The sequence below is a fragment of the Canis lupus genome, chromosome 14 (genome assembly GCF_048164855.1).
Source record: "Canis lupus baileyi chromosome 14, mCanLup2.hap1, whole genome shotgun sequence".
NCBI classification, from domain to species: domain Eukaryota; kingdom Metazoa; phylum Chordata; class Mammalia; order Carnivora; family Canidae; genus Canis; species Canis lupus.
In genome coordinates, this window is record NC_132851.1 from 17,963,366 (window position 1) to 18,107,544 (window position 144,179).

At 37.5% G+C, this 144,179-nt stretch overlaps 2 protein-coding genes across 2 annotated transcripts; one reads left to right on the forward strand and one right to left on the reverse strand.

The window, feature by feature from the left end:
* Window positions 1-14,001: 14,001 nt before the first annotated feature.
* EIF3H (eukaryotic translation initiation factor 3 subunit H) lies at window positions 14,002-109,787 on the reverse strand. The gene is made up of 8 exons (XM_072774290.1): window positions 109,551-109,787; window positions 86,047-86,203; window positions 29,080-29,247; window positions 27,457-27,556; window positions 26,126-26,275; window positions 17,944-18,064; window positions 15,638-15,770; window positions 14,002-14,225 (listed from the first exon to the last, which is right to left on the reverse strand). Exons 1-8 carry the CDS (start codon window positions 109,680-109,682, stop codon window positions 14,128-14,130), a joined length of 1,059 nt encoding a protein of 352 aa, XP_072630391.1. The 5' UTR covers window positions 109,683-109,787; the 3' UTR covers window positions 14,002-14,127.
* An 11,132-nt stretch (window positions 109,788-120,919) lies between these two features.
* UTP23 (UTP23 small subunit processome component) lies at window positions 120,920-127,188 on the forward strand. The gene is made up of 3 exons (XM_072774291.1): window positions 120,920-121,191; window positions 124,919-125,093; window positions 126,646-127,188. Exons 1-3 carry the CDS (start codon window positions 121,004-121,006, stop codon window positions 127,024-127,026), a joined length of 744 nt encoding a protein of 247 aa, XP_072630392.1. The 5' UTR covers window positions 120,920-121,003; the 3' UTR covers window positions 127,027-127,188.
* Window positions 127,189-144,179: the final 16,991 nt, after the last annotated feature.

Consider the following 144,179-nt stretch of genomic DNA (forward strand, 5'->3'; position numbering starts at 1 on the left):
CGTGCTTCTCTTCCATGGCTCTAACTACAACAGCAAATCATGCTTTGCTTCTGAGATTAATACCTGTATCTCCCTCCAAACTAGAAATTCCATGAAGGCAGTGTGACAGCCCTAAAAATGGGCCACTCAGGCCTCCTGCTGTCCCGAGGCTGACAACTGGCCCCAGCTGCTGTGCTCCAAATCCACCAAAGTGTTGTGCCACGGCCTCATTCCCCGTAGGCTATGCCCAGCACTGACCTAGGAAGCACTGAGTGGAGATCATTCCTGCCGGATGTGGGACTCCTCTGAGAGGGCCAAAGCTTTCTTAGAACTGAGCAGCAGTCTGAGATTCTCGCTACTCAAGTTCCTTCCTGTTCTCTCTCCTTCACGGGACTATCTGAAGGCTCCCCCCACCAGCTCCCTCCCCTTTTTCTTTCAAAAGGCTTCTGCTTCCTGAGGACTCACACTTACACAGGCAGTAATTCTCACTTATTCTCCAGTTTTTCCTGGGCCTGTCACAAAGCCTGGTGTGTAAGAGGTCCCCAATTAATGTGCATAAAATGAATATATGCTTGCAGACATGGTGAAGCTTGGATGAGAGAATGTGGATGAATCAGAGCAAATCTAACTCATCCTCTGGGAAACTGAAGGAAAAAGCTGTTCTCGACATGGTAACATGGTATCCACACAGTATGGTCATGGCTACCTTTAATTGAGCACCGTGTACAATGAAGGCATTGATTACACAATTTATACACGTTAATTTATTGTGTTCTTTACAAAAGCCATAAAAGGTTAATCTTACTCCTATTTTGCAGATGAAAAAATTGAGGCTAAGTCAGAACAGTTTTAAGTTTTGCTGTAGTGACAAAAACCCCCAAATCTTGGTGGCTTAAAACTATCATATGTAAATCTGAGTTCTGTGCCTCCTGTTAACCTTCCAAGGAAGTCAAAAACACTTCTGAACAGCGCCAGGCACCAAAGTGTGACCTTGACATCCTGAGTCGGTGAGGCCTTGCTCAAATCACACGGGAACATCTATAACTTCTTTGCTTGAGTTAAGCTTCAGGGACCTGAGGTCATAGCAGCTGATCGTTCCGACACTCCCAGCTCTCAGCAGTTCTGGCCAACCCAAATCAGGTGGCTTCCCAAACACAGTGCAGAGCCCCCTCACTAACCATTCTTGTCACCGTGGAAAGCTGGGACAGCCCTTTCAAAGACATGGCATTTTATTAATTTTAGTCTTCACTGCTGTGACTGTGTCCAGAACCCCCAGTTCTGGGCTTGTTGTTTCAGCCAGGCAACTAGAAAAGAGTTTATTTGTATTTCAGTCTTCTTATTTCCCTCCCCTTAATAAACATTAAAATCTCCTAGTCTCCCAACAATTTTTAGTATGACTAGTTATCCCAAGTGGCCAAGAGAATTTGAATGAGCTTCACTTTTGGTAATTCACCGAGGCAAGTGCCAAGGTGGGCAAATCACATAACCAACTGATTCTCTTTTCACAATGTCCAAAGCACAAAATTAAACTATACTATTAAATAAGCTTCTTCAAACTATACCGTTCACTCCCAGCTCCCCCAACCCCCGGGGGCCACGTTGGGCCTCATCAAGCCCTCTGGGCTGCCGACCACCGCCATAGACTAGGGTGAAAGGGTAAGACACGTTGCTCCACCTCTGGATGTGCTTAGTGAAAGGGAAAGCGACAAATGATATCACAACCATCTAGAGAGTGAATCCTGAATCCACTTTCAGGACGTGTCTCCACTGAGAGATCTCAGAAGGGGCCACTCCAGGGACATTAGAAACCAGCAAGCGAAAGGAAAAAGAGAGACCCAGTTTCCACATGTCCTGCTTGTCCCTGACAGGCTGCAGCCTAGGGCTCACAGCTCTGATGCTGCCGGAGCTCCTGCGCCCTGAAAGCAACATCTGGTTTCCTGATTCAAGCCTCTCTTTGTCAAAACAGGTTCTCTCCCGGCAGGGTCTTGAGTCCCTCTAATATTTCTTAAGCCTAATTGGACATGGGGGTCTGAGAAGCCTCAGCCGTTCCTGAGAGTCAGGGAGTCCCAGGGAGGGAGACCTTGGTCCCATTCCTAGGACCTGCCAGTTGTGTTGGCCGGAGTCCTACATCCAGCAAGTTGTGATCTGAGCCAATCCCATAACCAATTTCAGTACCTCAGTTTCCCTACCCATAAAACTTAGCTCTGGGACTTGGGAGCCTTAATGAGCATTGGCCTTTCCTGGATAAATTAACCAGGTGCCGGAAACATCTGTGGCTGGAGGCAGAGTCTGCTGTATAAACAGAATATTGTATTCTTATACACAAGACTGCAGCTAGAGCTCAAATACCAACTAAACCTGACTTCATCCTAAGTCCTATTCAGTAAGTATCTTGGGAAAAGTCAGTCCCTTCTCTAGACTAACGTTATATTTGAAGAACTCACCTTCTCATTTACCTTGCTCTATTCTTCTCACAGGACAAAGAGATGCCTGTAAAAAGTGAAGAGTCAATAATTCTTAGAGCACCGCTTTCCATTTAAATCATAACAACACTCCGAAAATAGATACCCCAAGAGAACGTATGCTCTGGATGGACAAGGGCAGTATCTTATTCACAAATATATCCATAAAGTACTGATCCCTAGAGGATACGAAAAAAGAACTTGTTGAACAAGTGAACAGATACTAGCCCTAGAAAAATACTGTTCTCTGTCTGCATAGGTTTTTTTTTTTTTTAAGATTTTATTTATTTATTCATGAGAGACACACAGAAAGGAAGAGACATAGGCAGAGGGAGCCCGATGTGGGATTCGATCCCAGACCCCAGGATCACGCTCTGAGCCAAAGGGAGAGACGCTCAACCACTGAGCCACCCAGGTGTCCCTGCATAGGTTTTAGACTGCCTTTCTGGCATGTCCTTCCACGCTGTTCTTAGTTTAAAGCTTTATTAGGGCAGAAAATAGAGTCACTTGATAAAACTAGTAAGGCTCAAAGACGTCAACTTGACAGGCCGTAGCAGATCTGGAAACAAAATCTAGGTCTCCAAACACCCAATTCAGTCTTCATATCTTTACAACTCACTGCTTTCCTTGGTCTGAAGTAGGGGTCCGAAAACTTGGTCCCGGGGCCAAATACCGACCATCGCCTGAATTTTTATAAATAAAGTTTTACTGGAACACAGCCGCACCCATCTGCTTACTTATTCTCTGTGGCTGTTTTCCTGCTACAAGAGCAAAGCTGAGTAGTTGCCATAGAGACCTTCTGGCCCACAAAGCCTAAAATATTTACTGTGTGGCTCTTTATGGAAAGCACGCCGACCCCAGCTCTCTAGCAACCTTCCCTAGAATCCATAGCCGTCCTGGAGCTACTGCTAGAGACCAGGGCTCCTTGGTCACACTGTTTTGATCACGTGGCCTACACAACACCAGTCCACCAACGCTTGCTACTGTGAGTGTCAAGAGCTCCACACCCATTACCTTATGTAATTCTCCCCACAAGCATAGGATCCAGCTGGGCCTCACTATGCTCATACATAGCGTGCAAACGGAACCAGGCTGAATCATGTGAAATTGTTGTTTTTTGGTCAGTCAAATCCTAGCAACTTCCACGTTGAAGATGTGCAAAGGGCAGCACAGTTAAGTGGAAGTACGCAGATGCTAACCAACTCTGTGCCTTCGCCACTGGCTATACAGTTGCTTCTTAGAATTTGACGCTCAACTTTTTGTATTATTACAGGTTGTGCAAATCTTGAAGAACCCAACCGAATGCCGTTCAAGTAAACTTTTCCTAAGTTTATGTGGCTGGAGAAGTTCTCGGGATCTCCCCCCACCCCCCCCCCTCAGGTAGCACATATAAATATCCTGCAAAACTAGTCTTCCTTGGGACACACTGTGGAGACACCTCCAGTCCCCCATCCCCATCTGAGAGGCTGCAGCATTTCATGTCCCCGTCCCCCTGACTGTGCCAGCTCCTGCCCCCTCAGAACACCCACACAACTGCTCTGGCGATGCCCAATTTGAGACACACTGTACCTCCCTCCACGGGCAAATGGAACTCCATTTTCACTAAAATAACCTGAATAGTCCATGCTGTTGCTGCAGGCTAATTCCATTTACAGGAATAATGAAACTCCATCCTTGGGTGGCGTTGGATGTTCATTTAATACACTTTAACCATCCCATACCTCCCATTTGTAATGCAAATAAACTGCATCTTCCATCAGAACCGCTCACTTTCCCTCTAAGTCCAAGTTCTTAGGATTTATGTGCCGGATCAGTCGCAGGCTTTTTTCCAAGGTAGTATCCAAAATCCAGTATCCAGAGGCTGCCTTTTAGTCCAGGTCAATTAAACAATGTACTTGGCTGTTTCCCCCCCTCACATACACCCCACTTTTTAAAAGAGAATAATTGCTAGTATATGTAAAGTTTGCAGTTGGGGCCTCATTTATTACAAATTTTCTCCAGGAATAATATTTAGGTCCATAACTTATCATAAGCGTCCTCTCCTACCCCCTCCTAAAATATTAACTTGGTAGGGAGGTTAGAAATCTATCATAACCAATGACAGACACCCATGCACAAAAATAGCAAGTCTCAAGTTTAATATTTTATTGCCATATTTTGAAACAACTGGTTACACAGCTGCTACTGTTATCTTCCAATTATTTCGCATTTTTCCAGAGTTTTAAATGCAAGCTGTAACAAATTAAATCTAAATTTCTATATGCTCCTTAAAAAAAAAAAAAAAAGTTTCAGAGAACACTACCAAAAAAAAGTTGAAGTAGAGAGGAAGAAAGGTTATCGACAGCAAGAAAGAGAACTTATTTTTAATGTCTACAATGACTTGTTCCACTGCCACCAGGTTTGTGGGTACGCCTTCCCCCAGGCGGTTCATGCAGCCTCCATTCCCAGCAGGCTCTTAGGTTGAGACTCTGCAGTTTGCTAAAAATGCACTTCTCCCTGCCAATTTTGTAAAGGTGCTCAAGAAATCCCTTCACTGAATGCTGAATGTTTTGCATGCTCTGGTGTAACACTACCAGTGGTGCTCAAATACCCAAGGAATTTCTCCCAGGATTGAATGGGTCATGTTTCGGTGCTATCAGTTCAGAAAGAATTACAAGTGATTTTGATTGACTACAAAGGCAGAGAACAGTGTGATTATTTTTTTCCAATATCAACATGATTTTTACCATGAATTATGGGCCTTGGGGGTAATATATTTTTGCTTAAAAAAAAATACTTAATTGAATCTTGTGTTTTTTTTCCTTTTGGAAAAATCTGGCTCCTTGACCCTAATTAGGGGAAGCTGAAGATGAACATAGAAGGCAGGCTATCACAGTGCTTCTCCCTCCCGCTGCTGAGATTCAACGTAGATTTCATGTCACCGCGGCTTTGTTTGGTGCAAGGCTGTGAAGTGGCACACACTTGCTGTCCTTTTTGCTGTAGCATGCTAGCAGGTGGCCCCTGCAATCACTGCCGGGTAAACAGAGCCCTGCTATTGTAGCAGATACCCTGTACTCCTGGTTTGAAATACTGGTGACTCAAGAGAGAAATTCCCTCTGGGACTCCTTCCAGCCTTTGTCTCCTCTCCCTCAGGCCTGGGTTCTTTCTGCGATGCCTGGAATCCCCTTCCTTCTCAATGATCTGGCCTATTACTCTTAACTTCTAATAAAAGTGGCTACTCTTTACCTTATTGAAATGTCTTCCCCAAATTCTCTCTGGCAACTTAAAAAAAAAAGGATTCCCAGGCCTGATTTCAAGACCTTTTTAAAGAAACTCTCCAGGCCTTAATGACACAGAGACATACATTCAGGAACAACCAGCAAGCACTGGGATTACCCAGGATGGCCGTCAAAGTGCAGGTTGCTTGGCTCTGACCAACACTTAGCTCCTAATTCGGTGTGTCTGGCTTGAGGCCCAGGAATGTGCATTTCTGACAAGCTCTGGGTGATGCTCCTCCAGGGGCCACACTTAGAGAACCACTTGCTCTTGGGTAAGCCTCCTGAGGGTCAGGATATACTGCCCCTTTGTTCCCAGTGTGAGTGGTATCTGGCACATTCATCTGAATGAACACCTGAAGCTGCCCTAATATTGACACCACACACAAGAAAACCCGTGATGATCACCATCTTTAAAGTGTTAAGTCTAGGATTCTACTTTCATCCCACAGTGATGCTCCACTTGCAGAGATAAAACCCAGGTGCCAATTTAGACACAGAGACTCAAAAGTGCTAAACCTACAGGGTAAGGTTCTACACTCGATTCTCTTTAAGGAAAAATGCCACTCTTATTGGTTGGCTGGTAGGTTGGTTGACTTTTCATCTGAGAGGTAATGAAAGGCAAGTGAACACCTAGTATATGAAAGCATCAGGAGAAAATCATCATTTGTCCAAGTGTGCCTTAAACTGGGAGCAAAGATTTACTACTAACATTGAATTTATTCAGAATCCATGGAGGATTTGCATGGCTAGCCTCTGATCACTTTCAGCAGAGCACCCCACAACTGCCACAGTCCGTTGAAACAAGATGAGAGATTGTCATCAGAGATTTGCCACATCAGGGCTTCATGAAAATACAAAATCAACACCTTCCCTTTCTCCCTCTTCTACCCCAGATGATTTCTGAATTTCTGTACATTTGTTATTTAACAGAAGCATGAACAGAATGACGTGAACATCACAAATGCAAATGTCTTTGTTCCTAACAAATTGCTCTAGCTTCTCCCCTTCTCTAAGTTTGGAAGTGGGAGGGAATGGACTCCATACAGCATTTCATCTTAAGTACAGAAGGCAAAGGCGAGTTATATTTTTCCAAAATTTTCTGTTAGGAGTCTTCACACACACACACACACACACACACACACACCCTCAACTTTTTTTTTTTTTTGCAACGCTGCTCTGTACTTTAATAAAACTGACATCTGCATCTCTAAAGAAATACTTTACTGTCAAAAGCATCTAGCTTAGTCTCATTTGCTTGAAATGTTTTCATCTCAGACCAAATTTAGAATAACCCACCACCTGTTTACACCACCAATCTCCAGCAATGAAGCAAAAACTCACCTCTTCCATCCACTTCCCAGATGGAACAGTCAAGGTGACCCAGATATCCAAGAGATTTTTAACTAGTCCCTAACTCCTTGAGAATGTCTACCTTTGTGCTTCAAATGTTGCAGAGTACACATGAACTTTGCAGTGCATTGGAGAGCATTTCCCTCATGGAAAGATTCAGTGTAACACTTGATTGAGCTCTTTACAAAATTCTGGTCGGGGGTATAGGGTGAGCAAAATGGGTGGAAGGGGTCAAAAGGTACAAACTTCTAGTCATAAAATAAGTCATGGGGACATCATGTACAGCATGGTGGCTATAGTTCATACTATAGTGCATATTGCAAAGATGCTAAGAGAGTAGATCTTAAAAGTATTCACCACAAGAAAAAAATTTTTGTAACTATGTACAGTGACAAATGTTAACTAGACTTACTCATTTTGGTTATTTGGCAATACATACAAATATCAAATCAAGAAAAAGAAAAAATACTGAGGCACAGAAGAATACTGAAAGAAGAGTGAACAATCTAGGCTGTTTTGGAAAGAATATTTAAAGCTCTTGGAGCCTCTTTCCACATCTGTGAACAGGAGGTTTGTGGTGGCCTGATCTGTTGATCAGGCTAGGTTCCCTCCTACTCTAAAATCCTATTAAAATTTTTGCTAAGTAACCTTTATTCTATTACCTCTTAAGGTTGCGCCTTTTCAAATCTATTAGGCCTAACAGCAAATAAGCCTTGGCATATACATGGGTTGAGTTAGGTATTTTTGAGATTAAAAGCAACAAAAACCAACTCAAAGGTGCTGAAAAAAAAAAAAAAGCAGTGTTACTAAGATTCAGCTATGCTTTTATGAGACCCAAGGGCAGGAAGACAAACAGGGACAGAGGGACTGGAAACAGAAAATCCAAGTGTTAAGAACCGGAGGCATGCTTTCATTTTTGCACCTCTCTGCTTCTTCCCCTACACGCCGCTGTGCAACCCAGCCCTGTATCACAAATGGTTACAAGAGGTTAAATATTCTCTACTCAAGAAAGAGCCTGAATGGACACTAGAACCCCTGAATCTCATTTCTTGCACATCAACCAGAAAAGGGTCCAATTATAAACAAAGACATCGAGAGCTCACCACTGGGAGCTTATGAATTTAGGACTTGCAGTGAATCACTGTGATGACGAGGGTGACACAATTCTCTGAAATTGGTGAGTGAGGGGAGAGTGGTTCACCACAGAGAAGATACATCACGGATGGGAATCCATATTGAACTAAGAATTATTTTCCTCGAGCTGTGTCAAGAAGGGAAGTTGTCCCAAGTACTGGAAGAGGACCCAAGACCTGAGCTCCAGTCCTGGCCCTGCCACCTAGGAATATGTTTGCTTTAATCAATCACTCTTTTGAAGTCTGGTTTCATCTAAGCAATTCATTTGAGCAAGAATTATATGTTTCTCACTCCCTTAGTATTCTCAATACCAAGCACATTGGCTTCAGAATGCATTTGTCCTCCTTTCCCATTCTAAATGAGAAAATATATGGGAAAGTACTTTGTGGACTGTAAAGTAATATATTAATGTAGATCATTCTTCAAAGCTGATTCAAATGCAACGTAACTAACTATTCACTTTCCTCAAGTATCTGGGTCTTTCGCCTCCATAATAAAGGTCCCCCTCAGCAGGTATGGACTATCAAAGACTATATGCCAAAACAATACCACCCATCCATTAAGACCATACTAGATATTTTATGTAGGCAGCACATGCATTTTGTATTTCTTTGGCCCATTGCCTCATGAGAGTGCATTTCTGTTATAGTACAGTGGGCTAGGAGTGGAAATCATCAGCAGCAATTCCTCTCTGTATCTCATTAGAGGTCTAGTTTCCCCTTAATGCACATGAAGACCTTTCATTAGCAATAATGGGAGCTGCACGCATCAAAGAGAAAAATAGACCCTCACCATTGTGATCTAGGAGATGAGGTTACTGGGACACTTGCCTGCCTGACTGGAGAATTATGACATTCAGAAATGCATGATCAGATTAAGGAAAAATTAAAATCTGTGTGACTATTTTAAAAAATAAAATGCAGTTTAAAAACCTCAAGCCAGAGAAGGGCAAGAATCAAAACTAACACACACACACACACACACACACACACACACACACACACACACAAAATAAAAACACAAGCAGACTGAATCTAGGAATGAGTTAAGCAAGTGAAAGCCAAATGACAAGATAAACAAAGGTGGGGAAAGATTACTCGGGGGATCTGACAAAATAAGAGCTGTTTCCAATACATACAAAGTAAAACATTGGCAAGAGAGACTATGGTCCAAGAAGAAAAGGCAAGGACCATTTACCGTCAGAAGCGGTAAACACTGCTGAAAAGTTAAACAAATCCTTTGCCTCCATGTCCACAAAGGAAGATGGAAGATGCCAGAAATGGCTGTGCCCTGGAGAAAGGTCAATGAAAAAAAATATTACTGAAGGAAATAGAAGTGACACCTGAGTTTATGTCTTGAGGTTGACACAAATGCCAGAAGCAATATTTTCCTGCTGCAATCAACTAAACTTATAAATAAGGAGACATGGGCCACCCTGTATTGTTAGAGGTCTGTTAAAGTGGTAGAGTCTTTCACTTTTGTTCAAATATAGAAACAGTAATTTGGGGATTAAAAGAAGAGAAAGTCATTTTTACCTTTCTTTGTAGTATAAGGTCAATGGATTATGATTTTCTTAGTGTTTTCTCGAAAGGAAGATACACATAGAAGACCAAAGATGTATCTGCAACCTACTGAAAAGGGCTTCCAGCAAGTCCCACTACAAGAATAGATTTGGCATCCCATCTACTATCCCTTCAACTCATGAAGGTTCCAGGGAATACTTAAATTAGTAAGACTCTAAGGCTACTACATCCAATCTTTTCAAAGAACTGAAATGGGTTGTCTAACTCAGTCCTAAGAAAATGCAACTGATGTCAACATCAATCCCATGGAATCAAACAGTGCCTCTAACAAACAGATCATATGACAATTGATGTGAGGGCCTAACTCTGTGAGAGTTCTGAGAACAAGAATACAGGGAATCAAAGAATTGTCTAGGATGAACCAAACCCCTATGGACTGGCCCAAGCTGGGGGTAGTAGCTCTTGGAAAGCATTTCTGCATCCATGGATTTTCTCTCTTAAATCACTATTGAGGCTTTGGTATAGCCATTATGGGTTCTACTATAGGGCCAATCAGGCTTAAAGTACATATCACTCTTTTTTCTACATAAAAAGAAAAAGAAAAGCTCAAGGCAATGGGCATTAGGCCACAGCTGTTTGCTCCAGCAAATTAGAATTTCCCAGTAGTTCTGGCTCCCCAGCCCCTCCCTCCCAGTCTCAGGTAATCTGGAGTTAGATCAATCCTATTCCAATCCATGCAAAGAGGTTCACTCTAATTTGGAAGTCACCACACGATAAGCCAGCTCTAACTCCTCCATTGCACAATCTTGACTATGGGATGCAGAAACCACCCACTGCTTTTTTTTTTTCTCATCTTTGTAAACATTAAGGGACTCGGGATCCTCATTTCCCCCCTCATTATTTATCTACTAACTGCTGCCACAACAGAAGGAATCCTGTTGAGACAGACCAAAGCACTGTCCAAGACACTGATGGCTTGATCAGGCTCTCTGCAGATGGGCACTTGAATCATTGCTAAAATAGGCCCTACAGGCATTTGGCTTGACCCCACATTAGTATTATCTCTTTAAACATCCTTGTCCCGTTTCTATGATAGGACTATCACAGAAGAAGATGCCCAATGAGAAGATTAAGGGGAAAAAATGACTATCATAAACAAATAAATACATAAATCTTTAGGGGATCCCTGGGTGGCTTAGCAGTTTAGTGCCTGCCTTTGGCCCAGGGCGCTATTCTGGAGTCCTGGGATTAAGTACCGCGTCAGGCTCCCGGCATGGAGCCTGCTTCTCCCTCCTCCTGTGTCTCTGCCTCTCTGTCTCTCTCTGTGTCTATCATAGACAAAGGGGAAAATAATGGACAAATGGCATATATTTAATATGAATGAGAAATGTTTACCATAAAACTCAAATAATTCTTTCGTAAGACTCTAATATCTACATCAGAGTTCAATGCCAGCATGGTTTGAAAGTGAAGGTTTCACTTAGATTTTCCAAAGACTGTTAATAAAAATAGTGTGAACAACACTAAAAACACTAAAATCTGAAAATCCAAAATGATTAAGTAAACATTAGATAACTACACCTCCATTTCCAGGCTTCCAAAAATGCAGAAAATAGTTTTTAGTTTACCTCAATATTTAAAAAATAAGGTTATCCGGGGCAGGCTAAAAATTTATTCTCTCAGGTAGTTTCAATTAAGAATAATGCTATGTCTTCTAGAACCTTAAAAAGGTGATCAATGATCATGGGGTCAATTTCAAGTATGTTTTACTTTTCCGCTTTGTCACATTTAATTTTCCATTAAATTAACATGCTAGTTTTTTCTGTCTTTTTGTTCTTGGGTAAGTGAATGATTTATTAGACCTGATACTCAGTTTATGAGCTTTTCTCATTTTAACTTGAAGAAACTGCAAATATTTATAGAAGATGAACCATACGTATCTGTTCCTGAAAAATGTCAGAATATAGCACTCAAATCAAATGCCGAACAGAAGCTAGTCTCTAACACTACATACTGTGCAGATTTAATTTCCACTGACATGTTTCCCTAAACAGTTTTTCCCACTACAGTAATTCCTAACCCAAAACACCTAAAATATTCCATTAAGTGTGTACTCACATATTACTCTGAGTTATGGGTATCTAAATAGTCATACGGAATTTAGGAAGTAACCACGTCTTTAAAAATATAATTGAATCCTGTTAAATTAATCTTACACCATGAGGAAAACAGTAATTATGTTTGAGCTGATTTTCCTTCCTTCTATTTTGCTATTTGATACCTCAAGGGTGTTTTAACTCCCAACAGAATTCCAAATGTAGGGAATTAGAATGCAAGGAAATAAACCAAGAGTATATAATCCACAAGGACAGAGACTATGACCAGTTTTGCTTATCAATACATCTCATCTATGTAACAGAGTCACACTCAAAATATGTGACTCATATAAGGAAGCACCATGGGTGGGAGAGCAAATCAGTATAACCTTTCTTGAAGGCAATTTGGCAATACGGGTAAAAAGCCTCAGAATTTTACAGACTCTCTGACCACTAAGTCCATTTCTAGAAATTTATCCTAGAAAAATTAACTTGTGTGAGCAAATATCTGAATTCTACAATGTTCTTTTTAAAAGATTTTATTTATTCATGAGAGACACACAGAGAGAGGCAGAGGGAGAAGCAGGCTCCATGCAGGGAGCCCAAATGTGGGACTCGATCCTGGAGCTCCGGGATCACGCCCTGAGTCAAAGGCAGATGCCCAACCGCTGAGCCACCCAGGCGTCCCTGAATTCTACAATGTTCAAAGGCCATGACCTTTTAAAAGCAAAACCCTGCTAACAATCCAATATCCCAAGAATTTAACTCTCAACATAAACTCTATGGCATCTGTGACATAACAACCACTGTTCTAGGTGCTTTACCCCAATCTTCAGTAAACTTTTTTTTTTTTTTTAATTTTATTTATGAGACGCAGAGAGAGAGAGAGGCAAAGACACAGGCAGAGGGAAAAGCAGGCTCCATGCAGAGAGCACGACGCAGGACTCAATCCCAGGTCTCCAGGATCATGACCTCGGCTGAAGGCAAGCGTTAAACCGCTGAGCCACCCAGGCTGCCCTTCAATAAACTTAACACTCACACCCACCCTATAGGGTAATATACTTGTCTCCTTTTCTCATCTAATTTGGATGAGGAAAATGAGGCACAGGGAGACTAAGCAACTAGTTTAAGGACACCTTAGAGGAAAAGAGTCAGGTTTCAATCCAACTGTTTGATTCTGGAGCCCCAGGGGTACCTCCAAAACAATATGGGGGGGGGGGAAGGGTTTCTCAACTCTTCTTATCCTTTACCCATTCTTTGTCTTCCTATGGGCCATATCTTCAAGGTGAGAATCACTAAATAAGAGCCTCACAGACACACTTCCACCAACTGTAGATCTCACTTACTTTGGTGTTAAAATAGCAGGATTTTTTATTTTTAACAAGATTTTATTTGAAAGTGAGAGAGTGAGAGAGCCAACGATAAAGAAAGAATACGAGCAGGGGAAGATGCAGAGGGAGAAGGGGACTCCCCTGTGAGCAGGGAGCCCAATGCAGGGCTGGATCCCAGGACCCTAGGATCATGACCTGGGCCAAAGGCAGATGGTTAATCAACTGAGCCACTCAGGTGCCCCCTTGATGATCTCTCAAATATTAAGTTAAAAGGTTCCCCCTCCCTCAAAGTAGTACTGTTTTTCCAATTCTTCTCTCCCCACTTAGAAAATATGCTGTCAGCATGTTTCATCGTATAGAAAAGATAAACAAGTTCTAAATAAAATATATATACACAGAATGTATTTCATTTTCATACAAAATATGTTTTTTTGGATGAAACTTTTAAAAAAATTATCGTGCCTGATTAATGACCTATCAACATGGGGACTGGTTGACCACTACCTATGGAAGTGAAAAAGTGGAGCAATGAGAAGCATGCCAAGCAATTCTAGGCCTGAGGATGAGGGCTGCCTGGGCAAGCTCACAAAGCCTGGACTTCTAGGGGCACTACTTTGGGAGCAATGAGGTAAAGAATTCACAGTAGGTGCCAGGGCCTCCGGGTCAGGAGTTAGGACAAGTAGCACTGGACTATATGTTGAAATGTGGCACCTCAGATGTAGCAGCAAAGGTGAGGGAGCCCCTAGCTCTGAGCTTGATGTAGCTTCTGGTCAAATCTGTTTTATCTTGTGGAGATAAATAGCATAAGCAAAACAAAAATAACAAGCTATATATACTACACGTAAAATCAAATAAGCAAGCAGTCAAGGTTGTTTTATTTTTATTTTATTATTAGCTAGAAAGACTTTTCAATACACAAATGTATTTCTTCCAAGGATTGCCCCAATGTGATCTCAAGAGTCCATGTTAACTCCTTTTCTGGAAACTTCCTTTTCTCAGTTGTTGTATTCCTGAAGAGCCTGGGCCATGAAGAGTTTGCCCAAGTTTTGGGCAGTGAACTCCTTGATGTTCTGGCAGTAAGTGTTAATCTGGCCTGTGCATTGGGGAAAGTGAGAAAGAAAGTCATAATGTTCCACAAATTACAAAATGACTTAGAACACTAGGGAAGCAAGAAAATCAGCATAATACAGAATCATCAAAATTTTGTTTTCAATCAGGAGTTTATAGGAATCAATTCTGTTTGTCCCCACCTTTATAATAAAGAACATAAGTTCTTCTGAAAAGAAGCTACCTTCCACTCTTGGTTACGTGAAGACTGAAGAAAAACTACAGTGGTTACATACACATTAGCTGTTCAGAAGGCAGTGACCATGGAGATCGGACACACGCTGTACTAAGACAAGTGGGAAAACAGCACGGACTCTCCTCAGCCAGGTACAAAGGAGATGCGAAATCACAGAACTACAAACGAAATGGCCCCACCTGACCCAGATGTGCACAAGTGCAGGAGTTGTCAGGCTGTGCTCTGAAAATATTAAGGTTTCCTTTTCTGATCCAAGACAGAGCAGAAACAGAGTCCCCATGAAGAAAGGGCTCCGTCACTGCTCTTTAAGTCTTAAAACTCATTATCTAATCTGATACAACATTCATGCAAGGTGTTTTATATATATAATACAACTCCGCCTGAACTGGATGTTAAGTAAGGAATGTGCCTCGGTTTCCCAAATTTAATTTATATGTGTTCTAGAAAGTTTTTAAAAATCTGGAATCTGACCCCACCCCCCCTACACACACTGAAAATGTATAAGCAGAACTGAGAAACTGTGGAATATCAGCTTTTCTTTAAGTAGGATTTTCACTCTAATAAATCTCTCACAGGCAACCGGCTGATTGAATCAAACAGTATTTAGCAACATTTATACAGAAATAAGGTTATTATAGATAAATAAGAGCAAAATCAAGTCCTGACATAGGACATAAGACTCCACCACTGAAAGGCAGTATTAAATGGTAGATACTCCCAAAGCACATCCAGAATTGCATTCCTGTTGCTACAATGTAAGGCAAAGTAAGGGAAATCCTTTTCCTGCAGTCAGAAAATCCAATTCAGTTCAAACACCCACATGCAGACGTGGGGCTAGGCTGGAACATGAAAAGCAAGCAGCTTGAGCTGAATGATCTTCTGCTTTGGAACGTAAACATTTTCCGCTGGTTTCTATGAAAGATGACTCAAATAAAATCTTTCCACTTTAGAAAGTTTATAATGCCATCTCAAAAATGTTTAGATAAACACAGAATGAAGAAGCACTGAAAGGACCTTAGAAATAACAAAGACTGACAAATTCTTAAATTTCAGAAATTATAGGTGCTAGATTCGAATTCATCATTCAACCATTTTAAATACACTAGCTTTTACGATGTATTTTTCAGTTTATAAATCTCTTCTTGTCTTCTGCTTCCTAAGGAAAAGAGAAAACTAGCCATGTTTGCACTGGCTAACAATACCTGCAATGAGTAGAGAATCCATCCTGGCAGGAGGCTGAGGTGGTTTGAAAAGTTTGGACAGATCCTCCTCAGGCAGTGGGGGTTCTCCCCGACTCTGGCGCTGCATATTCTCCTGCTGGCGACGCTGCTGATACTAAAATTCAGAGAAGAAATGATTTGGTTATTTTTCTCTACCCGAGGAGATAAAAAGCCTCCTCAGTTATGCAATCAGAAAAACCCCGTTGCCCTGAATTCCAAGCTCAGTTTTATAAATGGTAATCCATGGTAACTCCTCCTTCTAAGAAGCTAATAAATATGACAACAAAGAAAATTTCTTTATCGGAAACTCTTGTGTTACTCTGAGCTCTTAAGAGTCTATAACCATGGGATCCCTGGGTGGCGCAGCGGTTTGGCGCCTGCCTTTGGCCCGGGGCGCGATCCTGGAGGCTCTGGGATCGAATCCCACGTCGGGCTCCTGGTGCATGGAGCCTGCTTCTCCCTCTGCCTGTGTCTCTGCCTCTCTCTCTCTCTCTGTGTAACTATCATGAATAAATAAATAAAATCTTTAAAAAAAAAAAAAAAAAGAGTCTATAACCAATGACATGCAGAAAGCAAACTGGTTATGTGGCAAATGAGGGCTTAAAGGCAAAGAAGCTCATGATTAGTGAGTGAAGGGCAGTGTTTTTACCATTTAGGAAAATGGGGTAAATGACAGCATTATAAGTATGACTCATCTTAACTGTAGTAACAAAGTAATCAATCACCACACTGGGGAACTTTTTCAACTTTATCCCTACTGACCAAAACAATAATAATGCTGATGATGCTGATACTGTTAACATCATCACTATTGTTATTATAGTAAATACTTCTACTAATCAGCTGTGCTTTTAGCTCTATAGCTAAGAATGAATATTAGCTTCGATAATGTTTCAAAAACTGTCAAATTAGATTCCTAGAAATCTAAGAAGGTGGGCATACATCTAAAGGTATGTACAAACTTACTGAGAAAATTATAATCAAGAGATTAATACTTATGGGTTGCTCACAATAGCAGAGGGAAAATATCCCACATGCAGCCTTAGAAGGTCAGGTAATGAGAAACCAAGGTGGTAAAAAATTTAAGAAGGAGAATACCCTCCTTTTTGCAAAGATTTCTAAACTTATCACAGGGTTTGAGGGTAAAAGCCTGACAAATCTAAAAAGGGTACTGAATGGTGCTGGTACAAATGAACATCAAATGCAAAATTTTAAGACATGCTGGAAGTCTGGAAAACATCTATAAGATTGGTTCCAGAATCAAGTGTCTTGATACTCCAGGTTGCATCCTTTACCTATGGGAAGAATCAGCAGGAGAATGGAATTAAGCTAGGGTTTTTTTTTTTTTTTTTGTCTTCCCCTGATCCTTTATAAGTTTTTTTTACCATTGCCATCTTTACCACTCATTTTCTTTTCGGTTAAAAAGTATATACTTTATAGATTCATATGTCTTTTAAATCCTCAGTGCAGCAGAAACAAAGTATTTCAAATTTTACTATATATGAATATTGATATTAAAACAATTTTTAAAAATATAAAATTCTCAGAGACATTTTAAGTTGTAGTTGTGTTGAAAACTATAGTTAATACCTAATTTAACATATATTTTAATGAACACACAGTAATCATATACAAATGCTTTCACAGATGAACATTCTGGAATCAACTTATCTATGAATCAAATGCTATAAGAACACTGCAGAGCAATACAGTCTAAAAACAATATTCCAGGAACTGTGAAAATCATGTGACCGTCAAGCAACACGAATAAAGAAAAGGTTAAATGGCCACAGCAGTATATATGTGCATATGAGAATATTCAGATAATTCTGGGGTTTTTATCTGTATTATACTATCTATTTCACAGCAGTTGGTCTATTATTTCCTATCAAAATTGCTTGCTCTTAATCACAATTGCTCAGTTTTTCAAATGAACTGAAGATTGCTAACTATGCTGCAATGAGCCACTACCAAACCAATTATAGTTAGTAAAGAAATGAGCTGTGACACTCCAGAATCTCTTTTGCCTCTGATTTTCTCAATAAATGTATCTCTTATTTGCATAACACTGCCATCACAATCTGAGCTTAATACATCGGCTCTCTTTAAAACAGGTATTTTTAAGTACAACTTAGAAATAATATATGATAATAAATTAAATATGATGTAGAGTTACTAGCTAATAGTCAATGCTTTATCAAATATGATTTTGATCATTTTGAAGATAACTCTTGAAGCACCATACTTAGAAATGAATTGTGTTTGTCAAATTTTCCCATAACACTAACCTGATGTTTCTGCTGCTGTTGTTTACTCGTGTTCCTCATGTATGTGTTATATTTAACTATATCTTGGCTCATTTCATCCACTCTGTCCATCAGCAACTGTAGATTCTTCCCCAAATGATTGCTGAAAGGTAAATATACCGACATATCATACTTTAAAGCTATAGCTCTGCCACTGCTCTAAACACTCCTGAGATATTATATTGATCTGTCATTTGCCAAATGAATGAGAGCACACATATGCATGAAAGCAGGGGACAGGAAAGAATCTGAGTCAGCTTGTTATTAAACTTTCCATACTGAACCCACAACTGTAACCACCAGAGTATCTGATATAGCTCAGTTTCTTATTGTCAGAGCATACATATATCAGGGTAGGGGCTGTTAAACGTATCTAGCAGGTTATAATGTGTATTTTCTGAACAACCATGTTTAACTTAAGCTCAGTACTCCTGCACCTTTTTTCTTAGCACAACCCTCTCCCCAACTGTGCTCCAGAGCATTTAAATGAGGAGCCATGCAAAGGAAGGACCATGCCAACACACTAAGACTTCTGGTACATGGTTTCTCTATCTAGCAGGTTCTAAAAGAACAACAATAGCATTTATTCTGGAAAGCCAAGTGAAGAAAGAAGGCTCCTTTCTTCTTGCCCTTCCTAGAATCTGTAGTACAGTCATTCACACTTCTTTTCCTCTTCAGAAATTCCTATTACAATTCACTTACCAAAATCACCTTAGAAAATGATGCTCCCGGTTAGTACTCTGAACACCATATTCATTAATTTCTGCTTGCAACTATCTCCTACCAGAGTAAAGCCTGCTACTACATATATGTATTCTTAAAATAACTAGTTAACAAATAGTATTTGCTCATTCATTTCAAACAAGGACAAAGTACCTATTATGTTCTGACTTCAGTGTTAGCAAACAGAGAAACAATCATGAATGAGACATTCATGGTCTCTATCTTCACTGAGCTTACAAATGAGTGGGAGTGGGAAGGAGAAAAAAGACATACAGATGGTATGGTTGCCATATCTCTTTCCCTTCAGGAGAGAACAGGCTGAAAGCAAACGATCAGAAGGAATCAACCAAGCAACAAAGTATTTCAGGCAGAAGACAGCATCAGTGCCGAATGCCTGAGCAGGGCAAGAACTAGGCAGACAAAAGGAAGAGGTCTGGCATGTCTGGAGCACAGGGACAGGTTACAAAGGACAAGCACAGCTGGGAAGCCATTAGATGCACTACAAAATACACCAACCACAGTTAGCGTGAACGAGACTCCACAACTTCAACATAAATGGTGTCCTTGAGTTGTACATGGTTGCAATAGATTTTGCCATAAACTTTTAAATGACTGGGGCATCTGGGTGGCTCAGTGGTTGAGCATCTGTCTTTGGCTCAGGTCATGATCCTGGGGTCCTGGGATCGAGTCCCACACTGGGCTCCCTACAGGGAGCCTGCTCCTCTCTCTGCCTATGTCTCTGCCTCTCTCTGTGTGTCTCTCATGAATAAATAATATCCTTAAAAATTATTTTTTAAATTTTTAATGACCACTCTGGCTACTATGCAGAGAACAGACTGGAGAGTAGAAACCAGGAGATTAGTTAAGAGTTGATTGTGGAGTACGGGCAAGGATATAGAGAACCCAGAACACCCATACACTGTGGTGGGAATGAATTTACAATGGTACAACTACTATATGAAAAATAGTTTGGTGGTTTCTCAAAAAGTTAGGTTACCATACGACACGGCAATTCCACTTCTAGGTAGATATACCCAAGAGAACTGAAAACATTTGCTCACAAGACACCAGACATGTATGTTAAAAATTGTATTATTCATAATAGTCAAAAAGTGGAAAAAAAACAAATGTCATCAAAAGATGAATGGATAAATTGTGGTATGCCCATATTACAGAATACTATTACGTCATAAAAAGAATGAAGTCCTGATATATAAATAAAACTTAAAAACATTACACTAAGTAAAAGAAGCCAGATACAAAAGGCCTCTTGCTGTATGGTTCCATTTATATGAAATATTCAGAATAGGCAAATCCGTAGAAACAGAAAGTAATGAGTGGCTGCCAGGTTGTGGAGGAAGGACGGGTGACACTGTAAATATATTAAAAATCACAGAATTATACTCTTTAAAATGGTTAAGATGGTAGATTTTACATTATGTAAATTTTATCTCTACTTTATACTCATTTTCTTTCAAGATTTTATTTATTTATTCATGAGAGACACATGGGGGGGGGGGCGGGACACAGGCAGAGGGAGAAGCAGGCTCCATGCAGGGAGCCCAACGTGGGACTGGGACTTGATCTCGGGTCTCCAAGATCACATCCTGGGTTGAAGGCGGCGCTAAACCGCTGAGCCACCGCAGCTGCCCTTATCTCTACTTTAAACACTATACACACACACTCATACATACACAGAATTATTGTGGTATTACAGAGAAAACAGTGATGGCTTAGATGAGGATGGTAGCAGTAAGCATGGGAAAAATGGGCAGAAGTGAGAGAAATTAAGAGCGACTCCCAGTTTCCTGGCTTGAGCAGCTGAATGGTTGGCTATGGCATTTCAGAGAAGGGGCAGGTTTAGGAAGGAACAGACTGGGAATGTTGGGAATAAATTAAAGTAATCCAGTTACATTATGAATCCTAAACGGACTGTATCTGTAACCTGGAGAAAATTAGCAAGTTTTGGCTCCTTCTTAAATAGCAGAAAGAGCACAGAAAGGGGGGTGGGGGGCACACCACACATGTGCACGCATATGAATAAATGTAACCTCTAAGCCTAGGATTGGCTGTGTGTGTGTGTGTGTGTGTGTGTGTGTGTGTGTGTGTGAATAAATGTACCCTCAAATCCTAGGACTGGCAGCATCTACATAACCTTGGCCCAGTGACTTGGCCTAATGACTTAATCTTTTTTCAAAAGTTTCAGTTTTCTGAAAAAGTGCTTTTTTCCAGTTAAATTTTCATATTTTTCTTATTCCATTTAATTGCATTTTAATTTTGTGAATCATTTTTTTTTACTTTAAAATATTTCTTTTTCTTTGGAAATGAGATTAAGTATTTGTTTCTGTTTCCTTCTAATTTTTTAACAGCTTGATTTTAACTCACCTCTAATTAAGTGTCTGGGCCAATGTTGCAAGCTGAGCAATTAAAATGATTTTTTCTATCAAGCAGCTACTCAAATGTCCAGGTCCACTGAATGCATAGCCACACTGTGTTCCAAACTCCTTCAAGATTAAAATTTAACAATAATCTGTCCGCTAAATGTACTCTTTCAATAGCTACTACTGAGTATACATGAACTTTGCCAGTCACTCTACCAGCTACTGAAGCTATGTAAGACATTGCTAAACTCCACCTATGCTAGTGAGAAAACAGGAATGCAAACAGATAAACACAGCATAGTGGTGTCTTTGCTCTAACAGAATGGAAGCAGAAAAGATAGTTTGGTAGGACCAGATGAGACCTTCCAGATTATTTGACAGTCGAATTTTGAGTTTTTGAAGAGGATCTGGAGACAAGGAAAACAGGAAGGACACTGCAGCTACTGGGTGAAGGCAGTGTGTTCGGACACTCTGACATGAAAATCAGAATGCCTCTGAAGAAATGCCCAGAAGGGTGAGACTGGGAAGAAAGACAGCAGTGAAACTAAGGCAGACAACAGGCACAGCACAGTGACTTGGACGCCGGGACTAGAAGTTTGGATTCTATTCTAAGGCCAGTGGGGAACCAGTCAAAAAGTTAAGCAAAGGAGTAATATAATCATACAATTTGCATTTAGCAAGATCACTACAATGAAAGAGGAAAAGGTTAAAAGCGGGAAGTTAGGAGACTGCGAAAGTAATCAGGACTAGAAATAATGAGGCCCTGGCCAAAGGTAGCAAAAGACACAGAAATAAGATGAAATCACCCCAGGAATGTACACATGGGAAGACAGACCCTGAGGTACAATGATATTTAGGGATGAGCAAAGAGGTCTCACTGTGGAGAATGAGAAGGACCAGAGTTGTAGTTGCACAGACTCCAAAAAGAAAGGTTATTTCAGGAAGGAGTCATCAACACATTAAATGTTTGAGTGCCTACAACACCCAGTAGTAACACAGTGATAAAGTCACCCTTTGTGACTTTAGTGAGAGCTCTGACAACAGAGAAGAAAAGGAACACTAAGAAGTTTGACTATAAAAACAGGTGAATACAGGACGCTTGAGTGGCTGCTCAGTTAGCCACCCAACTCTTGATTTCCACTCAGGTCATGACCTCAGGGTTAGGAGATGGAGCCTTGCATGGGGGAGGAGTCTGCTTAAGACTTTCTCTCCTTCTCCCTCTGTTCCAACCCCCCACCCCATACTTACTTGTGCTCTCTTTCCAATAAATAAATCGATCTTAAAAAACAAACAGGTGACTATGAACCAAAAGATGAAAGGAAATGGATAATAACAGCATGAGGTCAAAAAGTGCTCTTTTTGTAACTTTGTTTTTTAAGATGAAGGAGATTTAAGTTTAAACATTCTTATTCTTGGGAGATGTATGTTCAAACAGGGGTTAAAAGTCATGTCAGCAATTCACTGTCACATGGTTCAGAAAAAAAAGCATGTACTTATGTGTATGGACAAAGAGCAGGTACAAATATGGCAAGATGGATCAGTGGTGAATCTAGGAAACGGTTTACGTGTGTTCATCAGCTCATTCTCTTTCAGTTTTTCTAAGGAGCTGAATATTTTCAATTTTTTTTAATGGGAAAAACAAGTCAAGAAAGCTAATAGAAAACCAGTACAGATAGCAACTGAAAATATGAGGAAAGAGTATAGAAGAATCAAGTTGGATCCCAAGAAGGCAGGATGGATGGGAATCGGACAGCCTTAAGGAAGGGGGAACCAACTCTCACTTCCCCAGTAGAAGATCTGAGACTCAGAGAGCTGGCAAGAAATGCTGTCATTACGCAATTAGTTAGGGTGGTGGGTCAGAGATGGTAGTGATGGTGGTAGTGACATTGGAGAAAACCATAAAGTACAGTTACTGCCAGATACAGAGACAGAGCTATTATTTGTTTCCACACCTTAAATCCTAGAGACAGATTATACTGATTTTAGCAATGAGAAAGGTGCTACTAGAATAGACCTTCCCTCTCCACCAAAAAATGTCTTTGATATAAAGTACTATTATTATATATTGTTAGATATATCCAATTACTGAAAGAAGACAAGCACAGATATGTGGCCTTTAAGCATTTCCTAACATTTATATTACTACAATGTTTTTCAGAAATATATCCAATAAGAAACACTCAAAAATTTGCATGACAGATATTGAAGGACAAAAATAATTAAAAATAATACTTATTTCACAGATAACATTCACAGGGAATCGGGTCCATTACCAAGAACAACTTTATGGGGATCTTTTTAGTACCAATTCAACTAGAATACTGAACTAGGGAATTATTGCTAGGAGTTTCAGTAATATACCCTTTTCTTTTATTGTCAAGGAAACAAAGAACTGAAAAACAGCTCACTTAAACAGATGTGAAACCAAGACATGCAGTGAGAAGTCTGCTCTGGTTGCAGGATCAATTTATCCTTATCCTTAATGTATAATGCCCATCCTCAGTTTACTTGTTTAAAGGAGAAATAAAAACAGAATCATTTCTTCATGTGTGAAAAGCTGAAGACTTGGGTAGCAGATTTTTAAAAATTTTTAAAGGCTGTTATGAAAACAGCCATTGCTAGAACTTCCAACAAATACAATTAAAACTAAAAAAGAAAAAAAATTAAATGAAAGGAAATGTAGTATGTTTTATTCACAGCCTAAAACAAATTTATCAAGTAAACCAAAAAAGTGGAATCCACATATGGGTTGTGAAAAGCAAGACCAAGCAAAATATTTGAGGAGCTGTTTGGACATGATTTCTGATATGGTTTCTCAGAAAAAATCTTATGGTGACTGGCCTGATTATCATCATGCTATTAAAGTTGGAAATTAAAATTTGAAGGGTGCCTGGGTGGCTCAGTCAGTTAAGCATCCAATTCTTGATTTCGGCTGAGGTCATGATCTCAGGGTCGTGAGATCAAGCTCCATGTTAGGCTCTGTACTCAATAGGGAGTCTGCTTGAGATTCTCTCTCTCACCCTCTCCCTCAAACCATCCCCCTGCTTGCATGCTCTCTCTCTAAAACAAATAAATCTTCAAAGAATTAAAATCGGAGATGTACAAAGGTTATATTTCATTCTTATAAAACAGTACTGTCAGTTTGGATGAATACAATAGCCGATTAGTATAGGCACTGCTCCAGGGTTGCTTGCCTTATTTTTTTCCTTCCAACAAGAACACAAATTTACCTTTTAAATAATTTCACACGAAAAAGAAGGGGCCCCTCTTTCAATTTCACTTAAAATACAGAAGATAAAAACTATAATAAAACATTTTTCTAGATCTTAGTTGCTATGGCAAACTGGGAACGTTTTCTTGGCTATTAAAAATGCTGTTTTGGGGCCAACTGGGTGGCTTAGTCCATTAAGTGTCTGCCTTCAGCTCGGGTCATGGTCCCAAGGTCCTGGGATCAGGCCCTCCCATTCCCTCTGTCCGCTCATGCTCTCTCTCTCAAATAAATAAATAAAATGTTTTAAATAAATTTTTTGAAAAATGCTATTTTGGACAAACAGACATTATGGACCAGCTCATTGGTAATTTAAAGCACAAAGAGGCTATATTTGTTTTGTATGCTCAATAAACTTGGAAAAGGTGAAGGCATAAATTATATAAGCAAACGCTTTCATGTAGTAAATTTAAAATTACTGTATAACTACATATACTTAATACATCAAATTGTAACCTTGCACACTAAAGAAATGTTCTTAGCGCAATGCTTTAAGTACAGGTGTGCTGAGTGTGTTTGCAAAAGCAATAAAGAAAAGTATGACCTTCTAAAAGAGACAAATTAAAGGACTATTATGAATATATGTTTGCAGTCAACAGTACACTCTTCAGTGCCAAATTAGCCTTGCAAGCTGGCTGCATTACTTAGCACTCCGTTCACCATGCAGTTTCCGTCTCCTTCCTCTGTACAGACTTTCTAGTGGCCCCTATGATGGATTCATGCAATAAAAAGTGGCACTTAAAGCACAGTCCTATCCACCCCAGAGCACAGAAAACAACACTGGGTTCTCTGGTCCTCCTGGGTTTACTCTAGTTGTCTTATAACAAAGAAGTACAAAGTCTGTAGATTCTTTTGTATAAGCTTCTATCTGGGATAAGAGAAACTTGATAAACAACTGTGCTTCTATTCCAAAGTGGTTGCTTAAGAAAACATACCTTGTTTCTTCCAGTCATTCAACAAATGCATACTGACTACCTACTACTCTATTTAATTTCATTCTACAGGTCTGCTGCTAGCATACTCCCACCACAAAACAATCACCAAGATCAAGCTTACAGGGGATTTCATAGGAGCTACCTATAGATGATTCTGCTTATATTTCTGTTAAGAGCAATAAATGATAGAAAAGAAACATTAATTCCATAAAGGAAATAATCTATTTGGAACACATCAGTCAGCACTTTACCAATACAATAAATAATATCTAGCAACTAGATAGCTAAACCAGTCACAATGGAGGAAGTTATGTCACCCCCATCTAAGATACCAAAAGCCAGGGTCAGATTCGGAAAATTCTAATTTTAGTTGAAAAGCCACATTGGAAATTCACTAAGAGTCTGCATCTGAACAAGGGCAAGTGCTACCAGTAAAACAAAGAAGCATTTGCATTTTTCACAGTTTTCCTCAGCATTATTGAACATCCAGACATAATACCATAATCCTCTAAGGACAGTGTACAATAAAGCTAAGCACCCCCTCCCCCAAAGAGCCCTCCCTCATGGGCATTTACCGTATCAAAGCAAAAATAATACAACAAAGGCATCAGAGGGTTCTTATAACAGTATTATTAGTATTCGAACACTGTTTATCAGTTTGGCCTTTTTCCTGAATTCTCAGCAGGGCTGGACAAATACTACGTGTCGTAATACAGGTCCTAAGAACCTCAAAATGTACTTGGGTAATTTTTTTCTTGGTCCATGAGTTAAATTCTAAGTGAAAGAATATTTTCACAGAAAGTGTTGTTGTTGTTTTTTTTTTTTTAAAGGACTTTTCATTAGACAGGGCCACTTACCTGCTAGCAAGACTGAGCAATTCATGTTTATCTGCTACAGCTGACTTCTTCTCAAGCTCCCACATTAGGACGTTGATCAGATGTGAGTTTTTAATTACAATCGGCACTTCTTCAAACATGTGCTCAAAGGTGATATTTCCCTTTTTCAATCTGTGAAGCGTGTTAAAAATACTTTAGTCTGGTGGTCAGAAGTAAGTGTTAAATTGACTATTTCATACATCTTTCCCTAATTACAGGCCCTCTCCAGGATCTCTGTTTCATTAGCACTCTTTTAAAAAGAGAGAAACTAGTTTTACAGAGTCAAGCTGAAGCTGAATGATATGAATAACATTGAAAACAATCCAAGTTTGAGCTATAAAGCCCCAAAAACAAGATTCTTGGCAGAAGAAACTAGTCTTTCTTTATAATCAGGTATCTTCAAAATTTCATTGATACTAAAATGTAAATGTCATGGGAAATTATGTTATATAACTTCTATCTAAAACATTTAAATAAATAGCTGGAAAAGAGAAATACTGCAGTTCTTGGAAAGTTCCATTTTAAAAGTCTACCAAACTAAAGAAATTAACAACTAGCAGAACACTCACAGTATATCTTATATACAATAGTTCAGAATACAGCAAGAAAATGGTTTCTCATAAGTTAGTTTTAACTACCATACCCAGGAGTTGTTCATGAGTTAGCTTTTAAAATTTTTTGCAACCTAATTTCTTAAAAAGCTATTGGAAAACTAGCAAAAACCTGTCCCAAAGCTGCTAACTTTAATAAGAAACCAAAATTCCCTTAATTAACAGAAAATGAAAGAATTCTAATTTTCAAAAAATTTTAACAAATATTCCAATGCCATTATGAAAAATCATAAAACAGCTTTACCAATTAATTCTGTGCATATCTAGCACCCATAAAATTTCCAAAATGCCACATTCCTTACTGATACCTTAAAATGTTTATGTCTTTCCCATCCCCACCTTCATGAAATAGGACCCAGAACATAAGACATATAGCTCACAATTATCCTGACACAGAGCTATGGCAGCCACTGGTCACTCATCCCATTCTCTCTCTTCAAATCCAGTAGCTATTTAATTCCCCCTCCAACTGAATTCATACACAGTGTGAACAACAGATGAGACATTCCATAAAGAACAGTTTAAACATGGAAAGGGAGAAATCAAGAGGCACTTGGCCATGCAAAACTCTTCTACAGTCCACATGGCAAAAGCATTGCCACACCACCACCACCAAGGATTCAATAAATGTGGCAAACTACAATCTTAAGAGGAAAACAGCCAATGCTTTACCATATGCCTCACAGGCCCCCAAACACTTACGCTTCAGGAGAAAAATCCTTCTCTTTACAAACTTCCATCAGCTTAGGAGTCAGTCTGTATGCTTTCAGCGAGAGGGACCCTTGGGCAGTTTTTATGGGATCTCAAATAAGGAAAAGAGAAAGAAATTACTAACACTTTTGTTACTGCCATTGCTTTGCTTGAATGACACTGGTTCTAGGCACACTATTACTAATCGTACAATCTTTGCAAAATGAAGATCAAAATAAATGATCAGAACTCAGTCTGAAGCAGATTCAAATCATATAGCAAATAGTTAAGTGAAAAAACATAGGAACCCTATCATCCTACTTGTAATAGGTAGAGTAACTTCCTCCCTAAGGTAAAAACAGAAGATTCAAAATGCAGTTATTTTTAAACCTATTCGTCTGCTTGATCCAGAAATCTTGGTGAAAATTAAACATCTCCTATGTTCTGTCCAGCTTATATTCATCTTGTATAATTAGAAGAAAAATATTAATGAATATTAAATATGAAAATACACCATGAAGTTGTGTAATTCAGTGGACTAATTTAAATGAATGGCCCTGTGAACAAAAGTTTATCCATCCTAGTAATCATTGTCCAATTTTTTTAGTTAAAAGAGATTCTAAAAATGACTAAAAAGTGCTATCACAAAAGTGTCTTTTTAGTTTCAGAGAAACTTATTTGGTCAAAACTAGCTGCTTACACACTCCATGAGTAAGGGAGCTTAGCACTTGCTGCATGATAACGGCTCCGGCATGCCAATATTCGCCTAAAACCTGTGTTAACATTCATGTTGTCTGAAACTTAACACAGTGAAACTTTTAGCAATAGGTGATAAAATGAAAACCAAAATAGATTGAAACAAGTGGAAAATTCATCAAGGTCTGATGATGCAATGTTTCCAGCCAATATAAGTACACTTTAACAACTTGTTCTTTACTGTAATCCAATTGTTAACATACTGAAACAATTTTGGGGCAGCTCATAAGATTGATCGTATTCATTAGTATTTTTTCTGACAGATACTCAGGACGTTACATTTACTTCTCAGCTGGAAACTATATGCAAGTCTGCCAGATATGGCAAACTGTGAGTGTTTGGGGAGGGGGAAGGCTATAAAGCTGTTAAATTGCCTACAGTTCTGATACAGCACAGAACATCTGGTCTGGAGAGCTTGAGGAAACACCATTAAATAGGCCGAAAAGAAAAAAATCTTTGTGCTAAGAAACAGTCCAGGTTTTGTACGCTGCTGTCAGAGGTATAAAAAAACTTGGCACACTGTGTTATGATTGGTCAGTCACGTACAGAGCCAGACACTCTAGCAATTGGGGTTTGTTAGACATCTGGTCTAGTTCCACCAGCCCCTTCAAATGAGGGAGGGGAGATGGAGGAATAAAAATGAAGCAGCTACTCCAGCATTCCAAAATGTACACATCAGGGCTCTGATAGCAAGAAAAATAAACAGAAAGAAGGAAACCCTGTCTAGACTTAGCTGCTGCTGAGGCTGCTGCAGAAACAGGGTTGGTATTTACTTGAGAAGGCCTGCCAGGCTGCTCTTAGAGGCAAAAAGACAGAAAGCAAAAATAGTAGTAATAACATTAAGGGAAGAAAAGAATAATAAAGGAAACTCCTACTAACCGTAAATGAGAACGACAGATTCTTCAATGGCATGCTGGTAACTGAACTGAGAATCCAGGAGTGCTCGGGTGACGAACGAGCCATAGTACGTGGACTGATACCAGCCCACGTGGAGGTGATCAATGTTGACATGGCGAAGGCTGCGCATCATTTCCATCTGATACTGGACTAGATGACAGGGACAGAGGAGTAAAAGAAAAACTAATGATGCTACAAATAGTAAAAACAAGATTTTTTTGAAATGAATTTTTACACAACCATTTATTAGCTAAAGGGCACAGGTTTCCAGGTTTAAAATTCAATCAGTTCACATATAACAAAAACGAATTTAAGCTTTCAAATCATTTCAAATCACTGAAGCTTTCCTTTTTTCAATAATGAAACGACCTACTGTAGAAAACTTACTAAGAACACATTAATGCCTTGTTCTAAACAAGAAATTATTTATTAAATGTAGTTTTCACTCATTTCTTAAAACTCTTAAAAATAGTAATAAATCTTTAAGAAAAAGATTTGTGTATTTGCTAAACTGGTTGGTTTTTTAAGATATTCATTTGAATTAGTAAAGTGAGAATACTTATCAAAGTCTCTTTCAACTCAGCTTTTAGAACTGAGAGGTTAAAATCATCAAGAGAATGAATAGGGAAACAATTAACTACCATATTATTTAAATATGAACAGAATACAAGCTGTAGCTGATTTAAAATATAAGAATTCATTTTTGCCTTCATCTGGTGCCCCCTGCTGCATATGCTAAATTTTAAAAATAATTCTTTTTTTATTTGTATGTTCTTCTGTGTTAAGTAACAGATATTAATTTTTCATCAGTTATATGTTAATCACCATGTATAGAATGAAAAGGCTGAAAGGCTACACTTTCATCAAATTAATGACTATAATGTATAACATTAACTTAAAGCAATATTTCTAGAATAGGTGCGAACTGAGACCATAACAAGTAAAAGATTTTAAGAAGCAATAAAGCCCAATAATGAGTAGCAAGTATGTAATACAGGAGAAAATTTTATAGTCAACATAATATCCAAGCTATTTCTATTATAATGAATGTACAGCTATGTGGAATAAATATATTTGCTTAACTCGGAATCTTACCATTTCATTTTTAAAACTCTCGATCAGGTTTTAGCAAAAGTAAAATGATATGCCTGTGAATTCCTTGGTTATAGCACTACGGTTTTATAAAACAAACAAGATTCAGGATCATGAAGTAAAAAAGAACCTCCCTCAGATGTCACAATCTTATTTTTCAACATTTGTTACTAGGCAAAGAAATTATAAATCTGCTATTCCAAGGAAGGTTATAATTCTCATGATAAAATATGGCAGCCAACTTTTTAACTATTCAAGAATTGAGTTTTTTAGTTTTTCTTTTATATACAAATATGATGGCCTCAAGAAGAAGTGGTATAAAATTAATATGATAATCGTATATCAATCACCTTTTACTTAAATTTTTGTCTCTCCAGCACCTAACAGACCTCCTTCCCTTTAACAGATTCATACACACCAACCACAAAAATATGATATAGAACCATTGCTATGGTCTCTTTCTGCTTTAAAATTCCCTCTTTTAAAGTAAAATCACTCTTTTGTCTAATGGAATTTAATCAAATTTAATGCACACAAAGTTCCAATATCACAAGTATAACAGGAGTCAGACTAAATTTACTATTCATTTTAAAGGAGTAGGGAAGAGATGGGGAGAGATTACCAAGCAATTGATAGTACAAATGTGGTTGTGTAGGATGATTTTTTAAAATCAGTATTTTCAAAATATCTGCCAATATACAATTTAGGTGTGTTATAAGCAGAAGTTAGATTCAGTTTACAACAGTAGGAAAAAAAGAAAAGACTTGGAATCTTGGGATCTAGGTTCTCATACTAGATCTTAGATTCTTTTTCTATGGGGAATCTTGCTGTCCAGTTATTGCTCCTTATCCGATGTTCAGCCTTCCCATCTCCAGAAAGATTTGAGAGCACATCACAGTCAAAATGTTTTGACTTCACAGTGTTCACTGAATATGCTAATTATAAGTAGTAATTTTACTACAAACTAAGCAGAGCCTCCAGCATCCATTGATACTTAAAAATGCATTCCTCTGAAAAAGAGTTGGTAATCTTACTAAGTCAGTCCCCAAATAGCCTCAATACAAAATGTTTTATAATAGCATTTTCAGGATGCAGGAGGTAAAATAAACTTTATGATCAGTAGCAAACCTCCAAATTCCTTCTTCACTCAAAATCTTACCTACTTTACAACCCCTTGGACAAGAATGAAAATAAAGTATTCCTCTCAGGTAGGAAGAGACTAAGGAATAGAAGGCTTGTCTATGGGAGATACCACTGCTCTAGTGTATTCACTTCTTGAGAATTTACAAGTAGAGAGATGAGTTTGCAAGGCTCTAATAAAAACCTATTTTTAAGGTCACAAGAGTTTTCATATGACCTAAATATGGTAAATAAGTATTAAAATGTAAGGGGTAGGAACAAGACAAGTAAGTTGATAAATTGGTTCTAAAAATCTACAAGGCAGTGGAATTTCACTATTGCACAAAAAATATATTCTGGACCTATTCTACATGAAACTCAACTTTAAAAATTAAAAAACACAAAGAATGCCTCTTGGAGGCATCACACACAGAAAGATAGGATCTTAAAGGACTGCAAGTGATGGGACACCTGGGTGGTAGAGTTAGTTGAACATCTAACTCTTTGGTTTCAGTTCAGGTCATGACCTCAGGGTCATGAGACTGAGCCCCAAGTCAGGTTCCATGTCGGACTTCACACTCAGCATGGGAGTCTGCTTAAGATTCTCTCCCTCTCCCTCTGCCCCTCCTGCTCATGCTCTCTCTAAAGTCAATGAATAAATCTTTAAAAAATAAAAGGACTGCAGTGACCTGTGAAAAGATAAGCATTGGGGCTCATCTTTGAAGCTGCAGCTTCAAAGTAAAGTTGGGGTACACTGAGGCCCAGTCCTTACCAGGACTATTCATATGAGCCTCTAGTAAGTGCACAGTTCAAAGAGGTAAGTTTAATTCAATTAAAAAATATATATATATGAAATGATATGCTTTTCTACTATATACAAACTGAGGAACAAGAAAAACCTCACAGCCAGCCAAGTGAACTGCTTTCTCTGCAGACTTTTCAGTGTGTGTCCTCCCTTCTAATGATGACAAAGACAAGTCTTCTCTTCCTTCACCCACCGTTTCCTTTCTTTCTCCTCCAACCCAAATTTTCAAAAAGCACAAAACCAATCTGCAAAAGAACCCTCATAAACCTAAGTAAGGATAAGAAATGCACAGCAGACCATCCCATGAAAATGGTCTCAAATCCATGCTCCAGGCAGCTACCACCAAATGATCTGAGCTGCCACACGAGCTAACACCTATTTACTCCTCTGGCCTATGGAAGACACAAGGGAAAAATCGTGACATAGTGATGTGCCAGTAAATTTTATGCAGGAAAGTAAGGATGGATCATTGCAGACTCTAATCTCCCAGGTGAATGCCACTGCTTTTATGGCTATGTAGTTCCTCTCAGAAGTTACACTGGAGGTGGGTACTTAAGGCACACAAGAGACCCAATTCAGCTACAATACTAAGGTAACAGGAGAGAGGAGGAAGCTTTTGCTTTCTGGAAGTGGCTGTGAGAATGCCTTGTCCCAAGCCAGAGGCTCTGGGTGAGTGGGAGATAGAGCCATATTAGCTTTCTCCTGCCCAGCTGGACTCACTTTACTGGGCTGGAGTTGTAAGAGAAAGACATAAAAGATTTGTCTAGGCAGAGATAAGGTTCACCCCTGTCTAGGAAGTGCCTCACACCTCAGAACTCAAGCGAATAATAGCAAAAAATAAAAAAATAAAACGAGAAGAAAGGAAAAAATGAGGCTCCCTGATACAAAGTACCACAACTCCCTATTGTTAATGCAGGTCAATGAAATAAGGAGCACTTCCTGACATCTTTGAGGGTTGGTCTAGGACTAGGCACACTTTCACTTTCGTTCTAAAGTTCTCATATTTAACAAAAAGAAGCCCAAGCAGCAATTTCAACCAATGATATTTGCCTCTGAATTAATATTCCTGGGGGAGTTCCCAAAGATGAAGAGCAAGAGGAAAATTGTTTTTGGAAGGGGACGATTTTTAAATCATGGTAATATCCAACAGAAGGAATTGTATAGTGAAAAGTTTAGGAAAGAAATTTTTAATTTTTAAGCATTCTTAGTCTAAAAAGCAAATATCCTACTGACCAAGGAGAAACAGTACACAGCAAATAAATTTCAAAAACAAATTGGTAGTTACTATTAAGCCAACTCAAATTACTAATACAAAAGCTATACTTATTAACATGCAACTGAAGTGATATACAAAATTTGGAAGGATATTAAAAATGAGCTGAAGTTTTATAAATCTCTTCAACCTCTAGAATTGTCTTAATTGGTAAAGCCTCTCCCAAGCAAAGGAGAGCCTGGTTTACAACACTGAATAACTGTTCGAAGTTTGGCACCAGTATATTCACATTCACTTTTTCCAGATATCCTCTTTGCAAAACAGTCAATTTTAAATTGCCTTGAGCTAAAACTGTCTTAACTGAGGCAGGCTGCCCAAAAACTATTCCTTTCAAAAATCTACCACATTTGTTAGGCTTTCTCATGTTTTTATCTCCAAATATGAAAACACTGAAAATAATATGTTGTTTTATATTTAAATGCTATATCTGGAGTTACACTGGCAAACAACAAAAAAACCTTTAAGAGTTGAGTCCTAAATATCACTGAGAAGAACAAGGAATTAGAAGCTTTTTAGCTCAGTAGAATAGTTAATCAACATTCTTCAATTCTTCACCCTCATCTTTAAAATCATCTTTTTTATTTTATTATTTTAAGTGAGCCTTACTGAAATATAATCTCTCAGTAAAAAACAAAGAATTGCCACAGTAGGCTAGGCTGTGATGAGCTGAAGGCAGAAAGTTAAAGCTGTAACATAGTCCAAAACTCAAGATTAATGTATGTCAGACTAAGGGAGGAAAAAAAGGGTTTTATAGATATCTTATTAGGGAACTTTTAAAAGATAATGTGACCTAATTTAAATTTTAGAAATTAAAGACAACTTAATAGATGTACTGTTTCATTTAATGACTGAAAACTATTATTGAATAAATACAAATTATTTTAAAATAAAAATAAATGATAAAATTATATAAAAATACACACACACACACACACACACACAGCCTAGATGCAAAGGACAGAGCTAAACACCAGGAGAGAAACTCGCACTTACTGAGCACTTACTATGTCAGACTTCCTGCGAAGTGGTCTACATATGTTATTTGACTTTATTCCTCACAATAACTCTAAGGAGCTAATCACCATTACTGAAAACCTCTTAAAAAAACTGCTTACCACAGCTTGAAAAATGGCAGGACTCAATCTGACTTCAGACTCTCTGACTCCAAAGCCCAGGCAACCACTCACAGAATTTCATCTCCTCTTACTGGTAAAGTGTAAATTATTTTTGAGCCAATAAAGCATAACACACTAACACAACAGAAATATACAATTTCTAGATTTTGAGAAAACACAGCTTGTGCACGTTTGACCACTAAATCAACAAATAATTTAGCAATACCAGCAAGATTTTAAGTTAAAAACTACCTAAAAAGATTTGTTAAATATCCAAGTCCATAGTTATCACAAATATGTAATCAAACTTCTCAACACTGCATTCTATGTTATTATTTGAAATTTACGGCAATACTACCTTGTAACTAAGAACTGGCTTAGATCAAAAATGGCTTGTACAAATACATCAAGTAAGGGAACAGCCACCAGAATTAGTATAAATGCTCTCTGCAAGCAAAGAAACCTACTAAGTTCAATCTAGAGATGCAAATGGCTTTAAAAGCAAACAAACAAACAAAACCCCACAACCTGAAACAAATCAATGATTTCAACAAACATGACAGGGAAGTGGAATACATCAAAACTTCCTAGCTGTTTTAGCTCAACGGCTAACCTAAGCAGGACTTTTAAAAAAATAATTACAAGCTTTTTTCCCAGCAGTAGCATGGGACACCAGTGAGCACTGACAGGCTATGAACTGTGAAGGCTTTGCCTCATTATTTAACAAGACAAACCATTCTGTGCTTTCCTCTTCATATCAGACTTTCTGCCAAGCTGCACATACGTTTCAGGCAGTGTTCAAAGCTAGTAGCAGATGTAGATTTAAGCAAACAGAATGTGCATTTGAAGAAAAAAAAACTTAAATAAGAGTCTACTTTGGGTGAAGAGAATTATGGAATAACTGCATATTCTCTTCACCCAGTCTGTATCATATATTCATCCTTTTTTTCAATTAATACATCTGTTATTAAGGCCACCCCTGTGAATGCTTAAGGATTCTGGTAACAGTTCATTTTTCACATTAAGTGCTTGATATATATTCTACTCTATCTAGAGTAGAATATGAAAAATACTACTTTTCTTAATAATCTTACAGAAATATTTTTCAATAGTTCATTTGTCCTGGGTGGTTTAATTTCTTCTTTAAAGTGTTTATGAATTCTGACCAATAATTTCTTCTAAATGCCAAGATGAAGATAAGGAAGGGAGGGGGCTATCTTTTAAGACAAGTAAGAGCTCTGAAAACAGGAAATCAGGAGGGGTTTGTTTTTTTTTTTTGAGGTCTTTATGTGTCTCTAAAAAGTCTTTTATGAAATAAACTGGACTCTTTACAGAAAATAACATGTACATCTTGTACAACCAAATCATGAAACACAACCAAGAGATCTTATTTCTTTGAGGTCATGAAATTTAAAATGTATATACATTTATGCCCTTGGTCATGAAAACACATGCAGGTAACTGGATGACAGAGAGAGCAACTAAGAAGTTAACTATATGTCATCTGAGATCTGTTTATACAAAGTGAATTCACCTGAATGAGACAAAGGCTATAGATCTCCTTGCCCATCACCTTGAAGAATTCTATCTTGAAGAGCAGCCTGTTGACCACTGCTACCTCTTGCTACAATTACAAGGATGATATGTTAGAAGATCAAAGGAGAATCTCTGGATTCAGAAAAATACATGTTTCATACTAGGTTACAGGCTCTTTCATGAGGACAAGTAATACCTCTGTTATATTTACAGCTATATATCAGGTACTACATTAATTCTGGCCCAAAGTTAAGTACTGAAAATATTCAGAAAAAAATAGAGTATTTCAAAAACATGATTGTTGTTAATGTACTAAAAACGTCACAACTAATAATAAATTATATATATTATATATATACACATATATAAAATTTTATAAATACATAACCATGTTCACAAAGGACATGAATTAGCTTACTTTAAAACATCTAAAATCATCAGTAAATCAGGACTAGGCAAAGTATAAGTTAGAATACGTAAAGTAGAAATTGCAGGTGAGGCAGAGACCCGAACAAAATCAAGTAAACCATAGATATTTTCATTTGAATACACAAATTTGGCTCTGAGCAACCTGGCCATCAAAGCAGTAAGGGAAATATGGTCATTTATATTATTATCCAAAGGGAGAAAAACATCAGAGCTCAAAGTTGGTAAGACTTTTCCTAGTACTAGTTTCCCTAGTACTAGTACTAGGTTTCAAAGCAAAACTGTGCAATCTTTTGAGAAACAGAAGACATTTCTGTAATAGAATAGTCACACTTGATTTACCTTTCCTATAAATCTGAGTTTTTAATGTAAAACAAGGAAAGAATGGCCTCATGAGTACTTGTTACAGCAAATAAAAGTCTACAGAAGAGGAAGAAGGAAGAGGGAGGAAGAAGAGGAAGAAGGAGGTGGGAAGGAGGAGGAGGAGAAAGAGAAGGAGGAGAAAAGAAAGAGCTGCCAAAATGAATTAATATTTTCATCCCCCGGGGCACATGGGTGGTACAGTCAGCTGCGTGTCCAACTCTTGGTTTCAGCTCAGGTTATGATCTCAAGGTCATGGGATTGAGCCTCAAGTTGGGCTCAGCGGTCTGCTAAGAGCTTTCTCTCTCCCCTTCTCTCTCTCTCTGCCCCTCCCATGCACATATTCGCTTCTCCCTCTAATAAATAAATAAATCTTAAAAGTTTCATCCCCTATCAATTCAAACTCCAGTTGTTCGAAAAATATAATGAGATGTTTTAGCAGTGAGCAGTAAAGTTTCATAATGGAGAACAAATGATCACTTCTGAGAGGTACTGTTTGGAATGTACAAGCAAAACTGTACTGACACCATTTACTGAGCACCACCTGTGCTGGGAGCCTCATAAAGTTATAGTGACACCATTTTCTAAAAAGTGCCCTCTTCAATATGGCTGCCCAACAAGCTGGTGGTAGTTAATGCATTTATCTCTCTGAGCTTTAATTTCTCCAGCTGGAAAATGGTGATTTCCACTTCCAACCATATAATGATGGCAATTTAAAAAATTTACCTCCAGCCCACATGGCTTTGTGCTTACTGAGCATTTTCAGGAGAAAGTCCCATAGATACTACACACTATAAACATATACACTGACTTTATCCATCCCACCCAAAAACCCTAATCTTGACCACATTGCTCATATTCAGCTTATATAGCTATCTACTGTTTGAACTGGTCTCAAATTTATTTTCTCCAAGGCATTTAGAATGTTTCTTAAAGATTTATAAATGACTTGGGAAAATGTTCATGAGATGCTACTAGGAAAAAAGGCAGAATATAAAACTATAAACCATATAAATGCCAATATGTGAACAACCTGGGTTCCTCCCTCCTTGTAGTAGGAAAGACTAGGAAGAAATATGCTAAAATGGTAATGGCAATAGTTCTCCAGGGAGTGACATCATACATGATTTTTGTTTTCTTACTTATTCTTGCCCTTACTTTCCATGTTTTCTGGCAAAAGAATTGTGCAATACATATGACATTAAAGGCATATATGCAATATGTATCAAAAGAATTTTCTACTGCTGGCTAACTGGCCTACATTTACCATGCTTATCAAATAACCTGGGTACTAGCACTCCTAAATTATGGGAGCAGGGAATAGAACAAGGTTCCAGACTACTCAGAATCTAAAGTAGCCAACCTGGTCTAAATACCATCTGCTCTAGACTGAATCATAATTCACCCACTCAAAATTCTTAGTTAAAGCCCTAACCCTCCAAGGTGATGGTATTTAGAGATGGGGTCTTTAGAAAGTAATCAGGTTCAGTTGAGGCCATGAGGGTAGAGCCCTCACAATGGGATTAGTGCCCTGTAGATACAACAGGAGGAGACACCACAAAGTCGGCTTCCTCCCTTTCTCTCTCTCCCCATCTCCAACCACAGGCAGTATGGACTACCTGTGCCATGTGAAGTCACAGTGAAACGTGCCAGCTCTGTAGCACCCTAATCTTGGACTTCTAGTCTCCAAAACTGAGAAATAAATTCCTATTGTTTAAACCACCAATCTATTATATTTTGTTACAGCAGCTGGAGCCAAGACACAATCTTTAACACATACCAGTTGTATAACCTACACAAAATTATTTTGGCCTAGGTCTGCTCTGTTGTAAAATAAGAGGGAAAACAGTACCTACTTTAGAAAGTAGTTAACCTCAGGAAGAATTAAATAGGTCTTCACCACCACCTATTATTCAGAAATGCTACTTAGAATTGAGAAGTCATGGCACTTATCTAAAGTGAAGGAAAAGGTTTTGGAAAATTGGATTTGATTAACTTGGTCTCCAAGTGTCATATAGACTCTCTTTTGCCCATTTCCATATCAGGAGTAGGAGGGAATGAGGAAAACAGAGAAGGAGGTTAGAGGTTGTATGTGTGACTACAAAAAAAAAAAAAAATATATATGAATCTGTAACATCCATTTCATGAAACTGAATTCATATGTACAAATATGAATATGATCAAAAAAAATCTAGCATGAGAAAAGATTATTAAACCAAAAAAATTACTTCTTAGATACTAAAACTATAAGCTAATTATATTCTGCACAATAAAGAACAGATTCAATAAAGAAAGAGACAAGCTACAGAAATTAGATTTCAAGAAAAGGTAATCTTGGGTGTTCTATTATTACTGTGTATATAACAATATAACTGCATTGTACTATATAAGTTTCTATCTCCTGATTCCATTTGCAACTCTTCCAAAGAAAGAAAATAAGTCCCCTGCCCCCTCCCAACAGGTGACTTTAAAAACAACACAGAATGCAGGTGGGGATGGGAAGGAAGAATGAGCAGTAATGACAGCTTACATGGGAATTAGGTAAAGGCTACTGGAAATACTGTCACTCCAAGTAAAATAGTAAACTCAATCAGATATAGCAAACAGCTTTATAACATGCCCCTATTGCTTAGAGAGATGATCCACTCCGGCAGCCTCAACTTTCCAAAGATAGGTTCCTTTACCTTCAAGCATCATGATAATTTGGACTAGAAAACCAGTACTAAAGATGCCATAAGAAGAAAGCCTAAGGGGCCTAGTCTTTGAAGAATATCCCTAACTATTAACTAAAGAAGGGAAAGCTGGCAAAAATGGCAAATGACCAGAGTTAAAGAAAAGGTTAGGAAGGGCAAACAATTTCCTATGGATTACTTAAATCCACTCTCCATTCACCTGTTTTTGTGTGTGTGTGTGTCCCTCACCTCTTTCCCCACACGCTCTGCTTCGTCCAAACTTACTTTTATAGGAGAAGGAACATAAGAGTTCTATGCTGAGAAAATAATCAAGCAGAAATCCTTATGGCAGCCACAATAAATCTGAGGTTAGAAAACCATGGCTTATTTTTAATGAGGCCATGTTGCCTTTCCTGTTACAATCTCCTTTTCCCAAAACCATATGCACATGCACTCTTGTAGAGAGAAGATCGAAAGCTTTCACTAAATTTTCAAAGGGATTCAAGATCCAAAAGATGAGTAACCAGTACTGAGATGCCATGGAGGACAGGCCAAATGTGGTCCCACCTAGGGATTACCACTCCTCTCTACGTATGTGGGGAGAGGAGAAGGGGCTAGGTGTGAAGCAATAATCGATTCACTTCAGGGGTAGCCAAACAGCAGCACAAACAGCAATGAGATCACTAAAGATAACACTATCCAGAAGAGTAAGAATGGCAGGCCAAAGGACCAGAGAAAACACCAACTTTCAGCAAGATACTCAACAATGTCACTTTTACCCTTGTCCTACCAAGACCAGGAAGTCCATCATGGAGAAAGCTGGATGGAGGCTTCACCTAAACTAATCTGTGACCAAGACTAGTAATTCCCAAAATGGCCAAGAGAAAACATGCGCTTACCCACACAGCGACAGTGCTTTACAAGCTAAAACTGTTCTAAAGGCAGGGAGGGAGTTGTGATCCTAAAAGAGAAATAACCCTTCTCTATTTGGGAAGAATACACATTTTGGGGGGAGAGGTTGGTCTCCACCAAAAATACTATATTCTAAAAACCAATCATATTCTGCTATGATACAAATGTACCTTGGCAATACAGCTCTACAGACACACACTAACACGAACACCATCCTCAGGCAACTCAGCAACCCTGTTATCTTTTAGAGTTTTTACAGAGATCTCTACATGCCATTACTGAGACATATCTAATCAGCTGTCCTATGTAATCTGAAGCTCCTAAAGATGTTTTTCTATGGAAGGCCTCTTGGATTAGTGAGGAAGATGAAATACAGTGTGCAGGAGGAAGCAAAAATCATTGAAAAGCAAGAAAATTACTACAGAAAGATGTTGGAAGGCTACAAAACAGATCAAATAATTCTCTTCCGCAATTGGCAGGCAAGATCCTGCCAGATGTTTGAAATAGAATTAACCTCTATGGGCTACACTGATAGAAATAAACTGCATAACTATAAATAAATAAATATCTAGGGAAGCATAAATAACTATCTAGGAAGGGCTATCTTTGTTTTACTTTCTCTGAATTTGTTTCAGATTATTTCTCCCACCCCACAAAAAAAAAAAAAAAAAAAAAAAAAAAGCTGTCCCTCACAGCAGTGTCCATAGATACTGAGAGCTCACAACTTATGCCAAGGCTTTTGAAATTATGCCAAAGGCAAACCAAACAGTATCTCCTTAAAAAGCTGAGTTTAATCAGAGTATTTGCAATGTTTCAAAGCATTTTCAAACTAGGTAATATTACCTTAACAACAACAAAAACTCTCTTTCATCTCCCAAGGGTGTGTGTATGTATGTGTGTCTGTGTGTTTGTGGTGTATATATGTATATGTATATGTATGTGTTTGTACAGACACATTTTTTCCCTTGCAGAAAAGATTACAATAGTCGGTTAGATAAAGGCATTATAAATGGCTTACAGATGTTTCCTCCTCATATTCTGGGGGAGAAAAATCTTAAACAGCAAATTCACACATTCATCTCTTCATATATTCATACAAGTATTTATTCTGCCAGACTTTTAGGTGCTGTCCAGCACTGGGCAATGAAGACAGAAAGGTTCCTGCAGCTGACATTCTAGTAGAGAAGAGCAGATATGACACACACAGTGATGGCCAGCATTCCTGGATCTACACAAATGTTTAAACGTTCCCTAAAGAAAATATCTGGGCAATCCTATATAGTTCTCTGTACATTTAAAATGAAGAAACTATCTCTGTTAATAACAACCAGGAAATCAAGTTTGGGAGTCAAAGACCTGGCTTCTTACTCTGCCAAATAATGCAGTGCAAAAAAATATTCGCAGGCTGAGAAAACAGGAGACCTGAATTCTATTTTGGCCTTGCCAGTAAATACAATAAAATAAAGCAGGGGAAAGCCTCCAAGTAACCAAACTGTCCTTTAAAATACAGTTTTAAAACCATCTAGACTTTATCTCAACTGGAAAAATGATTTGGTTTAATGCTTATCACATGATAATGATGACAAGCGTTTTAAAGCAAGGACCAGATAAAAATCCTCCAGAAATAAAATTTCATTGTGTTTCTTTGCTAAGCTTTGAAGTTGGAATCAATGATCTCTATAATGCTTTTAGATGCTAATATTCCACAGAGATAAATGAAAAAAGTCAGTTTCACTAAAAAATATGGTCTAGAAACTCTAACGACAAGCGTAGGTCAGAAGAGCAGGGGCAGTAACAAGGATCCTAGCTTAAAACGTGATAAGAGTTCTAGACTAACAAGTATATGTGGGCTCCCCACACAGAAAAAAAAAGGCCTCAGGCTAACCCTGAAGAAGGAGGAGTTTTGAAAGAGGCATCAAATTTTCTTTCTAACACTTATTTCAGACAAATAAGCAGTGGAACAGTGTCTCTCTCTCAAACTTGTATCATCTGGTACATCATTTATTGGACATTTGGCACTCATGAAAACCACCAATTTCAAATTTTAAAAAATGTTGTTATCCTAACTTTAGTTATATAAATAAAAGTTTGATTAAAATTAAGAACAATAACAAAACTACTGTATATCTGTGACAGAGATGCTGTGCATGATGTCCAGGGTTTAACACACAACCTGGAGATGGATGATGTGGGTTATAGGTGGTATATCTAAGAGACTTACAGGTTATCAGGAAATGCAACAAGTGTTTTGTTACTGTCAGATGATCCTACATATAGATCTGTCCAAGGAACACATTAGGCCTAAAAACTACTATTTCAATTAGGGAAATTCTGGAAACTAGATTTTAACCCTTGATTTTATTAAGCTCTGGAGCTATTCATGTCCTACTGCCATATTTAGATATAGTTTTTAAAATATGCACAGCAATCTCATCAACTTCTTCCTCAAATAAATTAAAATTATCAAGGCTTAGTAAAGTGGAAACAATCTACTTATCCCAAGATCACAATCCTAAAATTAAAAGTTGTGATTTTTTACTTAATTGTAATGCTAGTTAGGTTACTACGTGTTTAGCTAAAATATGCCACCTTTAGCAAATTATTTGAAGGAATGGAAATAGCTTTTATCGGCACTGTCATAAAGAAAGCATAAAAATTTAATGTCAAAGATTCATGCAGACATCTTTCTCCTGCTAGGTAGTACTGGAAAAGCAGGGTCAGATTTTTCATTCAGCATATTCTAAAGACAAACACACTCAGAGGTTGAAATTTTAATTTCATTACTTTCACTATTTCCCTCCATACTAAACTAAGATTAGGAAACAACATTATTTTATGAAATCTAAAATTCCACTGAGTACAAAAAAAAAGAAGGAAAGAGGGCTGGCAATTTTAATTCTTAGACATCATTGATTAAAAAAAAATGCAACCCACTTTCATTGATGTTCAGGTACAAAAAAAGGAGGATATGGGAGGAAAATTCTAGAGTCAATGAAGCTGTTCCCTGTAAACAAAGTGGTGTGTGGGTGAGCACTGTGGTAACGCCCTTTTCTTGCTAAAAACAAAACTGTATTCACCAGTACTGATCCTAACATACTTTTTTTCCAGACTGTATCACAGCTCACAAAATAATTGTTAAAGAAAACTCTCCCCTCTTCAATCATGGATCTTCCATGATGAGCAAGAAAATTACCTAGCACTTCTCTGTTATAGAAGAACAACATACATGTTAGGTTAGAAGAAATGCTTCTGTGCATATCAATTGTGAACCTGAATGAGTATTTAGTAACATGAACATTTAAAACAGTGTTTTTACATACTGTATCACTTGTATTAAACAATAGTATTTAACAGTCATTTTGTTAAAGAAACAACATAGCTACTCTTTGTTCCCAAACATAGTATTTGTCATTAACTCTGCAGCTGTTTTATAAGGTTCACTGCAACAGTGTGACTCCTGCTTGTTTGTGCTTTAAAAGAAAGTACTGCTATGAATGATGCTCTGGTAGTCGGGATTTGACCATTCTTAGCTACAAAATTCATTATTTTTGGAAATAATTCTTTGGAAAGTATTATTTTAGATTTGTACTGGAAAAAACTTTATTGATTTAAAAAATATGTCACTGTAGTTTTTTTTTAAACACACAAATGTTCTGATGGCATTATGCCACCACTTGAAAAAGTTTCATAAATGACTAAAAACTTTGGGGAAAAGGGGAAAATGACTCAAGAAGTCAATAAAACCTATTTTCAGGCAGCCACAGTAATAATAATTGTGTCACAGTAATTCCTAATTACTAAGCACCTATTATATTTCAATCAATAAATCAGACACTCCCCATATTTCATACTAAGATAGGTCTTAGTTTTTTCCATTTGTCACATGAGTAACTTGTTCATAAAAAAGGCAACCAACAGTACTCAAAACTAGCCTTTCCCAGCTACCAAATTCACCTTCTTTCCAATATGACATAAAAATGCTTATGTCCTATAACTGATTCCTCTACTAGAAATCAGCAATAATATTATAATTTACATTTCAGGGGGAAAAAGTTGTTATTAAGAGGTCATAAAAATTTTTGAACTACCCAATATGTCTGGTGACAGGAACATTTAACTGTGGTATGTTCATGCCTTCAAGTGTTTACAGTACAGCTTTAACAACAATGGTGAAGATCATTTAATAACACAATATGATGATCTATGATGTGAGACTGATGCAAAAGGTAGAAACACTAAAATTAAAATTTTTAGACATTTTAAATTTTAAAAAGCATTCTAAGTTGAAGGAAATATACCAAATTATTAACAACCACTGTTAAAGCTATAAGATGAATATCTTTTCCTATTTTCCAAATTTCCTAAAATATTCTATTGCCTTTTTATAATTCAAAAAACAGATTTTAAAAAGGAAAACTTAGCAAGAACTAAAAGTTCAAACAGAGTACATTCTGTTCTTTAATTTGTAACAAAATTCACATGCTCACAAAAGTGATAGTTAAGTTTAAAGATACAGATAAGATAGGGAGAGAAAAAGCAAAAGAAAGATCAAGAATTTGAGGAGTTCAGCAACAGAAGCATTTCAAGAGGTAAACCAGATGTTCCTATGGAATTGCAGCAGAGGGTCTAGGAGACAGAAATTCGAAATGTCAAAGGCTACATTCAGATCAAAGAGCATAAAGTAGAGTCCATTTACTATAGAATTGTCCATTACACTGAAGGGATCAAGCCACACTAAGCTCTCAGCAAAACGCAAAATTAAAATCAGTTGAAGGCTGTTGAGTAAGAAAGTACTGGAAAGATGAGAAGAGTGCTTCCTCAAGCATTTCATCGGGGAAAGGAAGTTTAGCAATCAGGTCGAAACTCAGAGGTCAAAAGCATAATTTAAGTGAACAGTGTCTCATCTGAGGCAGTAAAAAGTTACTAACAATAATTAGCAAATATCCACTTTATTTGATTTCACTGCCACCATGTCTTTCTCTCCAAGCATCTCTCTCCTGTTTTACTTTTATATAGATTAGGCAATGTTACAGATACTTTTCTCTAAGGACTTCTCAAAACCAGATTAAAAATATTCTTTAAAAAAAGATATTCCTGCCTCCAGAGGCAGCACAGTTCAAATGCCCTCAAGAGACACTTCACAGGTCACACTTGAAGAGAACAGAAGGTGCATACTCTTGTTAAATTACTCATAATAGGTAAAAAGAAAAAATTATCCTGTTTGGTCTGTATCTAATAATTTTACCGTCCCTACAAAATTAAAATGGAATTTTCACTAAAGATACGCAAAGTGGTAGGAATCACTTGAGCAGGAAATATTTCATGTCTTGGGAATGAAAGTCTTACCTTCCAATTGCCTGTTACTTCTATTCAACAACCTAATCAAGAGAATCTACAAAAAATAAAATATTGTGGAATGTTGCCTGCTATAGTTGTGATGCATGAACTTTTCCAAAGAGACCTTTGCTTAGATGATAATCATCTGGTACTGAATTATGACTAGTACATTAAATGCCTGTTCAGAGAAATTAACTAAACTTGCATGAATATTTAAGGTCAAAACGTGTCACAGTTCCCACCATCTACTAAACAATAACATTTTACAGATGGCACCATAAAACAAAAACTTCAATAGATACCTGCTCTCCTATCAGAAATAAAAGCAGATAGAGCCATACATCACGCAGTAAACAGAATGGCTTTTCTGGTCTCAGTGCCCTATATGTATCCTTAGTATGAGAGATTAATTTGCCTACTTTACACCTGACTGTTAACTTCATTTTTGAGCTTCACTTGTTTATATATAACTGTGCTTGGGCAGCCAAAACAAAATACCATATACTGGGTGGCTGAAACAATAGAAATTTATTTTCTCACAATTCTGGAGGTCAAGAAGTCCAAGATCAAAGTGCTGGCTCCTCAGGTTCCTGGTAAGAAAGAGCCTTCTTCCTGGCTTGCCCTGTGTCTTCACATGTCAGAGAAATGAACGCACAAGTTCTCCAGTGTTTCTTCTTGTAAAGACCAAATTATATCAGACTATGGCCCGAGCCTCAGCATTACATCTAACTCTAGTTACCTCCCAATGGCCCTATCTCCAAGTATCAACACACTGGGAGTTGGGGCTTCAACCTATAAAATTTGGAAGACACAAATAACATACACATTTTGTTAGTCCATAACAATTTCTATTTCACTTTCTCAATTTGGCTATGGTGTGTGTGCACAGGGATGGATGACATAAACTAAAAATGTTTAAATCATGAAGTTTTTAAATAAAAAAAAACTGTTGATGTCAAAATATTCATAGAAAAGACTAAAAGGAAACAATAACAAAACTGAGCAAAAGCAAAAAACATAATCTCCAGCTATAATGAAGTTGCTGTTTTGTAAATGCTAAGGTCATAACTAGCACTGAGTGATTTATATAACCATGCTAGTTACATATGTTGAATTGTTTTTAATTATAGCTATCTTTATTTTTTTAAAGCCACAAGATGACTAATAGCCTCCACTGATTGGTAGCCTACCCACTTCTCATGTATTTGTGATAATCCTCCAAACAGTTCTATGATGTGGGTACTATTATTACTCCCATTTTACAGACAAGGAGAGTATAAGCATTGTCTACTACAGTAGTACAATTTTAAAATACAGAGTTCAAAGGAATAAAATATGATCTGTCTCTAATTAACTCCTTATCTGGAAAAAACTAATCACAAACCTGTAAACTTTCATTTGATTATTAATAAAAAGAGCCTGTCTCTGTTCTGTTTTAATCTTAAAGAGAAGCTATTATGCTACAACCACTAGAGAGAGCCAAGATGAAACTGGGCGGAAAGGATCAAGGTCTCACCAGATAGAAGTCTTATAGACACTAGAGCTTTTTCCAAAATATTTGATTCAAAATAGAAAGAACAGAGAGTGTATCTTCTGAAATAATACACCTACTTTAAAACTATTCTTGCTCAATCTCCCCTAAAGTGAAGATGTATAATGAACACAAAGTTTCCAAAAGAGAAGTCATGGTGACTTTTCCCTTTTCTCAATTAATACACCTTTTAAAATTACTTTGCCGCTATTCTATTCCTACCATTCCAAAGAAACAAGATGATGCATTTTTCCTTAGATACTACTGCTATTTTTACAAAAACAGCACTCCTTAATGTTACATAAAACTGCTAGACCATTACTGATGGGAAGGAAAAACAAAGAAATTTGGAATATCATGAAATCTTTTCCAGACTCAAAATTATGACTAGTGCTAAAATTCAAAGACTGAAGGAAATAGATAAGAAAATAATTCTTTTGAACTGTAAGCATACACTACAGGAAGTATGCATAGCATGAAAACAACACGGCATTTTACAGTGCTTCTAAATCAACATCCTGCAGATGTTATGATTAAGAATATTCACAATTTGTTCAATTATAAATTGTTTTAAATTGTCAAATTAGCAAGAACTCATATCTGCTTCAAATGCTCTTTTGGAAGGAGTATGCAAATCATAAATATATGCAGCACAATCAACAAAGAGTACTACTTTACTACTTAGTTCGTAAGAAGTACTTCTTGAAATATATGTATTTCCCAAACTTTTTCATACAGAATACAATATTGACTAGGAAAATATTTATAAAGTGTAGTTGCAGAACAAGTTATTTGATATTATGCAAATCACCCAGTCTTTCAGGTTATAAAAGGCTGTGCCTTTTTTCTCTCTTACTTATAAACAACCATAGTATGTCTAAAATAAACTTAAAATTCTGACTTTTTACAGTGCTTGATACAAGAAACCAGAAGTTTGCCCTAAAGAGAAATGGAACATCTGGTGAAATGTGTAACGTGCCTCAGGATCACATCTGTTGCTAAGGTTAATATTCCAATGTGATAGCTGTAATCTCCATGCTAAGTGGTAAAGGCATAATGGAGAATAAAAAGGTACTAAAGAAGTACCTTCTTCAGCCACAGAGTGCTTTTTTTTTTCTCAAGCAAAACGCTAACAACTGGGCCTCACAGAGTACTCAGAGAAATATTTCTGTAATAAGTACACACTTCAGATCAAAACACATACCTATTCAATAGACTCCTTCTACCATGTGATTGCTGATTACATCCCTCCCCCAAGTACATTAACCAAGGCATTAATCAAGACAGGATGTATGCTATTTCTTGTCTGTGATTCATCAATCTATTCTGCTTTTATTTTCAATTCACCAATAAGAGAACCTGGGGTAGAAGAAACAGGCAAGGAAAACTAGCAAGTCCAGATAACCAGAGAGATGGTATTATTAACTCAAAAAAGGCTGCTTTCAAAAGTACACCATGCTTAGCAGCCTTTCTCCTCCATTTACTTTTAACTTTCAATTTTCTGCCATAAACAGCAACAACAAAATTCTATGCTTTACTGCAGTATAAATTGCCTTACATTTGTGACACTTTTAAAAGCCCCTACTGTGCCATCAAAGGTTCCCAAACAAGGAAAGATCTGCACAGCAGGAGAGGAACCCACTTACATTTTCTAACAGCTGTGAAGGATCAGTCCCCTAGAGTAATAGAAATCAACTGCAAACTGAAAAGTGTTTAGAAATAAAATGTTTCCATCACCTCACACTATCAGCTACTTCCATTAGTACTCGTGAAAGAGACACTGCATTTTACCCAACATTTTAATACAATAAACTTTACTGACAGAAGAAAAGAGAACACAATTACAGACTAATCCTACTATTAAACACAGGAAGTTATCAATGAAAAGAATGAATACTTAACTTCTCATTTCTGCTGCTTAACTACTGGACTAAAGAACTAATCACAAAAGCCTTAGGGGATAGTTTACAAATGTTATTTATGACATTTATTTTGGGTTCCATATTCTGGATTAAATAAAACCATATTACTTAAAATATAAAGCATTTAGCATGACATCAGGAATTGATTTTACACCAAGTTCAAAGTCAATGATAAGCTCTGTGGAAGTGAATTTTTTTATGTGTGGTGGTTCTGCGCATATCTTGACTACCTACAAATCAGAAAGAATAATAGTCTACATATCCTCGAAAATAAAAGATGAGGGACTAAAAAGACTCAAATCACCCATTTTACATTAAAAACAGGAGGATGTGAAAAGATTACCAAAATCATTACAGAATGAGTTGCCATCTATTTCTAGGTGTTATGGTGAAAGCTGACAGCCAGCCTTGACTCAAGCCATAGGCCTGCCTTCAAGCAGTTCACAGTAGGTAAGAAAGTCATATTAACAATACCCTCTGATAAATTCAATAGATATATAGGGTGCAGAATTAATGCACAGGGGACTATGGAACAGAGGCAACAGGAAAGACTTTACAGAGGTTCCAAACCTGTGCTAGTTTCTAAAGGATGGGCAAGAGCTTGCCAGGCAGAACAAGTGAGCAGTATTCTGGCCTGAGAAAACCACTATGCAAAGACACAGAGGTGTGAAAGACAGACATTTTTAGGGAACTCTATAAACAATCTCATACTGTATCACGGGCACAGGACAAAGAACAAGAGATGGGATGGAAACACAGGCCTGAGCCAAATCTGAAAGGGCCACAGGCCAGGGAGAATTGGGTTTCACTGTGCAGGCAGGAACGTTATCAGAGAAGGGTTTTAAGGGAGAGGAGCCAGGAGTGACACTGTCAGACTTCTGTTTTACGGCATCACTTTGGAGTGGAAGATGAACCCAAAAGAGAAAGACATGGGCAAGGTGATCTATTATGGGGCTACTGCAATAATTCAGGCCAGAGATGATAAGGAAGTTAGGTATGTGGACAGCCTGAGTAGTTAACACGAGAAATGGAATACGCTCAACAACTTTACATGCTACCTTTAAAAGGGGTTCATGGAAAAGTAAGTGTGCCACTAAGGCAGTATCAAAATTCCCAAAAGCATTTTAGGTTGTATACCATATTAAAAATTAATACAATTTTAATTTTAGGAATCACCAAAGTTTACATTCAAGAAGGGGACTAGAAATCCACGTTCTGCCTGCCCCACCCTTGGAGCCCCAGCAAGAGACATAAATCACAAACTGCTATCATAAAATCTACAAATCAACAGTGCAACCAGCAAGTTTTCAAATAAACAACTGCTACAATTTATAATTCCATTATTTTGTTACTATATCATCTAAAGACAAATAGATGTAGGAATTCAAGAAAAATTAATGCAGCCATTTGACAGGCTTATGAAGTGTTTTCTACTTGGCTCTGATTTTTTTTTTTTTTTTTTTTTTTAAGTTAGAAGGGCCAGGAGACATTTATTTAATCTGGAGCATTTTTATAGGGTTTTAAAACTGCGCCGTTTCCAAACTGTTTTTCCCACGGTTGCTTTCATTTCTGAAATAATTTTCAAACCTATTGAAAACCACCTAAATTTTTAAAACCTCTAACAATGAGGGCTGCTAAATTATGTAAATTCTTCATAATTCCTTTTAAAGTTACTTGTAATAGAAACTTGGGGGATCCCTGGGTGGCGCAGCGGTTTGGCGCCTGCCTTTGGCCCAGGGCGCGATCCTGGAGACCCGGGATCGAGTCCCACGTCGGGCTCCCGGTGCATGGAGCCTGCTTCTCCCTCTGCCTGTGTCTCTGCCTCTCTCTCTCTCTGTAACTATCATAAATAAATTAAAAAATTTAAAAAAAAAAAAAAAAAGAAACTTGGTCACAAAAACAATCATTCATTCAAATAAGAAACCTACAATGTCCAAGACAGCAATCTAGAATGAAGCAGGTCTTACTAATGCCCATATATACTTACAATACAAGTTAAGGATAGTTAAAAATAAAGTGCTTTGAAAGGTCAAGAGGCATATTCTGACCACAGCCTAAATGCAATACAACAAAATGTTACTGTCAGTCCAAAACAATAAAAAAATAAAGGTAAATACATATTTAGTCAGTCCGATTTAACTCCTTACTTACCTCACTTTTACCTATGATATTATTATTGGGAAAAACTAAAGAAAAAATTGAGTAACAAGGAAAACTTTGTAACAACTACTGTCAAACTCACCATAAACATATTAGACAGTAGTGAAATGCCTTCTTCTGAATATGCTCCAAGTACTAGCTCTAAACACAGAATGGTGTCTAACTCTCTCTGGTATTCATACTTTAAATAAAGGTTGTAAATGGCCAACTTTAGCATAGCATAAGATGTCTTGATATGTGCAGTGCTTTTAAAAATGTAGAAATTTGGGATCCCTGGGTGGCGCAGCGGTTTGGCGCCTGCCTTTGGCCCAGGGCGCGATCCTGGAGACCCGGGATCGAGTCCCACATCGGGCTCCCGGTGCATGGGGCCTGCTTCTCCCTCTGTCTCTGTCTCTGCCTCTCTCTCTGTGACTATCATAAAAAAATAAAAATAAATAAATAAATAAATAAAAATGTAGAAATTTTTAAAATGTAGAAATTTCACATAATAACTGGGAACAATCCAAATACCCACTGAGGATAGAATGAATACATAAAATGTGATATATTTACACAATAGAATACAGTAGAAAATGAATAAACTGCAGAAGATGAACCTCACAAATATAATGCTGAATAAAAGAAGACATAAAATACATACTGTTATTACATAAAGTTCAAAAATCAAACAAAACTGAATTCATAATAGATAACAGAGCTGGCAAAACTGTAAAAGACTAAGTCCAGAAATGTCAGAAAACTAGTTGCTTCCAGTAGGAAACACAAGGATGATCTGATCAGCCCATTAAACTAAGGGAGATTCAGTGTGCAATCCATGTTCTATTTCTTAACCAAAGTAGTGGTTATGTGGGTGATGGCTTTGTAATTATTCACCTAACCACATTTGCTTTATGAACTTCTCCTGTAAATTATGCAATAAACATGCTGTTACATGGGATATGTTTTATTAAGTGAAGCAAATGGCTCAAAATTAATGAGTATTCTGATTTTTTAAAAAAGAAAAAAAAATCCCAAGTAAATGGTCTAGTCACTTTAGAGAATTCTGGTATTTCCTTAATTGATCAGACATAGTTATTATACAACCCAGCAATTCCCTCCTACGTATATGCTCAAGAGAAATTACAACCTAATGTCCACACAGAAGCCTGTATGCAAATGTTTACAGCAGTATTAGAGTCCAGTATCCAACCACTAATAAACAAAATGTGGAATGTTACTCAGCCATAACAAAGAAAGAGGTTCTGATCAATGCGACAATATGGACGAACATGAAAAATTTCTGAATAAGCCCATCACAAATGGACAAATATATGATTCTACTACTAGGAGGTAGCTAGAAAAGTCAAATTCACACAGAAAGCAGATGAGGTTATTAGGGGCTGCAGGGAAAAGGAATGAGAAGGTATTGCTATCCAGGCACAGAGTTTCCATCTGGAATGATGGCAGAGTTTTGAAATAGTGCTGATGGTTGTACAACATAATGACTATAATTAATGCCACTTAATTGTACATTTAAAAATTGTTTAAGTAACAAGTTTTATTATATGTATATTTTACAATTTAAAAATATGTATATCAAAAAACATGAAGTACTGACATACGCTACAATAGAGATGAATCTTAAAAACATGCTAAGTGAAAGAAGTCAATCGCAAAGACCACACAATCTATGATTCCATTCATATGAAATGCACAAAACAGAAAATAGATTGGAAAGTAAATTAGTGGTTGCTTAAGGCTAGAGGTGGAAGGTGGGGGGATAGGGAGATGACAGTTAATGATACAAGGCTTCTTTGTGAGGTAATGTTCTCTACAACTGACCACTGTGATGCTGTACATATCTGTAGATACATTTAAAAACAAGGAATTGTATAATTTAAATGGGAGAATTGTACGGTACAGGAATCTTACCCAAAAAAAAGTTGTTAAAGGGACCCATGGGTGGTTCAGTCAGTTAAGCGTCTGACTCTTGATTTCAGCTCAGGTCATGATCTCAGGATCATGGGATCTGGGCTGGGTGTGGAGCCTACTTAATACTTAAGATTCTCTCCCTCTCCCTCTGCCTCTGCCCCTTCCTATCCTCACTCACTCTCTCTACCTCTCTTAAAAAAAAAAACAAAAAACAGTAACGTATAAAATTCATTAATACAGATGAGAACAATTTTTCTAGCCTCATCTCTCTAGAAGTAATATTGTATGTAGATGGTGGAATAATCCATATTGGGGTACCTGGGTGGCACAGTGGTTAAGCATCTGCCTTTGGCTCAGGTCATGACTCTGGGGTCCTGGGATCAAGTCCCACATCAGGCTCCCCATAGAGAGCCTACCTCTCTTCCTATGTCTCTCATGAATAAATAAATAATAATACTAAAAAAAATATCTATCTCTATCCATGACAGAGAGAGAGAGAGAGAAAGAAAGAACGAAAAAACAAAAGAACGAAAGAAAGAATACATTTAATGAAATATTGCTAATATGGACTCTGGTTCAAGACCAAAATGCCATTTTTTTAGTTCTGACTCACTTGTCATTCTTTACAAACCTGGCTTTCAGTAGAGGAAAGATGTACTTAAAAAGCGCTAAGGACACTCAAAAAATATGCTCTCACATGTACTTTTTTGATTGCTCAACATGTACTAAACCTGTGTTTCCTGCCTACCACATTACATTCTTCAACTGTTTAAATTCTGCCTCAAAACACCACTACCAGTAAGCTCCACCTACTAAAAACAAACTTTTAAAATGAATCCTATAAAAGAAATGCCCATCTATTTAAAACGGGGGGGAGGGGTATATAAAGTTCCTATTTCAAAGGTTTGATAGATTAGACACAATGATTTTTTTTATTTTAAATCCAATATAGTTAATATACAGTGTTATATTAGTTTCAAGGGTACAATATGATTCAAAAGTTCATTATGATTCGAGTTACTCAGTGCTCATCAAGTCAATATACTCCTAAACCTCTTCACCTACTTTACCCATCCCCCCACCCACCTTCCCTCTGGTAACCATCATCTTTTCTCTATAATTAAGAGTCTGGTTTTTGGTTTGTATCTTTTTTTTTTTTTTTCAGTTCTTTTTCTTAAATTCCACAAATCAAATCATATATTTGTCTTTCTCTGACTCCTTTATTTCATTTAGCTTTATACTTTATAGATCCATCCATGTTGCTGCAAATGCCAAGAGTTCATTCACTTAAATGGCTGAGTAATACTACATTGTGTATATATACTACTATCTCCTTTATCCATTCATCTATGGATGAACACTGGAACTGCTTCCATAATTTGTCTAATGTAAAAAATACTGCCATAAACATAGGGGTGCATGTATCCCTTTGAATTAATTTATATATTTTGTGGGTAAATAATACCCAGTAGTGCAATTAATGAACCATAACCCTTTTTAACTTTTTGAGGAACCTTCATACTATTTTCCACAGTGGCTGCACCAGTTTGCATTCTTACCAACAGTGCCAAGGGTTTTCTTCACATCTTCATCAATACTTATTTCTTGTGTGTTTAATTTTAGCCATTTTGACAGATATAAGGTAATATCTCATTGTAGTTTTGATGTGCCTTTTCCTGATGATCAGTGATGTTGAGCATCTTTTCATGTGTCTGTTGGCCATCTCTATGTGTTCTTTGGAGAAATGTGTTTATGTTCTCCCCATTTTTCAACTGGACTATTTGCTTTTTTGGATGTTGAGTTGTGTAAGTTCCTTATATATTTTGGATTAGCACTTTAACAGATATGTCATTTGTAAATATCTTCTCCCTATCTTCAGTAGGTTATCTTTTAGTTTTGTTGATTGTTTCCCTTCACTGTGCAAAAGCTAATTTTTATTTTGATGTCGTCCCAATAGTTTATTTTTGCTTTTGTTTCCCTTGTCTTAGGAGACACACCTTAAAAAAAAAAAAAAATGCTGCTATGGTCAATGCAAGAGAAATTACTGCCTGCACTCTCTTCTAGGATTTTTATGGTTCCAGGTCTCCCATTTAGGTCCTTAGTTCATTTTGAGTTATTTTTGTATAAGGTGTTAACAAACTATTACAGTTTCATTCTTTTGCACCTAGCTACCAAATTTCCCAACACCATTTGTTTAAGAGATTGTCTTTTTCCCATAGTATATTCTTCTTTCCAGCTTTCTCAAAGATTAATTGACCATATAATTGTGGGTTTATTTCTAGGATTTCAATTCTATTCCATTTATCTATTTATTTATGTGTCTATTTCTGTGCCAGTACCATACTGTTTTGATTACTACAGTTTTGTAGTATAACTTGAAATCTGTGTTGATGATATATTTACAGTTTTGTTCTGCTTTCTCAAGATTGCTTTGGCTACTCAGGGTCTTTTGTGGGTCCATACAAATTTCAGGATTGTCTGTTCTAGTTCTGTGAAAAATGCTGTTGGTATTTTGACAAGGATTGAATTAAACCCAATTAGATTGCTTTGGGTAGGGATAGTATGGGCATTTTAATATTAATTCTTCCAACCCATGAGCACGGAATATCTTCCCACTTGTTTGTGTCATCTTCAACTTCTTTCATTAATGTTTCACAGTTTTCAGAATACAGGTCTTTCACCTCCTTGGTGAAATTTATTCCTGCCTGTTTCATTATTTTTGGTACAATTATAAATGGGACTGTTTTCTTAATTTCTCTTTCTGATGCTTCATTATTAGTATACAGAAATGCAATGGATTTCTGTGTATTGATTTTGTATCCAGTGACCTTACTGAATTCATATATCAGTCCTACCAGCTTTTTGCTAGACTCTTCAGAGTTTTCCATATATAGTATCAATCAAATAGTAAAAGTTTTACTACTTCCTTACCCAAATGCCTTTTATTCCTTTTTCTTGTCTAACTGCTATGGCTAAGAATTCTAGTACTATGTTGAGTAAAGCTGGTAAAAGTGGATAGCCTTGTCTTGTTCCTGACCTTAGGGGATAAGCTCTCAGTTTTTCCCCATTATCCCACTGAGTATGATTTCAGCTGTGGGTTTTTCATATGTTGGCCTTTATGATATTGAAGTATATTCCTTCTAAATCTAGTTTATTGAGGGTTTTTATCATGAATGGATGTTGTACTTTGTCAAATGCTTTTTCTTTTGAAATGATCATATGGTTTTTATCCTTTCTCTTGCTGCTGTGATGTATAACACTGATTGGTGAATAATGAACCACTCTTGCATCTCTCAGGAATAAATCCCACTTGATTGTGGTGAATAGTTTTTCTATTGTATTGTTAGATTCTGCATCCTAACATTTTGTTAGGGATTTTTTGCATCTATATACATCAGAGATGTTGACCTATAGTTCTTTTTAATAGCGTCCTTATCTGATTTTGGTATCAGGGTAATACTGGCCTCATAGAATGAATTTGGAAGGTTTCTTTCCTCTTCTGTTTTTTGGAATAGTTTCATATCAGTAGGTATTAACTCTTCTTGAATCTTCAGAAGAATTCACTTGTGGAGCCGTCTGGTCCTAAACTTCTACTTGAGAGTTTTTCTATTTACTGGTTTAATTTCATTGTTGATAATCAGTCTATCAAATCTTCTATTTCTTCCTGCTTTGGTTTTGGGAGGCTATTGGCTTTGAGGAATTTATCCATTTCTTCTAGGTTGTCCAATTTATTAGCATATAATTTTTCATAACATTCTCTATAATCCTTTTCTATTTTTCTTTCATTTCTGATTTTTGAGTCCTTTTTTTTTTCCTTGAGTCTGGCTAAAAGTTTATCAATTTTGTTGATCTTTTCAAGGAACCAGCTCCTGGTTTCAGGAACCATTTTTTTTTTTTTTTTTTAAGTTTCTATTTCATTTATTTCTACTTGCATCTTTATTATCTCTTTTCTTCTGCTGGTTTTGGGTTTGGGTTTTGTTTGTTCTTCTCGTTCTAGCTCCTTTAGGTGTAAGATCAGGTTGTTTGAGATTTTTCTTGCTTCTTGAAGTAGACCTGCATTGCTATACAATTCTCTCTTAGAACCACATTTGCTGCATTCCAAAGATTTGGGGCCACTGTTTTTTCATTTTCATTTGTCTCCATGTATTTTTTTATTTTTCTCCTTGATTTCTTGGTTGACTCATTCACTGTTTAGTAGCATGTTACTTAACCTCCATAAGGTATGTGTGATCTTTCCACAATTTTTCTTGTGGTTAATTTCTAGTTTCAATGCATTGCAGTAAGAAAAGATGCATGGTATGATTTCAATCTTTCTGAATTTGTTGAGACTAATTTTGTGGCCTAATACATGGTCTATTCTGGAGAATGTTCCATGTCCACTTGAAGATATATTCTGCTGTTTTAGGATGGATTGTTCCATTAGATGCATCTGCTCCAATACATCATTCAAAGCCACTGATTTTCTGGTTGGATGGTCTATCCACTGACATATGGGAGGTGTTAAAGTCCTCTACCATTATTATATTACTATCAATTACTTCCTTTATGCTTGTTATTAACTGCTTTATGTACCTGAGTGCTCCCATGTTGGGTGCAAAAATATTTATGTATAACTGTTATATCCTCTTGTTGGAATATTCCCTTTATTTAGTGTCCTTTGTCTCCTGTTACAGTCTTAAAGTCTATTTGTCCAATATAAATAGAGACACAATAATTTGTATATTATTCCACTTGGATGAGAGATATTCTCATAACTAGTGAAATCACGAATATGAATTGCCTGTACCCAGTGCTCACTGTTTTACGCTGGTAGATAAGGTCTTGCTTTCTAGTAACAACCTCCTATAAATCCTCCCTTGGATCCCACTCTAGCACCATTTATTTCCGCTACTGGACCAAGCTAAATGTAACAGACTACAAGGATAAATGTAGAAAAATATACGCATAATTTTGCAAGCACTCTGAAAGGCTTCCTAAACCTCATACAAGTTCAACATGATTTCAATAATATTACATAAACTAAGAGAAACTAAAGGAAACAGTCATCCACTTCATAAAGACTTAACAACCAAGATTTCTCTTAATGGTGAGTTCTTAGTACATTTTAAAAGACCATGAGATTTACAAAAGTACAACTATGTATTTTTTTCAGGACCTTGATTTTAAATATATACATTGATGTATATATACAAACATATAAAAATGCTATAATAGATGCCTTTATATATACAATATATGCTATAGATGCTTTTAAGATACTTATATATATAACATATATAAAAGTATATAACATATATATAAAACTATCAATACACTAATAAAGACCAATTAAGTGCTGATTCACAGAAAAGACCACCTAGCTTATTACCTTTGATTAAAAGTAAATATATAAATCCTTGTTTATTGGTGGTAAAAAAAAAAAAAAAAAAAGTAAACATAGTTTTCAAATCTAACCTAACTGGAACTTAGGCAAAACATTTAGAGAATGTTTTGGTACAATAGTAAGAATTAAACTCAGGAAAAACATATAATCTGCCCTTCAAAAAAGGAATCCTTTTCCTGCCATTTTCATTTTATACTGTGGCAGACATTTATTTAGAAATACAGTACACAATAATATGTTTAATGAATTTATTCTCCAAAGTAAAGTATTAAAATAGTCAATATCAAATTTAAGAGAGTCTAAGAGAATAGCAAGCCTTCAATTTGGTTTCTATAATCTGCTATGTCTTAATAAATACCAAGTTCTTCTATCTGGCATAAAGCTTAAATTAATTTTATCTCTCTAGGGACACCTGGGTGGCTCAGCAGTTGAGCGTATGCCTGTGGCTCAGGGTGTGATCCTGGAATCCTGGGATCAAGTCCCACGTCAGGCTCCCTACATGGAGCCTGCTTCTCCCTCTGCCTGTGTCTCTGCCTCTCTCTCTCTGTCTCTCATGAATAAATAAATAAAATCTTTAAAAATAATAATAATTTTATATCTCCATTCATTCATTCATTCATTCATGAGAGACACATACATGAATGATGTGTCTGAACCCTGGGCTGAAGATGGCGCTCAACTGCTGAGCCACCCGGGCTGCCCAATTAATTTTATCTTTATGCCAATTCCTGCTTACCTCTTTCTACTTAGGAATAAAGTGAAATCAATTTATATGCCAAAGTAACTAACTTTGAAAAAAGATTTCTTAAAGCCCAAAATCTTTAATATCCAAAGTCCATGTCCAGAAAAGCATGCAATTAAACAAAAATGTTATGCCTCCTAAAAACTAGGTAAGTTTTTGGCCTTCAGTAACATTGATGCAAGAATCTATTAGAAAGTCAAAATAACAAATTTGGCTGTTAGATTACCAAATAGAGGTAAAGTATTCCCAAAAATACAGTGAATGTTCAAATTCAATCTGTAATTTTTTAATCTTATAAGTACATTATTAGCATCATTTATAACCACAAATTTTAGTAACTGTTCATAATTATAAATGACAGTTTAACAGAACTGCCTACCTAGGAGTAAGGGGTTGCTATTTTCAGGGCCAATTTTTTAGAAATAAAGTTTTAATGCTTCCCAAATGACATCACTCACAACACGATAATGAAGAGAATCGCACTGCTGCACTGATAAGTGGATGCTGAATACTAAACTGGGCAGCCTGCTAGGCCAATTCACTAAACCACTTTGAACCCATGATGGAAATAAAAACTACAAATTTGTGAGGAGTACACTGTAGTGCAGCTAAAAATATTTCTAACATAAAATTTGTTTTATCTATTAAATCTTCCTCCCAAAACACAGACTCAAAAAATAAAGAGTTTCAACCAACAAATGGAAAGTCATTTATGCTTAAGATAGAAGCAGTAAGCAAGGAAACATCCTGCAAGCATCAACATCGGAGTAGGTCAACATAAAATTATTTGCTCACTTATATTAGTTCAGTAAGTTTTCCCCAAAATAACATATGCCTGTGTTTCAAAATTCAGTAGGTGCAAAATGAAAAGTAGATCCTCCTCACATTCCTATGCTCCTCATTCAGACTTCACCCTCTTTCCAGTGTATTTATCTTTAAAGATGCAGTTTATGTTTATACAAGCCATTACCAATAAGGATACATAAATTCATGTATTTTCAACACAAATGGTAGCATACCAAAAAAAAAGCCCCCCCTCAAAATATTACCTTAAAAATATGTCTTAGAGATTTCCCACACCTGTTCATAAAGTTTTTCATATTTTTGTACAGATGTGTGGCATCCCACTGAATGGATATAAAATATTTTAATCATTCTACTGGTGGACATTAAAGTTTTTTCAATTGGGCAGCCCAGGTGGCTCAGCGGTTTAGCGCCGCCTTCACCTCAGGGCCTGATCCTGGAGACCCAGGATCAAGTCCCACGTCGGGCTCCCTGCATGGAGCTTGCTTCTCCCTCTGCCTGTGTCTCTGCCTCTCTCTCTCTGTGTGTGTGTCTCTCATGAATAAATAAATAAAAATCTTTAAAAAAAAAAGTTTTTTCAATCTTCCAATACCACACATTTCTATAATCAATATTCTTGTATGTAGTTCACTTCACATATGTGTTAAGATCATACATACATCAAATTTCTTTAAGGGAAATTTTAAAGTAAAGAACTGTGACCAAGTATTTCCATTTTTGATACTGGTATCCCCCACTTTTTGAAAGTTCATGTTAATTACTTCACTTTTACAAAAAACCTACTAAAAGAAATTCAAAGAAGACTTTCATTTTTACAGAAAAAAAGCAAAGTTAAAATCACTCAGAATTTCTTTTCCAACAAGCACCCCAAGCAGTATGAGTGGCACCTCCAAGATCTTTCCCGAGGAACCTACCACTCAGCATCTCAGCATCAAGCTACCAGAGCCCTCAAATGTGTCTATGAGCATCAGTCCTTTATCTTAATTTTGCACATCCATTAGCAATTTGTGTCCTAAAGTATCACAACAGCCTAAGAGATTATTTTTTGGGTGTGAGAACTCAGAAATTTCTCCATATAAATTAATGGTAATTACATTTTCACTTCATTATCATTTTGGCTTAAAATAGGTTTCACAGAAATGTTTTACTTTCATTCAGAAAGCAGGAAAAACTTGTCTTGGGATGCCTGCGTGGCTCAGTGGTTGAGCATCTGCCTTCAGCCCAGGGCGTGATCCTGGAGTCCCAGGATCAAGTCCCACATCGGATTCCCAAATAGAGCCTGCTTCTCCCTCTGCTTATGTCTCTGCCTCTCTCTCTGTGTCTCTCATGAATAAATAAATAAAATCTTAAAAAAAAAAAAAAAGGAAAAACTTGTTTGCTAAATTTCTCTTCATACAGTTTGTACCAACTTCAAACTCCATCAGCAATATAAGAGGGTCCCTATTTTTTTACATAGTATTTGTCAAATTCAGCGTGCTACAAAACTTTCTAATCTTTGCAAATCTAAAGTGTGACTAATGGAATTTTGTTGTAATTTTAAACTCCATCTCTTACACATCATGAAGAAGGTTGAGTTATTTGCTATCTTTTCCTGTGAACTCTATGAACCATCTTTGGCCCACTGTTTCCAGTGGTCTACTTGTTTTCTTTTTCCCCCATGTGATTTGTAAAAGTGATTTAAACATAATTCAGAAATTAGCTTTTTGTCAGTGCTGAACTATAAAGATTTTCTTTCATTTTGCCATATAGATGTTTTAATTTTTATTTTTTTGAATTATCAACCATGTATTTTATTTCTTCTGGGTTCTATGCCATACACAGAAAGATCCTAATCTCTAAGATCGAATATTATATAATTCACTCATGTTTTCTTTCGTTCTTCCATGATTTTATTTTTCATTTTGTTTTTATTACACTGAAATCTTTGGTCTATATTATAAATTATTCTTGAGAAGTAGTTCTGTTACCTCTCCCTAAAAATATTCCTAAAACTAAATTATGTTCAGATGAGATCGAGATACTATGTGATGTATATAGCTTAATCATTCGAAGGAAGCAGGAACTAAAACTAACTCATGGAGGTGGTATTATAACACAGTAACAGGGACTAAGAAAATAAAAGTTTCTCTCCAGAATTCCTTTATTCATCCCATGATCAGCCCGCATCATCTTTAAACAACAATTAAGAAAATCCCATCTAATGCAAAGGCATTAAAAACTAGAATCAACCTCTTAAATTCTGTAAGTCCACACCCTGGGGAGCAGAAGGGTGTACAATGGCCCAAAGACTGAGCAGGTGAGGATGGTGTCCAAGCCTAAACAGAGTAAGAAAAGCAGCCCCACAAGAGGATGGCTGGCATGGGGTGTCAAAGACTCAAGAAAGTGGGGAATGTGGAAGTGATAGATGAAAAAGTCAACTGAAAAGTCAGCATCTGACCTCAGGGTTAAGGAAGGCAAGCCATAGATAGTGTAGAGGTCACTTCAAAGGCAATCAACTTGAGCAATGGAAACCCGAGTAAGGCAGAAGGGCCCACAGTGACCCCCTATCCCCTTGCTGAGTATAAACAGGCCCATAGGCAACCCACCTGAAAATATCCATAAGCCATAGCTAACCAATGGGTTACCTAATGCCTGGGTACATGTACCAAAAAAAGACAATTCCCGGTTCGCATACATCTCCTCACCTTCCCCCTTTAACTGCAACTCCCCAAACCCCACCACCTTCCAGGAGACAGTTCTGCTTTGCTCTCCTACACACTCCTTCCTTGTAGTGTACTGAATAAACTATTTTGTTCTGCCTTGGATAAATTCTTTCACCGCCCGCACACCAGCTTCCACCGGATTGTTGTCCCACATTTGGGGGCCCCCATTCAATCAAGAAACACTTCATTTAGGCACCACCTTAAATATATACATTCCCTAACCCTGTCAGCATAAAAGGCCCAGAGGAAGTGATACTGCAACAGCAATAAGCACACTCAGTGCCCAGTTCTCATCTTCTAAATACAATTCCTCTTGGGGAGAATAAGGGCTCCTTTGAGAAGTGACTGAATCCAGACCTGTGACAGGGAAATACAAAATCAATCTGGAATATCGTGTTATGCCACAGAGCAAGGAAATGATGCTCAAATAATTGATGAGGACATTGTAAAAGGCCACAGCTACCTGGAATGGGATCCTACTGATCAAATTTGGGATAAAATGAACATCAAAATAAATAATGACAGTAACGTATAATAATAACCCATTGAATAAAAAAGGAAACTGTGAATATACACAGATACAAACAGATATATGATTAAATTGAAAAGTTTTTAAATAGGCTGCTTACAAAGTTCCCAAATACCCTACCCCTGGACAAATACTCATAAATGGTTCTTGCCTGACACTATTCAAAGTTTTCTAGCTCTACTATAATTCATAGTTAGGAATAGTGATTAAGATTTGATAGAAGATAAAAGCAAATTTCATGACTACATCAAAGATTAGATTCCAAGGCACTAGAGAAATTATTTCTGAAATAATTTGTTACTACTATCTATAGGGTTCCATAACTAAGGCTTCAGAATATGTACAATTCAGTTTGTTGTTTGTAGGATATTGAATTTCTCTTATATACTCATACATTTAATCCTTGTATCATGCTTAGTCCTCTTGAGAAACAAAAACCAAAGTAATTTGTGAGAGTAAAATTGATGTATAAATTTGACTACAAAACATAGGAAGAACAGCCTAACCTCTAAAAACAGAATGCAAAGCAGAGACCAGAAACTTTTTAAAAAGAAAAAAAAGCAAAATAAAAACAGTTAAGGCAGTACATGCAGTCAAACAAAAAAGGCTAGAACACCAAACCTCCCCATATTATAACACATATAAGGGCACACAAGTGGCAGTCTCACTCACTGTGGCTTTCCTAACAGGTTACAAATCCCCCCCAGGGGAAATAATGGGCCTGCATTAAACTCTTTAAAAAGAAAGGACAGATTTTAAGGTTTTTAGGAAAGTTTAATTTTTAAAAATGCATGCCTCTTTGCAAAAAAAGACCTATTGTTTGTTGCCTTTACCAACCTTCACCAATGCTGACAGATCTGCTCCCTTTACACTTCTGTTCTACTACCAGTAAATAACCTTCCTACACACTGGGAACAAACTGTGGAGTTCATTCCATTGATGAACTTGTGAATTAAACTGACATTATAAGGATGACCACTCTACCAGGGAGCTTGTGAATCACACTGGCATTATAAGAAGGTTCCCACTGCATTATATTACAAACTTACTTTTTTTACCCCCTTTACCAGAAACCTCTAGCTAAACCTGTCCTCCTCATACTGAATTAGTAATGGTTTACGTTTCTTCCCTCAGGGCCCAAACCTTTATTTGTTCCTATTAAATATCATACTATTTAAAAATCTGAATTTCAACTTGCCCTGATTACTTGGTATTATACAATGCAAATTAGTCTACTCAATAAGGCTTGATGTTGAAATTTGATAAGCATAATCTCACCTGATTAAATTATGCTATGGTGGAAGACAGATTCCATATATTTCATATGGCTCCAGGCATACAATGAACCCAAAATCATACCCCAAATGTACCCAAAATTGTGAAAAATAACAATATCTACTGTTCACTGAGTGTTTACCATGAGTCAGGCATTGCACCTTACTGTTATACATGCATTCTTACCTAATCCCCAGAACAATTCTGAATGGTAGATGGTGTTATCACACTCACAATCAGATCAGATTCAAATGCAGCCAAGTCTGTTTAACATCAGAGCCTATGCTTTGACTATTACACCAGAGGGCCACAATCATGGTTACTGGGTAGCTCTGATTTCACATACCAAATAATTATAATAGCAGCTATTTTTACCACAGCTTTATTCATTCATTCATTCATTCATTTTTGAGAGACAGTGTGAGAAAGGAGAGCATGAGCAGGGGATGGAGCAGAGAGAGAGAGAGAGAGAGAGAGAGAGAATCTCAAGCAGGCTCCAAGCTCAGTGCAGAGCCCAACACAGGGCTCAACTTCAGGACCCTGAGATCATGACCTGAGCCAAAATCAAGAGTCGGACACTTAACCGACTGAGCCACCCAGGCAACCCTATTTTCACCATAGCTTTACTTAACTGATTACTCTGATACAAAAATGTGACAAGGCTGATTATTTAAAGAAATACATCATATACATTTCATTCAAAATGAGTTTAAGCCACAATTTTCTACATTCTCATAAGCCTAGCCTACAAGTCAAGTTAGCTATCACTCACTAATACAAACTACCCCCTTACTCAGAAGACATAAAATTTCTCATATCTACCCCTTCTCTTCATTCTTACTACCAATACTCTGGTCTTCCTCTAATTTCATATTTTTCCTTAAAACAGATATGAACATTATCATAGTATTCACAAAGAGCCTTCATAGTTGCTTACTGTCAATGGCATAAAGGCCAAACTGTTTAACAAAATGGTCACAACAGACACTATGTTGTAAGTTACCAATTGTCTTCATTTTACAAATGAGGAAATCAAAACTAAAAGATATTAGCACACCTTACATATATAGCTACCTTTGGTCATGCAACAGCCTCTAAATGGCTAACCACACCAACTTCTCCCTACCCCCATTTTGAGAAATCCTAACCTCATGTTACTTCCTACCTCTTTAATGCTGCCTATTCCTAAATATCACTGTTCAATACTTTTTTCCACTAAGAGATGCAAGACATTTTTCATATCAGTAACAGAGGTGTGGCTGTTAAGAATTTAGATGTAAGGTTGACATACACACACATTCATGCTATAGAAATGAGTTACACGTTATATATATAAATGAGGTGTAGCTCCACCATCTTGTCATGCAATTGTATCATTTTGTGAATTACAATAAATAAATACCGATTTGATGACATTTATTTACATCTCCACTCATTTCACAGTTCTATTTCCCAATAATTTTTGTCATCAGTAACACTGGACATTTGATGCCTCTAAATTCTACAGCTTTTCCTTAAATTTCACCAAAACTGCTAATTTAAATGAACACAGAGGTGTTCTGATCTCTTTTAAAGATCTATTTTTTAAAAGATTTTAATTTATTTATTTTATGGGGGAGGGGCAGAGGGAGAGGCAGAAAGTCTCAAGCAGACTCCCCACAACATGGGGCTCTATCTCACAACTCTGAGATTAGGACTCAAGCTGAAACCAAGAGCTGGACACTTAACCTGCACCACCCAAGCACCCCTCTGATTCTTCTCCTTTAACGGTAAGGACCCTGAAAATCAACCACAATGACAATGTAGATTTTTTGTTTTTAATGGAAATAATGAAGTAGGAGACAAAGTACTTTAACAGTCTTAAAAAACTACTGATAATCTGGCCCTGGAGCAAGAATGCTGGGTGGTGGCCATAGCAGTTGAAACAAAAGATTAGAGCCAATTGTCAATCTCCTAAACTCTTCAAGTGCTTCTTTAAGAAGAAACCTCTTCACTTCTTAGCTACTGTTTAGCAAAAACACCAATGGTCAAATAGCTTACTCTTCCTCTTTCTAGTGGATCAAACAACATTCTTTTTAAAAATGGAAAAAATCAGAAAGATTTAGACAGCTTGAAAGAAACCCAGAAAGGCATAAGTAAAACTGCCATTCAATATGGAAGTTAAGTTTAGCATGCTTAGGGTTCAGAGTCCATTTTTAATGCAAAAGCTAAATTAAACATAACACTGGTACTTTTAAACACCTTTTTTGAGAAATGGGAAGGGATTTTTCTATCACTGCTAATTTACTTAGAAATTATATGCTTTCTCAAGTTAAATCCACCCTTCTAAACATAGCGTATGCTCAAAACATTCTAAAGGTACTAAACTAGTACCTTTAATCATAAAATAGGACTTCTGGTCTAAATTTATTTTGTTAAATTGCTTTACTCTAATCAGTATTTCTTCAAAGCTATGGAAAAAAAACCTTTTTTCTAAATATGCTAAAATTAGGGAAGAATACATTCCCTAATCACAAACAAAATTAAAACAAAGGAAACTAAAACAAATTTTTCATATGACTCAAGCACTATTAAAACTGTTCCACTCACTACTAGAGCATCAAGCTTAACTTCAGCTTTGTAAACAATTCACAAACTCCTGTTTCAGTTCTAGCCATTCAATAAATATTTTACTATTTACCACATGCCACTGTTCTACATTCAATAGAAAAAATAAGCTGATGAGCATCCAGAAAAGTAAATGATAATAATTGAAAAAGATAATTAAGATATAGCCCAATAGTCCTTATTGTATTTATTAACTACGAGGGTGTTTTTCATATACTTCAGAAATTCTTTGATATCCCTTCCACCAGAAGATGAATTTAGCTTCCCTCTTCGAGTATGGGCTGGACTTAGGACTCACTTCTAGGGAAAATAGTCACTATTCAGTGGAGAAACCTGGCACTCGCCATCCAAACCAAGTAACCAAGATTAATATCACTATGTTGAGTTAACAACACAGCACCTGATATAATGTGATGAGAAAGGCACTTGCTTGTATTCTTCCACAAAATCTGTAACATTAATCTGATCCTGAGAAAATGTCAAAACTCAAAATGACAGACAACAGGCCTAATAGCTAACACTGCTCTTCAAAAATGTCAAGGTCAGGAAAAACAAGGAAAAGATACAGATTGGAGGAGACTAAAGAGACATGACAGCTAAAGGCATATGGTATCTTGGGTTGAATCCTGGAACAGAAAACACGAGTAGGAACGTTGGAAAAATCTAAATAAAATCTGCAACTTAGTCAATGGTATTATGCCAATTTTGAGTTTTGACAACTGCACCATGGTTTGGTTACATAAGATGTTAATATTAAGGGAAGCTGGATGAGGGTTCCTTTGTATAAAAGGCATTGTGTCATGGAAACAAACTGCCAATAACACCGTGTAACATCACACATGGGTAATGTTAATTGCTGTTATCAAATATTCCAGATATTGAAGTGCTAATAAGCTACAAAGAATGTTCTCCAAAATCTAATTCAGATTTAGTCAGAAATGGATCCTACCTCACCTATATGAAGTTATATACCCAAAAGTCTATCTAAGATGGTATACAGTACATAAGCAAAGCAAAAGTGTCATCTAATTTGTGAAAAGCTACACAGTAAGGCACATAATATATAATATTTACCTATGTTATTTAAATATTAAACTATTAGAAACATAGTATAAGGAGGAAAATTATTCAAGCTGTTTCTTCCAAGAAAGATTTTTTTCAACCACAACATTTGTATCACAATGGTTCCTTAAGTCACAAAATTCCAAGATAGTATGATAATTCAAAAAGGATGTCAACCACCACCATACCAAGAGACCAAAGTTAGCATCACTAGTGGTTTCATGTGGCTATCATTCTACCCTCTAATAGAATGCAATGAGAAGGGCACTTCATCGCGGTGGGGTTTTCCCTCAAAACCTGTAACTCTCATCTAACAATGAAAAAATATCAAACTCAAACTGAGGAACATCCTACAGAACACTTACCTAATACTTCCCAAAGCTACCCAGATCATGAAAAACAAGGGAAGACTGAGAAATAATCATAGACCAGAGGGTACTAATGGGACATGACTAAATGCAGTGTGAAATTATGAACTGGATCCCAGAAAAATAAAGGACATTAATGGAAAAAACTGGTGCAATCTGGATAAAGTCTGGAGTTTAACAGTAATGTAAGATGATAATATTAGAGGAAGTCTGGTTGAAGACCACAAGGGGGAACTCTCTGTACTATCTTTGAAAGTTTTTAGTATACCTAAAATGATTCCAAAATGAAAAATTTAATAAAAAATAAAGACTGCAGACAAACTTTATATTTTATGTTTTTATGAAGATGATCTAATAGCCATGGGTAAACTTTCTTACAGTAAACACTATCACCAATGAATCCAATCACCAAACTGAGTTTCTATAAACATTTCAATGCAACACCAAAAGTCCTAATTAGGTCACAAAACTATAAAGAACACAATAATCATCAGTTCAATTAGATTACTACATATTCTTAAAAATCTTCAATTCAATAGCCTCTTGCTGCTTAATTAATAATATCCAAACTCCTGCAAGGCTCTCAATGGCATAGCTCCTTGTTTCTCATTCAGCAGGATTTATTTGGACACACACTAGTCTTCTAAGAGTTGCTAAACAACGCTAAGCACATTCTCACCTCAGGGGTGGCTTTTGCACTTGGTTTTCTTCCACTCCAGGCTCTTCACTCAGCTTATCCTCACCATTCTTATCCTTCAAGTCAACTGAATATACTTTATCCTTCAGCCAAATATATCTCCATATCAGACTCCCTGAAGGGATCTGCTTAAGTGGGACACCACCCATTAAAGCATCTGCTTATTTCTTCCACAGTACTTAGCACAACTTACAATTATTTGGTTAACTCCAGTTAACTTCCTACTCCAGTTGTTCATTTTGCTATCCCTCAACATCTGGTAAAGTTCCTGAGATACATGCACAAGGTAAATATCCGGATGTGGTTTGTTTGTTTGTTTGTTTATTTATTTATTTATTTATGAGAGAGAATGCACATACAAGCATGTGGGGGGAGGCACAGAGGCAGAGAAGAAAATCTCAAGCAGATTCCACGCTGAGCATGGAGCCCTACATGGAGCTCAATCTCACAACCCTGAGATCCTGACTTGAGCCAAAACCAAGAGTCAGACACTGAATGGACTGAGCCACCCTGGCACCCCAATGTCTGTTAAATGAATGAATCCAACAAGTTGCAAAAGCTATCATTAAGACAGGGCATAACTGTGTAAGGATCCCATCCAATGAAAGAATTATTCTGTTCAAAGGGTGAAGCAAGTTTCCTTTTATTTTTATATCTTAGGATCTTTTTTTTTAATTAAAGATTTATTTATTTATTCAAAGAGAGAGAGAGAGAGAGAGAGAGAGAGGCAGAAACACAGGCAGAGGGAGAAACAGGCTCCATGCAGGAAGCCTGATGTGAGACTCGATCCCAGGTCCCCAGAATCACACCCCGGGCTGCAGGCGGCGCTAAACCGCTGCGCCACAGGGGCTGCCCTATATCTTAGGATCTTTATAGTAAAGATTAATGCTCTCAGTGTCACCAGCTAGACCCCAAGACCTGACCTTTACTGCCCACCTGCTTTACCACACTAACCTCTGCCCCACATTTTTGCTTAAGTTCTTCCTTCCGGCTCATCTCTTAACACAGGCAAATGGAAACTGAAACCACCCTTCAAGTGATAGAAACTGCCCTAACAAGACCCTCCACTGGCCCAGACCACCCAGACCACTTTGAGGATACCCCTAACTCATGCCTGCGCACAGGAACCATGAAGTGACCTCTAGAATGACCGACAACTCCCTTTATCTTATCATAATACTAAAATTTCTGTTCAAGGAGGCACACAAGCCTCATCTACCTAACATGCAATGTATGAATAGGCATGTTTTCTTAAGGTGTATGCCCAGCCTTATGCCCGCCTTACATACAATGACAAGGCTTCCCTATTTAAATATTCATCCTAATCCTTAAAAAAGGAACCCATTTACCCTTGCTCAGGGAGTCACGGCTTTGGAACTTATTCCCAGTGATCTCCTTATTTGCTACAAATAGTTTCCTTTGTGTGACAACTCACCTGGTATAGTTTCTTATCTGTGACTCACCAAAGAGCAAACTCAAGTTGGTTCAATTACATTAGGACAAAAACAAATATATCATGTCACATCTATTTCATATCAACTATTCCAAACAATATATGTACTTTCAAAATGGACCAAACAACTCCCTGAGTTGAAAAATCTTAAATATTTAATATTTTAGCAATGCCAGTATTGTAAGTACAGGAATCCCCCTGCTGGTTATCAACAACTTACATTTACTATACCCATCTGCTCTGTCATACACACCATTATCACACAACAGGTATTTTTTACAAACTATTCAAGAGGGAAAGAGATAACAAGCGGAAATTTAATTCTTCTAGAATATGTCAGATATTAAAGTCTGATATCTGAAGTCAACCCCTCAAAATGTGTGTATACTACCTTGATCTCAATCATTTGCCATTTCTTCCATCTTTCTAGAACTCACCTTTTCATTCTTATTGCTACTGCCCATACTTCATTCAAACCCCCATTATCTATCGGTTTGTCCTGCCTCTGGCCAAAAAATATTGATTTTATACTATCACACTTCTTCTGGGGAACCTAAAATGATTCACAGCTGCTTCGTGTCTATGCTGCTTTTTCAAGCGTTCAAAGTCTTCCATGATCTGACCCTATTATTTCAGACCATTCCCCCTGTACTAAGTGCTTGCTCTAATTAGCAGATTTTTCTCATTTTTCTATGCCTATATCACACGCTTATTCCTGAATCCATGCTTCTCTGCCTTTTGTCAGAGTTCATCTTTCTTTCCTCAATCTATGAGTCACATATCCCTAAAACTTAGAAGTACTTCTCTATTTTCCAAAAATCAGAATGTTACAAACACCTGGTAAACAACTCTATCCATGTTCACATCATTTTCTATTTTTAATACTTTTCTCTTTTGTCTTAACAGGGAAGAGAAAAGCGCTGTTGACTGCCACTTCCATATAATCCTTTCACTGCCAAGGGCAAACAAGATACACTAAAAGAAGAACATTACATCCTTAAGTGCCCAAAACCAGGCTTAAAGTTACACTGGGACATGGAAACTTCAAGCCAACTGATTAAGAATACTCAAAAATCAGGGATGCCTATGTGGCTCAGCCGGTTATGCATCTGCCTTTGACTGAGGTCATGATCCCAGAGTGCCGGGATTGAATCTCGAGTGGGGCCCCCCACTCAATGCGGAGTCTGCTTCTCCCCTCTCCCTGTGCAACTCCCCGTTTGTGCTTTCTCTCTCTCTCTGACAAATAAAATCTTTTAAAAAAATTTTAAGAGTACTCAAAAATCAAAGCAGTAAAAAAAAGCACGTGAATGCATGTACAAAGCATTTATATGTAAATTTTCAAGATGGTACTTAATAATGATTATACATTATGCTAATGATAACATCCTAAATTTCTAAATCATCCCTGTTCTCCCCCTTTACTAATCAAAATGAAGATATATTTCTCAAACCAAAATAATTACTTAAATACATAACAAACATGTATTAAATATCTGTGAAAGATTATATAGTAAAGAAAATTAGTGGATAGAGTCTGTTGATTTTGATCACTAAAAATTTCATTCATCTGTACCAGACATAAGTTTAAAATTTCAAGTTCAAAGACAAACCAAGATAATTTCTCAAACAAATTAAATAAATTCTATGATTAGTATATAATTCATTCATTATGGGTGAAATAGTTCAAATCTTTCCATAAATCCTCAAAGATGTCCATCACCACTTAATACCAGTTTAAGTTAAACCAGTAGCAGTACTATATTCTCATAGCACGAAACCTGTATTTTAAAAGCACATATTTCTTTTTTTTTAAGATTTTATTTATTTATTTATGAGAGACACACACGGAGAGAGAGGCAGAGACACAGGCAGAGGGAGAAAGAAGCAGGCTCCACGCAGGAAGCCCGACGTGGGACTCAATCCCAGATCTCTAGGATCACACCCTGGGCCGAAGGCAGCACTAAACCGCTGAGCCACCAGGGCTGCCCAAAAGGACATGTTTCTATCAAATAATAACTAATTCAATTATGCCAAAAGTCCTGATAGTACTCCACTATCATATGATAAACAAAAGCATAATTATGATCCAAGCAAAAAACTAAAGAGAAGCAAGGTCAGATAACTTGATATTCAACTACTATACTTTCAAGCTTTTAATTTTATGTTTACAGATTTTCTCATTCTATGGCTCACTTAGCTATTGAAGTTGCACCTCCCTAGAATTCTGGCTTGGGCAGAGTCTTTCTTTAAAAAAAAAAAAAAAAAAAAATCTCTTCACAGTGAAAAAAATTATGGTCTAACTCACAAAGATGACGAGAAACCTTAGCAATTTAAACAGACAAGCCTTGAAATAATATTGTGATCAAAGTATCAAGCAGCTTAATAAAACCCAGGTGGCTCAGGCTTATCATATATGGTACTCATTACCACAATTGCACTATTTAATCTACTTCCTGGTGTCAACAAAAACTTTCTGTTATTAATTCCCCCCAGTTATGGATCTGCTTAAGTTTACTGCAGTTTTCTGATAAGCTAACTCTTCGTCCAAAAAAATTTAAAAAGAGAGAGCGGGTCTCCTTTTAAATGTTTTAGAACTGGAGCCATGGCGGGTAAAACCACAGAAACCACGGTGGCTTTGTATTATTAGTCATCTATATAAGTATGTTAATTCCTAAGAAGGTACCAGATGACTCATGGTTAACACAGTTTTATAAGGGCTCACATGTTTACATCAAAAAGGTAACCATATGCACATAAAAAGAACTGTTTACAAGTTATAAACCTCAGATTCAAATAAGAGATTTATCCACTGACAAAGGTACACAGGTTAGATTGTACCAGTCAGTTCCCTCTCACCCATACAAAACTTTTCCATCATCCATATGATTCTCTGGTTACAACTTTAAGATTTTGAAGCAATTTTCCTATCTATAGGTCTTACTGACGTTTTTCAAAGGTACTTAACTGTTTCTCAGGAAACTTGTTTTAGAGCATAATTTGTTTCCAAAAAGATTCCATTTGGCACAGTAAATATGTGCATATTACATCTACCTCCATATTGGTGCCAAACACCGAAGCAGCAAAAAGATTATAACCAAAGATAGAGAAGAGTAAGAAAAGGGTAGCATGATCATAGTTAAAATCCCCGGACTTCCTACTTGGTCTCAACCACAGATACACACTGTGACATCCAAAAAGGTCAACTGTGAGAGGTGTACATGTTGCACACCTCCAGTTTACAGACAGTTAGTTGTACTGGTTACAAAGGAAAACCACTAAGTAACTGCTCAGTGTTTCACGAGTGGCACCCAGCGTTCAAATAGATTCCTTACAACTAACTAATCCATCTCCTTTCCATGCTCTCTTCTCTTTCATTCTGCTTGCAGATGGCAGTCACAGCAGATTGGAAACAGTGCACAACATACCACTTAATAATGCATGTACTCAGTCTCTATCACTACTGCCTTTTTAAGTCATCTGCAAAGCAATGTATTCTAGAAAGGTTTCCTGTGTCAGTCAACAATGATTTCCTAAATTAATTAAACCATCTATTCAACCTATTGTTTGGAACTGCATTCAGTAGAACTTAATAAACTATTTTCCTCCCTTAATCTACCCAGATTAACCTATAATTACTTTCTTCATTCCATGTAGCAAAATATCAGAACCCATGCTTTCAGTATTTAAATGGGTTTCAAGAGTCTGAGCCGAATGTACATATTCAACTAGTATTAATTTTCAGTTGACCTAAAGGTTAGAATTGTCCTTTGTTTTTTTTACTACCTAGTGTATATACACAAACTTAGGAAACTTTCTGAAGTTTAACATTAAAGTCAACTATGATTCCAGTAGTGCTGACAGTAACTGGTAACACTAAGAAGTAAACGTCTAAGTAAATATATCATCCTGCCAGTTACAACTGCAGGCATCTATATCACTCACAGTGATTTTGACAAAATACTAGGATTATTGACAACCCTCCTAAATTGTTGTGGATTACACATTTCATGTTGGGGTTTCTTTTTTTTTTTTTTTTAAGATTTTATTTATTTATTCATGAGAGACACAGAGAGAGAAAGGCAGAGACACAGACAGAGAAAGAAGCAGGCTCCACACAGGAAGCCCGATGTGGGACTCGATCCCCAGACCCAGGATCACCCTGAGCCGAAGGCAGAGGCTTAACCGCTGAGCCACCCAGCCATCCCTCAAAAGTTTCTGTTGTGATCTACTCTGCAAATGTGAAAACTGAGGCTGGAGAGACCCTTGATTTCAATTAGTAGTAAGCCAGAACCTTACCAGAACTTTGGCTAGAACTCACTCTAAACATCCTTTTTTTATGCCTTTCAGAAAAGTTTGCAAGATCTGTCCATGAATGATTTTGGGAATTCTCTCAACTAAGATTATAATGGGGGGGGGGGGGGGCGGGTAGGGAGGACAGGCACCTGGGTGGCTCAGTCGGTACAGTGTCTGCCTTGGGCTTAGGTCATGATCCCAGGGCCCTAGGATCAAGACCCATACCATGCTCCCTGCTCAGCGGGGAGCTTGCTTCTCCCTCTGCCACTCCCACTGCTTGTGCGTGCTTGTGCGTAAAATCTTTTAAAAATATATTTAAAAATGACTATAATATTTATGCATACACACATCATTTCCATATATGTGAAACTGGCTATCTTCTATCAGGGTGTTCACAGAATAGAGACAATTCTAAAGAAATTCAAGCCTGGATTCTGATAAAAACATCACAGTCTTATTGTTAGCTAAAGGAGCAAGGAAATAACTCAGATATGGCTTATAATGATCTTAATATTTCATATTATGTCTATACCATCCCATTCCTCAAGCGATCACCAAAGAAAATGGCTAATACCCATCCAAGTTTTATGTCACCACTCTTCATAAAACCTTTCATTTCACTCTCCCCTAGTACTAAATCTTTTTGTATTAACTACATTTTCAGGGCAGGAGTGGTGATAGGAGTAATAGGAGAAGAAATTTTAAATCTAAGAAGAAGTAATTCACATTACCAAAAGAGTCTTGGTGATAGACTTTTTAAACCAAGTATATTTATTTACAGATTAAATTATTGTCAGAAAAATGTTCATCTAAAATTCTAGGAGTCACTACTAAATGAGATCAAAAATAAAAACAAAGTATTTCCACTATGAAAATGAAAAACAGATAATTTACAAATTTTCAGGAACAAAATTATTTTAACGAAACAACAGAAACACTCTGAATTGCAAACTTGGAGACACAGATTTGCCAACATATACTTGTAAACGTGAGTCATTCCCCAACTACATAAAAATATTTTCTGGACACTTTCACCTAAATAACATTATAATCTTTACTTTATACTAATAATCTAACTTACTAAAATAGGGATGCCTGGGTGGCTCAGCAGTTGAGCGTCTGCCTTCGGCTCAGGGTGTGATCCCGGAGCCCCAGGATAAGGTCCCACACTGGGCTTCCTGCATGAAGCCTGCTTCTCCCTCTGCCTATGTCTCTACCTCTCTGTGTGTGTGTCTCTCATGAATAGATAAAATATTTTAAAGTCATAATAATAATTCACTAAAATTATGTGCTAACAAACCTTCAAGTCAAATATATCGCTTAGAATAGCTACGTAAGTTCTTTACATAATGAAGACTTCAGAAAACATTCTTAGTAGAAACATAGGTACATAACAGCCAGTAGAAATGCCTGGCTCCTGGTTCCCACTTAAATATTGATTTGATGAAATGAATAACAAAGGAATAAAGAAAAAAAAGGGGGAAGGTAAAGTGAAAGGAGATGAGCTAGATAGTGGTTTGAGGACAACTGGTATTTGTAGAGCAACTGCTGCTACTGCCCTGCTGCCTGCTGGGGTTATTAACGGCATGCTCCAAGTCCAAAGAGCCCCACCTAGGACTCTGCTGTTGGACTCTTACAGCCACAGTTGCCAGTTGCAGGGTTAGTAACCTGCCATCAAAAACTCCCTCTCTGAGGTGAGCACTATTCAATTCTACAAAACAGTCATTACGTAATATTTCTACAAAGACCACTAGGATAACCTTGTGATCTTCTCACCAATCAAGCAGGGAAAAAAGGTCGCTGTATATTAAAATGTCTGTAGGTTCAATGTTAGAGAAAACAAAATGAATGTATATGAGGATAAGGGTAGTGGGGAGATGTAGGGTTGCATGATAATGCATTAAGTAATCAATTATACTGTTACTTAAGCCAAAATAAAAATTGCCTTTGTTCTCAAATAAATTAGAAAGTGTCTAAAATGCACTGGGTAAAAATTACTACTAAAAAATAAAGCAGCTGATGACCCTCAAGGTGGAAAAAAATAAAGGTATGAAAACAGCACTCTCAAAGTGGTGTAAAAGGTTAGCCACAAAAGTAATCACAAATGGATAAAAGTTTCAAGATCTATGAAAATTTCACCTAGTGAGATAAGTTGGTTTGCATTTCTGGGCAAGATAGGAAGCAAGTTTAAACTGTGTTGCTTAAGACAATTTTTGGAAAAGCAGAAACAGCAAGGATCTTTGGTTACACACTGTAACTGTGGCTTTCTGACATTTAATTAGTGCCAAAACAGTTCATTTTTAATGGTTATTACCTTAATGTTCAGTAATAAATTCAAATATCTATACCTAAAGTTGTTGTGGTTCAAAAGTTAAGACAATTTTTATTTAATTAAAATGTAAACCACTGGGAATAGTAATTTAAGGATTACACTTTTAGACTTGGGAAACTTAGGAATTTTAAATACTATTTAAGTACTGTATCCACCTGTAATTTTCAAATCTTAAAGTATTACTTTAAGTCTGCACAAAATTTGAACACGTTTTACTTGGCTTCTTTCCAAACCATAGCACTTACACTTTAGGGACCAAGGGAGGGTATAGTGTAAAGCGCTTTAATTTCTTTAAGCAGAAAAATCTTTTACCTTGACCACATTTTCAATAGAATATATCCTTCCATGCACAGGAATTCCTCAACTCATTTAAAAGGAGGGAATAAACCTAAGTTTTAAAACATTAAATGCAAAAAATTTCTTCAAACTTTTAAAAAGCTAGACTTTATTCCTACTCTTGTATTTACTATCTTGAGACATCCAAAGTAAAAGAACAAAAAAGTCATAAAAACACTGGGCTTGATGCTTCACATTTGAATTGTATGTCTCATATTCTAATCACCTTAATAAACCAAAGACTAAACATATAAAGTAAAATTCTTAAGTTACTTCCAAATCACAAACCAGACTTTCTGAGCAATCAAAATAATTTAAGTAAGCAATAATAATCTAAAGTTCATTGCCCTGAATATTCAGTGATAAGCCATTAAATGCAAACAGTTTAACATTTTCAAAATACTACCATGAATATCAACAAAGATATCAGTACCCAGGAGAATTATATCATAATTCAGTGTACAGATTCTCTCTAGTTACCTACCTATACACTGTTTCATTTAAAATGAAATATATATTAAATGTTTTATTAAATATTTACAATTTATTAGATATCACATTTAAATATTTATCAAATATTTTACATAGAGCTAAGCGCAGCATGAGTCCTAGATTTCTATAAACATGGCCCTAAATTATTGTCAGGAGTCCTTTATGTATCAAAAAAAAAAAAAAAAAAAAACCCTAGATGTCAGAAACAGCTTCCCCACCTGGATACAAAATCAGCACAAAATTTGAAAAATATTGTCAAGGAATATTATTACCACTGAACAATAAAGATAAAGATGCCAAGTTGAATTTATAGTCAATAATTTGCTTTGTTTCTAGAAATGCTTGTATTACTTATGCAGGCCCAGAAATGTGAATTGCAACAAATTCACAAGATGTAACTTCCTTAAAAATTACTTAAAATACAAACAACATCCACCTACAAAATCAAACTTCCGCTCTCCTGTGGAGTCATTTCCCTGGAGGAATTATTAGCTCATACCTGAGTGTTCGCATCACTTTTTGTCATTTCCCACTCTAGACTTTTCTCAATTCTGTTTCATAATTCTCCCACCTAGTATCTTTCCAAAGCAGTGACCAGGGTTCCCTTTCTTTGGATCTTTTCCACCACCCATTCCATGTAATTTGCTGAATAAATGCTGAAATGAATTACTAAGAACTAGTTTTGTTTTCTGAGATATTTGAAACATTTTATCATACCTCTTAAGGATCTGAGGTCACAAATTAAACATCCTCTGACTTCTCCAATAAGTTTCAAAACACACTCCAAAATGATCTATATGTATTTCCAATATCTGCACCAAGAAAAGCTATTTGGAAAAAAAAATGCAGTAAAAACAAGATTTTTTTTTCAAAACTGAATCTGCGAACAGATCACAATGATCACTGATTATTCACACAGACAGAAGATAATACAAAATAAGCATCATGTCTTGTCACAAAATGTCCCCATCTGTATTAAAAAAAAAAAAAAAAAGAAGAAGAAGAAGAAAGAAAGAAAGCTTTCTCTATCCTGACTCAACTCTTCCCTGAACTGAAAGCAATACAAAGCCAAAACAGTAATTATCGGGGAGGTTTCAAGCAGTGTTGCCCTGGGTGTGGGCTGCAGGCAAACTAAGAAGAAAGAGAAGGTGAGAGTTCAGGAAGCAAGCGATTAAGCAGAGATTTTCCCCAATGCAAACTATGGCTTGCTTAAGTGGACAGTGTTACAAATAAGGTAGCTACATAAAACCTACTCTCTCTGAACTCCCAGTATATTTTATTGTAATTCCATTTTTGCCAATTCATATTTTGGCTTTGAAAAGTCTGTTGAATACTCTACATAACTGCTTTTCTTTTGGAAGTTTAATCATAACAAAATAATTGTGTCCAACAGTCTAAGGTAGTATTTCTTGCTCTAACACCAAACTTGAGTAAAAAAATAATTTTCGAGTATGTGGAAATGAACAAAAAAGCCAAAAGCTGTCTCTGTGTACATATCACGTCTGTGTGTGGAATTACTTCACAAATTCTACATGCTGCACACGTTCGTACTGTCTGAGTCAGTTAGGCATCATTTCATTCCCCTAACTGCATTTTAGTAGTACAATATAGTCTTCATGCTTCGTTTTTGAAGGAAACTTATTTGAAGTCTAAGCATCATCCTTTGGACTGACTTAAAGAGAGCAAACTAAGAAATCTGTCCATTCCAAATATGAAAATTATGGATTTGGCTCTGATGCAGAATAAAGTAAGCTTCTTATATCACCTGCAATATTAAATTGATTTAGTCTGCTGAAAAACAAGACAGTGAGTTATTAGATCTGTGTTTAATTCAGTGCACTTTATAACATATTTAAGGAATTCAGTTGTATAAAACAGTATCTGAATCTTATCAGATGAAAATATTTTTCCCTTTTAGCAAGCCTCGGGTAGCATGTCTGAGAAAACAAATTAGTCTCCAGTTCTCCTAAGCTTGATAATAGTGCCCCCTAATGGGAATTTTAATATGAGTCTTTCTACTCAATTTTTAAAAAGCATATATTCTCTAATATGAGCAAGTTATCTCACTTTTAACCACAAAGTAAATCCAGTAATATAAAAGAATATCAAGATTGAAGCCACTTAAGGGAGAATTATCACATGTGGAAAAGCAAAAAGTGAATTCATGGAGAGAAAGAAAAAAGAAAAACTTCATGCCACAAGTTTTCCTGGTTTTGAATCACCCTCTGGTAACATAATCCAAAGTGGCACTGATCTCATAAAGAAATTATCCTTCAGCTACGTTTCTAGTACTCAGTAAGCAATTAACATTTGTTAAATGAAAGATAGTACAGAGTCAGGAAAAAACTAGCTCAGAATTGAAGTCATTCAGTGTCACATTGATCTAAGTATAGAGCTGAGATTCCCACCCAAGTTTTTTGGCCTTCTACCATTCATTACCTTTCCATAATACAGGCATACTCTGCTTTTGGAAGTTTGTGGTATACCACTTCACTTTTCCAAAAGTCCTACTGAAAGAAATCCAAAGAGAATTTTCACTCTTACCAAAAGAGGCAAAAAGCGAAAATAACATTCAGCATTTGTTTTGCAGTGAACTGTCAGAGGCAGCACAGATGCCAAGCAGCAAGAGTGGCCCTAACAAACGTCCCCACTATCAAGCTGCCATAGCTTTGAACTGTGCCTGTAAGCATCTGTGCTTTATCTTGATTTATTTTGTGCATCCATTAGCAAGATGTGTATGAAGGTATCAGAAAAGCCTAACAGAAATTATTTCTTGGGCCTGGGAACACTCAAAATTTTTTCCATATAAATTAATGGTATTTGCCTCTTCACTTCGCGACAAAGGTTTCATAGAAACACTCTATTTTCACGGAAACCTGTACCTGGCTCACAAGTCTGCAACCGTGAATTAAATGTTTTTCTTCCCTAATATCTATAGACAGTTCCCCTAAACATCAAAACTCAATTGGGGGCGGGGGGGGGGGGGAGGGTCAAAAGAAAAAAATGCATTAAAATAAAGGAAAAACTACATCCTCTGATACTTTCCAGATGCATGTGAAACAAATATCCAATGATATCAGTGTTTTTCTTACAGTGCCCACAATACATTCTGGACTCAGAGTCAATGTTAAGACAACATCTAGATGGAATAAGCAACAAAGAAAAAGTCATCTATTCATGACACAATGAGAGAACTATTACCTTATTCTTTAATCTTATGAGAGACGGAAAATAACAAGAAGAAAAATATGTGTACGTGTGTGTGTGTGTGTGTGTGTGTGCACATACACTAAAGAAAAGTGGTCAAACTTTAAAGGGCTGGAGAGTTAAAAAAAAAATTCAGGTTTGGTGCCCATATGGTCTCTGTCACAACTAGCCAACTATGCCACTGTAGCAGGAACGCAAGACACAGAAACTATATAAATGAATGGCCATGGCAGTGTTCCAATAAAACTTTACATGCAAAAGCAGGCCCAGATTGTAGCCTGTCAGCCCCTAATTTAAAACATTTCACTTTGAGATCTGAGATTAAAAATCTCCACTTTACATGAGGCACCAAAACAAAAACACAGAAACAAACAAACACCTAAGCAACTCAAAATATTTAATCATTAAAACTATTAGTTTGTGAGATCTTTACTTCCATAAGGTGAAGGGTAGAAAAAAAGGATATTCCCTAAATAAATATTGGTTTTAGTAGGCATAAAGTAACAGAAAAGCAGCACGTAAACCAATGGATGTTTAATGATTTAATATAATAAACATGAAGGGCTCTTCTAGTCCAAGATATATTCATATAATGAGAAAATTTAGCTTTTGCCTAGGTTTGATAAAAATCAAATGGTGACTACATACTAAAGCCTATTCAAATTCATTTATTTAATGAATTATGTTAGAGAACCTAAAATTCAAGACTGACTCTCTCTTAGGGTAGGAAGAAATACAGAGTTATGATCTTAGATTTTTCACATGCAAGAAAAATGGCAAATCCTACTAGCTTATAAAGATAAATTAAAAACATGGCTGTTTTACCAAAAACCAGATTTCAGTTACAAAATAATGATGCCTCCTCATTCTATATCCTTTAATCACTGACTTCCAGTTCACTAAATGTCCAAAAGCAACAATATGTAGAAGAAAAATCATGAGACTTGGAACCAGGCAGATTCAAAGATTTGAATCTTTGAATTCAAATAGGGATTTGGCTCAATCCCTATTCTATAAATTCCCAGTTAAATTATTTTTGACAAGTTATTTGTCTTACTGAGCATCAGTTTCCTAATTTGGAAAATGGGACTGATAAAACGTTCAAATGTGCAGATTAATTACAGACTATGTACATATAATACACAGCACACAATACTCAGCAAGTTTTTTTTTTTACTATTTAACGCTAAACTGAAAATTCTTATTATGTCTATGTTGTTAAAACACCTTTTTAATGAGCTTCTTAAAGTACCTGTTAATAAAATAGCATGTTGGTCAATCACCTGAAAGCCATTTAAAAAGTCAGCATCCAGGGATCCAGATAAAAAATTAATTAAAAAAAATTAATAATACATTTTGCTTTGCTCATCTACCCAAATTGCACTGACCATTATTTCTTACACGTATTCTAAATTGAGAATTTTATAAGGCAAAATTAATTACCTGAAAAACTATGTGACAATATAAACCATTCTGGAAACAATTCTACTCCCAACTACGCCACTAACAAAGTAACTGAGTCACTACTAGTGAACCTCTCAGACTCCTCACCTGCAAACCAAAAACTATGTTAACAATCCCTTGTCATCTCCTATAGTCTTCCAGCTCTAATAGAGTTATTACTGAGATATAATTAAGCATCTCCAGATAGAGTGGTAAAGAGAGGAACTGAGATATCCTAACACTCCTGGAATAGAGTGCAGAAAAATCCCAACCATAATCTGAGAGTATTACAGTACTTCAGATAAAATATTACAGTTCAAGGATGCCTGGGTGGCTCAGCAGTTGAGCATCTGCCTTTGGCTCAGGGTGTGATCCTGGGATCCAGGATCGAGTCCTGCATTCCTTCTCCCTACATGGAGCCTGTGTCTGTGTGTGTGCGTGTGTGTATCTCTCTCTCTGTTCTCTCATGGATAAATAAATCTTTAAAAAAATATATTACAGTTCATATGAAACAAGGAGAGCTTAGCCACCTTAAGAAAAAAAAGTACATACTGCACAAAAGTTTTTAAAAACGTAAATACACAAGTGCCTAGAATAAAACAGCCTTGTGGTTAGTTTCTAAAGGTATTACTTTAATGAAAAAATGATTTTTGTAGACAAACTGCAATATCAAGGTACTAACCTTAGCAAGAATACGTTTGGTGTCTACAAAATAGCTGGAAGAAAATAAAAACACAAATAAATGGAGAGACATACTGTGTTCACATACTGAAGATTTAATATTGTTAAAATGCCCATGCTACCCAAAGTGATCTACAGATTTTATGTAATCCCTATCAAAATCACAATGTATTTTCATGGAAATAGGGGGGAAAAATCCTAAAATTCATATGGAATTTCAAAGAACCCTAAACAGCCAAAATCTTGAGAACACAAAACAAAGCTGGATCACATTTCCTGATTTCAAAACATATTACAAAGCAACAGTAACCAAAGCAGAATGGTACCAGCATAGCATTCCTAGAGGAAAATATAAAAAAGAAACTTCCTAACATTGGTCTTGGCAATAATTTCTTACATGTTACACCAAAAGCACTAGCAACAAAAGCAGGAACAGACAATATGGATTACATCAAACTAAAAAACTTCTGCAAAGGAAACAACCAACAGAGTAAAAAAGTAACCTACACAATGGGAGAAAATATCTGCAAACCATACATATGATAAACTGTTAATATCTAGAATACACTGAGAACTTCTTCAATTCAACAACAATCCTATAAAATGGGCAAAGGGCCTTAACAGACCTTTCTTCAAAGCATACATTCAGACAACAAGCACATGAAAAGATGCTCAACATCATTATCCCTCAGGGAAATAGAAATCATAACCACACTGAGATATCACCTCATACCTATTAGAAGGATCGCTATCAAAAAAATAAGTAACCAGAAAATAACAAATTTTGGTGAGGATGTGAAGAAATCAGAACTCTTGCCCAGTAGTGGTGGGTAATATAAACTAGTGTAACTACTATGAAAAACAGTATGGAAGTTCTTCAAAAAAAAAATTAAATACAGAATTGCTATATGCTCTTGCAAATCCCATTTCTGGGTATACATTTAAGAGAACTGAAAACAGAACCTTGAAGACATATCTGCAACATGATCCAAAAGAGCCAAAAGACGGAAACAATCTAAATATTTATCAACAGATAAATGGATAAAGTAGTACATACATATCACAGAATATTATTCAGCCTTAAAAAAGCATATCTTGTCATATGCTATAACATGGATGAACCTTGAGAACATTAAGCTAAATAATCCAGTCTCTAGAAAGACAAACACTGCATGATTTCATTTTTATGAAATATTTAAAGGAGTCAAACTATTAGAAACAGAAAGCAGATGGGACACCTGGCTGGCTCAGGCGGTAGAGCACGTGACTCTTGATCTCAGAGTCATGGGTTTGAACCCAACTTTGGATATAGAAATTAGTTAAAAATAAAATATTTAAAAAAAAAAAAAAAAAAAAAGGAAAAGGAAAGCAAGTCAGCAAGCAAGCAGGCAAGCAGAATAGTGGTTACCAGAGGCTGGCAAGGAGGAAAAGAACTGGGGTTGGTTAAAGGATACAATTTCAGGTTTCTGCCAGATGAAAAAATTCCAGAGCTTTGTTGCAGAACCTGCATATAGTTAACACTCTATATTACACACCCAAAAATGGTTTAAGATGGTAAATTAAGCTACTCATTCTTATCATTATAAGAAAAAAGTTATATAGAAAATGATCCCTGAGGGTTCAAACAAATGGGAAATTATTGACCTTGGCCTTTGGTGTGAGCTGTAACTACTAATGGCCTTTGCTAACAAAGCAATTATATCTGTAGCATAAATAAATAAATAAATAAATAAATAAATAAATAAATAAATAAAATCAACCAACCAACCAACCAAAAAACCCCACAACTCCTGAAATGTTCAGTGTCTTCTTTTTGAAATAGATGGCTATGCTGATCCTCTTAAACATTAATTCAAAATACTATAGAAGAAAATGGATGATGGACACATAATGATAATCTCTATCCTTCACCATGTCAGTCATTTGCAAGTGATTTAATGATGGGAAACTTAACAGCAGAGCTCCTCTCCAAATTACAAAATCAGAATCTCAAATTCCAAATAAGGCCAACTACTGAAGTTTTTAATATAAATCCTCATTTCAAATAATTTGCATAATTTTTTCAAGAAACCCAGTAATCAAATGTACTAGGCTGGCCTGATAGGCTCCCAATAAGAGATAATCAAAGATTATGGTAAGATCTGTATTAAAAACCATTTCTAGAGCTCCTGAGTAGCTCAGTCAGTTAAGCATCAAACTGTTAAATTTCAGCTCAGGTCGTGATCTCAGGGTAGTGAGACCAAACCTCGCATCCGGCTCCAAGTTTGACACAGAATCTGCCTAAGAGTCTGTTTCTCTCTCCTTCTGCCCCTCCCTCAACTCACAAGTCAACATTTGTGTGTACTGTAGTCGTGTGAAATAAGTACCCTTACCTTCATCAAAATCAGCATCATCTTCTGTGTGCTGGGGGAAAGGAAAGCAGTTGGTAATTTCAAGTCGATCTTCTACAACCAAGCCCAAAAGCACTCCTTGAACCACTTCAGTTCCTTGTCCCTCTTCCTGATAATGTTTGATTATTTTTAATACCACCTAAAAGAAATACAAAAGTAAGTTTAAAACGATCCTAACAATTTACATTTCCTTATTTCAAAGGAAAAAAATGAACCAAAATAGTGGGTTTGCAAAAATCACAAAATTATGTGACAGAACTAACCAAGTTTCTTACAAATCAATTCCTTTACTCTGATACAAGTAATAAAACTGATATAATCTAAATGTACATCTGTAACTCCTAGAGTTTGAAGATATGTCAAAAACGTCCAGTACATGGGGATCCCTGGGTGGCTCAGAGGTTTAGCGCCTGCCTTCGGCCCAGGGTGTGATCCCGGAGTCCCGGGATCAAGTCCCACATCAGGCTCCCTGCATAGAGCCTGCTTCTTTCTCCACCTATGTCTCTGCCTCTCTCTTATGAATGAATAAATTTTAAAAAATGTTTTTAAATGTCCACGTACAGCACTTATGACCTTCAGGTCAAGGCTTCCAAAAGGTCTGGCATCCAGGAACGCCTTCAAAAAGTATCATCTCAATCCAAAGTTAATGTCTGTTAATAGGATGATAATTTCCTGACAGAGACGATAAAACCATCAATAAAACTCAGAGATAAGGGCAGCCCCGGTGGCGCAGCCGTTTGGCGCCGCCTGCAGCCTGGTGTGTGATCCTGGAGACCTGGGATCAAGTCCCACATGGCGCTCCCTCAATGGAGCCTGCTTCTCCCTCTGCCTGTGTCTCTGCCTCTCTCTCTGTGTCTATAAATAAATAAATAAAATCTTAAAAAAAAAAAAAAAAGACACAGAGATAAAGAACTCAATTACCTGAAAACCTGAAACAAACTATTCCCCTGACAATTTCAACATCTCAAGATGGTTCCTGAACAGAACATCTCATTAAGCCAAAGAAAGCAACAATGAAAACCTGTATCCAAGAAGGATGTTTGGTAACACAAAAAACAAAGAACAAAGTCTCCAGCACTAGCTAATTTTCCTCAACCAGAAAGATACACCAAATAACCTTTAATGGAAAAACTGGCTCTTATATTACTCCCTCCTATCACATTTCCACAAAGATAAAGAAGTAACACTGTAAGGCTGGACATGCAATTAATTTAAAAGTTCACAGTAACAGTACTCATTAATTATAATTCCTAGGAAATAAGGTTTTTATTTTTTTTTAAAGGTTTTATTTATTTATTCATGAGAGACACAGAAAGAGAGAGGCAGAGACACAGGCAGAGGGAGAAGCAGGCTCCATGCAGGGAGCCTGACGTAGGACTCTATCCCAGGAATCCAGGATCCCGCCCCAGGCTGAAGGCGCTAAACCACTGGACCACCGGGGCTGCCCGGAAATAAGGTTTTTAATGTATGTGAAGTGCTTTGAATGCAATTGGCACATAGTATTTATTAATAGTAGTAACATCATTTAGTATAAGCACATGACCTGAAGACTAAAGGGCAACACAATCTAAAATGTAGTAAGTTCCCAGAGGGCAAAATAAGTCTTACAACAAAATGCTAATTAGTATTTTACTGATTTGTGTTTCACTTAAAACAAATACATTATGACATAAATTAATCATAGATAACCAGTTAATAACAGGTTATAATTAGTGAATATTATATGCCAGGCAATATTCTTAATTATTTCATGTGTATTATCAAATCATGTAATTCCTATAACTATTTTAAGAGAAAGGAATATAATCTTTCAACAAACAAGAGAACAAAAGCAGTGGGGCGCCTGGGTGGTGCAGTCAGTTGGGCATCCAACTCTTAGTTTCTGACTCAGGTTGTGATCTCAACATCATGGGACTGAGCCCTGTATATGGCTCTGCATTCAGCACAGAGTCGGCGTAAGACTCTTTCTCCCCCTCCCTCGACCCCTCTCCTCTCTCTTCTCTAAGATAAATAAATAAATCTTTAAAAACAAAACAAAACAAAAGCAGAGAGAAAATAAATGGCTAAAGGTCACACATCCAAGAAGTGGAAAAACCAAGTTTTAAACCAAGCCGAACTCCAAAGCTTTGTGAGTATTTTAACTTTAATAACGAGAAAACTGACTTTAATATCAATAATTCAATAACTAAAACAGTGGATTACTCACAGATTAACTGACCCCAAAAAGATTTAACTGACCCCAAAAAGATTTTACACCAATGAGACCCAGCCCTTTTAAGGATACCAAGCAGTTAGCAGGGAAAAGAACTTAACGTGGAAAGTTAATAGGATGATAATTTCCTGACAGAGAAATCAGCCAACTGATTAAGACCATCAATACTGTGAAATAAAGAAAGTGCACCATCTTACACATTTGTACATAAAAGACCTCTTCCCCTTCTTGAAAAAGCACAAAATGAGCTTTAAGTCATGCAGGTATGGGTAGGAGTTCCAGTTCCAACATTTACTAGCTGTGACCCTGGGAAAGCTATTTGATCTTTCTAAATCTTTGACTTTTTTTTTTTAATATTTTATTTACTTATTCATGAGAGACACAGAGAGAGGCAGAGACACAGAGGAAGAAGCAGGCTCCACGCAGGGAGCCCGACGCGGGACTCGATCCCCGAACTCCAGGATCATGGCCTGGGTCAAAGGCAGGCGCTAAACTGCTGAGCCACCCAGGTGTCCCCTAAATCTTTGACTTCTAATTTGCAACATGGACACTATTAAAAATGAGATAATGTATGATAGATACTTCACACAGGGTCTGACACGTAATAAATAATAAATGATCAAAATTATTGATTTTTGTCAATAAAAAGCACTAACTAATAAAAACCACTTACTCAATTTATTCAATTCAATTGAATATTCAATTTACTTCTCTGCTAAGGGCACTTGTTGTCACACTTAAAAAAGAAACATGGATGACTAAGAAAGGATAAACAGAACTAATTAAAAGTTATTAAAAACACACCTATCAGCTTGTCTAGGTTGCCTAGGTTCCTAGACACTTAACCCTATCAATGAGATCACTGAACTACTGTTGAAATCAAAGTAAATGAGAGATGAGAGATGCCAGAAGACAGAGGAGCTTAATGCAGATCTTTAGACAAACTCTAGAGTTGATTCAACAGCTGGCACTCACATGTGCAAAAAGGAGTGTGATGACAAGGACCCAGCAGTTTCAAAAAGAAGCCAGTCCAAAACAACCCCATTTCCTTTTACAAAGAAAATTAAGAAAAATTATTATTATACTTGAAAATTAGTTACCACAATACAAAAATAACTTATACGGAAGCACCGTCTTAACTGTAACAAAAATGAACTGTAGATCAATGGGAGTGGAGGGATAGGAGAGAATATAACCAAACAGCACCGCAGCTTGATATGCCTAAAGAATCATTGCAACTTCATATAGCATCAACAGAAGTACAGTACTTCAAGTAAGAGAAATTATCACCTGTCATATTCAGTTCTCTATGATGACCAGAAAACATTTACAGGAACAGTACCCAACCAGAGATGGGAGAAGCAGGTGGTTTAACTATCTGCTATAAACAATCAACATAAATAAGTATACACAGAAAGGGGTAATTATAAGTAAGAAAGCTTAAAACCCTGTGATGAGAACTAGTTCAATGAATTCCAATCTCTCTCCAGAGTAGAGCCCATCACAAACAGCACTCTCTAGTGAGGCACAAGAGGATGTGTCTTCTTTTGAAAGACACACTAGACCACAGGTGACAGTATCAGGAAAGAAGGCTTAAATTTTAAGGATGAATTCTCTCTAGCATTTAATGCTGTTCAAAATAAAAATACTTTAGTCATCAGTAAAATAATTCCCTATCATTTATGATCTTGCACTGTAATGTAATCTGATAAAACATCCAAAAATATTTTTTTAATTTTTCTATCAAAATTAAGCTAACTCATTCTTCAGTCTGACATCTTATGCCCTTATTTCCTACATACATGCTAAAATCTCTATTCTTTAGTTCAAAAACTCATGTAATGGACTTGCAATTCAAACTTGAGAGATGTCAAAAGGAAACTCCTGATCAGAAGGAACAAATTCACATGCAAGTTTTTGATATTCTATAGAAATATCCAGTAATTTACTGTATAAATAAAAATGTTCGACAGATGTTTCATATTTCTAAGACAAAAAATTCATGTTCTGCTTTCCTCTTAAAAATTCTCATAGAAACGAAGAGATGTTTTTATTCACCACATCTTCAACACCCAACACTGACTGGTACTGGCACTTAAAAGATACTCAGAATATATTTGCTGAAGGAATGAAAGTTAAGCATTTATCAATAACTTACATCAAGCACTCCACAGTATCTTACACACAATGACTCAATCCCATAACTATTGTATGAAGTGAAAAAGATTTCCTCATTTACTTGACAGATAAGGAAACAGAGACAATCTGACACAGACTTATTAAATCAGGGAGGTGAGATATGACTTTCGACTTCAAGGTACTTATAATTACTTGACAATAACTGAGTAACTTTGTAACTACAAGGTTAAAACAGAATGCAGGGGCAACAGCTCTGAAGAAGCCCCTGTAACTAGGCTGCAGAAGCAAGGTTTTGTCATGAAGCAGAAAAAGTTCAGTGTAAGGTTATAGGGTCAGGCAGCAAAAGACAGTAAGGGAATGGTGCTAGAGGTGAAATTTTTTGGCTCTGACCACTAGGTATCAAGTAGCATCAACAGGAAACTGCCATTAGTTGCCAGAATGCCAATACAGCTTCCAATATTGAGCAGCACTATTCTCACAAGCCACAAGATGGGAATGTTCCACCACAGAAGTCCTGTTTCAGTCAAGTTCATCCCCTTTTATTTCCCTCCCTCAACCAACCATATGCCTCTGTCCCTAAAACAGTGCTGATATATTTTTAATTAATACTGTTTATGTCATGCTTCCTCTTTTAAAAATAGATATATGAAAGCTTAATAATCTCCAAAACAAAAACATACTCCTGTATTTTATTTTTAAGTGTCACAAATGATCCCACATACTCAAGAGCTCTATATCCCTTGTTCTCAGCTCATCAAAATGGCCTGCGGAATATTTTTAAATAAATGAAGAGTGGTCTTCACCTCGGCTATATATTAAAGCCATCAGTATTAAAGAACAAAAACAAAAGCAAAAACAAAAAAGAAAATAAAAAGCTGACGGCCTAGGGGTACTTGGGTGGCTCAGTGGTTGAGTATCTGCCTTCAGCTCAGGGTGTGATTCCTGGGATCCCAGCTCAGGGTCCTGGGATTGAGTCCCTCACTGGGCTCCCACAGGGAACCTGCTTCTCCCTCTGCCTATGTCTCTGCCCCTCTCTCTGTGTTTCTCATGAAAAAGAAAAGAAAAGAAAAGAAAAGAAAAGAAAAGAAAAGAAAAGAAAAGAAAAGAAAAGAAAAGAAAAGAAAAGAAAAGAAAAGAAAGAGAAAGAAAGGAAAGAAAGAAAGAAAGAAAGAAAGAAAGAAAGAAAGAAAGAAAGAAACCTCTATTTAACCCTCATAAATGAAAGTAAGAATGACAAGTAACATTTAAATATTATTATGAAAATAGTTTAGACCTCAGAGACCCTCTATAAAAGTATTGGGAATTCTCCCACTTTAAGAACCACTATTCCTGGGACACCTGGGTGGCTCAGGGGTTGAGCGTCTGCCTTCAGGGTGTGATCCCGGAGTCCCAGGATCAAGTCCCTGCATGGAGCCTGCTTCTCCCTCTGCCTATGTCCCTGCCTCTATGTGTGTCTCTCATGAATAAATAAATAAAATCTTAAAAAAAAAAAAAAAAAAAAAAAGACCACTATTCCAGAATGACAATTAAGAAAGTGAATGAAAATTATAGTGAAGTGCACTCTGGAGAAAATAAAGAGAGGAGTGAAAAGGAGGTAACTCCACTGGAATGACCCTGGAAAGACCCCTGATGACACCTGAACAGAGTCAGCTTGGGTGAAGAGAATACTTGCCAGCTCTGGATTTCAAATTAAAATGCTAATATTTACTTTTTATGAAGTACACAAATCAAACTTCAGGAGAACAAAAAAAAACTAAAGATGGATGAACACTAGGATGGGAGCAGAAGACTTTCATGCTTTTACCAAAAGCACTGGTATATAAATAATAAACTCAATCTCCTCACAGGAAGTTATGTCTCAAGATACCATCATATTAATTTAAGATGAGAAATTTCATATAATTTTTGTAGATTAGCAAAATCCTTTCAGGAAATATTGCAATGACTTTTGATCAACAATATTTCCAATACCAGTGTCAGAGTCCATCTTTACCCAGTAAAATTCGGTCTATGAATCTACCACACAAAATTCCCCTTTTAAAGCAACTTTACTAAAGTTCAGGGTTAAAACAAACTATTTAAGAAATATACCTGGAATTTTTAGTCTTTGCAATATGCCAATTTGCAGTACCCGAATCCCCTCCACTCCTGTAGACATACAGAAATGTTGAATATACTGAATTTCTATAAAGTTTAAAATAGATCAATCAAGTGAAGACAAGGAAACCAACAACCAGAACATTAACCGTGTGAATTAACACACCGTAGTATCCAAAGGTATATCAGACCTAGATATAATATCCAAGAGCTAGGAGTTGGATTACAATCCATTTTCTGTCCTGGATCAAAAGATGGTGTCCTAGACTTCTGAGTTAATAAAGTAGAAACTGAGACCCTTCCAAAAAGTTAGAATTCCATGAAAAGTGTTGTGGAAAGGTAGAACACAGTAACTGCAGCATCTTCTAGTTAAATACAAAGTTACTACATGACCCAAATTCCTATTGCTAGGAATTCACCAGGAGAAGCGAAAACATACACACATAAAGATACATCCACAACATAACAGCATTATTCATAATAGCTAAAAACTAAAAGCAACCCAAAGGCCACCTAGGTAAAACCTACAAAAACAAATTGTACTATATCCATTGTATGTACTACTACTCAGCCCAATAAAAAGGAACAAAATACCAGTACAACAGAAGAATCTGAAAAACACTATACTAACTGAAAGAAGCCAAACAAAATGCTATGTACTATATGATTTCATTTATTTGAAATTCTAGAAAAGGGAAAACAAAACCTACCCTAAGTAGTTGCCTCGGGCCAAGGTGAGAGCTGATACTGACTGCAAATGGACACACTCTTTAGGGCAAAGCAAGTATTTTTACACCTTGATGATGTGGCAACTGTACAGTTATTTATAACTACAAAAGTTCATATTACATATTTAAAGTAGGTGAATTTTATTCTGTATAAATAACACCTTAACTTTAAAAACCTATACACATTTTTAGAAATCTGATGAAGGGGCAGCTCTGGTGGCTCAGCGGTTTAGCGCCGCCTTCAGCCCAGGGTGTCATCCTGGAAACCCGGGATGGAGTCCAACGTCAGGCTCCCTGCATGGAGCCTGCTTCTCCCTCTACCTGTGTCTCTGCCTCTCTCTCTCTCTCTCTGTCTCTCATGAATAAGTAAATAAAATATTAAAAAAAGAAAAAAGAAAAAAGAAATTTGATGAAGAAACAACTCAGATATGTAGGCACTACCAATTTTTCTCAATTCAGAGTTCAAAGATCCCCTGAAATGCTTACAAGGAACTAGGTAAAAAAGCACTGCTATATACCTGCATTATGTATAATATATGTTTTATATAAATATATATAAACACAAGCTTATAATAACTCACGTTTATAATAAGCCCAGGCAATCAAGAATAAATTAAACTGTACTGTTTTAGAAGCCAAAATAGTAAAACATTCACAATTTTGCCATTTTTTGAAGTATTTTGGAATTAATTGGATTATTTAGGTATTTTACTGATAATTTCTATATACTTAAAGGCATTTTCCTGGAAGAAAGGTCTGGGGCATTCCTCAGATTCCCCAAGAGGCCACAACACACAAAAGGTTAGAGTTTTAAAAATTAATAGTAATAAAAATGTATCACATACATGCAGGTATGCTTTTATGTCTGCATGAACAAGAATGGTGAAGGACATATCTTTTATGAATCTGTTATTATTTAGTTATAATAGGCATGTATTTGTTTTCAATTCAAAAAACATCAATATTAAGAAAAAGTTAAAAGATGGGCAGCCCCGGTGGCGCAGGGGTTTAGTGCCGCCTGCAGCCCGGGGTGTGATCCTGGAGACCCGGGATCGAGTCCCGCATCGGGCTCCCTGCATGGAGCCTGCTTCTCTCTGCCTGTATCTCTGCCTCTCTTTCACTCTCAATAAATAAATAAATAAATAAATAAATAAATAAATAAATAAATAAATAAATAAATAAATAAATAAATCTTAAAAAAAAAAGAAAGAAAAAAAAAGAAAAAGTTAAAAGATTTTAAAATCCAGCAATTACTGCAATTTACTGCATGAAGTTTCACCCAAAAAAAACCCAAAATTTCTTTCTGACAATGCTCCTGAGTTTACAGAATGTGGACTTATCTTGATTTTAGCATGTTTCTGGGGGTATGTAAAAAAGGAGTGGGTGAAGAAGTGGCTTTGAAAGAGGAGAAAATGAAAAAATACGACTGTAAGCCTGAACATCTGCTGACTTTAAATTCTAATCTCCTGCTGATATGGTTACTCTTCACCTCTATTCACAGATCTCACTGCACTCACATACACAAAGGACTACACAATATGTGTATGTACATACCACCAAGGTCAAAGAGGTAACTTCTGGATATACAGTCTGGTTTTCAACAAGCAGAGAGGTCTGTTTAAGAGAAGCCTAACATAAGCCAATTTAAATCAGCAAAAATATCAATTCAAATTTTGAGCAAACTAACAGCAGTAAGTCTTCACCAAGAAAAGCTGGTTTCCCACTGTCCCTATAGTAGACAGAAAAAGGATCTGCTGAAAGCCCAATTAAAATTAGAGACATAAGGGGATCCCTGGGTGGCTCAGCAGTTTAGCGCCTGCCTTCTGCCCAGGGCATAATCCTGGAGTCCCGGGATCAGGTCCCACATGGGGCTCCCTGAATGGACCTTGCTTCTCCCTCTGCCTGTGTCTCCGCCTCTCTCTCTGTGAGTCTCTCATAAATAAATAAACAAAATCTTTAAAAAATAATAAAAATAAAATAAAATAAAATTAGACATAAGTAGCTTTTAAATTGTAGAACTATACCTTCTATCATTTTAAACCTTCTTGTATAAAGCTGAGTTCACAGGGAATGTTCAGAGGTTGCAACCTGTATTGTGCACCTAGAACAAGAAAACACTAAATCCATTTGTTCATCTTTTTAAACAGCTCACAGATAAAAGAAATGCTGAAAGTATTTAAATGTTTTATCACTAAAGCCAATACAAAAAAAGCCAATCTAGTGATATTTAATAATCACAATAGTATTTTATACAAGGTTCTATATAAGATTATTAGACTCTGGTTATTTGAAGATGCTATTAGCTAAATAAAATAGGTATGCAAATAGTTTACAACAGGGCTTCTCAAAGTATCCATAATGAAGAACTTATTTTCCTCTGGGCCCTCACAGACCAATACCATAGTAAAAAAAATAAAACTTACAAGAAAAGTGACATTTTTTCAAAAGAGAAAATACAAGCCCAGGGATCACACTCTTGGCTATCACAGCAATATTATACTGCTATAGAGGTTTTTAAACACTTAATCTCAACCCTGTGTTTATTTCATATAGACAGTAAACAGTTCACAAACCATACCCATATTTTAGGTGGCACTGGTTTATGGAAGCTGTAACATTAAGCAGGTAGACCATTCTCTCCTAGTTCTAGAAGATGAACATTTAGACATTATAATCAAACAAATCTTAATTTATGTTACTGATACGAAGTCTTTCAAAATATGACAATATTTCAATAGAGATATACTCCAAACTATGGGGCTATCGAGCCCAATAGTTCCTCCACCACCCCATGCTGCTTCTGTAGGAGAGGACAAGCATAGTCTTTAGACGGGGTCAAATCACTATTCTTTTAGCTCTAATTCCATTCTGAACACTGCATTTTCAACAGGGGTAAAAACAAACTTATGTCAGCGGCCCACTTTAAATTATAAGCTCTACAGGACAGAGGTAAGAAAGTGGATTATTTATCCAGTGAGTAAGCCTAGCTGAAGACCAACATTCAAATGTCAATTTGCTGTCTTCCACTTGTTGTACATAGTAACTCTAGAAGTAATCTTAATTTATTAACCTTAATTTACTAATTTAATCTAGATTACTCTAGAAGTAATCTTAATTTCTGTGTGAAAAAAATAATGTTCAAGTGAGAAAGAAAATTTTAGTAAAAGCTTAAAAATTATTTCTTATGATTGTATACACAAATGTGAACCTCTGGTTTGTACAAAGAAAAACTATATAGCACAGTTGAAAGGCTGGAGTACTAGAATTCAAAATAAAGTTTGGCAGCCCTCACCTACCTCCTGTGGAGATAAATCAGTCAGTGCCTATCTCACAGCACTGTTGCAAAGATCAAAAAATAATCCATCCAAAGTACCCAGAGTGCACAGTGCCTAGTAAATTCTCAGAAACACAATAGCTACTAGAAAAAACATTTCACCTAATCCATTCACTCATCTGTCCACCTATCCAACAAATATTTAGTGACTGACTAGAATATGCCAGGTCATGTCACTGACCCTTGCCTCCCCAGAATGTTCAGTTTATTCCTCAGAGATTTTTTTCAGTATAGTAAGATGTAAATATAATTTATTAAAAATCAACCACCTGGGCAGCCCAGGTGGCTCAGCGGTTTAGAGTCGCCTTCAGCCCAGGGCTGGATCCTGGAGACGCGGGATCGAGTCCTGTTCGGGCTCCCTGCATGGAGCCTGCTTCTCTCCCTCTGCCTCTCTCTCTCTCTCTCTGTGTGTGTGTGTGTGTGTCATGAATGAATGAATGAAATCTTAAAAAAAAAAAAAAACTTAATCTAATAAAGGAGATTTATTAAAAAAAAATCAACCACCTGACACCAAACTTCTAGTTTTGTTAAGACGTATCAATCATGTTGATCTAGAGCTATTTCTTATAACAACCAATACCACAGGGTTTTAAAACAAGACTTTTAAATCTGTATTAAATTGTCAAAGTTAACAGTAAATGGACTTATTCAAAACAGCAGTGCATATGGTGTATACATGTGTTTACATATACACGCAAGTTCCCTTAAAAATATCATCATCCTTGCTAAAGGTAAAGACTAGATCCACTCCAAGAGTTTCTTAAAACTGAAATAAAAAGGCAAAACACCCAACTGCACCAGTTGCTGGTCATTTGGAGAAGAGGTCAGGCAGGATGCATGATTCCTACACTGGCTTTATTCCAGTTTTATAGATTCTGGGAGGTAAGGTCCACAGCCTGAATTTCTCACATCAATCACTGTCAAAGAACAGCTATTACCATAGAAGAATTTTAGTCTCAAAGAAACTGTAATGCCACAGAATCTCCCCTTAGCATATTCTGTAAAGTCAATAACTAGACTTTCATTTAATTCTGGCTTCTTTCACTGACTGATCTGTGAACTTGGCAGTTTTCTTATTTGGTTAAGCCTAGATCATTTTTTTCTAACACTGAACAAAGAAGGTAGTTACTGCCAAAATGTAAATTCAAAAAGCAGAAAGCAGCATTAGTCTTAAATTTAACACATTTTATGGCTCAAGTGGGATAGGGGCTCCATTTCATAACTGGCTGAGTCAAATAATAAATAGGATTTAAATCACTGCTGTTCAGTTTTGATGTGAAAGAAATTTAAGTAACTTCAATAGCGCAAAAAAAAAAAAAAAAAAAAAAAAAAAAAAAGACATTTTGCTCCTGACACATACAGGATTAGTTGCAATGCTCCAAAACACTTAATCAATATCACTTCTATAATATTTCAGTTGAAAGAGCATACTTCATCATTATTCTCTTGGATCTAATGTTCATCAATGGTCCACAATTTTAAAGTTAAATCAACTAATAATTGTTGCAGAAAGGGGGAGAAAGGTAAAGTAGTCTCCAGAAATTCAACAGAATAGCACTGCTCTCCTCATAAAAATTGGTCATGAGAAAGTCCAATAATGTAATCAAACATACAAATGTATAATCACAATTAAGTGTTAAGTGATGAGGATGTTTTATTTTTAACGTTAAGTTTTTACCAACTCAATGTACATAACCGATCTGCAAATTTTCCCAAAAATTAAAAAATTAATTTTTCCAAAGTAAAATGAGTGATAAAAAAGCTTTCCTGGGCGTCGGGCTCCCGGCATGGAGCCTCCTTCTCCCTCTGCCTGAGTCTCTGCCCCTCTCTCTCTCCCTCTCTCTGTGTCTATCATGAATAAACAAATAAAATCTTAAAAAAAAAAAAGGCTTTGCTGGAACAAAATTCATTTCCTCTCTCATACAAAACAAACCGAAAAATTATAAAACTGCTATGAGCGATCCACTCCTAACATGTTTTAAGTTTGTTATATTGAGGAGAATGGATCACTGCTTAGGTTAGAAGGCCTTTAGGTGATCTGGTGGCACTTCAATTATAGTTTGTTTCTGTTTCTTAACAGGAGGCAGTGCTTACTAAAAAAAGTCCAGAAGGACACATTAAAAAGAGTAATTGTGACTGCCTCTGAGAAGATGGTGGTTGAAGATGGATGAAAGTGAGAGCTTCTTTTCAATACATACTCTTTTTTGCTTTTTGATTTATGTACCATAGGTATCCAAATGGCTGTTTAATTGAATAGGGTTAGTTTTCAAAAAGCACACCACAGTAATACCAGAAGAAGGTGATTATTCAACTTCAGGAGATCCCTCAGAACCAAAGTGAAGGTTATGCATTTCTGCACAAAATATAACCGTAGTTTTCTTCTATTCAAGGGAAAATATTTTGGTTTTAATTGTTTTAAAGGCTATCCTTAAACCAAACTTGAAAATTTATCTACAGTTATCTACAAGTCCTCATTTGGAGGCAAAAACAGAAGATAAAGATCTTAATAGTCAGGGTATCAGGTTAGATTTTATTTTGTGTAATGGGGATTTTCCAAAAGGTTTTTGCATTCTAGGACTATAGCTGTCCTTCAAGATAATTATTTATGGGATGCCTGGGTGGCTCAGTGGTTGAGTGTCTGCCTTCGGCTCAGGTCATGATCCCAGGGTACTGGGATCAAGTCCCACAACAGGCTCCCTGCAGAGAGCCTGCTTCTCCCTCTGCCTGAGTCTCTGCCTCTAAGTGTCTCTCATGAATAAATAAATCTTTTTTTAAAAAAGGTAATTATTTACTCAGCAGCATTGTGTGTAGTAGTAGTCAAGTATAAAATAGAATCTGTAAGACCAGTCACATGAGACTTTTGCAATAATTCAGAGAGTAAGAAATGAATACTGTAGATAACACAGTTATAGACTCACAAACTAAGTGATCCTAAAAAAACAATCCAAGGGAAACCCTATAGAGCAATCAAAGATGATATCAGAAGCCCTAGTGACTTGGGCAGATGGTGGTAACACTAACAGACAACAAAAAGCATCTCACTGGAATCACTGTAACAAGTATATTAGCATCCTAATAGGCACATGTAATTTTAAAAATATAGAATAAGATTTTGGGCAGCCCGGGTGGCTCAGCAGTTTAAGCGCCGCCTTCAGCCCAGGGTGTGATCCTGGAGACCCAGGATCGAGTCCCACATCCAACTCCCTGCATGGAGCCTGCTTCTCCCTCTGCCTGTGTCTCTGCCTCTCTCTCTCTCCGTGTCTCTCATGAATAAATAAATAAAATCTTAAAAAAAAAGAGTAAGATTTTTAAAAATACTAACTCCCTTGGCAATGATGCCAAGAAGCAGCACTTCAATCCTCTATACATGGGAAAATAAACTATATTATACAACTATTCTGGAGAGCACTTTGGCAACATGCTTAAAATCATGCATAATCTTCAAGCCATTAACCCCAATGTAGGTATTTATTAAAGCAGAGGGAAAACATTAGAAAAGTAAACCTCAAAATCTTAATGGTGCTACCCACCCTCATGTTATGAGCTTATAAACTGAGATATTTTCTTTCTGGTTTGTGTGTGTAGGCGTGTGCATGTGCATGTATCTATGAATGATTTCTCCAAACTTTCCATTCAATGAATACATATTAATTTTTGTTAAAAAAAATGAATTTTAGCACATTACTACTGTACCACAGATAAACTTTTGCTACTTATGTCAGATTAAACTAGCTTGGGACAAGGATAGAAGTAGAAGAGGTACTGAGGAAAAAAATTCATATTAATCATCAGGATGTGAGGAGTATCTGTGGTATTTAGGTACTATTTGTAGTAAAACTAAAACTCTAAAATGTTATGCCAAAATACAGCTGCTATCCAGACTCAAACAGTAAAAAAGTTTTATATTTTGATTAAGTTAATACTAAGTTATCACTATTTTGCTGAAATCCATTTTCTCTCCCGTATTTTTGGGCTTGGTGCCAACATTAACAAAAATACAGGGTACTACTCTGGCATACACCAGTGTCCATTTCAGCTTTTTTGGTTTTTTTTTTTTTTTTTTTTTTTTTTTTATGATAGTCACATAGAGCGAGAGAGAGAGAGAGAGAGGCAGAGACATAGGCAGAGGGAGAAGCAGGCTCCATGCACCGGGAGCCTAACGTGGGATTCGATCCCGGGTCTGCAGGATCGTGCCCTGGGCCAAAGGCAGGCGCCAAACCGCTGCGCCACCCAGGGATCCCCCAGCTTTTTTGGTTTTAATGAAATAAGTACAGTTAGTTTGTCACCATATAGATGGAGATGTATACTGCACTGTAATTTCTGCTATTAAATCTTATCTTTAACAAGATATAACCATTTTATAGAATGATCTAAAATAATAAAAATTAAATTAAATTAAAATTAAAAAAAAGAATGATCTACAGTTTATGGGAAAAAATCTATTTTCTCTTTAAGTATATTTCTCATACATTGCTGAAGGAAATCATAATTTAAATGATATTTTACAAAAGAAAAATTATGAACTAATCTCCAAGAGAAAAAGAAATGCAACCAAGTTTCCGTGTCAGTGCTGAAATCGTAAGTTTTCACCCAAGAAATTAAGGAAGACCTGGTAAAGTACAAGTGAGGATATTTGACCACAGGACCCTAGTCAAAGCCTAATGCTTTGTAGAGGCTTGTCTCCCCAGTATTAAAGGCTGGACTAAGCTGAACATCCAGAAAAACGCTAGGAAGACTTAAAATACCTAGTGCTGCTCAGCAAAGCTCTTGAAATCTCAGATTTTAAGCTGAAGATCAGAATTTATATTTATATAAGAGCTAGCTGGAGCCAAAGATGACAAGAAAACAAAAGAAACCTCAATATTGTGCCACCCACACCTTTTAATGTCAAAAAAACCATTTGAAGAGTACATATGCCATTTCATCTGGGTCAGATATGCTACAACTAAAGTTAAAATTTTTCATTATCTTCCATTTACTCTGTAAAACATCGAGTTTGGAATCCCACTGTAATGAATACCAACTATTAAAATCAATACCAACTACTGAATCTGTTACTAGCAATAATTAAACATCAATAAAAATAATATATATTAAGCTTCTATTTATTACAATAGGAAGGCCACACGTTATCCTCATATTAAAGAAGAAACTAAGACCCAGAGATGCAACTGATTTTTTAAATCATCTCCCCCATGAGAAATACTGTGCATGCTATGCTCCTTAAATTATTCCAAGACAGCTACAAGAAACACTGATATATATGCCATAAACACAAGAAGCACGATCAGAAAGCAGTCTCAAAAAGGCAATGGATTTCAATAAGCCCTCTGACCTTAAAGGAAAGGAACAAAGTCCAGAATGTCTGCACGATTAGACAAATCTTAAAAGCATCCTAAGAAGTCAGACAGACTTAGATTTGCCTATCCTAAGGCAAGTAAAAAACCTTACTGAGGAATACCTACCAGCACTCCTCTCAATTGTCTTTGGTATGCCTCCTATTTTCTTCAATATTGATTCCCCAATATCTTACAGTGTGACCCACCAGCTAAAGTTGCCTTTTCCTAAATAAGAATATTTACTAAATTGACTTCTTTTAGCTACAAATCTTCCCCTTGAATATGACAGATTATTAAATATACAGATTCTGATATATTAGCTGTCTTGTACATTTTAAAGTTCTAAGTCTGTAAGAGCATGCATATACATATATATATATATATATATATATATATATATATATGCTTCATTTGTAAAATGGGGGTAATAATGGTTCCCAAATCAGAGCTATACAGTTTCAATGCTATAATACATATAAAGTACTCTGAATAGTACCTAGCACATTAATAAGAGCTAACATCTACTGAGTACTTACAATATATGAAGCAGTTGAATAATGGAAAACAAAATGAAAAAAGGTGGCAATTTGTGATTTGAGTCCAAGCTCCAAATTAAAATCACTTTATGCCCTTGAAAAGCCACTCAGTTTCCATGAGTGACTGAATAGACATCTAATCCAGCTAATATTAGTTCTATCAGCTCCTGAAGTTCCAGGGATATAATACTGTATGTCTGTCAAATGTTTTAATCTACTATAAAACACTATTACTTAAAATTAGTGATATCTTACTTGCCAAAGCAAAAATATAAGTAGTCAAAATGTCAGACTGCATACTTAGAGTCTGTTTAGTCTCATATTAAAAATAATGCTAACAAGACTGCTTATCTGGTTTACTATCCACAGCAAATGACAAATTGGAAATAAATGGGGTAAAAGACATGTAAATTTACCAACAAAACAGTAAGAAAGAAAGGCAGCCAACTAGAAAGACAAATTACTCAAGACACCTCAAAGACACGGGACAATATAGAAATAAACAGATGTAAATACCCAAAGGGATTCAAGAGGACTGTCTAGTATGGGGCAATAAATTTTGTTCTTAATAATAATACTAAGTCATCAAAACTTGGCTAAGCTATGTCCAATATTCTCTGACTAAAGAGGCAGAAATTTATGTAATACACTTCAGAATGATTTCTAGCTAAAATGTAAAAATTTTGGTGCTTGAAAGAATTTCAAGTTATTTGACTAAAATATCCAAGTATGTGAAGCAACTTATTCTTTCCTGAAGACAATTTGGAACACCTGGGTGACTCAGTGGTTGAGCATCTTGCCTTTGGCTCAGGTTGTGATCCCGGGGTCCTAGGATCGAGTCCTGAATTGGGCTCCCTGCAGGGAGCCTGCTTCTCCCTCTGCCTATGTCTCTGCCTCTCTCTCTGTCTCTCTCATGAATAAATAATAAAAACCTAAAAGGAAAGAAGGAGCCAAGAGCCACACAATTTTTTGTTGTGAAACATTAAAAGGCCAAACTGTATTCTACTTGAGACATGGATTTTAGACTAGGGCTTCCATTTCATAGTTTAATGCGCTGCAATCTAGTCTCTGTAACTTCATGTAGTGTCTCTCTCTCACACACACACACACAAAATATACAGTCATATATGTCATAGCCTCGTATAACCTCCTTACAAATTGAATTACTCATTTCAGTTCACAAAGTACTTCTACCAACATTTTCTCATCAGATCTGAATAACCACCAGATAAGTAAGACAGGTAACATCTACCCTTAAAACTGTTGTAAGAATCAGACATAATCTAACTGAACTTTCCTTCACAGGGTCTTATAAATAGCAGGTGCTCAATTAACACTAGTGATTTTTCTTATAGATAAGACACCGATGCTTAAAAAAAGGAAGAAATATGAGTGAGTTTATAAAGCTCAGTCTCCCAGACTCACTGTGTTCCTCACCAACACATTTCTACAAAGCATTTACTGCCCCAGTTTCCTCACGATTCATTTTCAAGAAAATTTCTTGTACCACAGAACTGTATTAATTCATTTATAGTATCTTAGTGCTTTCTTTGTGTCAGTCACTATTAACATTGCAGTGAACAAACCTGACACTGGCCCTGCTCTCAGGAAGCTGGTATTTTAGTTTGAGAAGACAAGCAACAGGGCAGCCCGGGTGGCTCAGCGGTTTAGCACCGCCTTCAGCTCAGGGCCTGATCCTGGAGACCCGGGGTTGAGTCCCGCATCAGGCTCCCTACGTGGAGCCTGCTTCTCCCTCTGCCTGTGTCTCTGCCTCTCTCTCTCTCTCTGTGTCTCTCATGAATAAATAAATAAAATCTTAAAAAAAAAAAAGAGAGAGAGAGAGAGAGAGAGACAAGCAACAAATAAGAGAATTTCAACAGTAACAAAGGGCCCAACAGAGTGAATATAAAGGTCAAAGAACTGATGGGGTCACTGTAGAGCAGTTGGGAAGTACCTGTGAGGTAACATCTGAGCTGACACCCAAATGACAAAGTATATGGAACTCTGACTTTTTCATTTATTAGTAACATACTCTACCTTACTTCCAATAAAGGACGGATGAGGTAGCTAACAATTTTAAACAGTAAGATAGTTTTACATAAAGAGAAAAACAAAATTTAAAAGGAAATAAATTTCTATGGTAATTAGTTTTAAGCACTGGAACTATGAAAGATACAAATATTTTACAATTTGGGACCTGGGGGGCATAGTCAGTTAAGCAATGGTCTGACTCTTGGTTTTGGCTCAGGTAGTGATCTCAAGGTCAAGACCAAGCCCTGCTTCTGGAGTTTGGCTCCAGACTCAAGAATTCAGCACAGTGTCTTCTTGTCCCTCTCCCTCCCCCACTAACGATCACTCTCTCTGTAAAATAAATAAATAAAATCCTAAATTTTGTTTTACAATTTTGCCTTCAAATTGTCATCTCAGTGAGAAAAGAAAAATAAACAGGAAACCAGTAATGAACAGTCTATGACCATGTGTCAAGATGAGCAATATAAGCAGTCATCATAAAAAGTTCAGATAAAGGAAAAAATCAATGTGGACCAGAACAATACTTCTCAAACATTAATATGCCATAAATCACCTGATGCAGTAAATCAAGATGGGGGCCTGAGATTCTGATATACTGTATTTCTGCATTTTTAACAAGGTACCAGGTGAGAGCAACTCAGCTTGTCTCTCTAATCCATGGAAACTGGTTCGGGGGAATGACATGGGTTTTACGTGAAAAGTTCAACAGGAAGGATAAGTTTGATCTTTTCTAGGAACAATGAGATCATTTGACTACAACAAAGATCCACAGATCCATTCCTCCATTCCAAGAGGATACATGAGCACTGACTCTGCAGGGTTCTAATGGAATGGACAACGAAAAGATTCTTGTGAGATACCGTTTCACACAAGGAAAACAAGCCATCTAATTGTCCATTAATGGTCAGATGAGGACAATCATGTCATATTTATACAATGAGATGCTCTACTGTAATGAAAATGAATGAATTATAGCCACTTAGTCTAGAATGGGCTAATCTCAAAAACAATGTGAGATATGCATATATGACTCAAGACATTAGAGAACATATACTATGATTTAATTCATATTTCATCCATATTATCAATATAAAGAGGCAAAAGTAAACAAATTGTTTAGAAATACTCTATGGTGAAGCTATAAAGAAAACCCAATCCTTGAAACAAAACTCACAATAGTGATTACATAGTGGGGATTAGGGATGGGAGAAAAGAACGAAAGAGGAAGAGGTTTCAAAGATATTCATAATGTTCTATTTCTCAAGTTGAATGGCAGATAACTGGATGTTAATTTTGTGATTATTTAAATTATGTATCATAGATATAATTGCATGTGTGATATTTTGCATGTGTGAGAATATTTTGGCATTTTTTATACTTCTTTGCAAATGCTATCAATGATTTTTCTAAATACTAAATCAGGGATTTAGCCACCTGAGTGGGTCAGCAGTTGCCTTTGATTCAGGACATGATCCCAGGGTCTGGGGATCGAGTCCCACATCAGGCTTCCTGCATGGAGCCTGCTTCTCCCTCTACCTGTGTCTCTGTCTCTCTCTGTGTCACTCATGAATAAATAAATAAAATCTTTAAATAAATAAATAAATAAATACTAAATCAGGGAATTACTGGTGATGGAGATTCTAACAGTGAGTTGAAGAAAGAATGAAAAACTACAAGTCTATGTAATTGTTTAACCGTTGACTTCAAGAGGAAAAAAGTGGCAACTAAGAATGGAACACAGTGTTACGTGAAAAAGAGAACTGAACATTTTAACATGGGAAAAGTCCTGACAATGTTCGTAAGAGGAAGGTAATATTAAAGATATAGAAGATTTTATGAAATAGACCAAAGGTAGTAAAGGAAAGGGTCAATACAAGAAGAAAAACAGGTCTTGACCTCTAACAAGATGGCAGGAACAAATGTAAATTAAACACCAAGCTAACGAATTGTCCTATGTGGCTGGAACATACACTTTCTACAAGTCTTGGAAATAGAAGGAAATTAATCTGAACACAAAACCAAGGACATCTTAGTAGGCCTTGAATTCAATACAATATCACTGTAAACATTTCAGGAAGGAAGTTAACAAGATCTTAACTTTCACATTAAGTTAAGTGAAGGTTTTAATGAAAAGTATGAAGGAAAGGGGCACCTGGTTGGCTTAGCTGCTTAAGCATCTGCCTTTGGCTCAGGTCATGATCCCAGGACTCTGGGTGCCTCGTGTCCAGCTCCTTGCACAGAGAGGAGCCTGCTTCTCCCTCCCTGCTCTGCTTGTGTGTTCTCTTTCTCTTGCTATCTCTCAAATAAACTAAATCTTAAAAATAAAAATTTTAAAAAAAATGTATGAAGGATTGACTGAAGAGGGCTAAGAGAACAATTCAAGATATCACTAAAATAATCTATAAGATATCAGGACATGAACTAGGAACAGTATAAAAATGAGGGACACCTGGGTGGCTCAGTCTTTAGGTGTCCAACTCTTGATTTTGGTTCAGGTCATAATCTCAGGGTCATAGGATGTAGCCTCACAGCCAGCTAGCACTTGGTGGGTGGGAAGTCTGCTTCTCTCCTTCCTCTGACCCACACCCTTACCCTGCCCACTCCTCCTCTTAAAATAAAGAAATCTTAAAAAAAAAATAAAATGAAATCTTTTATTCATTCATTTAAATTCTATCCATATCAGCTAAAAGGTTCTATTGGAAACATAACTCATGAAAGAGCATAGTCCCTTGCCTGCCCTCAGGAGCTTACATTCTTGGTGGGGGAGACAAGAAAACAAAGACAGTTACAGGAAGTGGAAAATGCTATGAAACAGAGTGGTGTGATGGAGGAGGATGGAGAGAGAGATACATTTCGACAGGTTTGGTAGGCAAAGCCGTTCTTAAAATGCGGCGTTAAAGTCAAGGACTAGGGCAGCCCGGGGGGCTCAGTGGTTTAGCGCTCCCTTCAGCCAAGGGTGTGATCCTAGAGACCTGGGATCGAGTCCCATGTCGGGCTCCCTGCATGGAGCATGCTTCACCCTCTGCCTATGTCTCTGCCTCTCTCTCTCTCTCATGAATAAATAAATAAAATCTTAAAAAAATAAAAATTAAAAATAAAGCCAAGGACCTCGAGGATCGTAAGAAGCCACCAAGTAGTAAGAAATACTTGAGTATTTCAGGAGAAAACAAAGAACTAAAATGTCACTAGGAATGTAGTCTACAAGTAGGAGGTGAGTTTGGAGAAGAGACTAGAATAGCAGGACCTTGAAGAATGGGGTAAGAAGACTATATTTTATTCCAAGTGGACATGGTTGATGGCATATAGATGAGAAGCAGAGAAATTTGATATAGGGATGCCTGGGTGGCTCGGCGGTTGAGCGTCTGCCTCTGGCTCACGCTGTGATCCTGGGTCCTGGGATCAAGTCCCACATTGGGCTCCCTGCATGGAGCCGGCTTTTCCCTCTGCCTGTGTCTCTGCCTCTCTCTCTCTCTCTCTCTCTCTCTCTCTCAAATAAATAAATAAAATCTTAAAAAAAAAATGGAATTTGATACATTTTGGAGGTGGAACTAACAGGATTTGCTGACGGAGGAAAAAAAAAAAAAACAAATGTAGGGTTAATGCCTAGGTTTTCTGACTTGTTCAAATGCATAGATGATAGGTCCATTTCCTAGGACGGGAGACCAAGGAAAGACCGAAGAGGAGAAAGGAAGGAAAGGGACATGGCCATACTTTTATTTTGGACAAGTAAAATTTGAGATGCCTATAAGATATCCAAATAGGGATGTCAGGCAAAGAGTGGGGTGTTCAAGAGTGGCACTCAAAAACCAAGTCTGGCAAGAAATATAAATCTAAAGGTTATCAGAATATAAATTATATTTAAAGCCACAAGAAAGGGGATCCCTGGGTGGCGCAGCGGTTTGGCGCCTGCCTTTGGCCCAGGGCGCGATCCTAGAGACCCAGGATCGAATCCCACGTCAGGCTCCCGGTGCATGGAGCCTGCTTCTCCCTCTGCCTGTGTCTCTGCCTCTCTCTCTCTCTCTCACTGTGTGCCTATCATTAAAAAAAAAAAAAAAAAAAGCCACAAGAAAGGAATTTAAGGAGTATCTACTGTTGTGACTTTTTGGAACACAAATAATAACACTTGAGCAACTAGGGATTAAATGGTCATTAACTATGTCCCAGAACACTGTTCTAGTTACTGACATATATTAAGCCAATTTTAATCCTCAAAACAACCGAAATGAGGAACATAAATGTAAAGATTAACTTAACCAATACCATTCAGCTAATTTTAAATTTTTTCTTTAATGATTTTACTTACTTATTCATGAGAGACCCACAGAGCGAGAGGCAGAGACACAGGCAGAGGGAGAAGCGGGCTCCATGTGGGGAGGCTGATGCGGGACTCGATCCCAGGACCTGAGCCGAAGGCAGATGCTCAACCACTGAGCCACCCAGGCGCCTCTTATTCAGGTGGGACTCAAACCCACGCCGTCTGGCTCCAGGAGTGTGCTTTTACCTCCTCTGGTTACACCCGTCAAACAGAGACCGGATAGAAAGATGCCTAAACCCCAATCCCGAGGCCCTCCAACAGGCACAGACGGGGAAAGGGGAAGCCAACATAAGACATGTTCATCCCCACTCCACGGCTTCACCGGCTCACAAGTGGCTATAAAGTCAATCTCCACTTGGGAAGTTACGGATGTCAGACCCAGGCAGAGAAGCAATGAAGTTTACCTCACCTTCCAAAAGCCGTGGATTCCTAGATCCTTCTTGATACCTGCCTTCCCCTATGTGTCTTCCAAACGACTCTTTCTCCAAATCTAAGCGTCTCGTGACAAGACCCCAAGAATCTGTCACACACACACCCCTAGCCTGTTCCCTAAGTCCTCAACCCCCACGATGGGTGGCAGAGAAAGTTGTCGCGCCTCCCCACAAACAGTGAAGATGAAAGAGAAAGGTTTTCGGGGAAAACTCTGTCCCAGTCTCACGAGGCCCCAGGGAGAGGCTGCCAAGCAGCGCGTCTGGCGGGACAGGACGAAGAACCGAGGTCCCCACGTGGACCCGGCGAAACGGAAGCCCACTCACCAAGCCATCTATCTGCACTTGCTTCACGGCCGAATCTCCGGACCCGCCTTTGCCTTTGCCTTTCCCCGCCGGGCCGGTGGTGGAGCTGGAAGAAGTGGCAGCGGAGCCGGCGCCTTCCTTGCGGGACGCCATCTTTTCAGCCGGACAGGAAAAAAGAGAAACGTGAGTGGCCGGAAGCGGAAGTACGAACTCCACGTGACGTCACGAGCAGCCCGGCGCCCGGGGGGCGGAGCGGGAGGAGAGGCTGGCGCGGGGCCCCGCCTCCCTCCGCTCGTCCGGCTCCCACGCTTCCGCCAGGGAACGCCTTTGCGCATGTGCGAAGTGCGTTTGCGGCTTCTTGCTCCGCAAAAGCTTTCTAAGACACAGGTAGACTTTTAAAGATGTTTCCCACCTCACGTTTAGTCAGTCTCCATGAGTCAGTTGGCCGTAACAGCGTTATAGCTCTCATACAGGTAGCGTCTCGCCTGAAAACGATTTCACTTTTAATTTTTTTTTTTAATGAAGACATTCTTTCCGTCTTTCCAAATTTTGCCTGTTGCTTATTTTTGAAATGTTTACCCCTTCAAGAGATGTCTATGCAGAACTGATAATTCCCAAATTGATTTTCCCTAGACCCCTCCACCGAAGTCCACACCGGCATGTCCATCTGCCTATGCAACTTCTCTACTTAAATGTTCCACATGGACTAACAACCCAGACTTTCCAAAACTGAGCTCCAAATACCACCTCCCTCCATAGTCTTCCTCATCTCATTTGATGACAGCTCAATTCTTCCAGTTTATTAGACCAAAAACCCTAGAGTCATCTTTGACTTCTCTGTTTCCCTCACACCCCTGCAGCCAACCCTAGCTCAGACTCTACAAGAAAGGGAATTCTAGGAAGTATGATTCCAGCTTAGCAAAGTTGACATAGTACAAATCCACCCAATTATAGGCTGTCGAAAAGAAACTCATTTCAAACATAGTAATATAGGCATACTGAAAGTGAAATGATGGAAAATATATCATGCAAACATTACGCCAAAGAATGCAGCAGTGGCTATATTATTAATATCAGATAAAGGAGAATTTGGAGCAAAGAAAACCACCAGAGACAGAGAGAGACATTATATAATGATAAATTGGCCAATCACCAAAAACACATAGTAATTCTAAATGTGTATTCCCTAGCAACAAAGCTGAGCTTCTGTAAAGAAAAAACTCCTGGAACTCAAAGACAAATAGACATATACACAGTCATAGTTTAAGACATCAACTCCCCTCTTTCAACAATTAACAGAACAACTAGAGAAAAAATCATCAAAAATATAAAAGAACTCAGCAATACCATCAACAGGATCTAATCAACATTTATAAAAACATTCCACCCAACAACAGAATACACATTTGTTTCATTATTTTCAAATGCCCATGGAAGGTATAAACCGTATCCTGAGCCATGAACAAACCTCAACAAGTTTAAAAGAACTGAAATCACAGAGTATGTTCTCCAACCACAACAGATTCAAACTAGAAGTCAAAACAAAAAGGTAACAGAAAATTTTCCAAATACTTGGAAGCTAAACAACATGCTTCTAATAACCCATGGGTCAAAGAGGAAGTCTTCAGGGAACTTTAAAAACACAAACACATTGAACCGAATGAATGTGAAAACATAAAATGTCAAAATTTGTGAGACACAGCTACATCAGTGCTAAGAGAAAAGTTTATAGCTAAATGTATACATTATGGAAGAGGAAATATCTCAAATCCATAACCAAAGCTCCCTTCTCAAAATCTTAGAAAAATAAGAGCAAAATAAACCTAAAGTCCTAGGTGGCTCAATTACGTGTCTGCCTTTGGTTCAGGTCATGATCCCAGGGTCCTGGGATTGTGTAGGGCTCCCCATTTGTTGGGGAGTCTGCTTCTCCCTCGCCCTTCCCCCTGCTTGTGCACTCTCTCTCTCTCTTTCCCTCTCAAATAAATAAATAAATAAATAAAATCTTTAAAATAAACATTAAAAAGGGCAGCCCAGTGGTTTAGCGGTTTAGCGCCACCTTCAGCCCAGGGCATGATCCTGGGTTCCCGGAATTGAGTCCCATGTCGGGCTCCCTGCGTGGAGCCTGCTTCTCCCTCTGCCTGTGTCTCTGCCTCTCTCTCTCTCTGTGTCTCTAATAAATAAAATCTTTTTAAAAAAATAAAAATAAAAAATAAAATAAAATAAACATAAAAAATAAAACTAAAGCATGCAGAAAAATTTAAATAACAGATTATTGCAGAATGCTGATTATTCTGTACTGATCACCCAAAGAAGGCTGGTCAGAGTCATTACATTGTACTTCTGCCCCCCACCCCAGCCAAAAGCAGTTTGATATCATGGATATTAATGTTATTGTGGCTATTCATTTACTGGACAAAATATATTTACCCTGTATTTGTAATAATACATTCTTCATTATTTCTGTCACAGGAACTAAAGTTTTTAGCATACTTCTACATATCCCGAAAGTATTACAAATTTAGTCAGAAGCAAAAAGAGAGAGGATGGTAAGGACCTTCCAAAGCAAGCTGTGGGCTGTGCCGGGGGGTGACTACTGCCTAGAGTCAGGAAGCAAAGAATAGCCTGCCATACCTGAATGAAAAAATGAAAAAATAAACAGTCTGACTAGTTCTGCTTTGTGGCATAGTAACTCTACCCACTAGGAAAACACAGCCCGTTGAATGTCAGACTGTCACCAGTCCAGCCATATACTCTAGAAACCAGCCAGTGTTGGAGCTGCTTTTTCTGACTTGGCTAAGGCCTACTTAAATCTTTCAATGTAGTAAAATGAGAGTCAAGACACCAAGATGAGCCAAAGAATTTTTTAAAATACCACTTTATTCCTATTTAGTACACAGATGAGCCGAAGGATTTTTTTTTTTTTTAATATCAGCTTATTCCGATTCAGTTGTTGCCTGCTTCCAGACCTCTGTGGAAGGCAAAGTTCCTTTGAACATCTGATAAGTCTTGAGGCCTGAGCTGAGCAGCTCTCTAGGTCATGGAGTAGATAGACATAGATTGGGCTCTGTGTCTGTGCCTGCCCAGGGCTCATAGCTAACCTCTATAGGACCAACTTAACATCCGTTCTAGCTTTTGTGGGAAGGAAGAGGGTAGGAAATAATCTGATCTTTCTATTTACTGTTCCTTTTGGGAAATAACTGTATATCCATGACAACAGCTAAGGGGTTGTCCTCTACTATCCATTAGAAACAAACAAAGCAAGGAAACTTTCAAAGCTTCCAGCAAGAGATTCTGTTAAGAGATGTATGTTCTTAACTCTTCTATATAGATTATTTTCTAGAAAAGGCGTACAAAGATCTTTTTTACCCTTGGGAAAGAGATGTGGTTATGTAATGGTTATGACATCTCCAAAAATATCAGATTAGCTCTTCCTTCTTTCAGGCGTCACAAGTAACAGGGAATGGAGAGAAACAGGAAGGCTACCCTCCAATGATACTCACTTGTCAGGAGGGGATCAGAAACTCCCCTTTCTATGGAAATGAGAGGAAAGGGCAATTTCTCCTCCTCCCTATGAGACTATATGGTGTCATCATAAATAACAGGCCAGGTCTACGACACAAAAATTAGATGTAAGCAAAGCCAGAAGAAACAACATATAAATAAGGAAAAACTAAAGTTCTGGATTAAGCTAGTATACTTTTTTAGAAGTCCACAAATATTCACTTGGCCAAAGAAAATCATCAGGCTGAAAACACTAACATTTTGCTTAATATTTATTTTTTTATTTTTATTTGTTTTAAAGATTTTATTTATTCATTCATGATAGACATAGAGAGAGAGAGAGGCAGAGACACAGGCAGAGGGAGAAGCAGGCTCCATGCACCGGGAGCCCGACATGGGACTCCATCCCGGGACTCCTGGATCCCGCCCTGGGCCAAAGGCAGGTGCCAAACCGCTGAGCCACCCAGGGATCCCCTCTCAATATTTAACTAGAGTGGAAAAGATGCCTTTGGGAGATGCTGAAAGCAGATAATAGCAACAGGTTTCTGCATCCAAGCCTCTTCCTAATGTTGCTCAGGATAAGACAAGAACATATGCAGAACACCTTAAATTTCTTTAAAGCAAGGTATTATAGAGGTAATACCATCATTTGTCCTTTTACTTATTTATTTTTTTAAGTGAGCTCTACGCCCAAAATGGGGCTTAAATTCACAACTCTGAGACCAAGAGTTGCACGTTCCACCAACTGAGTCAGCCAGGCACCTGCATCATTTTTCCTTTTAAAATACACTTTTTGGGGGGCTGGATTTAGCAAATATTCCATCAGGTAGGTCATTTTGGGCTATAAGTAACAAAAAAAACAAATACACACACACACACAAACAATTTTAATTATTTTAAACAAGAAGGATATATATTCAATCACATAATAAAATTTCTAGTACGAGCATATTCCGAATAAAGTAGCATAAAATCTCAGTTCCATATCATTAGGATTCTCTTGACTCTGGCTTCTGACATGTTTTGGTTCTGTCCACAGACTGGCTACCCCTATAATTTCAAAACAGCTGCCAGTAGCAGTGGACACAATGCACTTACTTTCTTACGTTTATTGCGAGAAAAAGAAAACCTCTCCCCCACCCATGGGGAAAAAGGATCTTTCTCTTTAGTCTGATTGGGATCAATTTAAGTCCTAAGCTTCCCTCTATGTACATGTGGAATGAGACTGTGTGAGTCCATTGTTTAAAGAGCTAAGTGATTTGCTCAGTATCACGAAAGGAACAATAGAGAGATCGAGCCAATAAAAAGAAAATAATATTCATTTATACATATGACCCAGCATGTAGGCATTTTCTATGTGTTTGCTAAAATAATAATAATTTAAAGAACAACATTTGGCCTTCTCATCCCAGTATTTTGATTTATGAATTACCAACTAGTATTAAAACAAGTGATCTAGCACTGAAAACATTTGCACAGGTTCTAAGAGTGACTTTTCTTTTGTATAATATCATGTAATTAATACCTTGTATTGGTGCAATTTAATTATAAATATGAGACTTTGAAATAATATTCTACTGGATTATTGAAAGTCTGTTTAATTTCTTGCCACCAGGAGTTCAGTTTCTGCCCTAAAGTCCTCCTGCTGCTTAAAAATATATACGAAAGCATGAGTGAAATGGTTGTCTTCAACATTTTGTTCAATATAAATAAATAGTGTTTGTAGAAAATCCTTTTGATGCCATAATCTGACATAATTTTCAATCTTCGAACTCCTTTAAGTAACAGCAATAATATTTGCTTACCTAGAGTAATTTTACAAGGATTCATTAATCTTCTAAAATGCTTTGATAAGTTAAAATGAAAGACCCCATACGGTACAAACTTCTCTACTAGTTTCAGTTATGATTTAATTAAATTTCAAAGGGGCAGTTTGTTATGCATCAAAGTAAAATAGTTTGCACATTGCTGCCACTTTTGAACTTTTCCTCTTCTCTACCAGTTTTCGATTTTACTTTAATTAATACCATTAAACATTTTGTTAGTAACCTCCCGATGTAGAACACTATTCAGATCTGTTATAATGAAATACTGAATCCCTTTAGACTTAATTCCCGTGGCAGTATTTGTTCTCTGTATGATTTCATTCAGATAGACTATTACAGCAAGCAAATTTGCTAGCCTAATTTTACAGCCATCTGATAACCAATGGTGGATACTTCCTGTTTACTGCCTGGTTTGAAAATATCGTTGACAAACCGAAATCCCTTGAAATTTTTTTCTAAGAGACATTTTCTTTATTCTCATATACCCTGGAGGAAGTGCTCACTGGTACTAGTTGGGCCAACATGACAAAAATCCTAATTGCTTTCTTTAATTGACAACTGGGTTGCACTAACATTTCCTTGATGTTTATTGCCCAAGCAGCTGGAGGTGGTGGGGGTGGGGGGTCTTCGTATTTAAATAACTTTACTCAACAGAAGATTCATCCCATTGACATATCCAGTTCAAATCAAATTGTTTAAACTTTCAAAAGAAAAAAAAATGTTAAGATAGCTTTTATTGTATGTAAAAAGGTTTAACTTAATTTGCCTTGAAAAAATATTCTACCTTTTACAGAAAATATATAAACTAGAATTTTTAGTCTGTTCAAAGAAAGGGCAATTATATTGGCAAACACAAACCGACATCAAAGTTTCATCAAAAACATCTGACAATTTAAAATTCTGGCAAGTAGTTTTAACTTTATCAGTTAGGAGTGGGTTTGGCTGCATATAAAAGAAACTGAATGTGCCATTCTAGATTTATCCTCGGATGAAAAAAAAAAGTACCATTCTGGTGAGTGATGTCGATAATGAGGGAAGCTGCGTATGTCTTGAGGCTGGGAATATATAGGGAATCCCTGTATCTTCCTTTTAATTTTGTTGTAAACCTTAAGTTGCTCCAAAATAAATAAAGTCTCGGGAAGTGAAAAAAAAAAAACTTAAAATAATATTTTTTAAACCAAGCTAAAAGTTTACTTTTCTTCTCATGTAAAACAAGTCCAGACATAGAAAGCCTAGATTTGGAAAGATGGTCTCACAAAAAACACAGACTCCTTCCTTTATCTGCTTTGCCAGCTTAGCATGGTCTCCATGCCCAAGTTTACCTCATGGACTAAAATAGGCTTCTAGTATTCCATTCATCACAACCCAATTCCACTAGGAAGGAAGAAAGTGGAAAAAAACCAAAGTGCCAATCGCTGAGCTAAGTTGGCATCTTTTAAGCAGCCTTCCCAGAAGTCCCTTGTAACATTTATACTTATGTATCCTTGGCTAGAACTTAACCATATGATGATACTTACCTGCACAGAAGTCTGGAAAATGGATTCTTTTCTTTGAGCACGTATTAATGTCCTGAATAAAATCAAAATTCTATTACTAAAAAAAAAGAGAGATTGGGTGACAATTCACAGTCTGTCACATCCACTATGTTATATGTGATGGTTTGTGGAGAATGTCATGCAGCCATTAAAAATAATGAATGAGATCTATGCCAACTGACTTGGGGTATGTGGCAGGGGAGGATTTCCACAAGGATTGCTGGGTGAGAAAAGCAAAATGTATAAAAGTGATAAAATATGATTTCATTTTTAATAACATAAAGTGGCAAAACTCTACATGTGTGTCTGCAAATGATGTGTAAGTATATGAGTATGAGAAATTGAAGGATACACAGTAGGTTGTTCATGTTTTTTTCTGGGCAAGGGAAGAAGGGATGAATATCTTTGTGTTGTTCCATTGTTCCACTTGTCGTGATAGCCATTTTTGCAATTTGAAAAACATAAAAATGTTTTAGAACATTGAGGAGCCTCCAGATCCAACCTTCAAAACACTGTCTGCCATATATGAAAATTCACGGTAAGCAAGTCCAGGATGGAGTTTATCACAGGAGATCCTAGTGAAGAACTTAGTAGGCCCTCAATGCAGTTTACCTAAGTTGTTTTAAATGACTTATTTAGGGAAATTATTTGCTTAGGACATGTGTTAGCTACACAATATTAGAAAGAACATCGTATTCTTTTTGAACTAATGGATGTTAACCAATGTTTTAAAATATTTAAATATGAATGTAAAGCAGAATAATGTCACAAGAGATCTTTGTGAATTATCTGGAATACTAACATTTATGAAATTAAACAAAATAACCTTTATGAGTTGTATTTAATGTTTACCTATTTAATTCCATTTTGGCCATGAATCTTTCATGAAGAAGTCTTGTTTGGGAATTAGCCACACCTTGCAAGAATAAATCATTCTGTCAACTTGGCTTCATCAAAATTTCATGAAGAAAAAAACTTCAAAATCATGTACAACAAATCATATTATAAATTATATTTGATCCAGACATAATAAAGAATATGAAGGGCATGAAAAAATAAAGAAAAAAATTAATTCCCTACCTACCTGAGTTGAATGTCTATTTGGCATGGAAAATGTCCAGGGTAGTGACCTAAGAAAAAAACTAGCAGATTATTGTTCCAGCAATATAAGGCCAAAATTATTTTCAATGACTATTAAAACTCTTAACAATGATATCATAATAATTTTTAAAGAAAATTTCAGATTTTAATTTATAGCTAAATAGTTCAACCATTAATGGCAATATTTGGCTTCTGCCTTGGTTGTGGCCACTTATTGGTTTTCTAATACTAGGTCATTGACCATCAGACCAAAAAGTATTCATTGGACTACCTACTGAAAATGTCCTATTGGATAAACAGTGATGCTTTACTGCAAACCTCAGGAACATTAATATGCATAATAATGATTTGGGAAGATTGTAATAAACATCACTTCCTTTCTGAATAGTATCCCTATCCCTCAATACATGTTCCAAGCCAGAAATGGTCATTTTAAACAAGCACAGCAGAAAAGGCTCAGAAAAAGAGCCTTTTTCTGTATGTCCCACGATCATGTTTTGAGAAATACTGCTATAACAGAAAACTGTTTTAAACTTGGTAATCACCATTATTGACTGTCTTCATGTTTGTGAAATAAGGATCTGATATGCAAGCTGCACTGTCCTATATAGAAAATTTGAAAAATAATTTTGCTGTCACTTAGTAAATTAAAAAAAAAAAAAAACTAGAATAAGACTCCCTAGTCCTGCACCACATTTTTCTCACTAGTAAACCTTAAAAATCAAACCAGTTATTTTAACCCAGTTATTTTACCAAGGAAAAAAGATGGCTTCATTCAGGAATAGCAGACAATTGCGATACCAGACACACGAGCTACAGCAAAACCATAGGCAAATCTGGGAAACAAAGAAGAGGTACTGGTCTTTTTATAGAGGTAATCAGAGGGTTAGAAAGACCGGGATAAACAAAAAGCCCATTGGTATAAACTGAGAACTTTGTAGTGGCTTCTCGAGGGCTAAGTTGTGACTGTCTATCATTGGCTGGGCTGTTGGTGGGGCATTGGATAACGAAAGCCTTTTATCCCCCTGCTGGGGTAGTAAAGTAGTATCCACCTACAGGGTCTGTTGCTTCCGATTGGGTCTGTTATTGAGTAAGAGTAGTGGGGTGTGAGAGCTCTCTCTGCCTAATCTTCCAACTCCATTGCCGTGAGGTTTCCCTTTATTAATGATCACAAATAAAATATGACCAATGGGATGAAGTTGGTAGATAAATCTGTGAATCTTATTTTTTTTTTAATGTTTTAACTGTTGCCCATTCTCTGTTCTTCTTTTTTTTCTAAAGATGTTATTTATTTATTCATGAGAGACACACAAAGACAGAAGCAGAGACATAGGCGGAGGGAGAAGCAGGCTCTATGCAGGGAGCCCAAAATGGGACTTGATCCCCAGACTCCAGGGTCATGCCCTGGGCCAAAGGCAGGCGCTCAACCACTGAGCCACCCAGGCATCCCTCTCTGTTCCTTCTTATCTTAGGAATTAATGAGGTAGAAAATCGAGATGACTGAATAGAAACCAAATGGTAGTGTACTAGTAAGTTTAAGGGAAGAATGATATGCATGTATTTAAAAAATTAAGCAAATTAGCAATACACTCAGGGTCAACTAAATTTATGTTGTTGAATTTACTTTGTTCTTTTTCTTTTTTTTTTTACTTTCTTCTTGACTACAAAAAATTGTAAAAAGTTATTTGTGTTCTCTAAAGCCAAATAGATGGTATTCTGTGATCCAAAAGATGTTGGGTTATGCATACATTATTAAGAAGCTTGCATTTTTACTTCCGGAATATGATGTTCATTCTTGAGATATTATGTAGGATGGTGTATTGGATAAAAACAATTTTGTAAGTACATAAATATGTGCTAATAAATAATACCTCAATTAAAAAAACAAATGTTTTAACTGTTTTGCAAGGCTCGGATGGTATCATTTCTCCGTGGTGGGAGTATAGCTGGGGTGGGGAGTTGGCATGAAGGAATAAAAGAGTAACACTGGAAAGCAGTGAGCAATTATACTCAAGAATCATGAATCCAATCCCATAATAACACGTTATAGCTTCCAGTTCCTAAATTTATTTTCAGTCAGATAAAAGTGCCCATCTAAGTGTTGGTGTTGGGAATTAGAACACGGCAAACATTATAGAAGGTCTTAGTTCCAGTTTCATAAACCTGGATCTTCAAAGACAACCCCAAATGCAAATAATACATCTCAATCACTTTGTAAATCACTGTTCTGTGTTGGTTCTTTCTTTCGAGCGTTAGCCAAAGCTAGATCTGGGACAGATTCCAGGCCAGGGCAAATATGCAAAATTCTATTCTCCACATTCTTTGATTATCATGCTGTGAATTGAGGCGGATGCTTGGCAATTACTTGCTGGAGAACAACGTTTTCTAAATAACTCTTCATTAGTTGAGTTGACCACGTAATTTGTAAACTTTTGGCCATCTTTTCCCCTTCCTATTAGTACTGCAGTATGTGATCTTCACACCTCAGAGAGTGGAGACATAAAGTGTTCTTAAATTTAGTCTCACCCAGGGGCAGCCTGGATGGCTCAGGGGCTTAGTGCTACCTTCAGCCCAGGCCCTGATCCTGGAGACCTGGATCGAGTCCCACGTCCGGCTCCCCGCATGCAGCCTGCTTCTTCTCCGTCTACATGTGTCTCTCATGAATAAATAAATAATATATATATATATATATATATTTATGTTTTAAATAGTCTAGTCCCACCAACCAGTTGGAGACTGAGGAACTGGACCCAGCTCTTGTGAGTTGTTGCTCAAGGTGAAACAGCTTGGGTTAGTGGCAGCCATAGGACTCAAGTTGAGGGATTCTGACCCTCAGAAAAAGCAGCTCTTGAGAGTGTTTTGGGAAACACCTTGGGGAAACCATTTAGAACGGTCCTAAGGGGCGGGGGAAATGGAAAATGATGTGATCTTCTGCCCCAACTTCGGCTCTCAGCCACAGCAGCTCCTCCGGAGGGTGGGTAGCGAGAACATTGGACTACAGGGACCCTAACCCCAGCGGTGGTTTCCAGGTTCGGCCCTAACACTGAAGACCCGCGTGCCCTTAGCAAACTGCCTTCACCTTAGGGGAAGGCCGTCGGACACACCTGCCCAGAGTCGTCCAGCTACTCTGGGCCCTTTCCTTTCCCCACTTGGGAATTACACACATTAAAGGGAATGATAGATGGTAAATTACTGAGAACGATGGCGGCAGCATATCAGCGGCCCGAGAGCTCTCGCTGATTACCGTGGACCGCCAACCTTCGAGAGGCTGCCTGACTGCAGGCCCAGGGGCGCGCCAGGCGCAAGCACGGCTCCGAGGGCGCGCGCCGTAAAGCGCGGGCGCTGCGAATGAAGCGCGCGCTCGTCTGACCGTGACGTAAGCAGGGGGCGGGGCAGGCCCGGCAGATGGGGGCGTTTGCTTCCGGGGGCAAAGGCGCTTTACTTCCGGGAGGGGCGGCCGGTGCTGTAGGCGTCTCTTACCGCCGTAGGTCTCGGTCCTCGACAACCGGGCATGAAGATCACGAGGCAGAAACATGCCAAGAAGCACCTCAGCTTCTTCCGCAATAATTTCGGAGTTCGCGAGCCGTACCAGATCCTGCTGGACGGTACCTTCTGTCAGGCGGCGCTGCGCGGCCGTATCCAGCTGCGGGAGCAGCTGCCCCGCTACCTCATGGGGGAGACACAGCTGTGCACCACCAGGTGGGCCCGGCGGGTCCGGGGAGGAGGCCCGGGCGGGGGTCCTGCGGGTGTGGTGGAGGCGGAGGCACGCGGTGCTAAACGCCCCGCCCACGACGAGGCGACAGCGCAGGCCCTGGGGAGGCCGGGCGGTGTCTGCAATGTCGGTAGAAAGCGCAGCGCCACAGGTAAGAGCAGCGCCCCGCAGTGCGACCTGGCCTCGAGTCGAGGTCCCAGCCCCACCAGCGGTGTGTTTTCCGGCGAGCTCATCTCTGGGCCTTGGAGTTCTCGTCTGTGAGGAGGAGACCGTGGCTGAGGAGGCTGCTGTGAGGATCAAACCAGGTCAAGTGTGTGTAGAGCGCTTGCGGGCACCCAAACCTACCCCCGTCAGTGGTTGCTGTCGTTTGTGCACCTTTTCCTGGCGTAAATGAAACAAACTTTCAAGCCTGCTCTGTGAGGGGACGTCTTCGGTTGCTAGGCACCGAATTCCGAACTCGAGGTGAAAACCTTTGCCCGCGGTCATTTGTTTATTCAGCTGCTTAATAAGTACCAGCCGCAGGCCAGGCACTGCTCCGGTCACGGAGGATTCCTCCAACAGGACACTCACGTCCAGCCCTCAGGGCCAGCGAAGTGCCTAAGTCCGCCTCCGCGCGTGTGATTTGACCCCAACCTGTCGTGACTTCCTCAGTGTGGGGACACTTTTAAAATGGAACTTCTGGGGGATGGGAGTGAGGATGGAATCGCCGAGGGTTTCGTAGAAGACATCACTTTCGAGCCCAGTCTCCTTTCGGTTCTGAGGCGAAGGACTATTTTTGTTGTTGTTGTTTTAAGATATTTATTTTATTTATCCATGAAAGACACAGAGAGAGAGAGAGAGGCAGAGACACAGGCAGAGGGAGAAGCAGGCCCCAAACAGGGAGCCTGACGCGGGACCCGATCCCAGGACTCCGAAGGCAGGCGCTAAACCGCTGAGCCACCCGGGCTTCCCCCGAAGGACTATTTGAGTGACAGAAAAGAGATGAGTGACTTGTGGAGACCTCTTGAGTAAAGAAATGGACTCCCGGATGCCTGGGTGGCGCAGCGGTTTAGCACCGCCTTCGGCCCGGGGCGTGATCGTGGAGACCCGGGATCCGGTCCCGCGTCGGGCTCCCTGCGTGGGGCCTGCTTCTCCCTATGCCTGTGTCTCGGTCTCTCTCTCTCTCTCTCTCTGTGTCTCTTATGAATAAATGAATAAATCATTTTATTTAAAAAGGAAAGAAATGGAGTCGTGAAATGCCTGGAAAAGAGGTTAGAGCACAGGATGTAATTGGAAACGAAGCTGGGAAGAAGGTAAATGGAATATACAATATGAACTGATAAGGAACTTAGGGGGTTCTTCCCCATTGGAGAGTATTTACTCAAAAAAAGTAAAAGAAAATTAAAATGCCCCCGTGAATTACTACCACTGTTAACATGCTGCAGCATCCATCCCGTTCTTTATGTATGCACATGCACACACACGGAGGAACGGACTCTTCTTGGGCATACAGTATTGGCCTGCTTTTCTTGCATAATACTGAACAGCTTTCCATATTCTAGTAGCGCCTCAGATTGGTTATAGATACCCCACAATTTTTTTATCCCCTTAGCCCTCAGGGCTGCCAGACAACTCCTTAGTTGGCCTGTGCCCTGAGTCCATCGCTTCTGGCTACACAAAACCTTTCTGTTTACTCCTGTGTGCCTAGAAATATTAATGTTTTTAATGTAGTACTATAATAAAAAAAGTTTGGGAAGTACGGCATGAAACAATATTCTATAGCATTTTTTTCCTTAAAAGATTCATTTTAACTTCAAAAATATTTTATACATACGCAAAAGTAGAGTAGTCCAATGAAATGTCTATCACCCAGCTTTTCGAATTATCCACACAGCCAATCTTGTTTCATTTATCCATCCTCCCACTTTACTAATAGTTCATTTTAAAGCATATTATTCTGTCAATTCTTGGTGTGCATTATGAAGAGATAATTGCTGTCAGACCTGATAGCTGTCTTTTAGAAAAGCTAATTGCGGTGGTGCGGCAGCTAAGTTGGAGAAGCAGAAGCATGAAGACAGGCAAACTCCTTTTATGGTTGTCCAATCAAGATACAATGGGAGCCTGGACTTTAGAGAGGAAAGGCAGGAATGTCAGAGTTCTACAAAGAGACATAAGATAGACACCAACAGCCAAAATAAGACTAACAGGTGGTGGAATAGAGGTAGGGATGAGGAAGAAAAGGTCAATTAGGATTTCTGACTTACACCCAGGGTCTGAGAAGTTAATAAACTCAAAGAGCTAGGGCAGCCTGGGTGGCTCAGCAGTTTAGCGCTGCCTGCAGCCCAGGGCGTGATCCTGGAGACCCAGGATCAAGTTCCGCGTCCGGCTCCCTGCATGGAGCCTGCTTCTCTGCCTCTCTCTCTCTATCTCTGTGTCTCTCTTGAATAAATAAGTAATTTTTTTTTAATATGAAGATTTTATCTATTACAAATAAATAAATTCAAAGAGATAGCATGTCCTGGAGAAGTTTGGAGGCAGGGAAGTACTTTAATTATAGACATGAATTTGAAGAGCTGATGTACATCCGTAGGAAACATTCAATAAATACTTGGTAGTTTGGTCCTGAAACTCCAAAAAAGGGTTCAAAACTGATGACTAGAAAGCAGTCTCTTCTTAAAACCTAAAGAGATGCTAAAGGGAGTGAGTCAACGTAGAGTCTGGCAAGAGCTGGCTAGAGAGTAAGAAATTTTTAACTAGGTAGTTCTCATAATTTTTTCTCCCTTCCTTCCACCAACTCACCCTCCCGCTTTCCTTCCTTTCTTTTCTTTCTTTCTTTGATGGAAGAAGTGCCTAGGGAGCTTATTAAAATGCTAATACTTGGCTCCATGAGAGGTGCAGATTTGGGGATGAGAAAGGAGTAGAAATTAATGCAATTATCACTTTCATTTTGATATGGTTAGTTTTTAGCTGACACTTTGAAAAACATTGGCTTATATTAATACAGAAATGCAGACTGAAAAAGCAAGTTGTGATATTAAAATGATGACTTGAAAATTTTACTTTCTGTACTGAAAACAGTTTAAAGATGTACCAGTTTGTACTTGTAGAAGCATGTAGCACTAAGGTTGGGGCAAGGCATCTGTTGTCAACTACTTGGATTCACATTTCAGCTTTACCATTTATTAGTTGTGTTTGAGCATGTTACTTGAAATCTCTCAGACTGGGATGCCTGGGTGGCCCAATGGTTGAGTGTCTATCTTTGGCTCAGGGTGTGATCCTGGGATTCTGGGGTCGAGTCAAGGCTCCTTGCATGGAGCCTGCTTCTCCCTCTGCCTATGTCTCTGCTTCTCTCTGTGTTTCTGATGAATAAATAAATGAAAACCTTAAAAAAAAAAATCTCTCGGAGTGAGGTGCTCTAAAATAAGGATAATTTTCAAGTAAAGTGGCTAACTCAGGGCTGCTTTAAGATTAAAGAGCAGTTAGCATGCAGCCTGACACATAATAAATGCTCAGTAAACTTGAACTATTATTCCTTCTACTTGATGTTTGTGTTTTCCAGGTTTTTAAAAGAGTAAAATGGCTACCATATGATTGGGGCCAACACATGACAAATTGATTGTAATGATATAGTTTTAATTTCATAAAATTGAATATTTTTTATACTTAGTTTATGTGAACAATCAATATATGACTATATATAATTGTGAGCTGCTAATAACTTTTTTTTTTTTCCAGATGTGTGTTAAAAGAGTTAGAAACATTGGGAAAGGACTTATATGGGGCAAAACTGATTGCACAAAAATGCCAAGTCAGAAATTGTCCCCATTTCAAGAATGCAGTGAGTGGATCAGAATGTCTGCTCTCCATGATTGAAGAGGGAAATCCTCATCATTATTTTGTGGCAACACAGGTGATCATGCTTTTGAAACCAGATTCAATTTTAATCATTTGTATTTAAATTTCATGTGGAGCTACTTATAATCAGAAAAAAATAGGTGGAAGTGCTTGGTTAAAATGTTTCAACTTTTTAAAATGAAGCCTTTTAAGTTAATTTACAGTCAATAAAAGCAGTTGTCAGTGCACCTGGGTAGCTCAGTTAGTTAAGCATCTGCTTTTGGCTCCAGTCATGATCCCAGGGTCCTGGGTTCGAGTCCCACGTTGGGCTTCCTGCTCTGCAGAGAGCCTGCTTCTCCCTCTCCCTGCCACTCCCTCTGCTTGTGTGCTCTCTCTCTGTCAAATAAATAAAATCTTAGAAAAAAAAAAAAAAGCAGTTATCATTGGAGAATTTGAGAAGAGAACCTTAAGCATAATTGATTTTTCTTCTTGATGAGGTTCTTTGTTTTTTGTTTTTTGTTTTTTTTAATACATTTATTGGGCAGCCCGGGTGGCTCAGCAGCTTAGTGCTGCCTTCAGCCCAGGGTGTGATTCTGGAGACCTGGGATCGAGTCCCACATCAGGCTCCTGCCTGGAGCCTGCTTCTCCCTCTGCCTGTGTCTCTGCCTCTCTCTCTCTCTTTCTCTCTCTCTCATTAATAAATAAATAAAATCTTTAAAAAAATAAAATAAATACAATTATTGACAAAGATATGATTGTATGTTTCAGGGTTCTTGAAGGGAAAATATGTGGAGCAAAGATTTTACATTCTGTGTTCATCAGTGTTTTTTCGTGTTCTTATAGTTCATATTTTTTCTCAGAAAGTCATGTTTCATATTACTTGAAATTGTGCTACCAATATAGAACTGTTTCTGACTTTTAAAGATTAGGAAGGGGAAAGAGAGACTCTCAGGATTGATGTTAACAAAGAAGTTCACATATATACAAATTTGTTTAAATATGCTTAGAATTATAAAATCATACAATTAGATGCAGAGCTGAATCTAGAATCTGAGTCAGCTAATTCTTTGTTGCTGTTCCTTCATCCTCTGTTAACATTCTTATCCCTTTTTGAAGTATGTCTTAGAGTAGAAACATGGGGCATTGCCTAATACATTTACCTTTGGGTTAGTTTGTAATTTGTGGTGCTACATAATGATGTCTGGTTCACATTGTTGCCTCTTAACTGTGTTCAGATTTCATGGTTGTCCTTTTTTTTTTTTTTTTAAATCATAAAGTATACTCCCATTAGTGAAACCGACATACTGATTTGAAAAGTAAAACTTGTGGACAGCCCTGGTGGCTTAGCAGTTTAGCACTGCCTTCAGCCTGGGGTGTGATCCTGGAGACCCAGGATCGAGTCCCACATCAGGATCCCTGCATGGAGCCTGCTTCTCCTTCTGCCTGTGTCGTCTCTGCTTCTCTCTCTCTCTGTCTCTCTCTCTCTCTCCTGAGTAAATAAATAAAATCTTAAAAAAAAAAGTAAAGTAAAACTTGTGATCTCTTTTATTTTTACTATTTAAGGCATCGTATTTAATTGGCTTGTTTAATTAATATCTGAACTAAACAATTCTTTTTCCTTTTAATAGGATCAGAATTTGTCTATGAAAGTAAAGAAAAAGCCTGGAGTTCCTCTCATGTTTATTATTCAGAACACAATAGTCTTGGACAAACCTTCTCCCAAAACAGTTGCTTTTGTTAAAGCAGTAGAGTCAGGTCAGCTTGTCTCCGTGCATGAGAAACAAAGTATCAAGCAACTCAAAGAAGAACAGGGTTTAGTGAAAAACCCTGAACAGAGAAGAAGAAAGAAACACAAGAAAATAAGTGGCCCCAATCCTCTTAGCTGTTTGAAGAAAAAGAAGAAAGCACAGGATACAAAATCATCTGCTTCTGAAAAGAAAAGAAAAAGAAAAAGAATTCGGAACAGATCTATCTCAAAAGTACTTTCTGAAAAGCAGAATGCAGAATGATAATTCTTTGAATACTTTTTAGACACTCATGTGAAAACCAAATTTCTTTTTAAAACTGTGGAAGTATTTACAATAAAAGACTATTATTTTTATAAATAGATATTGACCCATAAGCCTTTGAGTAAAATTATTTATATTAAAAAACACTCTTTCAGTATAAAACTGTTGTCTCTTTGTCTCACCATAGCCCTATACCCTCTAACATTATATGCAAATAGTGTTAAAAAATACAAAAGACTTGTATTTTTTACAACAAGAGGTTGTCCCCTTTCACATTCACAGAAAGTCTTCATTCAATTCACATAGTGGTTGTAAAATTTATACTTCCAAATAATAAGAATATGCTGCTACCTTTTCGTCCATCTGTTACTTGACTTTCTACTATAAAGTGGAAATTTTGCTTTTATTACTCCTCCACATTTCTAATATATTAATACTTTAGTCTTTATAAATAAAGCATTTTCATTATTATGACTATAAACTTTGCCATGCTATGATTGAATTTATTTCCTGTACTACTTTGTTATTCTGAAAGTTAATGTCCTCATTTTCTTTAAGTCTCTGACTAGGCTTTGCCTCATTTTCCAATAACTCTGTAAAGAAACTTAGGATTTTCTATATGATAATGTGAGAGAATTCCTCACTCCAGGAGATACTCCTAGAGTCCTCTGTCCTCCAATGTAGGAAGGTTTTCTGCCAGCTATGTTGCTCAGCTGTCATCCAAGCACTTCTTGCCCTTATCCAGAAACTTACTTTGTCATTTCTGTTTCTTAGGTTTTTGTACTCTTTCTTGGTTTTCCCTTTGCTCTAGTGAAGCATGGAGTGTGTAGGTAGAACATTTTTTGAGGCTCAACCAATGTTTATCTTCATTTGTTGCACTAATAATCTAGCAAGATAATTTTTTTTAATTTATTTTATTTTTTTAAAGATTTTTTTTTTTTTTTAAGATTTTATTTATTCATGAGAGACACAGAAAGAGAGGCAGAGACACAGGCAGAGGAGAAGCAGGCTCACTGTGGGGACCTCAATGTGGGATAAGCTCCCAGGACCCCAGGACCATGACCTGAGCCAAAGGGAGATGCTCAACCACTAAGCCACCCAGGTGCCCCAAGATAATTACTTTAAAAAAAAAAAAAAACTTTAAAGTAATATCTGCACCCAACATGATACTTGAAGTCACAACCCTGAGATCAAGTGTTGCAAGCTCTATTCTACTAACTCAGGCAACCCTAACAAGATAGTTCTTTAAAAAAAAAAAAAAAAAAAATATATATATATATATATATTTTACTATATATATATATGCTATATATAGTAAAATATATATATATATATTATTTTTTTTTTGACACAGCACAAGCAGGTGGAGCAGCAGAGGAAGAAGAAGCAGACTCCCCACTTAACAGGGAGCCAGATGGACATGAGGCTTGATCTCGATCCTGAGATCATGACCTGAGCCAAAAGCAGATGCTTACCACCTGAGCCATCCAGGTGCCCCCCTTTTAAAAAAAAATATTTATTTTTTTGACACACAGCACAAGAGGGGCAGGAGAGGGAGAGGCAGACTCCCTGCTGAGCAGGGAGCCTGAAGATAATCCTTGATTGAGGATCATTTCACTCAGTTCCCCTAGAGAGTCTCTTAATTGTTTATAGGGTCCAAGGGGGAAAAACGAAAACTATTTTTATTTTTTTTACTTCCATTTGTCCACTAAGAAAGTAAATGTTAAATTCAATAGCAAAATTCCAAAATAATACTCTAAGATTGGTTATGAATGTAAATTAAAGGGTGTCTAAGAGGTCACCAGAATTTAATAGATTTTGGGACACCTAGGTGGCTCAGTGATTGAGCATCTACCTTTGGCTCAAATCATGATCCCGGGGTGCTGGGATTGAGTTCTGCCAGTCTCCCTGCAGGGAGCCTGCTTCTCCCTCTGCCTATGTCTCTGTCTCTCTCTCTCTCTGTGTCTCATGAATAAATAAAGTCTTAAAAAAATAGAACTTAACAGGTTATGTAGTAAATACATTTGAATTTTTTAATAAAATGTCTGAATGGCTGATTCTATTAGGAATCTATTAGGAATAAAATTGTCTTTTTCAGCCCTCTCCCCAATTGTTTTAATTATCCACCAGACCAAAATTACAATGTTTCTGTGCTGTACTATTGAAATATAAAGTTGGAAAAGTGGAATCTGATCTTTAACGCCTGACTTTGTACTGCCTATGACACCTTTGAATGGTGGTTCTGAATCAGTATCCCTAGGGTTTCATGATCAGGTATGAAGTACATCATGAATAAATTCTTTTTTTTCATGAATAAATTCTTAATGACTAAAATTATGTTTCTTAAATTTGAGACCAATTACATTTTTCTACAGAAATATTCACAGTGGAATTCAGAGATGCTTTTTTGGGGTAGAAAGTGAAGTTTCAGCCTTAAGTACACCAGGAATAACATTCAGGTTGTATTACCTAGCAAGCTAGGTTAGTGCTTGATTGTCATTGCATAATTCTGTTTTAAACTCTTAATGAACATTTTTTAAAAAGAAGGAAAAGATACTGGGAAAAAATGAATATAGCTCTATAGTTTCTGTGAGGAGAAAAAACTGTCAAGAGTGATGAGAGGATTACCAAATCAAATGTAGACAAAGTGATAAAATGGATGAAATGTACACTGATGATATTTTCAATATACTAAAATGCATGTTTTGGGTATTTCTCTTTTTAACAAATTTTATTGTGATTTATAATAAGTACATATATATTTGGTTTTTGGCTCACAGCTCCCCAAACCGAGAATTTCCTAAGTGATGAGAACTTAAAGGTGTCTCATGTTGAAATGGTTTTGAGAGATATCTAAGGATGGCAGCTGGTTACCTTTGGAGCCAATCATGTGATTAGAGGGTTGGAATTTCTAGTACCACCCCACCCCTAACCTGTGGGGAGAGGTAACAGGTAGAATGGTCACTGATTTAATCAATCATGGTTATGTAATGAAGCCTCTATAAAAACCCACTGGGACTGGGTTTGGAGAGCTTCCAGGTTAATAAACAAGCGGAGATTGGGGAGGGTGACCCACTGGGAGAGGGCTTGGAAGCTCCTACCCTTTCCCCATATCTTGCCCTATGCGTCTCTTCCATCTGGCTGTTCTTGAGTTATATCCTTTTATAATGAACTTGTAATGTAATAAGTAAAATGTTTCTCTTGAGTTCTGTAAGCCACACTAGCAAATTAATTTAATGGAGAAGAGTGTTGTGGGAACTCCTGCTTTATAGCCAGAAGTCAGAAGCACAGGCATAGGTCTGAAGTGTGTGTGGGGTGGGGTGGGAAGGTGGCAGTCTTAAAAGATTGAACCCTTAAGTTGTCGGATCTAATACCATCTCTGGGTACATAATGTCAGAATTGAGTTGAATTGTAAGACACACTGCCTCTTGTATGTGTAAGGGTTAAACCCCCAATATACATTGAAATTGGGTCTAGGGAACCAAAATATATATTTATTCAGTGCTATCTGGTCACCTATTAATAGCATCTGAACTGGAAAGCTAGAAAAGTCAACTGATTTTTATAAAATAGTAATTTTTAAGTTAAAATATTAATACATTGTATTATAATATTTAATATTTTAAAACAGTAGTTATATATAGAAATATTACATATTTATAAATTACTTTAAAAATATTTTGACTAAAGGATCTCGTATCTGTACAATTCTTTTGCGAATAGTACCCTCATAACACCACCCCAGAAATCCTTAGTGCTACTTGCTTTATTTTTCTCCATACACCTTAAGGAAGGGGGCGTGGCACATGAGAGTGTACACATGTGAACATGTGATCAGAATCCAATTTGCAGTTTGGGAAAAAGAAAATGTTGAGAGCATCTGCTTTAGAGGGTAGCTACTAGCTTTGTTGGGGGATAAAAGTGAAGTACATGTGCTTTTGAACTCTGAAGTTTGCCAGACTGTTTGGTATGAATGCTTCAAAAAAGTATTTGTAGTTGAATTTCTGAGCAGGATTCTGTAGTCCCTACATTTTTGAAGCCCTACGGCCATTTCTCACTCCCACAAGTATGTAAGTCAAAACTAGAAGTCATTTCAGAACAGCTGAGTTTCAAAAGTAAGATTTCCTGTTTTCTATTTATGTATAGAGTTAAGAGATAGTATTTTATGTCTCTGTACCTGGTAAAGCAAGTTGGCTGTGATTTAACAGGTTTAATTAATAGATTTTCATGGGTGGCTAGGTGAATAGTTTGTATTCTTTAAAATGTTTTTAAACATCTTTTCTTAAGAGTTCTTAGCTTAAATGTAAATGAAAAAATACAGTAAGTTGGTATAACTCTCTATATATTTTGAGGTCCAAAACTAATTAGGAATATAGGCAAAAGAAATGTCTGGACTGAACTAATTTTTTTTTTTAAGATTTTATTTATTTATTCGTGAGAGACAGAGAGAGAGAGAGAGAGAGAGGCAGAGACACAGGCAGAGGGAGAAGCAGGCTCCATGCAGGGAGCCCGATGTGGGACTCGACTCGATCCTGGGACTCCAGGATCACGCCCTGTGCCAAAGGCAGGCTCTAAACCACTGAGCCACCCAGGGATCCCTTGGACTGAACTTATAAGCATATAAGAAATCATATGATCCTAGATTGGTGGCCTCTGAATATTTAATCATACATCCTTGTCAGTAAAAGAACTTTTGTCTATAACTATAAATGTATATTTATAAACTATATAGATTTTTTACTGTACAGTATAAAAATACACACAGAAAAAACCCAAATGTAAAGGATGGCGAAGATAAAATATACTATTTTAAAATCTTTGCCATTAGATGGCTTTGTAAAGCTGGTATTTCAAGTCATAAGTTTTATCAGTAATATTGGATATGAATCCACTTGAAGTACTTCTTACAATTACATTTTTTGGTAAGAGCTGACTATATCATTGGCTTTCCTTTATGACAGTATAGTAGGCAAACAAAGAGTGTACTAAGAGTAGGATGTGTCAATACATATTTGTCAAATATGTGAAAATGAAGTCACGTCTCTCAGAAAGAACAGCTATAGCGATCTCATTCAGTTTCCACACCTAAATGAGTCCAGAGGCCCAGAGCCCTTCAATTTAAGGGGAAGCTGGGTTTTTTTCAGAAAAGATCCTGAAGCACTGCTATAAGTTTCCCTGAGGCCATTTTCTAAAGTGAATGTGCATTGGAAAATGGAAATACCCAGACTTTGGGAGGATTATTAGATACTGGTTCTCAATTGATAATAATGGTGAGGGCCCCAAATGGTGCTGCTCCGACAATCAAAGTAGGGATTTATGGGGGTCAGGTGATTGAGTTACAGGCCAAGTTTGAATCACAATGGGCTCCATAGGTCTGTGAGTTCACCCTGTGTTTTTCTCCAGTTCCACAACGTAGAATTGGTAAAGGTACACTAGGCAATTGGTGTGTCCCATGTTAGCTCCCTAATTTATGGACTAAGGATCACTAGGATATGAAGAGTCAAGGGGAAGCTGTTAGCATTTCTCCTCCTTACCAGGATAGTAAACCACGAGAATAGGATGTCGTTGGAGTGACTACAGGAATTACTACCATCATCAAACACTTGATTGATGCAGAAGTGTTGATTCCTATTACATCTCCACTTAACTCCTCTATTTGGTCTGTGCAGAGGCAGATGGACTTCAAAGCATGACTACATTATTTTAATGTTGATCAGAGGGTGACTTATTTGAAGCAGCTCTTCCAGATGTATAGTCCTTGCTGGAACAAATCCGCACTGCTTTTTGAACCTGACACGAAAAATGCTTTTCTTCCCCTCCCCCGTCCCCTTTGTTTTTAATAATTTGCTAGTGCCACCAAAAGCAGTATGTTTTTCCTTGATAGAGTCCACAGTACACCTTCACAATCTTGCTTCATGCTAAGTCAGTTTACGTGCTCTCAGCCATAACATAGTCTGCAGAGATCTTGACCATCTTGACATTGCATAAAACATCACACTGACCCATGACATTGATAGAATTATGCAAATTAAATCTGATAAGCAGGAAGTAGCAAGTACTACAAATGTCTTTGTCAAGTTTTATGAACCAGAGGCTGGGAGATAGATCCTATGAAAAGTCAGGGGTCAGCTACCTCAGTGACAGAGAGTCTAGAGCCCAAATAACCTCTTGATGACATATTATTGCACCACAACCATGTATCACTCAAGAAGGGGCACAAAAGCTTGGTAGGCTATTTTGAGTATTAGAGGCAACACATGCCACATTTTGATTTGTAACTTTGTCCCAATTACTAAATAACCCATAGGACTGAGAGTTTGAATGGGAGCTAGTCAAAATAAGGCTCTGTAGCAAGTCTGGGGTGCAGTGCAAGCTCTTTTTCTGCTTGGGCCACCAGATCCAATGATACTGAAGTGTCTGGAGCAGCGTGAAGTCTCTGGCAAACACAATAGAAGAATCATGGCACATACCTCTAAGGTTTTAGAAAAAATCATATCCTCTTCTGCAGATAATTATTATACTTTGACAAAGAGCTATAATCTTGCTACTGGGTCCTAGCCATAGGACATCAAATGACCAGGCAACCTGAATTTCCTGTAATTAACTGGATGCTATTTGCCCATTAAGCCATGAGGTTGGGCATGTGCATCAAGTGGAAATGGGGCATAAGAGACCTGACTTAGGTAGGGGAAGCATGTACAAGTAAGGTGCATGAATGAGTTGTCTCATACTCTTTTAACACAAACTTGTGCTGCATTGCCACCGCTCCCCCAGCTCATACTTATAACTCAAGGAGTTTTCCTATGATCAGTTGTCTGAGGAAAAAAAAACCTCAGCCTGGTTTACTGGATGCTATATGCTGCCCAAAACCAAAAGTAAATAGCTGCAACATTAAAGTCGCATTTACTGATAGTCCAGGAAGACAGCAAAGGAGGGAAATTCCCCTGTTGGCAGAAATTTGAACAATATATCTGGTTGTCCACTTTGTTTGGATTCAGAAATGGTCAGAATCATAGAACTGCACTTATTTATGGGCAGTTGCTAATGGCTTGGCTGGGTAGTTAAAGGTTTGGAAAGGATCAGATTAGAAGATTGGTGGGAAGGATGTCTGGCGAAGAGGTACGTAGATAGATTTTTCAGAATGATAACAGAGTATGAAGATATTTGTGTGTCATTTGAATGCACTTCTGCTAATCAGACTTAATTTGCATAACACCATTATAGGCATTCACTATATAGAAAGCTCTCAGCAGTCAGGTAGACAAAGGTGCACTTTTTATAAATGTCAACTTCTTTCCCTACCAACTGGGTGCTTGTTCACTGGGCTTGTGAACAAAGTAATTATGGTGGCAGGAATGGACAGTATACATGGGCTTCAACAGCATAGCTGACCTAGCTACCAAACCAATGCAACCAAGTGCCTAACATGACACACGGAGATCAATAGTGAGCACCCAATATGGTGCCATTCCTGGGAATATAGAGGGAAGGAACCAGTGAGCCACCTGGTGGTAGGTTGATTACACTAGTATCCTTTCCATTATGGAGGGAATAGAAAATGCATCCTTAGTGGAGCAGAGCCTATTCTGTATAGGACTTTCTTTTCTTTCCCATAACGCTTCTGCCAGCATCACTTAACAAAATGCCTTATCTGGCATCATGGTATTTCACCGACATTGCTTCTGGTCAAGGAATTTGTAGTATTAAGTGGTTTTGCTATATAAACATTATTTACAGTGTCAATTTGGAGACAACACCTGGAAAGAATAGACATTTTATCTTATAAGATCTAGTATAAGCTTTGAAGCAGAGACCAATGTATGGTATGTCTCTCCTATAACTAGAATATACGAGTGCAAGAATTGAGGAATAGAAGTAGAAGTAGCTTCTATCACTTCTTATAACCTACTTGGAGAATTTTTGCTTCCTTCTCCCACAACTTTGGGCTCTGCTGGTTACAAAGTCTTGTTTCCAAAGGAGGAATACCTCTATTGAGGACACAACAATAATTCCATTGCTTTGGAAGATAAGACTGCCACCAGGTCACTTGGGAATTTCTTTCTTATGCTTCTGAACCAACAGGCCATGAAAGGATTTATTCTACTGATGGGATGATTGACCCTAATTTCCAAGAACAAATTGGATTGCTGCTATAGGATGAGAGTGTGAAAGACTATTTCTGCAATCCAGGAGAGTCTCTAAGATGTCTCTTAGTACTTCTATGTCCAATAGTGAACATTAATGGAAACTACTACAAACAAAGGGGGATAGAATTCAGACCTTTCAGGAATGAAAGTTTTGTTACCCCACCAATTAAAGAACAAAATGAGATTCTGGCAGAGGTCAAAGGAAATATGGGACAGGTAGTTGCAGTAGCCAGCCTCTAGGATGGTACCCAAAGATTCTTACTTCCTGGTATTCATAAGCTGTGTGTCCTCTCCCAGACTGGATAGAGCTGACCCATGTAACCATAGGATATTACTATTATGGAAGTGATGGTGTGTAACTCAAGTTTGATCTTAAAAAAAACATGGGCCTTCTTCCATCTTGCTGCCTCTTGGATCACTTGCTCCTCTAGGGGGAAGCCAGCTCCATGTTGCAAGGCCTACCAAGAATTCCATGTGGAGAGGGAAGGATGCCTCCTGCAAACAGCCAGCATCGCTTTGCTAGCAATGGGAGTGATCCATCTTGGGAGTGTTTCCTCTAGGTCTCCTCAAGCCTTCTGATGACGGCAATCCAGCTGACATCCTGACTGTGAATTCACGGGAGGCAGAACCACTCAGTTCAGCCACTCTTGAATTCCTGACCCACAGAAACTATGTGAGATAAATGTTTGTGGTTGTTCGTAAGCCACTAAATTTTGAAGTCATTTGTTATACAGCAAAAGATAACTAATACAATAGCAGAAGAAGGAAGTTTTTTTTTTTTTTTTTTTTTTTTTTTAGAAGAAGGAAGTTTTAAAAAATATCAACTATGGCCTTGTGACCAGTTACATAAATTATGTCTCTAACCTGTATGAGTATTTTCTTCCTTGCTGCTTCCTTTCTATGTCTATATGTATGTGTAATATACAGCCATGTATATTGACAATATGTTAATATAATATAAATATATGTGCATATACATTATTATGCATACACACTATGTATTATATATAATAGAATCATACATTCACACATATATACTATTTACTTCTCTCTCTTCCCTCTCTCTTCCTTTCCCTGAGTATTTAAAGATTTTATTTGTTTATTTAAGAGACAGCAGGTAAGAGAGAGCGTACACACAGAGGGAACGGGAGAGGGAGAAGCAGACTCTTCTCTGAGCAGGGAGCCCGATGTGGGGCTTGATCTCAGGGTGCTGGGATCATGACCTGAGTGGAAGGCAAATGCTTAACTGACTGAGCCACCCAGGCATCCCTCCCTGATTATTTTATTTTTTAAAAGATTTTATTTATTTATTCACGAGAGACACACAGAGAGAGAGATGCAGACAGGCAGAGGGAGAAGCAGGCTCCATGTAGAGAGCCTGACGTAGGACTCGATCCCGGGTCTCCAGGATCAGGCCCTGGGCTGAAGGCAGCACTAAACCTCTGAGCCACCCGGGCTGCCCCTCCCTGATTATTTTATATGAGTGTTTTTGTTTGTTTATTTGAGGTTAACTTTCCTATTTAATCTTTAGGTAACAATTTCAGATGGGACTGAGACTGAATTGAGGCATGATTAGTATAGCTCAGAGATAGCTACAATGACCATTAGCACTTTGCATCTTCCCATTTTATGAAGAGGGTGAAAATATTTTCATTTGTATGAAAGATCATTACATCACATTAGATGACAGGAGGAGTTGTTTAATTGTTACATGAAAGTTAACATTGGTACAGAAAGGTATGATGGATGCTGAATAGCCAAAAGGGTTTTTTGTGCTCACTCCAAGCCCACCTTCCTATACTGTGCAGGGTAATGATGGAGGCGGAACTCTGCAAACCACAGTTCTCTGGAGGCAGCTGCTTTCTCTTAAATTCTGCCAATGAGAGGTGCCAGAGGCAGGACCTGGAAGAAAGGTACCTGGAAGAAAGGTAGGGTGGAAAGAAGGTGCTTCCTCCCGTGAGTTTACCGTAGACTCCTTGAGGTTCTTGCGAGGGTCACCGCTTCACTGTAGGAAGCAACAACCTTTTCTTTCTTACCAATGGTACCTAAATCTAGTTTGCAACACTTACAGAAATGGCTGCATTGCCTCCATCCCTCTCCCCTAACCAGAGAAGCAGACATCAGCACTCACTGGCTGGAGCCCATTCTTCTGAGTTCTGTCTCAGTAGCAGATCCATGGGGTTCCTCCCATGAACGGAGATGATAGCACCAATGAATTAGAGCCTACCTCCTCACAGGGTTCAGCTCCACAGGACTCCTTCTCTTAGTTTTTAAGTTTTAATAATGCTAACCTCTTCCTGGGTGCCTGAGTGGCTCCATTGTTAAGCATCTGCCTTTGGCTCAGGTCATCATTTCAGGGTCCTGGGATCCAATCTTGCCCCCTCCATGGGGGGGGGGGGTCCCTGCTCAGCAGGGGGTCTGCTTCTCCTTCTTCCTCTGCCCCCCATCCCACCCCGTGCTGTCATCTGTCAAATAAATAAATAAAATCTTTTTAAAAAATTCTAACCTCTTCCCTTTCTCCCCTAAGGGCAGAGGCTGCTTCCTGTAGTTGCTACCTCTAGAATTCTTAGAGTTCTAAGAAAAAATTCTAAAGTTGATTGTACTGATGGATATACAACAGTGTGAATATATTAAACCATTGAATTTGTACACTTTAAGTAGGTGAATTGTGCTATGTGAATTACATCTCAAAAAAGCCATTTTAAAAAGTATATACCATAGGTGTATATTATATACTTACTCATAAATTACCCATGTACCTGAATGAATTGAACAAAATATACTTTTGCACCTTAGATATTTTTAGTGGCAGCTAAAGAAGAAAAGAAAACGTAGGAATGTTTCCACTTTCTTTTAAGGAAAAAAATTATTGGCAAGCTATCTGGGTGCTAATACTTCATTTCTGCTTCTCCTATGAATTAATCTCAGGTGGATCTCTGCCAACTAGCTAATGCTTATTGTTCACTTCCTGATGTGGTCAGAAAAGTGCCATCTGTTCCCTTCAGCTGCCAAAATTTTACAAATTATCTAAATCTTTCTACAGGTAGCAAATGCTGAAAAGGAAAGTTTTCCAAATGCTCATCACTTTACACAACTATTATACAATGATATTTTGTTCAATTTGATGTGAAAATCATAATTCCTAGGTAATTAAACATTTTAAGTTCCAAAACTGAATTAGTGCCTGTAAATCTTTCACATGGTAGGCAACATGAGCATGATGCTGTTTAGCTATATGATGGAATAACATTCACAGTGACATTTATAGTTTCCACATTCAGAAAGAGCAGAGGCATGAAAAGAAACTGTGAAGTTTAGAAGACCCACGTTTATTGTTAGCATGTAATGTCCACATGTGTGTCCCCTTAGAATGGCAGCCAGCCCAGAGTATGAGTCAGGTAGGTTCCAACCCTAATCCTGACAGCTTCTGGGTTTTTCTGTCTCATCATCATTTCCCAAAACAATACATTTAGACACTCAGAGCTGTCACTAGGTTTTTCTTTGACTAAACTTCAATGCCTTTTTAAAGTTCAGTCTTGTTTTTAGGAGTGTTTGATATCATTCTGGTACCTAGGTACTTAATAAAAGTTGAATGAGTGAGTGAATGAATGAACAAATGAAAAACTGAATTGGATGAAATGGGTTCTTCTATTATATCTGTATCCAGAGTCTCCTGCCTTCCTAACTCATGACTCTGTTTCTTTAATGTATGACAAAATAAGGGCCATCTAATTTAGCTTGCCAATACAGCACATACATTGCTCAAAATTTTATTCCTTGAGCACTTTAGAATTTGGAAATAGCCAGCCATAAGGAAAAAAAAAAAAACTTACATTTTGTTGAAAAGGAAAAAACATTTAGAAATATGTTGGTTGGCAAAATGTGTACCCCGACTAAAATATTAAGTTTATCTGCCTCTAAACATTATTTAGTACTTTTCTCATCATTGTTTTATGAATTATACTGATTCAGGTAATCTAATGTGTGTGTGTATGGGGGTTCTGAGAGAGACTGTACATGTATGTGCACATGTGTATACAATCTGTTGCACATAAAACACATTATTTTTTAGAACAAGTATGGTTACGGTGCAAGGCTACTGGCTGGGTGCCTCACCAATTCTAAAACTCTGTTTTCCAGAGGTCATTGCTGACTCACAGGGGGGCAGAGAGATACACTATTTCCTTTCTGTCTCTGTCAACCAAAACCAGTTGATTATAAGGGAGCCATCATTGGACCACACTCAAAATTTCTCTGATTCAGTGTCCTTTCAACCGTGTCTTTATTCTTTGCACTGATACACATGCTGTTCTGACTTCCTGGGAGGACAGCCTCTACCTCCCCATTACTTCTCACTGCAATGAGAAAGTACTTTAGCCTCTCTGAATGTAATATGCCACCATCACAAATTTTCTGGCCCTTACCATATTCTGGCTAAATACACTCTAGACCTTCTGAATGTTTTCTTAGTGACTTTGGTGAAGTAACAAAAGGAGGAGAAGAAAATGACTCTGCTAAAACGAAAAAGGAAAAAGGAAGTCAGAAATAGGTAGGGGGACACCAGGGTGACTCAGTGGTTGAGCATCTGCCTTTGGCTCTGGTCATGATCCCAGGGTCCTGGGATCGAGTTCCATGTTGGGCTTCCTGCAGGGAGCCTGTTTCTTCCTCTGCCTATGTCTCTGCCTCTCTCTCTGTCTCTCATGAATAAATAAATAAAATTTAAAAAAAAGAGCGAGAAATAGGTATGTATACCATCAACACCAGAAGCAGAATGCTGTGGGACAGTAGGTCTCAGCCCTTACTTTGAATTAGAGTCATGGGGAATAGTTAAAAAAAAAAAAAAGATGCCCAACTGTCTCACCCCTTCTTAAGAGGTTTAGATTTCTTTAGTCTCGTGTGGGAATCCAGGCATTCATTCATTCATCTATACATGCATACATACATACATAATCGATTACTGATTCATAATAAAAAGATGTCATAAAAAAAGAAAAAATAAAATATTTTAATAATAATAATAATAATAATAATAATAAAAAGATGTCACCAGGAACAGCCAGATGAAAGAGATGCATAGGGCAAGGGCAGGAGCTTCCACACTCTCTCTGAGCATGGCATCTCCCCAAGTCTCCACATGTTTACCATCTGGAAAGCTCACATTTATGTAATTTCAATGTTCCTCAGGTGTTTCTCAGGAGCCCTCAGATGGAGAATCTCTGATATAGAGAAGAATTTGGGTCTGGGAGTCAGGCAGTTCCAGGTCCAAACAATTAACAGAGCTTCTCTCAGCCTCAGTTTTCTCATGGGTAAAACAGAGTTAATACAAGTTGTAAATAAGATAGTGTCTGGCATTTAGTATCTGTTCAATAAAAGTTCATAGATTATAATAGAATACTATGCAGCCATCAAAACTCATATTAGAAGGCTACTTAATGATCTAAGAAAATAAATGTTCCCTTACTCTGTCCTCCACTCCACCCAACTTCTATAGTCACACACCTGGGCCCTATTTTCCTTTCTAAGGAAAACATTATGATTCAGAGCAGCTTTTTTCATCCCTCAGCTGCAGACTTGTCTCTAATGAGATGTTTCCAAATATCAAATGAGATTCTCTAAAGGAGGTGCCTAAGCTTCTGAATATTTTTAAAGTTTCCCAAGTGATTCCAATATGTAGTGAGAGTTCAAGAGCACTAATGGAACAGTGGACCTCAAACCTTGGTGCGCATAAGAATCATTTGGAGATTTTATTAAAACTCAGATTTCTGGGTCTTTCTTCAGAGCCTCTGATTCAGTGGGTCTGGGGTAAGACCCAGAATTTGAATTTTTAAAAGCTTTTTATCTAAATTCAATTTAGTTAACATATAGTGTAGTATTGGTTTCAGGAGTAGAATTTAGTGATTCATCACTTACATATCATACATTGTTTTTGAGAACAAAATAAAATACAGGTGGAAGTGTTTTTCAGGGTCTGGTACATAAGTATTTAGTGAATTCTAGGAATTGCTTTGACTAAAACAGCATATTGTGAACACATAGTATAATTAGATTAGGAACTATAATTAGATTAGAAACTTTTATATTTCTGATGTTAAGAAATGTTTAAAGAGAGATGCCTGGTTGGCTCAGCGGTTAAGCATCTGCCTTTGGCTCAGTGTGTGATTCTGGAGTCCCAGGATCGAGTCCCACATCGGGCTCCCTGCATGGAGCCTGCTTCTCCCTCTGCCTATGTCTCTGCCTCTCTCTCTCTCTCTCTCTCTGTGACTCTCATGAATAATAAAAATAAATAAATAAAGGCCACACTCTAAAAAAAAAAAAAGAAATGTTTAAAGAAAACTGTGTATGTGACACAAACTTCAACACTTCATGAATGGACTATCTCCTTTGGGAGAACTGCAAAATGGTGCAAAAGGCAGATCGCTGGTATAGGATAAAGAGTAAAGTACAAGGAAGAGAAAAATATCTGATTGGCTGGGACTACCAAGTAAACCTTGTTTGGGGTGAGAAGGAACAAGGAAATAAATAAGGAGCCCAGAGTTGGCTTGGTGTCTGGGGATTAGTTGACTGGATACACTATGTTTTTGGTTCAGGCAGAGCAGTTACAGAGACATGAGAGTAACCTAAATCTCAAGTTACTAATATGGCACCCTGGCTCCATCTAGAAATTAATTAATCAATCAATTAATTAATTAATTTTAAAATTTACTCATTCATGAGGGACACACAGAGAGAGGCAGAGACACAGGCAGAGGGAGAAGCAGGCTCCATGCAGGGAGCCCGATGGGGGACTCAATCCCGGGTCTCTAGGATCACACCCTGGGCTGAAAGTGGCGCTAAACCGCTGAGCTACCTGGGCTGCCCTAGAAATTTATTTTAACATGGAGTTTTATGTTCAGATCTATACTCCATCTTCAATTAATTTTTGCATATGGAATGAGGGGTCAAATTTCTTTTTTGAATTAAGAATACGGTATTTCCAGTTACAGCAGCCTTCAAAAGAAAAGGCTTTCCTTTCTTCATTAAATTAACTTCATTCCTATTTTCCCATTTTGATTGCATACTCCTGGAGGGCTTGAACTTTATACTCCTTTGTATCTGAATTAATTTGGATTTGGTTAGTTTCTAAATAAGAGGCAAAAAGACAGTAGCTTGAACAAGTGTGTCATTGAGGTATTCCTAAATACCAAAGCATACCAAACTCATTGGCTTAAATTAATAATCCTTTACAATTGGTGGCTATGGTTTTGCAGACCTAGGCTGAGCTTGACTGGATATTTCTCCAAGTGTGGCAGCTGAGGCAACTCTGCCTCTCACTGCAGGTCTGTGGTTTGCCTGGGGTAGTCTCCTTCCTCCTTGGATTGGAGAATGAGGGGCAGGCTAACCAAGACTATTCTTCTGGTAAAGGAAGGGATGCGAAATGGCAAGTAGAAATGCTGAGCCTCATAAAACTCAGGCTCAGAACCAGCACACCATTACTCCTACCCATGAAGCATTCACATTGGCTGAGCCCAAAGTCAGAGGGTACAGAATGCACTTGGCCTGTGATGATGAATACGGATATAGGGAGAAGTGAAGATTTAGGGACACATTTTCAATCTACTACAAGATACAAATTTATCTCCTATAAAAAGCCAGAGGTAGGCAGTCTGGGGCTGCCAAGGTCTGCAAAATTCTCAGGAACTCAGATAGCTTCTATCTTACTGTACCACTGTTGAGGTAGCTTCTTTAGCTCTAACCAGGAGATATGAGGAAAGAACAAAGTAGAAAAAGAACAATGGGCTCATGTTCTCTATTTTTAAGGGACATTCCTGGAAATTGCCACATGACCTTTCCATAGCAGGAGGCTGCAGCTGGTTGTAAGGGAGACTGAATATATAATCTTTATTCCAGTTAGTCCCATACCCCAATAAGCCAGGAGGTCTGTTACTAAGAAAGCAGAGAAGAATGGATAAAAAAGTAATAATTTATACATATAGCCTTGTATAACCTATGGGTTCAATGAGTTTTTGTTGCTTGATTTATAATTTTTTTACATGCTACAAAACAATGGTTAGTAATTTTCCTATGGGAGAAGAGAGTAGTCATTCTCAGGAACAAAATAAGAAAAAAAAAATTTTTTTTTTAATTCAGTAGTTCAAATTGTCTAGCATTTTGAATACTTCCTTCAGGTCCCACAATTACAACTGAGAAATGCTTCTTGAGTTCATAGCAGTATTCTCTCTAGATCTCTGGACTTGACTCACTGGCATCAGTTGTACTCCAATCAAGGGATTAAAACTAGTAAAATTCCAAACCACAATGAGGCACCATGCTATACCTATTAAAAATCATTACTTTAAAGAACCAAACTGGCAAGGATGTAGAGAAGTAGGAAGTCTCCTACATTGCTAGTGGGAAAGCAAAATGGCATAGCTACTTGGGAAAATAGTTTGACATTTGCTTGTAAAGTTAAACATTCACTTACCAGGAGACCCAGTAATCCCACTCTTAAGTATTTACTGAAGATAAATACAGATGTATGTTTATACACAATCTTGTATGCAAATGTTTACAGCAGCTTTCTTCATAGCACTAAAAACTGGAAACAAATTGAAGTGTCTATTTACAGGTGAATGGATGAATACATCCTGTTACATCTATAGGATAGAATACTATCCAGCAACAGAAAGAAATGAATTCCCGATACATGTGGCAACAGAAATAAATCCCAAAATAATTATGCTAGGTGAAAGAAGCTAGAATAAAAAAGCTGCAAACTTTATGATTTCATTTATATGACATTCTGGAAGAAGCAAAACTGACAAACAGATCAGTGGTTAACTGGGTCTGGGAATGAAGGGAGGAGATTAATGACAAAGGGGTATAGGAAACATTTTGGGATGATGGAAAGATGATTATGTGGTTGTTACAGAATTGTATTCAATGACAACTTTCCTAGAATTTGTACATCTTGGTTTGATAATTTTACTGTATATAAATTACATCTCAATTTTTTTTAACAAAAAAACA

Coding starts and splice junctions, on each gene's coding strand:
- EIF3H (XM_072774290.1), bottom strand. CDS start 109,682: ATGGCGTCCCGCAAGGAAGGCGCCGGCTCCGCTGCCACTTCTTCCAGC. Junction 18,065..26,125: donor TTGCTCAGTCTTGCTAGCAG/GTAAGTGGCCCT, acceptor TTTACCTTTCAG/CAATCATTTGGGGAAGAATC. Junction 15,771..17,943: donor AACAGCAGCAGAAACATCAG/GTTAGTGTTATG, acceptor TCTGAATTTTAG/TATCAGCAGCGTCGCCAGCA.
- UTP23 (XM_072774291.1), top strand. CDS start 121,004: ATGAAGATCACGAGGCAGAAACATGCCAAGAAGCACCTCAGCTTCTTC. Junction 121,192..124,918: donor ACACAGCTGTGCACCACCAG/GTGGGCCCGGCG, acceptor TTTTTTTTCCAG/ATGTGTGTTAAAAGAGTTAG. Junction 125,094..126,645: donor ATTATTTTGTGGCAACACAG/GTGATCATGCTT, acceptor TCCTTTTAATAG/GATCAGAATTTGTCTATGAA.